This window comes from Pipra filicauda, unplaced genomic scaffold (assembly GCF_003945595.2).
Source record: "Pipra filicauda isolate LSUMZ 115617 unplaced genomic scaffold, ASM394559v2 scaffold10_size6260569_pilon, whole genome shotgun sequence".
Taxonomy (NCBI): Eukaryota; Metazoa; Chordata; class Aves; order Passeriformes; family Pipridae; genus Pipra; species Pipra filicauda.
Window position 1 is genome coordinate 5,674,460 of NW_024103541.1, and position 144,179 is coordinate 5,818,638.

Here is a 144,179-nt window from a genome sequence, read left to right on the forward strand (position 1 = left end):
TGTACCATATAAGTCCATTAGAATATCAACGAGATGATTCATATCAGGTTTTTTCAGGGAAATAACAAGCATTTTTTAAAATGTTATACTTCCACCAGCATTACTAGTCTCTTACAACCATCTATTTCACACAAAGCTTTGGTATGTTCATTGTGCATCTCTGCAGCCCTACAATCCTATTTCAGTGCTTTATTAACAAAGGTGCCATCATTTAGAAGGTGCCATTTGAAGAATTGTGTTTTACCTTGAACAGGTATCCATAGTTCACATGAGTGTTTAGAAGCAAGTGAGTGTGTAAACTCATGTCAGAGCTTCTGGGGAAAATCTGCTGTTTCTCAGCCACATAAGGAGAACCAGGAGCAGGTAAGGATCAGGATGATGGCATTGCCAGTGCTGCAGGACAACAAAGTCCTGCCCACCCAAACCAGGAGCCCCCCAGGTGCTATGACAGTCTTTGGGGAGCAGGTCTTTAATGCCCAAATACATGCTACATCTACTTTTGGGGCTGTCTCACAACCCAAACAGCTGTGGGGCCCATCCCACCTCCCAGTTCCAACAGATTGGATCCCACCCCACTGATCCTAAAATAGTCCCATGACACAACTCTGATGCTGGGCTTCCTTACTCTCTCATCCCTGAACCTGGGCCCTGACTGATCAGGTGTAACAACTGCAGAGGCATCTGAGCACACGGATGAAAATTCATCGTTACCTAAACCCCTTTTGTTGCCAGGCACCAAAAAACACTGTGAGAAACAGAAGAGCTTGATGTAAGCACTGCTCAGCAGTAGTTAAAACATTGGTGTGTTATCAACACTGTTTTAATCACAAATGCAAAACTCAGCACCATACAGGCTCCTATAAAGAAAATCAACTTCATCCCAGACAGGCTTAGAACAGGCTTTATTATGAATTTCATTCAGTGTCTTCACTAGTGGCATTTAGAAGATGTTTACTAGTTTATGGTCATGTGAAAGGTTGTATCAAGGTAAAAAACAATTCACCAACTTTGAATTATTCGTATTAAACTTCACTGTAGGCTTTTCAGTAACAAAACCAGAATTGTATGTCTTTTCTCATACTCCAATTCCTGAAGGCAGGTCCCCAGAACACATCCCTTAGGTCAACATACCTTTCTCTGGACAAGCCTGTGTGCCCAGTCAACTGTAAGCTAAACACAGGCTAAGGCTTAGCTCACACACATCGCACAACGGCTAAAGGAGCAGAAAAGGTATCCACATAGACAGAATTCAGTAATGTGGCTCATTTCTGTGCTGACTGGTACAGGCTGTGGGCAACTCGACTGAAAGACATTTGATTGTGCCAATAGAAAAGCAGAAGAGAACAACCTCTAAATGAAGTAGTTTTATGGGAAAATGAGGCATTAACAAAACGCTCGTAACTAACTGTGCAAGGCAGTTTTCAACCAAACTTTTTTGGTCTGCCTATTTTATCTCACATCCTTACCCATGTACTGAACAGGTGATTATAACTAGTCACAGACATAGCTAAACTTTAGCATATATTCCTAATTGCATCCTAAATGTTGAAATATCTCAGATAACAATGCTCTGAGTTTAGTCAATCTTTACACATTAGTATACATGATACTTGAAAGATACATCTCATTAGGTAAGGCACTTTAAGGAAGGATTTAGAAATTTCAGTTCCAGCATATCACAAATATCAACTCAATCCAGGCTGAAAACAATGACAAACCTGAGGATAACAATGAATGAAACTTGTAAATGGTCCTTAACAAAAAAAGTGGAAAAAGCAGTGTTTCAGTAGTTTTAAGGTTCACAGGCACATATTTTTAAATTAGAACCGTTTTTACTTCTTTGACAAGTATGAGTTTAATTTCCATGTTTGACTGGAGTTAATAAGGAAAAAAGAGCATTTTCCCTTGCTCCTCCATGGTTTTCAGACCTGTTGAGTCTCCCTCCCTCCTCCCTTTTCCAGCTCCAGAAGTTCACCCTTCACCTTTACTGTTTAATTGAAATTAAGAGACCACTACCTGCTTCCCTGTACTGGTTTTGCTTTTCTGCAGAAAGAGATGCAGCAAGGACCAGAGCAGGCACAAGTTAAGGGGAGAGAGGACACAACCGGAAGCCAAACCCCACCCACATTCCTCATGATGGGGAGTCGTTGCACCACCTCATGTCTTGGATCTGCACCCCTGACTCAGGCAGCTGGACCTCCCCCACCCAAGGCACAGTGTGTTTCAGGTCAGCACCAAGCTCCCCGGACATCCATTTTGCACCTATGAAAGCCAGAGCAGTGAAAAATTAGTTTTTCATCCTTTTCCATGTCCCGGGACATAAAACTCCTCTGTATTTCACACCCTTCCCACCACATCTAAAGCAGCATCACCCCATGTAGAGGTTCTGAGTGCATTCAAAAATAAATGTTTTGATGAGAGGGCTATTTGACCTCTGATAGATACTTCCCCTCCAATCATTCCCTTTTCCCAACTGCAATTCAACTGAGGCTGCATTTGCTCTCAGTTGTTATTTATTACTCTGCAACAACTCACTTGACATCAGGTGAGTTACTGGCTATTGACTGACACCAAATGCTGTCCCATCCTCTTCTGTCAGTCGTGCAGCCTGCAGAAACTATTTCAGGAGTAACACAGGAGAGCAGAAAGGGTGCTGCTGCATGGCAAAGGATCTTGACTCTTGCTTACTTCATGCTTGGAAATGAAGCCATGATCATGCCAAGCATAGCTCCATGTTAGAAACCAGTTCACTGCCAGGAGAATCGATCTTACGGGGTTGTTTTCTGGAGGCCTGAAAAGCCTCAGTGCTGAGGGATCTTTCAGAAATTCCTGCTCTAAGCATATTAGAGACTTCAAATCTGCTTTCAGGACAAAAAAAAAAGTCACATGAAAAGTTTCATGAAGTCAGGCATTTTTTTCCCCCCATGAATGGATCGACCTTAATTGCAAGACAAGGTTTTCATAAAGCCATAAGCAGTGCAGACACCAAATAAGTGGTGTCAGTGGCGATTAGTTAAAATTCTCTAACTGGCTTTTACAAAGTATAAACTTTCCTTTCCTCTACCATTTCTGAAAATCACTTCAGAACAGTCTCTGTTGGAAGCCAGGTTTCAGATGCTTAGCTATCCCTTTCATTCACATAGGCTTGATGATAAGTATCAGTGTTGCCTAATTCAAGCGATACAGTCTGCAAGAGCTGCCTGTATGTGCTACACAACTCTAAATTCACAAAGCATCATCCAGAGTAGCTCAATGAAACTCTTTGCTCCAGGCACAGCAATGGTCAAAAAAAATCTAATCAAACAATTGGTTGCCAGGAAAATGTGATAGAAAATACTGAAATTAGAATAATGTCCTCAGATCAATATTACTCTTTCAGAATGCAAATAAAGAGTGAACAGCACAGCTGCAAAGTGAAGTTATAAGCTTCAATTTTTACTCAGTCTACAGAAAGGCATAGAGCTGGCAGAAAAAAAGTATAAATTGGTGTTGCCCTGATTTTAAAATCGCTTGGTTCCCTCATTACAGCAATCAGTGTGAAGGCACGCGAGGAACACAAACCCAAGGCTCTGTCAGCACTTGCAGTCTCTCTTCACGCTCTCAATCTTACAGCCAGAACACTTTATGGCTCAAGCTGTCTGAAATAGATACTGTGGACAGCAGCACAAATACTGAATTTGTCAAGAGAGCTGACACTGCGTTCAGCACATCTGTAATTGCAATCTGGCCCCTACCAGAAGTAATTCCAAGAAACCACTTAGGAACAATATTTTTTTCCCCCTCCCTTCCTATTTTTAAAGAAACTCAGAGAAAGTGTCTACAGATGACTCAGGGCTCCTCGCTGCTTCATCCTACCAGACTGAGAAGCCGACCTATAAGTGCAGGTGCACCCACACACCACTGGAAATAATACCAGTTGCTGCTTGTGTCCCTGCTGGATAAGTAGAGTCCTCTCAATCTCTTGGTTAATAACTTCAGAAGGAAAGTGTTTTCCTGCAGCAGTCTAGTAAACTCCTTTTTCCACTGCAATCTCATTATCATCCCACCTTCCCAGGACTGCTCCAGCACCAGGGAAATGCTAACTGCTTCACCAGCCAGAAGGAGCTACAGAGGCTGTCAGGGAGTACAGATACCTGGGCCATCACTTTCATTAAAATCACAAAATAAAAGCATTTACAGCTACATTTATCTGCAGCCTCTGAAAGCATAAAGAGGAAATGACAGAAGCTTCTCTCCAGAACTGCTTTTAGATGAATACACCATTTTCATTGAAGGAAGAGGAGTCTTACAGCAAAAAGCGCTTTTGCTCTCGCGCCCGGTTAGCACACAAAACACATTTATCTGGCAAGATATGATCAAGAGGGAATTTTGGTATGGGTAACTTAATCACTGTGTTACTAATAGAAAGGAAATTCAGGACTGTTAAGGCTCACAGCAGGTGCCTGCTAGCAACCAGCATGTGCTTAAATCCTTCAGTACTCAGTGGCAGAGGTGTTTGCAGAATTGAGATCCCCACGATAATGGCATTCAAATGGTAGCAGACCTGAAACAGTTTCACTCATTTTAGAATAACATATGTAAAAAATTTGGATACCTTAACATAAAATCTCTGCTTCCCTTAAACAAGTGAAGCTGTAATTTATAGCTTTCATATCTAGATTCATGCACTCTGAATCTTGATTTTATTATTATGCATCTTCACACTGACTTATATTTAAAACTGTTTATTTAGCACCTCACTGCACAGGACCACAACTGAAATTAAACCAAACACTTGCTCAAAGCTGAAGATGTTTTGTAGACAATGACTACTTAGAGAAACAAAGCATTTAAGAAAGAACAATTACCCAAGTAAAAACAAAAAGGAATAAGCTAAAAGGTTGTTACCAATTACAGTATTTTCTAATTGAATGGTATCTTGGTTTTTTCCAGCTTTTCATGAAAAAAATTGCTACCCTGGTCTATGCAGAACTGGGACCACACTGCAGTCACTCAGACCCACAACTTCTTTTACCACTACTACAATATCATATAGAAAAAAACCCAAACATTTTTCAGGTGAATTGTTTTGCCAATGTTTTTACTTTTTAAACAAATACTGCAAGTTTTTTAAAGACAGAAATCAATGACTGCTATAATGATTTTCAGTACAGCAGTTCCAGTGCCAAGAAGTAATTGTGGTTTATTAGGTTTGCTATTTTACTGGAAATGCCCATACTTATGATAAATTATTACATCACTTGGTCTGGATGTTAGACCACATCCAATATTAGAAAAAATGTAGAGTTTAATTAGACTAGCTGTGATACCGAGGCGTCTCCTTCCATTCAATGGTACCATCTTCCCTGTGAAAGCGCAGAAAACATCTGAAAGTTTCGATTCCATATAACTTATTAAATAAATTAAGGTTCAATTTTTCTCACAGATAATTTTTTAATACAAATTTAAAATTTAAAATACTTAATTGTTACCTTTCAGCCATACTTTCCCAACAGTCATTTTAGTTGTGAACCTTTTGTAATTATGGACAGGCATATTTGACTGACAAAGATATTCTCTAATCATTTTTGTGGTCTTTTTTTTTGTTTGGAATACGGCACTAGCATCAGTGAGAAACACTGCATTGCATACAAAGTTGAAAGAAGCTGAGCAAGCTTGAAGTAGTCACCTCTTCCATGACTTGCAAGCTCTTGCCCCTTGCTGTAATGCAGAGATCCACCTGAAGGAAGGAGTGGAACTGAAAGAGATCACCAAAGCACACACATGCACCCCTTCACCTGTCCACTTTGAGGCAGCACTGCCTTTCCAACCCCTGCTGCCAACCTCCCAAGGATTAACACAAAAAGCTGCCTGAGAGGGTCTCATGAATCCCTGTCCCACTCCATGCCGTCCTCCCCTGTGCCAACCCAGCCAGCCCTGGTGCTGCTGGGATGGGCACAGACCTGCTGGGTCAGCCCTGAGGGGGCGACCATGAAACCCCCTCAGGTGTGGGGTGGCAGCCGGGGAAGGAGAGCCCCCAGCTTCCCACAGCCACAGGCATGGCTGCAAAAGGAGTGTTGCTTTCCTAAATTCAGTTCCCAAAATAAAGGGAGGCTATGAGTCATCAAATAATTAAAAACATTGGAGGGAAAAGTAAAAAAATAATAAAAATCAACTTACAACACAGGGCGGGAGGTGTGGGTGAGGACTTGCTCCTGGCAATAGCCAGCTGTTGGCTCTCTCTCTCACCTGTCACCCTTTGTTTTTATGTTTGGCATTGAAAGTTCAAATGTTTTCAGTCAAGCCTTGGGCTGGTTGTTCCTGTCCAGGTGCTGGCTGTGGGGACTCCTGTGAGGAGGTTCCTGCTGTCTCAGCCACAGCCCCATCGCAGGGCACAGCTGGGCCCCTCAGAAATGCCACCTCTGGGAAATAGTATTTCAGAAAGCTCAGAGTGCGTTTTTGTGCAAAACTGAGGAGCACATCCATTGCAGTTCTTCAGTGGCCCAGGGGTCTTTCTTCATATCAGAAATCACCAGATTTCTAGGGAATTCAACGCTGTTAAATAATGCACTTCTGAGATCAGCAGCGAGAAACAGCTCATGCCATAAACCGTAAAAGTTTTATCAGAAATATTCATCGGAAGACAGCTATGGCCATGGAGGCTGAATTATTTCTCTCTAAACATCTTGAGCTCAGCTCAGGACTTTTGCCGAATCTTTGCCTGGCTCCCAGAGCTGGGCTGATTTCCAGGGAAACCTTGCCAGAATCCTTAGATCTAAGGCAGATCTGCCACAAGGCATATCTCCTCTGAAAAGGGATGCTATCTCCAAGTCCTGTCAGCCTTTCCAAGACTTTTTCATTTCTGCCATACACTCAGGAAAATGGCTTTCCAGCACTGCAGTTAGAAAGTCTCACGAGTGCTGAATGTAGTCAGGCTCCAACAGCTTCCAAATTCTTGCTGCAGGGGTGGAACTGAGGCTAGAAAAGAGCCTTCTTTATTTGGATGTTTGGGTGTTTTCCTAGAATTTCTGATTGGTAGGAAAATCTGAAAGTTTGCAGCAAAAACTGAAGAAATTCACTTGGGATTGAAACCACATATCAAACCCACACAGGCAGAAAAAATCCTGGCAAATTTGCCTAATCTGTCCTTTAAACCTTAGCAGTGGAAGTTCTACAGACTTTTTCACCGTGGTTCAAATGAAAGAGATGTGAAGGAAGAAGAAAATCCTTGCCCATGACTCCTTCACCAAGGGAGTGTGACAGATTAGCTAGTTGCCAGTTTGACTTGGGATGTATTTTAGTACACTATGATGTATTTGGAGCATCCTCAGAGAATCCTCAGAGTGCATGAGGATTATGCTTAGCTAGCCCAGAAGTACAAACATTTTCTAATGTCTGAGTCCCACTTGCTTCAGTTTAAGTCCACTTCTTCCTTTATCTGTCATATCCACTAAAAAGGTGACCTGAAAGTTCAACTTCCCACCCCTTCTCCACAGCAGGAAACTTTGCTCTCAATTCCGTAAGAACAGCCATGCCTCCAGAATACCTTTCTCTGTAGAATTGTTTTCCATGCAGAAATCTTACAAATTGTTGGAGAGAATGAAAGTGTGCTGTCTTTTATTCATCCTCTTTATCTTCTCCCTCTTTCTTGCCTTCCCAAGAACATTTTTGTGATCATAGCTGCAAAAAACTGCCTTTCACCATCCTACTCTAAATAAGTCCCTTGTGCTGATCATATCAAAGCAACACAAGTCCTTCTCCTGTTGACTCCAGCTTTCTTCTGGAACCTTAGTCTGTGTGCCAGGACAGTCTGTTCCTTTGCATAAAGTGTTTCATCAATCCCAGTCTTCCCTTCAGATGATGCTGCTTGTTTGTTGTTGAGATCCATCCATGTGCTTACCTTGGCTTCTACCACTGGCACACTTATCCTTCATTTCATTCAATGGTTTTAGTGCCCACTACTTTCTGGACCTCAAATTAGTTAAAAAACTCCTTCCTTCACTTGCCTCGAGTGCTTGTAAAAAAAAATCTGGTTATTTTTTAATTGTCATTCCCAGTGCTGTACCTTGACTATGCAAATTCCCATTGCCACTCCTCTTCCTGTCACATCTTTGTTCAAGGAGCAGCTTGTCAGTCACAAATCTCATTTACTATTCAGCAATTTTACAAGCAAAGATACTCTTCCCATCATTAGATTTTAGATCATTGTTTGATTTTCAGATCATCTTTTTTCCACAGGTTGAATCACTGTACTCTAGATAACTGATGGAAGGGGGCAAGTTCTCATGAATGTGTTGTTTAGGAAAATACAAATAATCACAGTGGTTTGGAACCAGAAGAACATATTTTAATAATTCCTGGCTTTTGAACATTCACGGAACAAGAATAGAAAATATCTATTATATGTACATCGAGAAATTTGTGTGTATGTATAGACAAACAGAGCTATACATTTATAAATAAAAAAGTTTCTTCATCAGCAGATTCTATACTCTTTAGTGCTGTTTCCTTTGGCTTTATTAGCCAAGATAGCTTTTCTTTAGATCAAAGTCTAGCTTCCTGGAAACACATTTTCATAATTTATTAGTTTTAGAAAACAAAGTCAAAAAATACTGCAAAATTTCACATGCATATCCCATGACACTTACTTTGAATACAAAAGGCCAGATGCTGCTGATCTTGTGGCAGTAAAACGCCCACTCAATGAAGTTACATTTTTGCTTAGGGGAGAATAGCAGGTTTCAGTCCAGGATGTTATTTGCTTTGATTCTTAAAGATTATTTTCTGCAGAATTTTAAAGTGAAGACACTTTCCAAAATGCAAAGCTATGCAAACATATTAATCAACTGACAGGTGGGCACATCTCTACCACAGAAAAATTGTTATCCCTTGAAGGTAAATAAGGTAAAAATTGTGTAACTGTTGCTCATAAAGGACCATGTAGACCCAAGAGAGCTAAACGTTTTAAGACAAATGGGGCAGAAAAAAAGATGACAAACAGTTCACTTTTACTGCTGTAACACCTTCTACACAACTGTTTTATTCATCATTTTGACTACATAGAAAAGAGTTTCGCAAATCATTTCTTGTAATTAAAGTACTTATTCTCATTCCATGGCCCAACCCTGATGCCGTAAATAGAAAAACTCTCCAAATCTCATGCTGCTTCTGAAACCTCATACACACGGGTGGCTGCTTACATCAAATAAGGTGAAAGCCAATGCTCAGCGTGGCTAATGGGGCTCTGCATGACTGAGACTCTGCAGGAGCCCCACAAAGCTGCTCTGCAGCCCTGCAGAGCACTTGCACACAGGCCTCCTTGGCAACTCAGCTGGAACTGCTGCCACATCTCACTGGGTTCAAAGGAAATGAACTTACACGACTTTCCTTGACAGTTTCACAAATTATCAAGCTCTGGATGGTTCGCAGGACCAGGGTGAGATCTGTAATTGCTACACGATTCAGCCAGATTGAACAGTTGAGAATATCAGAGGATATTTCTCTCATTGTTCCATAGGAGATATCTCTGCATATCTGCCTGGGAACCGCAGGCATTATGTTGGGCTTGGCAAAATATCTGTGTCTTGGCCTGGACCAGGGAACAGAAAGCAAATCCTGGCAAGGACTGCAGGGCAGCATCAGCACAAGCCACAGTCATGGAGTTAATGAACTCAAGGAGCAGAGCTCTTAAAGGAATGAATATCCCAAAATTAATGAAATTTTTCATTTCATTAGGAAGTGAATACTCTTTCTTTTTATACTACATCATTGAAACCATAAAGACAGCCCCTACGGAAAGGGAAGACTCATCTGAAAAACTGATTTCATCTTTATCCATTATCTTTCTAAATGCAGCATCTTAGTGCCTGTGCTCTGAGTGTTCTCCAGAGAGTCAATGAGATTTCATAATGGACTCTGTGCTGGGCTGTGGGAGGATGGCTCTGGCACTTAATTCCTTGCATAGCTTCACCCAACAATGTAAATATAGCACTGCATCTGAGGAATGATGGAAGTTGTCAGTTCTTGCCTTGCATGTGAGAATCTCTCTTTTTCAGTGCATTTGGGTGTGTCTTCTGCCAGAGAGAATTCCAGTCCAAATTTCTGTGCAATATTTGAAACACAATTGTGTTTAACAAACCCAGAAAAAGAGGCAAGCATTGCAACAGTGAGGTAAAGCCCAGACTTGTTTCCGAACAAGCCCTGGGCTAGCTGAGCCAAGGAGGTCTCAGGATCTGTGCCCAAGAACGCACCCAGCAGAATGGGGTGTCACAGGGAGCCACAGAGAGCTGCAGGAGGTGCATGGGGCCTTGTCAGGGTTGGAAGGGACCTCTGGAGATCATCCAGTCCAAATCCCCTGCCAAGGCAGGGTCACCTGGAGCAAGTGACACTGAAACAAATCCAGGTGAGTTTGGAATGCCTCCAGAGAGGGAGACTCCACAACCTCCCTGAGCAGCTGTCCCAGTGCTCTGCCACCCTTAGTGTAAAGACGTTCTTCCTCAGGTTGAGATAAAAGTCCTTTTACTTTGCTTTATGGCCATTGCTCCTCATCCTGTCACTGGGCTCTACTTTATTTAACCAAAGATGCCACTCTGGGCCTAAGACAGCTGCTCACAATTTGAAAACATTGAGAGACTTCAAATCAGCTACTTCACTTTGTAATATGTTCCAGTGATTAATCATCCTCACTGCTAAAACCTGTGCTGGATTTCTCACTTTAATTTATTTGGCTTTAGCTTTCTGCTATTCATGGGTTTTTTTCCCTTTTTTTAACCTGAGCCACTTAACTCTATAGTAAGCATTACTTTTCCCATGTGGATTTCCACTGTAATCAAGTTACCTCTCCATTTCCTTTTTGATAATCTAAAAAATTTAAACTCCTTAAGGCTGCTACTTTCAGATGGAGCCTAAACAATTCTGCAGGCTGAAATTCTGTGTACAGCTTTTTTTTCTACATCCCCAATAGTGTTCTTCAACATCCTTTTTAAAATACAAGGCTCATTAAAATCAGATTAAAATGCGTTTTGCCCAAATAAGCCCTGCCTCCCAAGTGATCTGCATGACTTTAAAAGATATCCCCATCCTTGTGTTCATTCCCACTTTGCACCAGCAATGGGTTTACAGTCCATGTTGTTATATTTGCTTTGATGAAGTGCACTAATGTTGGGGGTGCTCCTCTCCACCAATCCCAAAGCCAGTTGGGGCAGGTGGCAACTCCTCATGCAGCTCTGTAGCTTTGCACTCTAATAATACCCTGTGTAACATCTGCATTTTTCCCAGGCTGATTCTGTGAAGTGGTGACCTGTCCCTCCCGTGACAGTGAGCTGAGGACCTGCCCAGGGTTGTAACTGCAGAGTGCAACTCTTCCCTGCATCCCTCTGGATCAGCTCCAGCCATCCCTCCTCTCTCATGAGAGTTAGGTGTGTGTAGTACAATAGTATTTACACTCCTCTACATTTTTTGAGGTATTTTCTGTGCAGGCAGCATGATAAGTAAAACAAGCAAGGCACGCAACCCAGGGGTTTTGCTGATGTGTGGTGCAGTCAGAGCTCCCTTTGCTGTGTTCCAATACCCATTTGTCCATGAGGAGGTGTGAAATGAGCAATTGTAAAGCTGAGAACAACTTCAACTGTTCAACATTTTAGAAATTTCCTTTTTTGAACCACCATATGTATCATATTTTTTCGTCACAGAACTTCTACAAGTGCCTTATCCTTTTTTTCTTTCCAGTAGTGCTGGTATGTCCAGTTCATTCAAGACAAAAGGACCATGAATAGCTAATAATAGCTAATAATAGCTTAGCTAAAATTGCTATTTACAACCCAGAGTAACAGTAAAAAAACAAAGGCTGGGTGATGGTAAAGAGGTGGCATCAAAAGCACCGCTCTTGGCCATCTCTCCTTCCTCCCCACCTTTTCATGCAATCCCATGGGTTTTTTTCATGCAGAGCCACGGGTTTTGCAGAGCCAGTGATGGTCATGGCTACAAACTTGACCTTCTGGACTTCAACTGTGTAAAAGAGGAGATGTGAATTCCAAGCCCTGATATCTGTGGATCTACAGACACAATTGTATTCTGGTTTGTATTTATAATTCAATGGAGTTTTGATATCTCTGGAGGAATTAAGGAAAATGGGGTTACAATGAAAGATCTCTTTGTATTTTCAGAATGTGCCTTACGAAAACCCTCACAGGATTCACCTTAATGCATTCCTCTAGTCAGGAGTGAGTAATGTGATTTAGCATCTACGTTTTATGGGATCTGCAGCTGTAGAATTAGAAAACAGAGCCAAAATAAATAATAAAAATAAAACAAGTGCCAGAAAGACACAATTTCCATTCTAAGCAGAAGGCAGCTCCTGTAAATGGGAGCGTCAGGCAGAGCCTGCTGGGCTTCCTTGGGGAAATAACAGGACAGCATCTTTCCGTCACTGAAATCATCTGGGAAACAGCCTCTGTAAGAAGTTCTATATAGCTCCTTGCTTTTTGTGTTGTCTTAAGTTAGGTCAGCCATTACTCAGGGCCTGCCATAGCTTATAATTTGTAACATAAAGGTTCATATGTGCACAGAGACAATAGCAGATACCAGCAAGTGTAAAAATGGGCAGTAGTGGCTGTTTCTAGCCACACACACCCTCCTTTGTGGTGCACAAAGGCCAACACTAAGCAAAGGCTGATGTAATATTTAGGGGGTTAAAACTGAAAATAGTAGAAGAGCCTAACCTGACCTAATCTCCTGGGAAGAAGGAGTCAATATTTCAGGAGGTTGGTTTTTTTGGGGTGCAAACTTAATGTCAGAGAAACCCCTGCCAAATGCCAAGTTTTATTCATTGCCTGTTCACTGGCCTTTGTGATTGCAGTGTGGCACAGCATAGCAGGCACAGGGTCCATCACTTCCACCATGAGGGGAGAGCACTGGTACAGTGCTGAAGGGTGCACAATACAGCAAACTCAGCCCTCAGGGCAGCAAACAATTTTAAAGCAGATGGTTTGTAGTACCATACAGTATTAAGACATTTTAACTCTCTTCCTTTCCTTCTCTCCTCCTCCAACCACACTTCTCTAATAATTTAGCTTTTTTATTTGCTAATGAAGTCAGAGCAACTGAGAGCAGCACCTTCAATGCTGCATGAAATGCACCTCCCCTGGAGTGCTGAGTGTGTGACACAGCACAGGGAAGGGCTGGAAGTCGAGTTGGGCTTTCTGTGAGGTACCTGTGGAGTAAACTTGGCATCCTTGTCTAGACACGTGGGCTGACAGATAATATATTTCCTTTTCCCTATCACCTTAAAATAAAAATCTGAACACTCAGTCTTTCAAATACCAATGAAACATATTTTTTAACAGTTTGGAAACTTCTTTCTGGTTTTATTCTTTTTCCCGGACAAGGACTCTTCTGCCTGGTACTTACTGGAATCGATTTTTAATTCAAATGATTCCACCTCTAGGTCATCTTGTCAGCCTGAAAGGTACAACCATTACATTTCTGTCCTCTAAGGTTTGGAACATATTTTTCATTTTGCAGCTACAGAAATTAGCTCTCTTTTCTCCCAAAAGAGCAGTAGCTACCAGAAATGCACATCTTGAGCAACAGAAAAACAAAAAGTGGCATTAAGCAAAGCCCTGGCAGAAAGCCTGGGGAGTGCACCAGTGCCCCGTTGGTGTTTTGGGGCAGCTCATCTGTTTGTAGCTAATGAGGCCAAAACTTAGGGAGCTCTCTGGGTGGAGGAAGATGGCTGTAGTGTAGGGAAAGCAGGTCAGTAAAGGTGCAGCCACATCCCAGAGACACTGATTTGCTGTGATTTCCCTTTGGATGCCATGAACAAATCCATACTTTGATGTGTTTCAGCAGGTAGTTCCACTTCTTTTTTATTATTTATTTATTTATTTATTTATTTTAATCCAATAAAGTTCAGGTTTTACATGAAAATCTAATTTCCATTTGGGATGTTGATTTACATTTTCCATCAGTTCTGCTGAACTGGTGAACTTGGAGTTTCTCCTTTTTTTGTTTTTCAATGTGGCCAGAGCACTACCTCTCTAAATGTTGTGTGCTTTGTCGCGTCTAGCTTCCACTTATTTTTTCTGCCTTTGTGAATGCTGTTCACATTTCACATTTTGGAAATTGGTTTAGATGCAAATAAATCCATTTGTGACTCCTCACTCAGGATTTTAAAAGTTACTAGAAAATTCAAAGTAACATACGACAGATCTGAGCCTTTGCTGCTGATTCACATAATTGGTTTTAGGGATTTTGGTTTTCTCATTTTCTTCTTTTATTAACAGATGTTCTCTTCCATTTTAAAAGGCCTCAAAATGTTAATTGTTTAAAGTACCAAGTCTGATCATTCTTTATCCTCTCAATGTTTTTCTACTTTTTCTTTCTGCGAGATCACCAACCAGTATTCGGCACATTTAATAGACTCTGCAGACCTCAGTTACAGGTTAGTAGACTGAATCCTTTCACACAGCATGCTGGGATTTAGAGAAATGGAAGTAAGCAGAAAATACTGGACTTTAAATAGAGGTTCAGACACAAAAACAAGTTTCCTGGTTTGGAAAGTTTATAAGCAGCAGCTGGGCTACACGTCCATGCTTTTAGCATGAGTCAAACAGGAAGATGCTGATTTAGTTTTGTCTGTAAGACAGAAAAAAGAGTAAAGGCCACCTGTTTGGTATTTCCAATGGTTCAGACCATGCACACAAACCATAGGCACAGCTCAGCCTGGGCATGGCAACTTTCTTCATTTGTGGTCCCATTTTGCTGCCCTTGAGCCCCACAGTCATTGTCTCAGATGGAATATTTTGGATAGGCTGTAGGGCACATTGTTTGAGTTGTGTTTTGTCATTAAATATACATTTGTGCTTCAGCTTCCCGTAGTTTTCTAGGCAGGTGAGTTCTTCCAAGCTGAAACCGAACAAGGCACTTTGAAAGACCACCTGGAAAGTCCTGGCTCAAAAACGTGCCTCCAGGCAGAAGCTCCAATGCCCCAGGTCACTTTACCTAACTTAGAACAAGGGACAAATATCAACACTTGAAAAGGGAAAATATCTTGCCCTTCTCTCCTCGGTTACAGTTCCCAGACCCATCCACAAGGGCCAGAGCACAGCAAAGGAGAGAGAGAAGTTTTACAGACATCAGCTTCTTCCTACTTGAAGAGCTTTCTCTAAGTATTCAGAAATAGCAGGAAGAAATGGTTTTGGTCATTGAAAACTGCTGAAGGTGCCCCAGTGATGAAGCAGCAGCAACAACGGTTTGGCCCCCCCAGTTTCCCTGCTCCTCTTCGCATCCGTCACGCACTGTCGGTAACCGAAGGGGGTTTTCTTACCCCGGTGGGCCTGTTTCTGATTCTCAGATAAAGGTTTTTCAAGACTTTCATGGGAAGCTCTAGAGAAATTCAACATCCTGTCAGAGCTGGGGCACAAACTGACGGAGGAGATGACGCACAGCCCTGGGGCTGCCTCAGGGAAGGGTTTCTTGTGCCCTCATTCCCGTTTGTATCCCTGTTGCAGCTCCAGCAAAGAGCTCTGGATAAACATGACGTGGGCCTTTAATAATGCACAGCTTACAGCAAGCAAGACAGCAACCTTGTGTGCCTTTACCTTTTCAAATGCTGCTTCTCCTCCATTTCCTCCATTAAGGTGAGAGGTAGAGGCAGGTTTAACGCTTCCCTGGTTGATTGCAGGTTGGCTTGGTGATGGAGAGAGGACAAGCACGAAGGCTCAACACCCCTTGCTGGGGGCAGCCAGAGTGATGTCAGACAGGGAGAGTTCTGGGGAGGTGGCACAGATAGGCTTTGAGCTGCTGCCTTCCCTTCTGTCAGTGATTCACCACTCTCATTTCAGCGTAAACAGATTGAAGTGTATGAGGCACTGGTGACTTATCTTAGGAGGCTACTCGATGCAGTAATGATGCCAAGAGCTCCCTTCAGTTGTCTGAAGGACTAGTGCCACCCGAGGGGTTATTTGAGGGCATCTGAGACCTCCTAAAGGCAGATGTGACACAGGGCCCAGGGACATCCCCCCACCCAGCTGGAGGCATAGCTGATGCCCCAGAGGCATCCCAAATGGCACCAGATACTCATGTCTAAGCAGCTGCCTTGCAGCCCCCTGGACTGTAACAGAGGAGCACAGCTGCCAAAAATACGCATTTTGCACCTAAATGTCATTCCACAGTCATGTTGGGTTACAAATTACAGATCCAAATGCTGACTTTGCCTGTCACAATTCCCAGCAAGAACTTTCAGTTAGGCCCATTAAGACTCAGTCTAGCTACTTCCTGCAACTTATTTCTTTTAGGATTTCAGCAATGGGCCTGGCTGCCAAGTGACATTTCTGAGCACTTTGTTCTAAGCTGAGGCAGTCTCTGATGTTCCAAGCCACCCTGCGAAGACATGAGCAGTAATCCCTTCAAAGACACAACCCTCCTTTCCTCTGAAATGTTGTTGGCAGTTCGTTCCTTTCTGAAGGAAAACAGCAAGAACTACAACATGATATATAGTTTATTGTTATTAATTTTTGGATATGTTCTTCCTGAGCACATCCTATCTCTTGAAGGATATCCTGAGCATATCCTATCTTTTATTAGCTGGAATCATTTTTACCATTTAAGAAAATTGGCCTGTTGAATTGTGGAGGTTTTCCTACTTATTTAAGCTCCAAATGAATTTTACTGTTGACTTTCCTGATATTCACTTGCTCAGTTCAAATAAGTGGGACATATGTCCTGTCAGCTGTTTCCAGCTGCTACAATATATACTTGCAGCTTCTTTGTAGCATGGACCAACTCACTTTTGTAAGGGTGGGAGATATCCATAAGAGGATATGGCCAAGTGACTAAAAGCCAAAAGTCTTCAGGAGCTGTCTCTACTCACCAGCACTGCACTTGGTCAGCACAGAGCTGGCAAAGAGGCAGATAATAAAGGAAAGGAGGTTTAACCAAGACACGTGGTCCCAGTTCAGGTCTCCCTTGAGCAAAGATTTCTCCTCATGCATTATTTTCCATATCGCCTTTTGAAATAGGTGGGAAAGACCAATGAAACTGCTTAGAGAAAAACCTGGAGACAGAGCAGGAATTATTAAAATGCCATACCCTGCCTTTGCTTGTACCTGCACCTAGGTCAGCCCATGCCACAGGCACTGGTAACAAATGCTACAGTCAGTGCTTGGGATTTTCTGGATGGTATTTCATGTGTTTGTAGAGAAGGGAGTTCAGAGACAACTTTTCCAAACTCTGGAGGTGATCAGATGTGAAGTTTAAATCGGTTTCATAGTTGGGATAGGGCATAATAACATACTGCTTTACATATAATTCTGCATAATACGGTTTTTCTGTCTCAATCTGTCAGCTACAGCACCTCTCTTCATTATTACTGCAGCCCAAAAAATCCTCATGTTAAATCTTCCCCCATCAGTCTTCTCTGTCATGTTTACACCAGTCTATATTATTGTCTTTAATTTTGCTAGCTAGGACTTCATCATGCCTTACATGGTCCTACACACTGTTCTCCTACTATCCTCTAATTTTATGCCACATCATTTATTTTGTATTTCCAGGCAGTTTCCATTTCTCTTAGTCCTGTTGTTTTACATTATTCTCTTGACTTAACTACATGATCATTCTATTTTTCACCTTCTGCTTTCCCCAGTTCTGATGTTTTTTAATTTATTTTTGCTGGGAAGGGTTTGGTGTCAATTCACCAATTAATTCTAGCTGTCACCACCTGTTATTAACACAGGTTAGGTGACTATGTATCTTTGAGAACTTGAGCCCAAATTTCTACCAGTTTTGTGGGGAAATAAATGGCTCAGGGTTAACCTGCCATTTTGGGAGCCCTGAGGTCTTCAAAAGGTGCTTGTATTGGGTCAGGTAGTAGAAATCTGCAGTATCTCTCATGAAGAAAAGAATGAAAAGAGGAAACTTACCAAGTTTATTATAACAGTAATGATATCACAGTGGGCATGTGTTGCCTTATTCCAGATTTATAGCTGGGATCTGTGAATATCCCAGGGCTCAGCATGCAATCCCAAAGACACTATTTGCGTGTACTCCACATTCAATAAATAAAAAATGGAAGTGTCAGAGAAGCATTTTAAAAGACTGTGTTATTAAGCAGTTACCAGCAGATCTTGTGCTTTTTGGTCATTAGTCTCCTACAAGCTCTCCCTATATGTTGTGACAAGCTGTAAATGTTTGAGCTTTAGTGCCAGACTGAGAACCAAAGTGAAGGGGAAAAAAAAAGAGGGAGAAAAAGTTATCTGTAAATCTGTGTGTCTTAAGAAAAATCCTACCTGCAGACAGACTCATGGCAGAAGGAGTGATGATTAAGCCCCATTTCCTTCTGTGAACAGCCGCTTCGCTGACAACCTCGGACATGCAGCCCTACACACCAAGGGACACTGATGGTCTGTAAAATTTGAGCCTGTATCAATGACACATTTAACTTCCCATCCTTCACTCCAGTTTCAGAAAGACATAATTCATAAAGGACAGGTTCTGCAGTTAGCAAACAGAAACAAAGCCGGTGTTAAACCATCCATTCTTTTTCTACAGATTCAGGACCTGAGAGGTGATTAAAGCAACACAAGATTATTACTTGGAATGAAAGCATGAGGATATTCATTTCCCCTGAGGGGTAAAGCATGCAGAGGGAAGAGTGAGACCTGCAAGGTTTCTGAGCAGAGCCCTCTTTCACACCTCCATCTCCTTTTCAAGCTGTCTGTCCCCTCCCCAGCTCAGCTCATACCTCTGTCCAAAACACACAGGACCATCATTGCTGCAGCATTTTCCTTCTTCCCCAGAAGTCTGTGTGAGTGGACAACCAGATCTCACTCCCTCTTTCCTGACGACAGCAAGGTTGAAGTTTAACATCTCTTCTCATCAAAGCTGCCAACTTGGAAAAAAAAATCAGGTGGCCCAGAGGGAGGTCCCTGCATTGTCACTGATGTCCTCCCCATGGTCGCCTGCCTCCTGAAACTGTCCATGCCCTGGACCTCTCCTCTACTTTGTTGTCCATTTTACTGCTTATTTCTCCCTTACCAGGATCTTCTGATTTCACTTCTGTGCATCACACAGGTTCTTGTCAACTATTCAACCCAGAGATATATCATGTGTTTAACCACTACAGTCAGCCCCCTTACTTTTCACCCTCTAGAATGTAACTTTTTCTTTTCAGCAAAAGGCAAAGCGTTGCCATGTAATGATCTCTTGAAGGTGAGTAAATTTATAGCTCTCCCATCCCTGCAAAGGCAAAAGTAAAATTTTTATTTACTTTCCTAAAGCAGGACTTTTCCCACTCCATTATTTTGGCACTGACCCACTGTCAGGGCCTTAACACACTGCACAGTGTGAAAGAAAGAAAGAACAGGAATTCCACAGTCAGAGGAAATAAAATAATTTGTGCTATAAGGCATCTCAGCCACTAGGTAATTAATCTGAGTTATTTTTCTGTTTGGACTGGAATGGAAGGATGAGTCCTACCTCAGTGAGAGGTGAACTTTTCTGTACCTCAGGGGTTTTGTCTGTGCCTGCGGATATTTCACTACTAAGTACCACACTGGCACCTACACAGGTAATAACAAACATAAGCCTGTGTGTCTCATTTCCCCATCAGCTCTGCCAGGTTTGATGACTTGGTTGAGATCTTGCTCTTTACCCAGTGCCTTGAAGCTATAGTCCCCAAAGTCAAGGTGCCAACAGGGAGATGGGTGAGCAGAAGGAAACTTGTCCCTAAACACCTCCTAGCGCTCCCTCTGCTACCATGTCCCATCCCAGAGGGTTTCCATCAACCAACACCTTCATGGCCTCCTCCTCCAGGTTGGGACTATGGCTGCCAGCTCTGCCCAAGTAGATGGGAGGACAGGGCCTGTGGCCCCAAGGAAAAGCAGTTGAGGCTAAGCATGTCCACCTTAGCAAGCTAAGTGACTTTTGCAAGCACACCTGGGGATGGGTAAACATGAGCCAAGTCTTTTTCCTAAACCTGAGCTAAGCTTTGCAGAGCATCTAGTCATCAGGTAAACAAGGAAGGTCACGGGGGCAGAAAACTCCTAATCACCATTTACCCAAAATGAGAAAGCAAGGATCATTCTTCACTTAAACAATGTCAGGAGCCAGTTTCCAAGGAGCAGTTGCACGGAGGACTGCAGCAAATGGCAGGTGAGGGTAGGGAGAAAAGGGAGGAGTTGTGTCTCATACACATCTTCAAACTCATTTTTGTCATGTGTCAGTAGAGGGTCCTACCACATGTGAAATTACCTGCGTCCCCACGATCATTTTCCTGATTTATTGTTGGATCATCCCAGAAAAAGCACCGTCACAGATGAAACTGTGAGCTTGAAATTCGCTGTCTTGGGCTTTTTGATTATTATTCTGTTTCCTCTGTGAGAGATGAGCTGCATTCCCAACTCCGTGTTCTTTATTTGCAGGTGATTTTTACTTAACTGCACTATTGATCCCAAGACAGATAGGAAGCCCAGCAGCTTAGGTCCTGTCCCCAGAGGAATGAAAGCTTCATTAGATTTATGAAATTCTCCACGATATACTGAGTCTCTGCAGCCCATCTAGCAAAAAGGCTTTACATTTTACTCACGTTCCTATGATTTGTATTCCTTGTTGAATTATTATTTGTTATTACTATTAGACTCAAGGTTTTTCCTCTAGCTCAACTCCATGTGAAATGCAGCCAATTAATACATAGGGAGAAGAGCAGTCAGGACCCATGAGTCTCAGATATCTCTCACACTCATCCTGACACTATCATCTCCCCTTCACATCCTTTCTCTCAGGCAGGACAGATTTGGCATTTTCCTCCAAGGGAATTAATGAGGCTTCAGGATCTCCCATTGTTTTTGCCTGGGATAAAAAAAAAAAAGCATCTTTAGAAATGGTCAGATAAATGTAAGAAACAACAACCTACAGGTTAAAGATGTGTTCCAGTTTTGACTGGGATGGAGTCAATTTTCTTCACAGTAGCTGGTATGAGCTGTGTTTTGGAATTTTTATGGAATCAGTGTTGATAACTCAGGAATGCTTTCAAAGATTTCCTTATCACTGAGCAGTGCATACACAATGATAAGACCTTTTCTGCTCCTCATCCTGCTCCACCAGCAATAAGGCTGGGGGTGCACAAGGGACTGGGAGGTGAACACAGCCAGGACAGCTGACCCCAGCTGACTCAAGGGATATGCCAGACCATATGGCATCGTGCTCAGCATATAGAGTTGGGGATGAAGGAAGAAGGGGAGGACATTTAGAGTAATGGCATTTGTCTTCTCCAGTCACCTTTATGTGTGATGGAACACAGCTTTCCTGGAGGTGGCTGAACACCTGCCTGCCCTTGGGAAGTGTTGAATGAAAGTCCTTGGTTTGATTTTCTTGAGTACACAGCTTTTGCTTTACCTGTTGAACCGTCTTCATTTCAACGCACCAGTTTTCACTTCCACTCTTCTGATTTTCTCCCTTATCCCACCGTGTGGGAGTGAGCAAGCAGCTGCATGGGCCTGGGTTGTCATCTGGGGTTAAAATACAACAAGATGCAAATAAAACCTGACATCACCTTCAAGCAGCAATGTTCAGCAGGAGCATCACCCAGCAGTGGGGTCAGAGCTGAGAGGCAGCACACCAGCTTCATGGTTAAAGGATTGTGGGGCACCAAAGGGACCACTTAGGACCAGTATTTTTTAATAAGTTCCCTCACCATGTGTCAAGGGGGGAAGTAGTGGCCGATCCCTGACATTTGTAAAAGAGACTAATTCAGAGGCTGAGAATCCAGAGAGGATAATGAAGTCAGACAGGTATTAGCTAAATGAGAGAAGGAAAAGGCCACCGTGTAAATATAAGAAATACAATCTAAAATGTGGAATTTTTGTTTAGAAAGAAAATTAAACTTGGAAAGCAGCAAAACAGTAGCAGTCCAAGAACAGACAATAAATAAGCTGAGTGTAAGCAGAAAATGGTAAATGTCACCAAAATGTGATTGTGACCCAGGGCTGTTCCCTGGAACAGCTGCAGGCTCTGCTGTCCCACAAGGAATAAAGGCAGACACTGCTAACATTGGATGGGTACGCTGGCAGGATTGGTGAGGAGGATGGCAAGGACTGTTGAGGAGCAAGAAGGAGACATGACAGCAACATACTTGAGGATTTTGCAAAATAGGAACATCCAAAGGAATCCAAGTAGGTTTCAATACAGCTGTGTGTGCAGGGAATGTAAAATAGCCAGCTGGGAGAGCAGGAATACCTCCTGACAGCCAGATCAAATTGTCTGTGAAGTCATACAGCTTCCAAGAGGCAGAAATCCTTCACACATTTTGGACCAGTGGGAGATGTCTCCACACGGACACTGGTACCCAGGTACAGACACAGACTTGCCCCAGTCACCTCCTCTGGACTGCCCAGAGACAACCTCACACCTCCCCCAAGGCAACACTGCTCCAGCAGTTTCTCATCTATCTCAAACATTCCTGCTTACCCTTTTCTGCAGTTTCAGGTGAAGCTTCACCATGAAAAACCCTTAGAGAAATGACATCTTTTCAGGCATTTGCAGTTTCTTGTCGATAGCAAGAAAACATGCTTTTCTTCACATGAAATAGTGACTGTTCTTATCATAAAGTTTCAGTTTGGATTTTCATTACATTTTCTACTTGCAAAAACCATCAGACACGCCATTTTTATGGCAATTATTATGGCAGTAGTAATGAAAGCAGAGCTCTAAAAGACTCTTTACAGCTCTTCAATTTTCCTAACTTCTGCCCTTAAAGCATCAAAGTTTTTGTTTCCTTGTTTTTTTCAAGGCAGTATTTTTCAAGCGATAACATACTTCCAGTATATTTTTAAGGAGACATTTCACAGGCAACCTCCTCCAGCTCCTCAGAAAGCACTATCAGATGTGAGAAGTGTAACTGTAATTAAAACCCCCTTGCTGAAAAACAATTGCACTAGGTAGCCCTGTGCTAAAAAACGACTGCTTTCAGCTCCAGGCTCCACGTACAGTCCTGGCTGACCTTTACAGAGCGTTTCTGCTGTGCCGTTAATTTTCACGGGTCCCTCAGGTGGGCACTTCAGAGTCTTCGCTCGCTTCGCACGCTGCAGTTCCAGGGTTATGGCATTCTCAGACACAGCAGCCAAAGTCCCATGCAGGTTTATTTTATGCAATGGCTATTTTTACGCATCCTTTTAATCAAATATTTGGCTGCTGCAATCATCTTGATTAATGAATGTGAGCAGGACCCCTCTGTTGTCAATGCCTGGGTCCTTCTCTTCATTTCACACCTGCAGTACACCATTCCCCCTCTAATATAGGGACAGGGCATCTTGTCAGAATCTAATTTATTATTTCTAAGTATTACTAGAATGTATTTCTTACTCTTGAACTAGAGTCTGAAATAACAATTATTTTCCTGTAAGGTAGGCTACGTAAATAATTAAACCTTTGACCATGTTATTAATTTATATATACTAGTTTTAAAAGCTGGGCAAGAACATCCACATCTCTTCAAGGCCATTTTTCAAGATCTTGCTTTATTTAAAAACACAGCCCTCATAAGAAAAGCTCTGAATGAGACCACTAAACATATTTCTAAGATGCCCAAGAGTTATTTGGGCTGATTTACTAATGTCCGTGCATTACAGTTAATCCAGGTGAACACAGCAGTGACAAAGGGAGGCCAAGCCTGTTAAAGGTCCTGCTTTGGAAAATCACATCCCAAGTAGTAGCCACTGCCCTAGAAGAGCTTCCAGTAATTACAGCCCCACAAGAGGCATAATGGGATGTAATCCAGTGCATTTATGAAGTTCAAAGCACACCTGTGGTGCATCCCAATTCTACAAACAACTATGACAAAAAATACAGAGCTTTCCTTTGGGGGACTAGTGAAAATTATACACCCAAGGACTAGAAATCTATTAAGCCATCCAGCAGGTAATAATTTCTGTCAAATCAGGCAGCAATGTTAGCTGCTTATTAGCTGTATTAGATACCTGCAGACAGAAGGCATCCAGCACCAGTCTGTGGCACAGCATTATCCTTTGATTTGTTTCAGGCCACTTGTGTTTGTCACCCACCCCCTCAGGAAGCCAGAGCCACCACCTGACATCGGTTTGCTGGAGGCTTTTCTCTGTAAACTGATCTTTGTGAATTACAGAGGCAGAAGCTGTGGGCTGAATTACACCCAGCGGTCTACAGGATTGTTTTAAGAGAAGATTGTACTATCGACTGAGGTGAGCCAAGGAAGGGATGAGCAAGTTTTGCTGCTGCAGCACATCATGCCCTGAAGGCTTCGTGGTCTGCCCCAAAACAGTGCTGCACAAGAACACACACAGACCAATGGTCCAAGAAGTATTAGCACTTGTATCCAACATCAGACTTAACAGATAAAATAGGCCATGCTCCTGCAACATAGGAGTAGAGAGAAGATGCAGCCAGAGGCGTTTTATAGGCAGAAAGCATAAAAATTAGATTTCTGTAAGTTATGTGGCTTCTTAACCAATTATTGATTAGTAATCTTGGAGAGCAATCTAATTTAAATTTCTATTTACTGTAGCTACTAAGAAAAACAACAGCCAGTCCCTCCCCTCCTTTTCTCCTGATTGTCTTCATCCTTTTACTGTGGAGCTGCTTATCTGAAACACCATTTGGAGCACACAGGCCTTAAACCCTGGGGCTAAGGGCCCCACACTGCACGGGTACATCCCCACTCCTGTACAAAGAGCTCAGGCACCTTTGTGCCCCAAGTGACCCATTCCCCTATTGCATGACTTACTCAAAAGCTACATCAGATTTTAATTACCACATTATTTCTACATTACAAACAAACAAACAAACAAACAAACAAACAACAAAACTAAAAAACAAATACCCTAAAACGTCATGGTAGAGGGACATCATAAAAAAAACATTATGCAGCAAATCACTGAAAACTTGCACTCATCATATAAAGACCTGACTGCTAAATGGCCTTTTCCATCACGACTTATTTTTTTTAATTTAAAAGGGCAGATTGAGTTATCAGAGACACTTTTATCTAAAGCTTAATTTACACGACAGCTTCATAGTGTGTGATCCAGCCATGAATGTATAAAATGTCTTTTCAATATTGCCTGTACACATCAGCATAAAGACAATATTGAAGTCAGATGTGTTTACCTACTTAACATGCATCTTTTACATGCTCACTTAAGCCAGCACACTGTCAGTGGCAAGCCAAAGTTGTTAAGACAAACACAAGTACTATAGAAGAACTTAATTCAGTTTTTATATCTTTGTAGATGTCTCCTATTTTACATTCTCCTGCTCCTTTTTTATTCCCTGTGTGAAGTTGAGCACCATTCCCCTTCTGAAATACTGACACGTCAAGTTATAACTTCACCTCAGCAGAAGAGCCCCAAGAAGGTGGCTCTTGATCCTGCTGGTAAAGTGCTGGGTGAGGGGTGAAAGATGATGGAAGTCTTTCCTGGTGGTGCCATGATGCTGTCCAAAAGCTCAAGGCTTGTAGTTTTAAGCAAGGAGTCTCTCAGCCGTGCAGCCTTGCCTTCTGCTTCCTCGGCAGGTATTGATTATTTATCAGGTATTGGAAAAGTACCTTACTTGACCTACCATCCCAGTCATTGAGAGGAGCCCCTGTACCATTATTACCTTCCTCCTTATGTCTGGACATTTGTCCTGCCTCAGGACTGTCTCTGGGAATTCCCAGTCCCCCTCTCTTCTTCTCTGCTGCTCAAATACACCCAAAACAAAATACACGAAGTTATCCCTGTGCTGAGCAAGGGGAAAAAACCCAAACCAAATAGTACTTGATAAGAATCAGGGTTTAAAGGCAAAGAAAGAAAATCCTGAGACTCTCTTCCACTCTGCCAAAAGGGAGACAGACTGTCTCTGTGTAAGTCAGCCACTTACAGGGAGTCTCCAGCTCCCTGCATGTGCGGCAGCCCCTCCAACTAAACCCAATCCGAGTGCTCAGCCAGCATCCTCAAAAATCCTTTTAAGTTTGCACAGACACCACCTTTTGAAAGCCGTGTGGCAGACACCCCATGGACAAACTTTGCTCCCAGAGAGGAAAATCCCCTGATTTCAAACATTATACATAAAAAAAAAAAAAAAAAAAAAAAAAAAAAAAAAAAAGTTTGCACAATGAAGTAAAATAAATCCTGCATTTTCATTAATTCCCCCCTAATTTTTCCAAATAAAGAAAAAACTAAAATAATTTTTCCTCAGGGAAAAGAAAGCAAAGCAGCAAAATGACTTTCATTACTTTCTAGCTTTGGCCACCGCAGCAGGTTGTCAGGGGTCACACATGTGAAAAGACTCAGGGGACTCACTGCAGCTGTACATCCCGTGATCTTGCAGCAGTGGCAGCAGCACCTCCTCCTCCTCCTAGATCAGGGCTGAGTCAGCTGCCAGCAGAGAGGAAAACCCTGCAGATAGGATCAGAGAGGCACAAGTGTTTTCTGCCAACAAAATTTGAGATTTCCAGTATGTTTTGAACGAAACTTTTAACAGCTTTTTTTTTTTTTCTGGTGAATATCCCCTCAGTTTTTTTATTTAAGCTACTTAAACTTGCTTGAGTTTCTAAAGACCAAGAACTCTGAAAATTATTAAATTACTACACAGCTATGTATTTAACAAAGATTCGGCGCCTAAGGACCAGCAGCCCCTTCTTACCAGTCTGGCCCTGAATGCCCACCTACAATGACCTGCAGGATTCAGCCCTGTGCAATCCCTCTATCTGACTTCTCAGCCTTGCTCTGACTGCTGGGGCCAAATAGATTTCTCATTTAAAGGTCAATTAACCTTCCAGGTGAAAGTCAGGGGTCCAGACTGCACAGAGGTGCTGCTGCTGAGAAAACTGTGGAAACCCCAGTGGCAGGGCTGCCAATTCAAATCCCACTTCACTGCATACCATTCTCTCTGTCTACATAAGATCTACTTATATTTTATCTGTCCCTCTAACACATCCGTTTGCAACATGTTTACAACCTTAAGGGCCTTAGAAAATAGTGTTTCATTCTCGGTCTTTCAGAGACTGGAAAAGCCACTGCTGCATTTCTCATTAGGGTTGGAGAGGATCACAGTATGTGGGCTCTGACAGATAATACCTGGAGAAAGTATTTAACCTGCTATCCAGTAGGTTTTTCGGCTGGGGGAAGAGGTGGGGGGCAGGCCTGTAGAGGAAGGCTGTGTCCAGTCAGCTTCCCCAACCCATGACCATGGTCTGGACCTCACCATAAATGGCACAGATTCCCCCAGTCCAATGTCTGGTTTCTCATCCTCCTTCTCAGCTCTGGTACAATCGCCATGGCAACCCCACCCCATTCATTAGGGGAATTATGGACACACTGGAAAAATAATTAAAAGAGAAACACACAAAGGCAGTTACAGAGTGCAACAAAATGAGACATCGACCCCACAGGTCAAGGAGCATTGTCCCCTGTAGTCCCCTTGATCATTAGTTTTGATCTATTTAACTCTGTGGGGCACAGACAATAAATGTGAAACACTTTCCCTGAGTACAACAGGAGAAGGAGGGGGAGCAAGGGACTGTAGGTATTTATGGGGCAGTATTTGTGCCAGCAGAGAGCTGCCATCACCACAATTTCCCACACAGAGGCTCAGGGGCCTTTGCCACATCCATGTAGCAAGGAGCTGAAGAATCAAGTGACTTAGTCCACCTGAGAAACCCCCGTGGGGACCCCAGGAATCCCAACATCACCTGGGAAAACACACACGGGCCATGCTGTGGGATGCACCTCCCCTTCACCTGCTTCATAACCTGTGCTCAGCCCCTCTGGCTCAGCTCCCAGTGCACTCTCTCACCTTTACCTTGGAGACAGGTCTATGTTTGTCTGACTTTGACAGATTTTAGCAGCTGCCAGGGCACTGCAGAGAGAGCATAAGAGGTGTGAAAGGACCAAGAGTGGGATGTGATTGCACAAATCATCCTCCCCTCAGGATACTTCACAGCTGAGGAAAGGTGTACTCTGATGTTTTGGACCTCACTGTCAGCTTGCACAGTTTGGCAAATAAGCCATGTTTGACATTTTGTAGGTCAGAGGAGTTAATGGAGGTGAGAGAAGAGCAGAAGGTTGTCAGGTCATGACTTTGATGAAATCAAAGTGCATTAGATAATAATTAGAGGAGTTCTATAAATACACAGTGGTTTGTAAAATACAAGAGGCACACAAGGCTGCTGCCCAGCCCCAGCCCAGGATCACTTCCAGGGCTAAGCCCTGTGATAATACCAAAACAGCCTGGTTATGGCTCAGCTCCCCAAAAGAAAGCTGCAAGGTGCAGACTGTCTTGGCACATGGCTCCTTAATGCTGTACTTCTCATTGAGTAAATCCTAATGTATTTTTGTACGCATTTAATCCCAGTTCTGTGTGTCTGCAGCCAGGCAAGTACAACTGTGGGGGGGCCACCAGCACCATATCCCTGGCCATGTCTCATCTCTCTACCCACCAAGAGCATCAGGTTTTGCAACAGCTACACAAGCAAGAGAACAGAACAAGTTTCTAAGGCAATGGCCAGGGAGATACTTACATATCCCACTTAAAATGTCCTTTCCAGGAAAAATAACTAATCTGGCTTAGGCAGGCACAGTTTGGACACATTTAAGTCACACTAGGCTGTTTGCATTTGGGGGAGGGTCAGCCCCATCCCTGCTGCCCATCTGCTGCCCCAGGGTCTGAGCAGCCCACCCTGCCTGTGGGATGAGTGTGCAGGTGGGATGGCTTGTGCTTTCCATTCCACAGGAGGCTTTCTGAATTCTGTGCAAACCTAGGAAGCTTCACAGTTGCCACACAAAACTTCTCAGGCATTCAGAGAAGATACATAATCAGAGACACAACAAAAGTAGAAATGACAAGTTCCTCAATGTAGTTCATCAACCTGAGTCATTTCCACAAACCAACTCTCAGGTAACAGCACGTTTTTCTCAGAAACACCTGACGAGCCACACTGACAGCAGTGCTGAGACATCCCTGCAGTATCACCACAGCAGGGTGAGATTATCACTATCTGCACTCTGTGGATGACAAGCACAACATGCACCTCGTTACAATAAATCTCTATCAGGGCCATGATAGAGCAGAGCTCTGCCTGGGCTTATCTCTGCTTGGGGGTGCATCAGGTCTTACAAGACATCAGCATTGGCCACAGCATCCCTGTGCTGTCTCCTGTGCACTCCCTACAACCAGGTGTAAGCAAAGGTTGAATTAATTCAGAAATGAATTGCAATGAGAGTACAAAACCTCCTCATAGTTATCTCCTGAAGTGGCTTCACATACTGCATGTGACATCTCCCCATTCATTGATTCCCCTCCAGTGCACTTCTGATGCTTCCTGTGCTGATGGGCTCAGTCCTGTTCAACACCCAGAGGCAATCTCACACCACTTGGAGCAACTTGCAGGTGGCTGAGCACCCACATATCTGTGGGGAGACACTGATTCATTGGCTCCAAACAGGAAGACAAGGCTCCAATCTTCCTCACTTTGATGTGACTAGAAGGCACCAGCCTTTCCCTGAAGGTTTGCCATCAGATGTTTTCAGTTAGATTTTTTTTTTCCAAGCAGGTTGTGCTAAAGGGTATTCCAGGCTGCAGCGATGCTGGATTTCTTGTGGGAAGGTGCCATCCTGTGGCTAAGTGTGAAACCCTGACTGCATTGAACCTGCTCACTCACACAAGGCAAAGACTCCTCAGACAACTATAACATGACTAGTAAAGAGACATTTAAGTGCAGCCGTGCCAAAAAGGCCAATGGCCCTCACCCATTCCCATGGTAGTTCAGCTGCAAATCTGCTTTAGAAGAGATTCTTCAATTTTCCTTATTTTTTGGCTTCCCTGGGAGTTTTTACCAGATGCTTCATAGTTGCTATTTATTATTATTTGGGGTATAACTTTTATTATTCTTCACCACTAACAGGGTCTGGCTAAATCCCAGAATTCAGAAGTTGGAGAAAACAATAAAACCCAGCTAAAACTAAATGCCACCTTGCTGAATGGAGGGTTTCAGGGGTTTCATCTCAGACCAGAGCCACAGCTGACAGACCCCTTGCAGCACCACGGGCAGCACCACCCAGCCTTGGGGTTCTGCCACAAGGGAGGGATGGGGACACTTTTGGGACTTTTGCTCAGAAAAGCAAAGTTGGACATCTGGACATATTTTTGCCTTCGTACGTGAAGCCAATTTAGAAACTCCTCCTCCCCTGGGTACCAAGCACAGGTCAGGAAAGAGCCAGATTGTCATTGCCTTGAATCACCAAATTTCAGACATCAGCTCATTAAAAATAGCTGGTTTAAGACACAAGGCCTCTACACTGCAGAGCACTGAGTCTGTGTCTATGGAATTTCTATGTGAAAGGAGATCAGGAGTACTTTAATCTGACCTCAGTGTTTACTTACCCCTTAAATCCAGCTACACTTGGAACCTTTCAGCAAGTAAAACACACTAAACCACCCCGACAAAGAAGAGCACAGACATGCTGAGGATTCAGCAAAGCCTCTGAGGTGTTTCACACCTCGAGCAGAGGAGTGACAGGAGCAGTGAATGGAGTCCTCACCCTGGGTTGTTACTGCTCTTGTAGTTTTTAGATTCTGCCCTGTGGGGGAATTTGAGTCCCTAAGGATTTGCCCAAGTTTGTCCATCCCTGTGGGCAGTGCCAAGCTGAGGCCCCCAAAGTCAGCAGGCAGAGCAGGGAGCTGCTCACCCCAACCAGCCAGGGAAGGGCAGAAAAAAAGAGGTGGTGTTGCCCCCAGGCCACTGGTAAAATCCACCCAGTTCAAAACCAAGGGAGATGCAAGCCTGGGATGTGAGTCATGAGGTGTAAGCTTTCTCCCGGGATTCGTCACCCAAACAACAGGACCAGTGAGAAAACTTCCCACACAGCTGAGTAGTCAGAGCAGTTAGCTGGGAAGTAGAGATGTATTTAAACCCCTGTCCATTTAAATTTATTAAAAAATTGGAACAACTTCAACTAGATGTTAAAAGAGATTTGTCCTGGATACTCATGAAGCAGGTTGACTTCTGGGCTTTGGAGAAGTGAAAATGCCTTCTCTGCTGGTCTGTCTTTTGAACAATACATCTTTCTTGATCTTTCTTTAAATTCATTAAAAGAAGAAGAAAAAACCACACTTGTCCCAGTCGTATCAGTGTTACACATTCCATATCAAGCACTACGCCTTCAGCTCCTACAAACTCATTGCTGTTGCATTCTCTGGGTCTCTCTCCAGCAGTAAATGCATTTACACTGGAAACACCACAACCTTGGGAAAAAAAACTACAGCCACTCTGTGTGCTACTGTGAACCAGAGCAAACAAAGTAGCTTTCCAAACCACTGTGGCAAAACAGAAATCTCAGAAAGCATCTTGAATCTTCATCCAAAACATGACTCACAAATCTCTCTCTAGTCCAGTTTCAGGAAAGATGCAGAAGGGCATTTTCCAGCTGGAGTAACACCACTGACGAAACAGCTACGAGTAACATGCACTACAATTACCAGAAAACGTAGACAACCTATGTAATATGGGAAAAGCAGCTGGGGTAGTGAGAGCAAAATTCCAGAAACTGCCATCTATGTGCTGGTATGGGGATTCCAAGGGAGCAATACATCCAAACACACAGGACATCGCTTCTCCTGGGGGTAAGGCACAGCTGCAGCTGACACAGGTCAGGCTGTGCCTTCCCTCTGGCAGCCAAGTTTTTGATAAAAATGTTGAGAGGAAAGAGACATCTGCAGTATCCACATGGGAGCTGGGATCTCTGCTGTTTAAAATAGGAAACTTTAAGGTTTATACTAGAACGGGGTGACTGGCACTTGGAGTCAAGCACTGCTTTTCTGAGGGAAATTAAAAAAAAAAAAAAAAAAAAAAAACAAACACAAAGTGATGCTAATAACATATTTCTATTACTTTTACTGCCACATAAGTTTGTCCTGCACAGAAAAGGCCATGGGTATCAGGCAGTCTTGCACAGCCCTACCCCGCCAGCCAGCAGCAGGAGCACACTCAGGTGAGCCTGCCCAGCAGTCACCTCCAGGCAGCTCATCAAGTAATAACTCATTCATCCCAACAATACCTCAATGTTTGGTCACAAATGTTTTCACAAAATGAAGAGATGAGCCTAAACCGACTTGACAGTGACCTTTGATTAATTCCAGGTTCAGTTGCATGAAAATACAAGCTTTTAAGCACATCGAGCCAGTTAAACCTGGAGCCCTATGTCAACTAGTGGAATAAAATCAAACTCCTGGAGAACAGTAAAGTGATCCAAGTCTGGGCAGGCCAGTCGGCCACTTTTTAGTGCTCCTTGCAATTTTCCATGCAAAAAAACAGCACTGCTCCAAGTCACTGGGCAGGCACAGGACAACAAAAGTGTAAGTCTCCTTTACGGAGTTATAGAATCATTTAGGTTGGAAAAGGCCTTTAAGATGACCTCATCTTTCAGCACATGGGGACAGTCTGCTTCTGCATCTAAGACTTCCTTCTTGAAGGATTTCCAGCCTTCCTGGACTCCTTTGCCCTTTAGGACTGTTTCCCAAGGGGCTCTGTCAACCAGTCTCATGAACAGGCCACAAAGCTGCTCTGTGACATCAGTCGCATTAAATCTTCCATTACACAATAAGCACAGTCACTTTGTGGAATATTTAATAATAAACAATGACATAGTTTTTTTGCCATCTCAGATTTCTGCATGTCTATTTTGTGTACTCCAAGTTTAATTTAAATTACAGGGGGGCAAATCATAATTGCCTTCTTCATGTAACCTCCCCAATGACAAGCCTTTGGAGAAGAAAAATAATTTCCTTTTTTTTTTTTTTTTAAATACTTGCCTTTGCAATTAACCTTTTGGGTGCTTTAAGCCCAACTCAGCACAGAACAATGGGAGGTGCAAGTTGCAGGAGAGCATAGGGTTTTTCTGACATTACCTGTGCTTCATGTTGTACAGTGTGTGGTTTATACGATGCCTGGGATGACCTACCCACAGGCTGCTCAGCTCCTCCACCTCACCAGCAGCAAATCAGATTCAAATGCGGTGTTACAGGTGCAGAACACTCATGTGAACCATTTCCAGAGAGTTATTCCCAGCGTACAAGACCATAATTGAGTGTTATGTCCGGTGTGTATAAGTATTATTGACTCTTCGTGCAGTCCAAGTTATTACTAGAAGCTGCTCATAGATTTTTTTAGTTCCTTAATGCACCAGAAGTCAGCTGTGTCTGTGTAACTTCTCTGAAATGATCTCTACAGTATAAAAAAAAAAATAGAAAACACATTGCAAAACACTGCTACTTCATTCTATGAGAAACTTCAGATAATTTTAGTTTACAGCTACAACAAATTAACTTCTGTGTAAGGGTATTTCTGCTTTCCTCTCCATTTCCTTCCACACAAATGACTAACAGAAGTTTAAAGCAACTTCCTTGGAGCCTCAGGAAGATGAACAAAAAGTTAACAAAAAGTATAACAAAAGACTGAACTCCTACATCCCTGATTCCTGTGCAGGTAGCTAGATAAAATTGTACACATCTCACCTGAGCAAGTCAGGCAACACATGGGCTGCTCCTCAGCACTTGGGGCACGTCACCTCTTCGGAGAGCTGAGGTCCATCAGAGAGACAACACAGACACAGTTTCTCTCTGGAGCAGATTTCTAGTTCTGTGCACAGGATCAAGAGTTCGGTGCTAAAGGTGTCAAAAACCACACTGTTGTGGGCTGCTTCATCATTTTTATTAATTTATTTCTATTTTGGCAGCAGGGATCCCTTAACTTAGGAAAAAACTCCCAGCCTTATTCCTGAACATATGGCATTCATGATGAAAACCCCGGTAGTACCTGCACTTTTTGTACTTGAGTACAGCTGGAATGCAAAAACCATCTTATTTTACACTTGGTAGTAGGTCCTGCTCTCAGCTTGACATGTCAACTCTCCCTCCCATCACGGAGCTCACATGACCTGGTTCCATCCCTTGACATACTAGCCATTTGCTCATCCAGTTACAGCTGTGCCAGATGCACAGTCCAGCTCTGGAGGGCTCCTCAGCTCTAGGGAAGGTATTTCTGTAAAATCCCACCCTAACAGACCTGCGTCAGACACTGCTCCCTCCTGGTGCAGACTGTCTTTCCCTATTCCTCCCCTATCCTGCAAGAGCCCAGCTGACACATAGTCCATGAGAACAGCCCACCTCCTCCTTACCCACCACAGCCAAATTCTGAATGTTTGGATACCACCACTCTAATCCTGGCAGCTGTTTGCAAAGCATATCCACCCAGCACTCAAGCCCAGGGCATCTGGAATCCTTACAGCCTGTAAAGGCTCTGTAGAAAACCACATTTGCTTTAAGAGTCTCACCCAGAGCACCTCCCAGAGCCTCCCCAAGCCATCTGTGACCACTCAATCATCTGCACCACAACTCCCACCCCTGCACATCAACTCAGTTCTGCTGGAGCCTCTTCATCAACTGTCTCAGCTCATCCCATACACAGCAAGAGAGGTCCAAACATGACGGGAAAACCACACCTGATCTGTATTCCAAAAGATCCACAGAGCTATGATTATATCTAGGGTTGCCTGCTTACAGCTTTCAGCTAATACACACCAGGCCCATCCTTCAGCTAAGAGTGTACTTATCTTCAGCTAAGATACACATTCTGTGCATCTTTGCACATAATCCTAGCAACCTACATACAGCTGGGTGTGACAGGAATAGTTATTCACTCCTTTTCTTTAAAATTCTTTACTCTTATGTATCTGCTTGTCAGGAACTTAAGCTTTTCAAGTGAACTTTTAAGGCTCTACTTTCTAGAGAGAGAAAAAAAAAATTGCCCTATCTTCAAGTCACTGTAACATATCAAAAAACCCAGTCACTAGAGCATGATACAGTTGCAGATCCAGGACTGTTGGAAAAGCACAGCTTAAATTAACTTCTTTATTTTACACATATTTGACTATTGGTGTTTCTTACCACATAAATCAGTCAATAGTTACGATTCAAATAGTGACTTTTTGAAAAACTCTAAAAAACTGTAACACTGATAGAAAGATGTTAATCATAAAGTCTCATAATACAATTATTTAACAATTTCTTGTTTGGATTGTGTTCTGTTTGACTCCAGCATGTAAATTTTTACAGTGCTTTCTGTAAAAAACAATTTCCTATATTTATCCTTGTTTTGGAGTCACATTTACCAAGCTTTCAAGTGACCAGAAACTCTGGCAATTGATAAGCTTCCCTGAAAAAATCTGCGGCATCTTTGCAATTCAGAAGAAACCAGATCTCCCTCTTGTGGTCTTCTACGTAAATAGCCTTAACTACATCTGTGTGCTCAGAAGTGTCTAAAGAGTTTTCTTTCACGAAATATCAACAGAAATTCACTATATAGAGCGTTCTTCCTAGAAAGAATGAGAAGGAGATTGTTTTCACTTTATTTTTATCTACATGGTATTTTCTTGCAGAAAAACCACAGAGATTGAAAACGCAGTGCTGACTCCTGTATGCCACCACCTGAAAGAAAGTGGTGGGGAAAAAAGTTACAGAACAAAGTAGATGAACAAGCCTAACAGTGGAGGAGCCATTAGGTTTCTATAGGTAAGTGCTATCTAGCTGAACACACAAACTGCAGTTCTAAAATGCTCACACTTCAGTTACACAAAGCACATGACAATCTCTACCTCACAGACCAATCTTACTCCTCAAAAGCCACAGTGGATATGTAGGAACCCATGCTCAGAACTTCCCACTTCATGAGATTAACAAGTCTGACACCAACATAAAAAGAAATTTTGTGCCTTTATTGGAATGGTGTTAGGCTTTAAATACACCAATTTTGATAACCTGATTATTTGGTTTAATTAGAAATGACACTACAGAACTGCAATACTGGTCCAACAGTCTTGTCTTTACTTTTTTTTTTCTTTTTTTAAAGCAAGAGATAGTATGAAAATGCACCAAGTAATCAGAAAGCACTAGCAGGCATCGGTTAATCCAAGATACTAGCTTCTTAGTTCCAAAAGCACTCGCATTGTATGGAACCCAGGATTTAGACTGGTCATGATTTGCAAGAGCTAGTTGCATGAGTCATGACTTTTTCCTCTTTTTTTTTCTTTTTTTAATTTACTTTCAAGTTGGTCACTGGTAAAATTTTTCCTCAAATATTACAGTTTCTTTAAGTCATATTTTTTTCCTCAAAGTATAAAAAAGTATGAAATATAAACAAGCTCCTGTATTGCACCCATGAAAGGGTACAATGGAAGCATTAGAGAGCTGACTATCTACACACCATCAAATCCCATCAAATCTTGGATACTTCATTAATATACAAAATATCAGGGCACAGAAAGAACTAAAATCCACTTTTTTGTTTTGTTACGCACAGGTTCAAATAATCAATCTAAAGAAAAAATGTGATCATTTTGGCTTTCCACTACATCCGCATGTTGAGACACTTATTAAAATAATCCTGCTTAATTGTGTTTGGTCTTTTTCTTACTGTCAAGTCATGTTTGTTATCTTAATACCAGCCATCAGACAAACAAGTAATCAGAAAGACTCTTCCTCCTCCCCACTTCCCTATCCCTGACCCCTCCAGGGTCAGCTTTAAGACATGACTCCAAACACAGGGTTGTGACGACAGATGCTAGGACCAATCTCTTCATAATCTTTTTTGGTATGGCATACTTGGTAGAATTCAGGCTGCAAAAGGAAAGAAAAAAAATTAGTCTATGGTATATACACCTTGTTTGAACAATATTAACTTTTACGCAGCCATTGGAAAAAAAAACAAATACAGACAGTATTAGAAGTCCTGAAATCAATACACATTATGCATGGCTAAACACCAATGAAAACGTGTTCTGCCACAAAACTAAAATGCACTATTTAACAACTCATATAAAGCTGTACTTTGGCTTTAATCTGCTCTTTCAAACTTTAAAGTCTAACACAAAAACTTCAGAGAGGGCCAGGAGGGTGTATTTGCTACACAAGACCTATCAGAAATCCCCTAACTGCATTTAATATGAAATGCAGGGGAGAACTCCAAAAGCTTAGTCAGAATGGTTCAAACATGCTCAGCTTTACAGGTAACTTACTGTGGAAGCCAGCATTGATCCTCCAAACCAAACTGCATATCTCTGCATATGGTGTGTGATGACTTGTACATCAATGGGCTTAGGCTACAGAAAGTAAGAGGGGAGAAAAGAAAGATTAAAAGTCACTTTTGCTGGTAAAAACTAGATCTATTTTTAAAGAAGTGTATCTACCAAGCTTACTTTCCACAAATTAGTATTTTCTTAAATGCTGTGTATGTAAATTTACAATTATAGCATCAAATTTTCTCTTGTACAACCAAGATTAAGAAGCAGTTGTTGCTTACAGATCACCAGTTACCTCTTTTATCAGATATAAAGAGATACTTGCACTCACACCAATTTTTTTTCACACTATTTTCTGCTGAATTTCTTGATGGACTATTTATTTATGCAGTTGTAAGCATATATCCATACTACCCAGTCCATTCAAAAAAACACACCTTAGAATGATAATTTTTAAGTTTCACATTATTATTCTAACAAAGCACCAGTTACAGATTGAAAGTTTACCTAGGACCAGTGCAGTGGTAGTCACGCTTTTCTAAACTAAAACACTCATTCCAGTCAGCCATTCTCTTTCCCTCCATATCCACATAAACCTTCATTCCTTACTTGTGTTTATCAAAAATGGCAGTGAATGTAACAGTTTCAGAATTTGCTTCAGAACAACCTGCTGGAATTTGAAACCGTATCTAAAAATGGCCTGCAACACATTTGCAAAATTCAAGGCAGTGAGTAACTGCTTGCCATGCCTGGCACCCTGAAGAATAATGACATCAGATTTCCTTATTCATGTCCTACTTTCTTACTGAGTGGCACAAGTCTAGTAAGGAGAACTGAGAATAAACAAGGTTACTTGGACTAGAGAACCATGTGTAACTGAAATTTCAGAGTTGTCTACATGGCATATTAAGAAGCTTAGTGGGGGTTTAAGGGATTTTTTGAGTTCATCTAGCCAGATTACTACTAAAAAATAAGTCAGGAAATCACTTCAATTTTGCTTTAAAAGCACTTTTTTTTTTCTCTCCTGGTATACAGAGTCAACAGAAAAATGTAAAAGTTAGATCAGAGGTCTGAAGGGGAAAGAACACGAATTAAGGATTATGCAGTTTAGTGAAAACATGAAGTCACAGGATCATAAGATAACTTAGGTGGGAAGGGACCTCAGAATGTCTCTAGTTTGTCCTCCTGCTCAAAGTAGGGTCAACTACAAGGTCAGAGGAAGGTATTCACAGTTTTATCTAGCTGAACCTCAAAAACCTCCAAGGATGGAGACTGCACAACCTCTCTGGGAAGGCTGTTCCAGTGCCCAATTTCCTCGCAGTGGAAAAGTTTTTCCTTTTATCCGGGTAGAATATCTTGTTTCTATTCATCTGTTGCCTCTCATACACCCACCGCTCAGCACTGTCAAGGGCCTGGTCCCACTTCATCAATAATCTTCCCACATGTACCGAGGTGCTGCTAATTAGGAGTCCCAAAGCCTTCCTTTCTCTAAACAAGGCTCCCTCAGCCTTTCCTCACAGGACAAGTGTTCCTGACTATCCTGGTGGCTCAACAATGAGCTTGTTTCATCTCCTTTATGTTTAAGTTCGAAAGACTGAGGATGATTTGTAACTAATCATCTTACTTCCTGCAGTAAGCACAAAGAAAGCTGGGGAGTGATCAACTGCCAATATGTAACAGATGTAATACACAAATCTCTGAAGAGCTTCTGTAAGAACTTCATTTGAAGATAAAGACATTTCAAAGAACATCATCACTGCAATATGTCATCTGCATGTTTTCCAGGTAACAGGGGACCGACAGATGCTTGTTAAATGCATTGGCTGCACCAACTAACCTTCAGTCTGCCACCACTAAGTTCTTCACTAAGTTTCAGTCTGGCATCAACAGTCCTTTTCAAGTCTCGCTGTAAACGGCGACCGAAGTCCCTGAACATGGTTGAGCCTCCAGAGAGGACAATATTCTGTTTTGAGTAACAAAAATTGTTAATCACTTCTGAAAAGGTGAGTCTCCAATTTTATCCAGTTGCTGAATTCTAAGCATCTAAATATATTTTTTAAAGCTCCAGTTAGGAGGTATGCTTTTACTGTAAGATTTAAATTATTTAACACTTAAGTATGACAGAATACGAATTCACAAAGAGTTCGTCACATTAAAATCGGTTGTGCTTTAAAATCCATTTATGTCTTTTTACATCTCACCACTTTTGCTCATATTTGTGTTTCCCTAATGAAATACCACATTCTGAAAAAATGTAAGTGAAAAACTTACTGAACTGCATATTGGATTACTTTCTGCAAAAATAGTTAATTTTATTGTTTTGTGTGTGTCAGAGTTTCAAATACATATTTCTATATAAAGCACAATTAATCTAAAACAAGTATTAAAAAAAAATGCATTATAGCTACTGACCTTATATAGAGGACGTCTAACATCAATGGGACAATTTTGAATAACTTCATCTACTACTTCTGAGATTGGTTGTGTAAAGTCGGGATTAGCAAACTACAAACAAGAATAAAATTAAGGCACATCAATGTGGAGGACCACATATTGCAAAAGAAAGGAAAAGAAAAAAAAGAGAAGAAAAGAACCACACTTTCATACTAGATGTCGTGAAAACTAACAATGGAAATAGTTATGTTAGATATTTTTGCTGCCATTTTTAAGTGCTTTACGTATCAACCTGAAGTTGTATAAAGATGAGTAGCAATCAAGAATCAAAGTCATGCTGACTTATAACAAATATAGAAATAAATTTACAAATAAGAAGAAATATAAGCCAGGACAACAACTTCTTTACAAGGCTGCAAATAGAATTTATATGCTATCATCCAAAATGCACTTAAAACAGAAAGCCTAGACAATTCAAACAGACTTACCTCAGGATGAAAGAAAATCTCTGGCCCCAGGAATCTCTCATAGCCAACATCAATGGTAAACTCTTTCTTTGAGATAGCATTAATTCCAGTATACTGTTTAATCCACTTTGTACCATCTGTGTCATACTTGTTAAATTCTTTTACTAAGTCAGGGCAAACGTAACTAAAGCGCTCCTGAAAAATGAATATGTACAGTTAGAAGTACCCAAAGTATAGCAGAGAACCTGCTGTGAAATTTTTAGAAGCGTAGCAATTCAAACTTTTAAGAGTAAGTATTAAATTGGCAGATAAAGAACAGGCCTCAAAACAGCTGGACTGACATTTCCTGTACACAGGTAGATAATGGCTCTGCTAGTACAGATCACTTCTGTGCAGCACTGAAAGCTCTTGCTGAGCTAAATTACTTTTCTTCTGCTTTTCCTCTGAACTTCTACGATTGTGAGAAATTAATTCTAAAGTACTTTGAAGAACTGCTATAGAAACAAAGTTTAAGTGTACTTAAAGCTGAATGTCTTTCAGAAGAGCTTTGTACTACAAAAAAGAACATATCAACACTCAGAAAAACAGAAATTACAGCTCTTTGCATTACACATCCCACCAAGAGCAATTGCTATGGAATATCACAATAACAACAGTAACAAGAATAATAACAACAGTAATAATGATAATGGAGGGGAGGAGAAAGGGGAGACTACAAGCCAAGAGTTAAATTCTAGGCCAAACTGAGTATAACCCAACTGCATACCTTAAGTTTCAGCTATTTCATGTTATTACATTTAGACATTTTTATATCATTTAAAAACAGAAAGATAATAATTGAGATATTATTGCATTTTCAAAACAGATATCAGGCTCTGATCTAAAATAACCTTAATGTCAGCAATGTTTATATTACCTTCACTGCTTTAGCTGTTTCCAAGGATTGTTCAGGAGGAATTCCTACTTCTCGCTCCCTCAGCAGCTGCTGAATGAAGTATGTTATATCTCGCCCTGCAATTGGAATGTGTTTGATACAGCTGCCAATCACGTACCCTTCAGCCTGTGAATAAAATTAATGGGAGAAACACACTGATAAGAACTCCTGTCAATAAAGCTAAGGAGGGAGAGAGAAAGACATGGAGTCTAAACTCCCACTCACTACCTGTGATTGTGAGGCTGAAGCCCTTTAGGACTGGCTCATTTAATTACCTCAAGACCAATTCTTCACAATATAGCCTTATTTTACTTTGCATTGCATTGGTTCACAATTCTTACAAGGTTAGGAGGAACAGAAAGGTCACTACAGTACATAAGGCAGACAAATGGCTATACTCACTATTCCTTGGCCTTTATTTCCTCTTCAAAATGAGGTTACTCTTACCAAAAAGGTCAAGGAACCTTTTTCATGAAATATTATTTTAGAATAAATGATGTGGCCCTGCAGTCACAGCCACTGATGTAAGGCGTTACAATCCACATGAACCAAAATTAATTTTCTGAAAGCAGGGAGAAAATGCATCATTTCAGCACAGCAATTGAGACTGCTTAGAACATCAGACTGGCCCATAGTCATCCATCAGCCTACCCTTGCAAGTCTCACTTGTCCTGAGGACCAGTATCAAGGCATTAAAATTATCTGTTCTAAACACAGAAACCAAGTTTTAAAGACTGACCTTCAATCTTACCAGACCTGCTATATCCAAACAGATGAATCCAGGTATCATACTAATATTAAATGCTTAAGTTTTCCTATATACACACCCCTTACATTCATACAAAAAATTCTTACTAACCTAGAAAATAATAAAGTCATAAAAACATGTACCACTATCGTTAGCTTCAGTACAGAGAAGTATTTGCTAATTCCTCTTTATCTATTTAAAATAAAAGTGATAGACCATTGTTGACAACTTGTTCAACATGTTCAAAAATTCCAGAAATCAAGCAAATGGCATTCTGCAAAGGAGCTTAATGCTTCCAAGGGAGATGGAATACCTACTCTTAATTTAATTGGAAAAAAAAAAAACAGACTCAAAAATCAAGAAAAGTTCAACTCTTTTAGGCAGAAATTTGAAGTATAATTTTAAAAGTTTACCTATAGAAGGTCTGAAGTGCCAGCTGTCTCCTAAGTCTTATTAAAAATACGCCATCTTGGATGAACAGTCTGAACAAAGATTTAGTCACTATATTCCACCAAAATTAATAATAAATTGCTACGACAGCATACGTTCGATCACCACCAATGCTACTATTTGTTATAACAAAGAATTTTTAAAAATTGATGTTACTATGGCACGACAAAGCTTTGTATAGATTTTTGTCTTAAAAACTACAACCTAACCTCATTCTGAAAATACAAATGCATTTGGTATGTAGACATGAATTTACTTCCCAAGGAAAGATGGGCAGAAATCTATAACCAGCCACTTGAAACAAAGCTCACTATTAAATATTCCAATTATAAAATTTCAAATATGTAGCTTTGTAAAAGGAAATCCATACCTGCAGTAAAAGCAGTAATTTGACAGTGAAGAAACTGCATCTGTAAGTGTTCTATATTTAATAAAACATTGCACAGTTGTATAAGTTTTTGCTTTTAGCAACTTGACATATTGGAACAGATATTTAACATTAATTAACCTTGAGGGTTGCTTTTTTCAGTCAGGCAGGAACTTTTTTTTTTTTGCTGATGCATCACAGCATATGACAAAACACTGGGCAGCACATGGAGAAAAACTAAACAATACTACATCTACCATCAAATACTTCCCATTATTTCTATTTAATAAAAAAATTGACTGAGTCAAATGAAAAAAGTTTCCAAATTTTTGGAACTGACTGTTGTAAAGAGCATATGCACTCTCACCAGCAAAGCAAATTGGAGATGTGCTAAAGCAATATAATTTCATCCATCACTTGGCACGGCCTTGGCAAATCACCTTTTTTAAGGTAAGCCACTGAAAGACAATATGCCTTGACAAATTGAGGGTGTTCTTCAAGAGTTTCTGCACTACAAAATAAACCAAAATTCACACCCACAACCCTGGAAATTATTATTTCTGAAGATTCCTAGCTATACTTTAGTCTGCGTAGGTGTATGCTTCCGAGAACTTACAGGACAAACTGTTCTCCAGTTAATTGTTTCTGTAGTTTGGAAGCACACTTACCACAGGAATAACGTGAGTGACACCATCCCCACTGTCTATAACTGTGCCAGTCAGCGTTCGTTCTCCTACTTGTCTTGACGTCCAAGATGCAGCTAAGGCAAGGACAGCCTGGGAAAAACAGACACCAAAGCCAAATCTTAGTAAAACCACTGTATTGCAGATCGATCCCACTTTACATCAGTTCTCCCAAGGACACCCAGACTGACACCCCCATGGTAATTTACAGCATGGAAACTGATTTAATAATATTATATATGTTTACACAATAGCTTAGAAAAAAGAGGCTGCAGAAATGCAGTTTTTGAATCCTGCCTGATGCTTTTTTAGCCATGCTCAAACATCTTCTTTTGTTACTTTATATAGAGAGGGATTAAACTCTTGGATTAATACAATTATTATAATGTAGTGTGTTTTTTTATTTATTTATGATGCAACAGATATTATATTCCACTGCTTAGAAGCCTTATAGAAGTAACAGAAGAACAGTACCCAGCTAACTGACCAGAGAATCAATGCATATCAAACATGCAGTGGTGAAACTGCTAACCAGAAAAACATAAAATTATTCCAAACAGGAAATTAATTTTAGCCCAAGGAGAAATACTGTAGCCCTAACTTTCAACAGTCCTGGCCTTACCTGAACAGCAATATATAGCCCTGGAACGTTGAAAGACTCAAACATGATTTCAGCAGTATATTCTCTATTTTCTGGAGTATTTAATGGAGGCTCAGTCTGTGAGACAAAAAAAAAAACAACAAGTTTTTACTTACATTCAAACCAAACACTTGACTTTGAAAAAAAACAACCACCAAATCGTAAGTTTTGAAAGATGAGTCATTCAACAACAATAGAATGTAAAAATAGTAACGTGCAGAGGGTGCTTAAGAATTTATGCAAATTGCATTAAAATAAAGAAACACAGAAGTGCAATAAAAACATTACTGTAAATATTGTTCAAGAATTTATATAGCAGGCCCCCTTTGTGAGTTGCTTAGCTCATTACAACTTTTGATTTCGTTTGAAAGAATCAAGGACTATCAATCAAACTATGTCAAAAGATGCAGTTTAGCACATTTTAAAAATGACGATTTTTAAACTTTCTCAGTGAAAAGAGCTGTTTTCCTTCAGAAGGCAATCACTGTAGAGCAAGTTGATATGCTTAGCTGTAGAAAAGTACTCAAGTGAGAGAAGCTGACAACAACATACAAATAATGCCATGAAGATTTGAACATTGACCTTAATTTAGATCAAATGTGCCCAAATATGACAATCATTCCAATTTCACAGAAAAAAAATCCCAAAATTCACTCTAGATACATCGTCCAGATGGCAGCACTGTGAAAACAAAGTAATTGCAGTTGTGTAAAGTCTAAACAGACAAAATTTTTTGTTTTGCCTCAAAAATGTAGACTTGAGATCATTGAATTCAGTGCAGAAGTAAAAGAAAAAAACTGGTGAATCAGACACAATTTGGAGGGAAACAAAGAGAACAGAAAAATGTTTGCAGTTCAGACACTCTGACATTTTTAGAAAAATTAAAGAACCTGGATGGGATAAGCCAGGTCAAGAAAGTTCCAGGAAATTGATTTACTTCATTTTTCACACTATGCATATTTATATTTAAGAATTTACAAAAGTCAGCGCATTCTTATTAGTCACATACCATTTCGCATGTAGGACATAATTTTACTTACCAAAAGAAAATAATGATCCTCGGGTTCTGCCCTTAGATATTTAAAGATTACTTGCTCCATAAACCTCTCCATCAAGTCCCAGTCTTCAACTATACCATGGCGGATAGGCCACTGTTGCAGAAAAATATCGAATTACAACTGAAATCATTTATCAACAGTTTTCAACTGCAGTATGACCTACACATGCAAGAAACCTTTAGGTTTAGGTTCTCCCTATTTCAGTGTGACACCTATGAAAAATTCTGATTCCAACCTTGAACAGCAGAGACAACACACTGCATTTTTCTCAGTACAACAGAATGGTGGCACAGGATAAACCAAAGGTTCCGCCCAGCCCAGCATCACAACTCTGATGCTGCTGACAGAAGTTGCTAAGGAATATGAAAGAATGAAGTATTTCTGCTTAACATCCTCCCAGCCTCCCTTCACTTCAAAAGAAATATATATTCACATACTGTCTTGCAAATTCCCACAGGTTTCTGAAGGTCACCAAAACTAACACCATTTAATTACCATTTAAACAGAATTGATAAAAAAATTATTTAAGTTACCCAAAAAGTATTCTCAAGATGATGTTTACTGTTACAGGCAATGATTTCTAAATGTGTTAGAAAGTGGTTTTAAACATTTCTCTTAATACCTTGGTTGCATAAGTTGGTTTTTCTATTGCTTCGTCCCCAATAAAGAAGTCTAAATCATCAACACCTTTCAAAACCCTCCTTTGTGCTTGATCGACCACTTTTGCCGACTCTTTGATAGCAATACCTTTAACAGAGAACACAGAAAGTATTGCAGATCATCAATCTTGAACTAAAGAAAGAAAACCAGCATTGAAACATAGACACACTAATTGCATTTATCCTTTGTTTCAAACATAAGCACAGAAAAGCTAAATAAAACACAAATAACTTGAATTCCAAACACAGATGAACATAATTTGTAAAGTTAACATAATTCAGACCTAAATGCAAATTGTTAGACACCAACATGCAATCAGGGAAAAATATAAAATATAAAAAGAATCTCTAAAATATGGTATCCCTACAGATCTCATTTTATTCAACAAGTTGTGGGAGCGTGCAGAAAATTAGCACACAATTATTATTATTATTGTCATTGTTATTCTTTAAAAAAGAATGCTGTTACAGAAGCTGCATAAAAAGGAAGAAAACCTATTGCCTTATATAAATGGATGTTTTATTTCACTTGCACCAATTTGATTTCTGGATGTACTATGAAAGTGAGATATGGCACGAGAAAGGGACTGAATAGGAACTAAACCAAAAAAACATACAAAGAATGCAGGAAGGAAGAAGCAGGAGAAAATGTAAGGTATACAGAAAAATAAAATTGGACAGCAGCATTTTTAAAAGGACAGAAATTTGTATGACCACATAATGCATCTTTAGATGCTTTAAAACAAATTTTCATTAAGTCTATGTAAAATGACTCCCTTTAAATCCTACTCTTATCTTATTTTTAAGAATGAAATGGAAAATTTCACTTAAGAAAGACTATAAATCTCTCTGTCACTTTAAGGAATAACTGGTAAAAGTTAAGAGCTTCTTTCTTGACAATTCATTCCTTCTAGATAACAAATATAAGTTTTTATCAGACAAATACTGGCTAAGGCTAAATACGGTATCCTGGAAAGAGGGATCAGTGATTAGATATCACAGGAACACAGATGTTCCTCTCCATCTTTTGCATCAGCCTGCCCCCAGCTACCAGGTTTGCAGAACCAGCAATATCTGCTGTATTTTTTTAAGTCTTACTAATTGCCTTGAAACACAATCCTTTACATAAATCAGGAAATTCATATATACATACATATACATACTTACATATATATATATATATATGAGAAGCATTAATATCAGCCTCAACTAGTCAAAGGCTGTGCTGCAAAAGGCTGTGCTCCAATGGTAGAAGCATTTTTCTAATTCTCACCTTTGGTAAGAAGTTATGTTTGCTCTCAATAAAAAACTAAAGTTATGAAATCAGCTGCTGCAGCCTCCAGCCCACCAGACAGGGCAGCACAGCTACAACAGCCTGCTAGGACCCAAAGCACCCTGAGTTCACTGATGTTCCCCATCCTCCTCCCTTCTCTTCCCAGAGAGAGCAACAAGCTGAGCTGTGCAGCCAGAGAAACTAAGAAGTGGAACGTTGTGAAAGATTGAACAGGATGAAACAGAAGTCATTATTTTGGGTTCTTCAGGAAGAAAACTGAATCATACTGCAACTTCTGTAGCTGCTTACAGGAGAGCAGAGAGGAAGCAGAAGGCTGAGGAAGCCAAACAACATGGGGGAACAGATAGGAAGCAGAAGCTAAAAATCGGGGGAAGATGTCGCAAGGCCAGGGCTTGCTGCAAGTGAAAAAACAACCTTGACAAATACTTTTCACGTCATCATTACAGATTTCACACATCTGGGGAAATTTTTCTGTCCAGATGTGTGCTATCTTCAAGAATTTTCAAGTAAAATCCACCACTTGCCACAGGATTATATTCACTCTCAAGTCCAAGTGGTTTCACTCTGTTAACAAGCCTAACATGAGAGGTCTCAATATTTTGCTGCTCTTGAGCCCAGTCTGTTCACCCTGAGTCTGAAAGGCAGAAGTTAGAAGCAAACAACCTGAATCAAGAATCATATCCTGAAAATACAAACAGGAAAATAAACCTTGCTGACACCAGAGCTGGGGTTACTGCAGCGTCTGAGAACAAGCAGCACTCCGGGGGTACCCAGAGCCATTGCTTTTGGTTTGCTTGGCGCAAGAATTAAGAGCTTTTAGGGAAAAAAAGAGAACATACCTGCATCAAATCAATTTTTGTGCTAAAACACTATTCAAGCCAGTTTTTCCTTTTAAAGGTAAAGAAAAGGCCATCAGCTATCACAGATTAACTAAAACAGATGACAAATCAAGGGAACTACTTGGTAATGGAAAGATGTTGACTCCTATTTTAACATACAGCAGGAAAAACCTGATTAACTGAATAAAAACCAAGTAAAATTAATGATATAAGATCTAAAAATCAGCCAGGGAAGAAAGCAGCGAACCCAAGTCTCTTTTAAAAAAATCAGCCCAATATATCCTCATTTACCTCACTTTCCATGCAAGCACTTATCATCTCTACAGAAGCATATTCAGATTTAAATCAAGAACACAGCATAAGGAGATAAAAATTTTTAAAAGCAGGAGTAAATAAGATAAGCTGCAAGGAAACAAGGCAGAAGGAATGCTGCTCCAACCTGTTTAACAGCAAACATTAATTTTAGAGAATCAAAGTGATAAAAAGCAACCGCCACTGCTGGAAGCCGAAGGAGAAACCAAACCATTTTTCCACTGGGGATAATATTAAGGAAATTAAAGACACCAATGTGCTTTGAAGAGATCCACAATATTTGGAACATTTCACTTTGAAACTAGGAACTGCTGTACTCTATTTTCATTTCTCTAATGTGGATTACACTAGGCTCTTCTATTTCGTTCGAGGCAGAGGATTAACACAAACTCACGCAGTCAGTGTAATTATCTAACTTGGGTTGCAGTACTCATGAGAAAAAGGCCTTTTTTACTAACAGAATTACAGTCAAGGATCATTTCAGCTCTAGGAGCATCTAAACTGAGCATCCTTTTTTAAATACACCACACTAGATCAAAAAGCTGTCAAAAAAAAAATCTCATTTCTCCCCTTTCTCTTCTACTTTAACAGCATTACTGTTGTATAAATTTCTCTGCTTAACTATCTGACAGGTCATTTCATTCCCAAATTTGTTTAAAATGTCATGATATTTCTTCTCCATTTTTGGAACAAGAAAGTGATTTTAAAATTAAATAAGCCAAATCTAAAGATGTAGAAAAAGTATGAAAACTCTATTTATCTCAAATTAAATAATCATTTCGCCATTTACAACTTAATGTCTGCTAAGAAGTTTAAAGAGCAATATAAGAGGGTTTCAGTAAACTTTGTAATATAATGTTAAAATTTTTGTGTGAACAGCAAAACTGTAGCGTGTTTTATATTTCACTGAGATAAACCAAATGAAGTTAATGTAGAAAACCAAAGAACTACATATTAAAAGCCAAAGCAGAAGACATTTAAAAGATTCTGTTAATGCATTCTCCTGTTCTGATACAAGTACATGAATTAGCCTTAGCTTTCCATGAAAATTGCTTTTTGAAGTATGTTTCCTAGAAAAATTAACACAGAGCCAGAACTACCAAGTTCTATTTTACAGTGGCTGTGCTGAAGTAGTATTAGTCCCAGGTCTCTTCCTGTTGTATTTACAAGGAAACTGGGTGTGCTAATTATTCCTTTTTTACCAGGATGTAATACGTGATTACTTCGGCACGATAAACAATGACAAACTGCCAAGTGGTGTAGGGGGTCAAAAGGTGAAGCATTTCTAAAGGAAGTTGAGTGAGCTCCACTCCCAAGAGGAGAACTGTATCACTTCAAGTGGGAGAAACAGTTTAGAAAACAGGGAGTGAATAAATAAGCTCTTCCACATGGGGAAAAAATGGAAATGTTTTCTTGTTCTATTTGCAAAACATAGTAAATTAACATCACTGTAATACTGACAAACACCTGGAAGTATAACATTTTAAACCCTAAAAATATTAAACCATACAATTTTGAATTTTTTCTATATTTACAATCAGCTGAAGTTTTACCAGATAAATCACTAACAGGGGAAGAACCTTCTAAAAAGTAAATATAGCCATGCTACTGGATTTTAACATAACTTCAATTTCCAACAAGTTAACTTCAAGTGTTAGTATCCTTTTTCAGTAAATGTATTTTTCTAACTGAGTATCCATAACAAAACAGAACAGAGCCACACTATTACTCTGTGTCATCTCTCAGATGTCTTCTCAAGTTGTTTATGTTTTGGGTTTTTTTACATAGCATGTTACAGAAACTCCAAGAGTAACTTCAGCATTCATACACAAGTAACAAATACTTACATGAAGGAATAATGAACTGGGGTTCAGTATTACCCGCATATCCAAGCTTTGTATACCTGTTGAGGCAAAAAAAGGATTAGGTTATAATATTCAATAACACAAACACCAAGGATACTTCCCTTTTTAGTGAAGAGACCCCTCTTCCCTTATCAGAAAGACCCACTGATTTTCCTTTAAAAACAAACAAACAAAAAAACCCCAGGCAAAATAATAACTCTTTTTTTAAGTGTAAAACAATGCTCCCTACCACAGATCAAGCATCACTGCCAACTTCTACTGTAGTAAAATTTTACTAAAGAATACCAAGTATGTAATTCAATTTATCACTGCTTAGGAGTATAACTTTGTCAGAGCAGTTCCTCACTGCTCAGCAGTTAGCATTTCTATAGAAATATTTTCATACTATAAATATTAGTAGTAGAAGTGTTTTGTAACTGCTAACTATGGGGGAAAACAGCTCCTCTGTCCATGGACTGCCAGCTGGGCATGTGGCAGGGCTGGCCATCATCACATCATACGCATTTCCCAAGAAGTGCTATTGTAGGTGGCAAGTACTGACAGCTGAAAATGACAAGTAGTAGCAAAAGACATTCCACTTAACAAATGAGAAAGTGTTAAAATGTGTCTAATAAGTTAAGAAAGCAAGAGGAAAATAACTACATGCCTTAGCCCACCCAATTTCCAGAAAGAGCTATGGATATATACATCATCTTCATTGTCATAATATAAGAAAACTGAACAAATTAACAAAGTATTCATTAAAAGTAACTACAAAACTCAGGGTACTGAACAATCCAGCTGCTAAAACTTTTCCAAAGAGTTACCGATAGCATAAGCAAACTCTAAAACATGCAGACCAAATTGCACTGCTCTAACTTCAGAGTTAGTCTACCCACATGTTTTTAACCAACACAGACATGACAAGTTCTCATTTTCTGTGTACAGTCAGACAGCTGCACTAACTAAATTAGCATCATCAGCAAAAGCACAGAGCACTGTAGTAGCACCTCTACAGTTTTCAGCACTCTGACATAAAACTGGAATATGTTAGGAGGTGTAGGGCAGGACTAACTTTAACAAGCCATAAATTCCTGGCAATAACACAGCAAAATGCCTGGCAACAAATACAGCAAGAGGTTGGGTTTCCCGGGCTGGAAGAGGGGTGCTGCTGTAGAAGGTTCTGCTGTGATGCCACTCACGAAGCCGTGAGCAACTTGCGCACGTGCCCACACACAACACCCACACAAATTTCTATCACTGACACTAATGGCACTCATCAGTGTCAGGCAAAAAGACACATATCCTCAGCAGGAAGGTGTATTTCTTTCCAAATAGCAAAATGATTAACACAGGACCCCATCTGACACCAAAAATGCTTCACGAGAGATGTATTTTTGAAACTGTAAACCTGATCTTGTGTGGAACACAAGATAACAGTTGGGAGTAACCATGCAAAAAACCTGACTTATTATCAACAGGAACATTTACTGAAAAAAAAAAAAAAAAAAAAACAAAAAAACTTCACAGGCAAAAGAAAATAAATAACAGGAAAGAAAAAAAAAACTAAATACTAGAAAGAACTTCAAACCTCATGAAGTCATCAACATTAGGCACTGTATGTGCCTCAACTCAGGACACGCAACTCAGATTTTGCACACAAGTTTGGTTTTAATTTTCTTCTTAAATATCTAGTTTCCCAAAGAAATGTCAAGAATTCCACCAACTGATGCATCAAACCTATAATGCAGAGTAAAACTGATCACTGTATCTAGAGCGTTTTAAGAGGCTTTTAGTGCCACAATTAAGAAAACCAGCAAATACTGACTCACTCCCTCTACCTTCCCCTGCAAACCAAAACTGTGGCATATAGATTTTAAAGCTAAATCTACACAAGAACTTTGGAACCTGACGACTACATAAACCTACAACAAGATTAGAAGTGCCTTAACAAGCAAAAGAAGTTAAAACTGTTGATCATTAAACTCACTATTTCAAAGAAAGCAAAAGCTAAACTGCTGCAGGTAACAGGCAGCTTAGTTACTTTGTGGGTGGGAATCTGCCCAGCACACACACAGCCAGCAGACTGAAAGAAAAACAGTCACATGAAAGATGCATTTTACATAAAAATACTCTATTCAGACATAAAATCAGCATATATAAAAATGCTATGCTCTAGTCAGCAAGAAGTGTACTACTGACTCATGAAAAAAAAAAAAAGTAGTGCATTTTTAGACTTCCAAAAAAAAAGAAAAAAGAGGGGAAAATCTGCATGACTTCTGGTCTCTGAATATCAAAGCATTTTATCAGCAAGTCTCCACTGTAGTCTCTAACACAATGTTTCACATCTCCAGTGTGCCAAGACCTCCTTGCCACAACTCCCTTCCGCATCCGGAATGCCACCACTGCTTGCCCAGGGGTCAGGGAAGGACCCGCTGCTCCCTCAGGCTCTTCAGGCCTGAGGGCACATCCAGTCTGCTGCAGTGCTCCCATGGAGACTGAGAACTCAGGGCTCTGGACAGTGGCACAACAAAGACTAAGCCTGATTTTCATAACTAAACATATGTAGAGATACTCTTGAGTCAAAATGGAGTCTAAACATGTGATAGGTGAGACAAAAAGGTAACTTAAAACTGATTAACAGCTGATAAAAACTTTCAGTTCTCCAAATGCACAATCTAGTAACAATAGGGTTCTTTACAAATTAACTTGCAAAGATGAGGCGTTATTCAGACTCATCAGATCAATTCTATCACTGGAAGTACATATCTAAATCACATGAAAAAAAATACCGTAGGCAATCCAAATTCCACAAGGTACACAGTTTCCACGGACAGTTCATACATGGTACGTGTGTCTGACTAAAGTATGATTCACAGGGGAACGAGGCACACCCCGTCTTCTTCAGAGCTGCAATCACTGCCAGTACAGAAAAAAATCCTGATATTTAAGATATCATAAGGCAGTGCCAATATTAGATCACAGTTTTCCAGTAAATCCTGGCTTGTCTTGCTTGCAGCATAGCACTGAAGAGTGGCAGGAGGGACTTCCATAGAGACAGGCAGGTACATTTCATTTAAGGAACCTCAGATTCAGCTTTCCCACACTGAATTTGGGGCACTGAGCAGTAAGAGTATAAGGCATTGCACAACTGAGTATAAAGGTATAAGCAGATTTCTATTAAAATCTGTAACACAGAACTGATTTACAAAATCCCAGAGGTGAAAACCTGAATTTAACCTTGATTGTTCAGATGGTTTCCTTTATTTCTCCACTACCTGGAGCGTGTTTCTGTGGCCTATCAGCTCACTTAAAAAAAAAAAAAAAAAAAAAAAAAAAAAAAAAAAAAAAAAAAAAAAACTCTTAAATATGGCAAAAAAATTGTTGGATAATCGTGACCTTCAAATTTACTTCAGAAGATTGGCTACAGAGTATCCAAGAACATTCCACAAAGACTCCATACATATGTGCCAGTATATAGAGCACTATACACATACACACCCCTTCCATGGTATCTATCAATTTACACATACATGGCGCTAATATTGCCCAGTGACTCCCCTGCAACACCTTCTCCAAAAGGAAATGGGGTCTCACACACCACCCTCTGGCCTACACAGATGTAATGATGCGACGAACAAAACATGATTTCTTGTAAGGGACATTCATAGCACAAACAGGTTGTGGGTAGCAACCAATGAAGGTTCCGAGTTAACTCCACTAACCCATATCTCAGCCGTCAGTGGAGAAACATCTCTAGTGTCACATCAACCTCAAATTCACATCCTGAAACTGCTCAAGTCTGGGCTGATCTGTCTGGGAGCTCTCTGGAAGGACAGCCAAAGGGCTTTCCAACAATGTTCTCAACTGCACTAATGGGATTTCTTACATGTGCTCTCTCACCTAGAATAGATGTTTCCGAGGCCACGACATGAAAGCAATGTCACTTGAAGGTTACTTACGTATTAGTCACAGACAATTTTAAAGCCAAAAGGAAATAGCACTGAGGGTAAGAACTTCTAATGACAATGTCATTAACAGAACCTCCTTCTGCAAACCACAAACTGACCACGTGCCTTTGCTCCATTTCTGTCCTGCCCACAACAGAGGTCATACACTCTCCCAAGTTATACGCCCCGGCTCTAGCACAACTGTAATGGTAACAAAGGAGAGAGGAACAGGGGGACAACTGCTTTGTGGGTAATTACTTTGTTCAGTTGCTCCAAGTACAATAGAACTAGGGGGTCCAACACGAGTTGTGTGTCATTTTACTGACAGCTTAACACAAAGACACCAATTAGCCAAGCACGAGCAGAGAAGAGCATCTGAGGACAAATGTCACCTGACCTTCAACTCCAGGTTACAGAGCAAATCCAGGTTACAGCCTTCCCCTCAGCTACTCCTAATGACCTAACTAAAAGCGATTTCACGCACAGGACACTTTTAGATGCACATACAAACACGAATAAGACACACTTTCAATGCTGGTCCCACTGGAAAGATGCAATGTAACTTGAAAAACAAACAAAAAAACCCAAAAATGCTTTTCTGTGAGAAGGGAGGAGTAATGTAAGTAGGAGTAACAAACCCAAAACAGTCTGGAAGGAAAGTCAGGATTAGGCTAAAATCAAAATGGTCTCTTTCTTGTTTACCTTCAAGGTGCATAAAGTTAGAAAAACAAGTATATATATTTGGATATTGTTTTCAGAGGGGTTTTTTTTGTTTGCCAAATTGCTCTCTTCGTGATGGCTCTGAATTACTGTCCACCATCTGAGCCACAACCCTTCTCTGCAAGCTCTAACTCAAACTGCAACATATCCTTTGATTGTATCTCAGCCTGCATGATGCAATAGCCTTCCCAAGCAGAGTAACCTGTACAGCACACATGTTGGCTTGCATGTGTAAGTTCTAAAATTCCACTCTGGTGTGTACCACAGCCTGCACATCAAGCCCAGCAAAGTTTTTTTAACTAAACACACCTCAAGTCCTGTGCAGAACCTGTCCAGGGGGTCTTGCTCCAAGCAAGTTTAACATTCAGTGATGGGATTAGGCTTTACACAGAGTTAAATGCATTTACTCTTAAAGGTAAGCTGATACTGCCTTGCAAGGTGTCATTCTTGCTCAGGCAGCAGATCTGTACTCCACATCCTCCTCCATGCAAATGGGTTTAGAGCCAATCTCTCATTTCCCATGACAGTCTCCTGCCATCCCCTTATGAACTCTCCTGAGGCAGGAGCGCTTTGCATTTCTTTCCTGAAACCACGAGGAAAAGACACCCAGAAAGGAGGGCCAAGGACAGAAAGTGAGATGATTGCAACACACATCATGCAACATACATTGCTGGCTAAATTACTTTAAAAGAACTGTAATTAAGTAAGAAGGTTATAGAAGGCACTATAGGAAAGCTCAGAGTGGGGATAGTCTGAGGAGGACACACATGTGGTAATATATTCAAAAGGGTATGAAATAAGTCATATGGCAAAAACTTGAAGTTTTAAACAGAGAGGAATTCTGCTTTTCAATACCATCTCCTTACAGATGGTCTGTCCATCAAAGACTTCATCAAAAAGGGCTTAATATCCCTTCCTGTTTTAACTGGATAAATTCTACACAGCCAGTTATAAGTTAGATACTATGTTTATACTGTCTGATGTCTTCTGATAACAGCTGCTTTAAAAAAGAAGTGGAAAATTTCTCAAACATGGATGAATCCCTAGTCTTCATACACAGAGCCTCATGTGACTGAAAAGCCTGAACAAGCCTTTATTTTTAATATTTGTTGCCTTTCTTCTATCACCCTTCTTGTACACCACAAGAGACTGAAAAGCCTTGGAAGTATTTGCTTTTCAAATTCCTGCAAAGAGAAATAATGAGAAAATTACAGTGAAAGAGGAAAGCCACTTTGCCCCTTTAAAAAAAAGTCCCAGCTCTGGTATCTGGTGTAAATTGGTTAAGCAGCAGCAGATCAGAAGTCCCCGAAGAACTGATTATATTAGGAAAATGGGACTTGTATTAATAAATTAGTTTACTCTTTTCAAATGTCCTTGATAAAACACAAGACAGTGAAAGACTTTGAAGTGAGTCGTGCTTTTTATATTTTATATCTTTACTTAATATATATTACCTTTTATACATTACTAGTTTGCAATTTTAAACAACTGCTTTTTTAAAATATTTTTGATCAACAAGTGTTTCAAGTAATCAACAGTGAAAGCCAGAGAAATAGTTCTATAAATGAAAAAAGCACACAAGATTAGAAGTGCTCTCAGATGAAGAATCTTGTTAAACTGTAGCTGAGACACATGAAGGGATGGTAAAAGGGAGTACAGTATTTCAACAACATAGAAGACCCCACCTGGACAGCAGACATGTTACAAATCTGGCAGTCTATACAACCTTGGTCTTGGAATTAACTGCATTACTGCATGTCTGAAACTATTATTTTACAATATTTCCCCTGAAAAATATCAGTCCACTTGAGCAAGAACTGTCACCTTGACAAATACTACTTTGCCACACATCTAAACTGTCACTGTAAAACAAACCATAAGTAGACTAAAGGAGTGTGCAATTTAGTAAATGAGCTCAAAATCAGCTTGAAAGCGAAGTGCTTCTAACACATATTTATTTCCTAAATACAGAAAATCCCGCCTTTATAAAAGGCTAACTTATCTTTAAAAGTATCTATATTTTTATATAGAAATTTATCCTGTGCTGCTTTTTATCAGCAGCTACATCTACAACTCCAAGCACAGACAAGACTATAATGTTTGCTAGTAAAATCCAGCTGAAGTGGGCAGTGAAAACCACAAAGTCACAGCCACACATAGCCAGACCAGAGCCCTCCACGTTCAAGTCCAAGAGCAAAATGAGGCAAAAGCAGTCTGTGCTACACAGCATTCAGAACAAATTCACATGCAATGTAGTAAAAGGCTCCAGGTGACAGTTTTCATACCAGTCTGGAGAACAGAGGAAGCTACTGCATTGTGCTGCTTGTGGTTTTACTAACATTTGGATGGAGTATAAGAAAACAACTTTCCAATTTGCTCTATGTTTACTTGCATCACAACTTAAAAAGAAAACTCAAAAAAAACCCCACACCACTAGGAAAGTTCTCTTCTCCTAAAAGTAAACAGGAAGATAAGATGTATTTATTACCAAAAGACCCTGGCTTACGATGGAGGCTTGAAACCAGCCAATATTTAAGTGCTTTCAACTGAAAAAAATCCCAGTTCTGGCATTCTGATGTTTGTAGTCTTTGTCAATTTTATTTATATTTGTAAACCCCCTTTCTAGTATTTAAAGCTGGCACATACTAACACAGAAAACGTTTCCTTTCCTTTGACTACCTTTCCCTCAAAGTAAGAAGAGCAAACTGCTTTGGATATTATCTTTGTATAATGAGAGGAGAGTAGTTTGTGTTGGTAAAAGCAGAATGCTCTCTTTCTACTTACTGCTTCCTTTGAGACTTCTAGAGTAATTCATTTTAACAAGTGTCTTAGCAGTGCCTCTGTGTTACACCACACCCACACAATACTCACCTATACTGGTAGGGTTTTTAATTAACTTATATGTCATTTTTTGCAAGTTTTCTGAGCATTTTGCACAGCCTGCCTACTCCATGCAATATTTCCTAATAATGAGGAAAGAATGCCCCAAAAGTTTGGAAGTCTGAATGACTAATTACTTAATAGTACAAATTACTTATGAGGGGGAGATTTATTTGTCAACTTTCTACATCATTTACCCGAAATAAGCTGAACATCAGGAGTTGGACTCGGACTCGATGATCCTTGTGGGTCCCTCCCAACCATATTCTATGATTGCACAGACATTTATCAGGAAATAAAAAACCAAGAGAATAAAATAATTATACACACATTTTTTAACAGATAAAGCAAGGAGGGATCAAGTGAATGGACAAATACATAACTTGCAAGTCAACAAAATTTTGCACTTGAAGAAATTAGACAGGTAAAATCTAAGTCATGATGCAGAAAGAGCCTTAGCTGATATAAACCAGACTTGGATGTTTTTCCAAGCAAATGCAATACAGTGGCTAAACCTTTTAAGTTATTCCACATTAAAAAAAAAAAAAAAAGTTGAGCTTTTGTGCTTGCTATTTGTACAGTTTCAGCACTTGAGAGCTCCAGCTTTGAACCAGCAGTCACTGCTATCATCCCAATCACACCAATCTGAGCAGAGGGTAAGATGAAACCAACTGGACTGGGAGCGCAGGGACTGGAGAGCAGGAGAACCCAGCAAGAACTGTAGGACATTGGAAGTGTGTTGGGACAATCTCCTCTGGACACCAGTTACACTTCAGCATTCCAGTAGGTAAGCAAATGTTTTCCATCAAGAACAGGCCTGCACTAAACCACCAGATTACATATTTATCATGTTACACCACGCTTCTAATAAAAGGCGGCTTCCGATTAGATACAGTTGGCTTGTAGAAAAAAATGCCCCACTAAGCTGTGGACAAAACCACACCACTGGATCTTGTTTAATATAAAAAGCAGGTCTCGTTTAACAGGATCAGAGAGATTCTGAAGTCTGACTGTAAATATGCAAGCAGTCCTATTGTGAAAGCTCTTGCAGATGATAAACAGCATTCTACATCTAAGGCAAGTCATGACAAAATACTAATACTGAAAAACTGGATAAGAGATACTGCATCAAGTAAAGAATTAAAATTTGGATTCATTCACTGATAGCAGGGTACAATCAAAATAAAAGTATCAACAGACAACCTCCTGTCTGCATCTTGCTCTCCACAAACTGAGCATGCCAAAACACATCCCGTGCACAGCTGCAAACATTTGCAATGACCACAAGAGAATAATAAAGAGAAAAAGGAAGCCTCAGGAAAAATAAAAAACTTATATTTATCTAGAGTTTTTCCATCTACTCTTAAAAATGCAAACTCATGATCGGAACAAAAAGAAAAAAGATTCAATTGCATTATACTCTAGATTAAGTCAGTGGATGGAGCAATCACTTTTTCAATTTTGGATATAATCCTCCTTGATAACTGAATAAACAAAACCCTAGCAATACATCACTTGTGCTTGGAAAGGAATGATACTTCATTTTGATGGTTAAAGTAATCCTGCTATGGGCACTAACGAGTTTGCAATCCAACCGGTTTTTTAAGCATCTACCCAAGGATGATTTTTGTTAGATTGGTACAGCTAAATATATTTTAGTTCAGTGAACAAAACCAAAAATTAAAAATTATACCAATAGAGATTCTTTTTCCTACACAAAGCACAAAAGAAGCTGCAATTTCCTTGGGGACAAACTGAAGCATATCTTTAGTTATTTCACCTTTGAATTTAACATCATCTCCTTAAAGTCTTTTAATTTTGGACAAGTGTTCATTTAAGTTTTTTTAAAAAGTTTGTTTGAAATTGTCAAAGCCTTTTAGCACTTCCCAAAGAAAGTCTGCAATGATGAAACTAAATGTTGAAACACTATGTTGAAACTTTTCAATTCCATGAACCAAATGACCACTGCAAAGTTTCTTATTTGTGCCTATGAAATAATACAGAGTATGGATTACTACTCAGGAACTTGTGCAGTATTTCTGAGCTGCTAAAAACTGTATTTTCAACTATTTTAGACAAGTAAATGTCCACAGGACTCAGGCAATCAACATACTTTCTGGGTAGAAAGTCCAAGTACTAAACAGGTACTAAACACACCAAGGAACAAGAACAGAACCTGCCCTGTCCCAGGCACACCTACAACCCTGCCCTCCCTCAAACCTTTCCCCCCAGCCAGGAGCTCTTTAACACAGAAGGAGGTTCATTTACTATTAACTTTACAGATCTAGCCCATGGATGCAAGTGGGTTTGTGCTCTACCCTGAAACGCCACCACCCATTTACTCTGTATCAAGCATTAAGTGGGACACAGGAAAAGCAAAGCAGAAACAAGACCGGAAAGTGCCATGCACCTTGAATGGCTTCTGAAATGCACTCAAATAAGATATAAACTGATTCCTGCAATGACATTACAAAAGAAATATATATGTGTGTGTGTGTGTGTGTGTATAGGAATATATATATATTCCTAACTGAATTCCTATCATTCTTAACTATATTGCATACTCAGAACATTTAGTGTTGCAACATGAATTGTGATGTATTAGAATCATTTAACAGAACACCATAAGTCATCATCAGTCTTTAGAATCTCTTTGCAAATTTTTTTCTAAACCACAATTCTTAATCTAGCACAGCTCCTTTTTGCACTTTAAGGATGAGGCATTTTCCCCTCCCTCCCTAACCACTTCAGCCACTGGCAAGCAAAAGATATCCTTAAAATCCTGGAAGAGTATTTTTTCCATATGCCATTAAGGAAATATTTTGTCCATGCTTTCCATGTTGAAAAATTACTTCTGGGATGACACAACACACAGAAAATTCATCCCAAAAAAGAATGTTTTCATGAAGACTGGAACTCATAGAAAGTCATGACAAGATATCCAGCTTAACTGCAAAAATATCACAGTGTTGAAACTTTATACTAAACAGAAGTTATGCTTTGAAAAACCTGTGGAAATAACCCATGTCTAGAACATTAGGAAAGAAAAATAATTTCAAGGTCCAGTGTAAGATACCAAAAAATTTGGAAAGCACAAAAAATAAAGGCTGTAACTTCCCCCACCCTACTTTTATACCACTGGATTGCACCTCTCACAGATCTTTGCTGTCTATTGAAGATTAGTGTAAATGAGAACAAGACCCGTGAAAGGCAATATCAGGTGAAAACCCAGACAAGAAACAGGAAGACATAATCCTCTCATAACCTTTCACATCAGAAGACACTCAACCCATAAATAGTTTGCTCTACTCAAGAGTATGAACCTACAGAAGTGTTGCATGAAGATTAACTAGAGCAGTAGGGTTTGTAGGGAAATGCCCCAAAGCACAGCTCCCTGCACTGCACTCCACCTGAGCACCACTCAGCCTCCACTTCTCTGAGTTTCCATGTACCCAAAAGTTAATCCTTCCTTTATTCACAGCAAAACCAGTTATAGAGACTGAACAGCCAAGAAACTCTCAGATAAATGTGGTTCATTCCAAAGAACAGCTTGCAACGTTACGTCAAGAAATCCTGGAAATCCTGAGAAGCCTCAATTCTCCTGGCTCTCACCTAAGAGGGAACCCAGACTGCCATGAGGTACCACGGGAATCTTGTGCTCCCATCAAGAACAGGAAATCTTTCTCCAGTCAACCCCAAAACCTTTAACTCTTTCCTAGTATTCAAGACAGAAGTAGTTAAAAAACCACACCCATTTCTGTGACCTGTATATGGGAAGTGAAAACAGGGCCCTAGGCTAGTAGAGTAGAGGAAGCAGAAGAAAGCAAGATCCACGACAACAGGTTGAGTTTTTTCCACACAATCACATAACCAACTGACTCAAGAGGATAACCAACACACACAACCCTTCCAACAAAAGACTCCTGGGTACACTGAAGAAGCTGGTCACCAGTGACACTCAAATATTGAATGGATCCCCTGACAGCCACAGAAAAATGGCACACAAGCCTAGAGAAAATGGAAAGTTCAGGTATAGAAAATACAAGTAATTTCCTTCATATCCCTTTCATTGCTAAAATTAAGTTCTCATTTTGGAACTGCAGTAGTTACACAGCCACTTACTTCAGCTCAGCTGAAGAGCCATTAATTTGAAACTTGCAATTATCTGCCATCCTGAAAGAGCTAATTCACTGTTATATAAGTTATACTAAAGGAAAAAAAGTGCATTCACACAGAAAGACACAGTTAAAATCTACTTTCTACTTGTCAACCTAATCAAGCTAAATTCTAAAGTGGCGTAGGAAGAGCTTTTAATCATGACTTGCAGGCAGCGCTGTGTTTGCCTGTACAACAGGCAGCAAGAACTATTCAAATACCCAAAAGGCACACAGTAAAAGACTGCAGCCTACTGTGATTAAAAATGAGTAAGAGCTTTTTTCCTTCTTTGGTATGTTGCTCATCTACTTTATGGAAATAACTCCATTTTATTTTTCTATTTCCTATTTTTTACTTTAAAATGCGTCTAATCCTTAGATACACCACAATATGAAGTAAGCCCATTCACAGCACACCTACTAACTTAGAGAAAATCATTAAAAAACTACTGTTTGAAGGATATGAAGAGAACACCACACAGGTGCTACTTCACAGCTCATTGCTCACGGACAGCATGCCCATCTACTGCGCAAAGAAGGGAAAGAAATGAGCTCTCAGCAGCCAAGTGAAGTCAAATTCAGTACTAACATGGACAAATACTTCCTGACAATAAGGTCCACAATGTTGTTCTATAGATTACCCAACAAAACCATAATATGTTTAGAACTAAATCAGACAAGGCTACTGACTATAGAAAGAATTAATACCGGTTTTAACAGTTATGTTAAACTAACTGGGCTCTTCAGATTTTTTATTTCATGTCTATAAGTTTACTGTATAATTAAGAGGACACTGCATCAGACAAGCAGCTTTTTAAAACCACAATTAAGTATTTACCTGCTCTTACTAGGTATCAATTACTTTATTTTCTAGGTATCAAGTTTGCTTAAGCAAAGAATGCAAATTTCAAGGTAACAAATGTAACACTGGAAGAATTTTTGCTGCACCCATAATCTGATTGCCATGTCTCTGACTTCACCCATTTCCCAGCTCCAGCTGTATGACACGTACTTAGATGACTCCTAAAAAGTTTGACTAACCTGTCAAAACCTCAAGTGACAGGGACTGCATGATCTCCCCAACCTCTTCTGTGTTTTGGTCTCTTTATGCTTTGAAAGAGGTACTTATCATTTGTATAATCTGCGCAGGCTGATGCTGAAAAGCACAACTTTGTCACCTTCCTTATGCCTCTGTCTTAGGTGGCAAAAATGCACCTACACATAAAAAAACCCAAACTAAACACTCAGATCAACAGGCACAAGACAGGAAGACACCCTTAATATCTCTTCTACATCTACCCTTTTGCTGAGTGAGGTAAATTCTCCTTGGATTGTAAATTAATAATCAACCTCCCCCTCTAAAAAAAGCCTACTTATTGGAAAACTGGTGAACATTTAACGCCTTACTTGTTCTAAACAAGGCAGTTCCTTTCACCCTTTCTGCTTTGGTTGTATTTTCAAAACATCTTTTCCTATTTTCAGGGGCTATCTTTCATTTGTCTGCTTCCTTTCATTTTGACAGACAGGACAGTACCCTGGGTGAGACCTCAACTGATCTGCACTGAGCACACGGCTGATATAATTTACATGTTGTGTTCTCACTCTCACTTATACACACAAAATGAGATGGACGGGCAGGGCTACAACAATTAAAAACTAAAAGCTAATAGCATTATTATTCTATCATATCCTACTGCACTACTACCCACCTGTTCGCTCTTTACCTTAACTATTAGATCTTTCCTTTATAAATTCACCGCTTTATACCTCTGTCTACTGAACTCAATGAATTCAAACCACTCCAACACTCTGTAATGATTCCAATGCTACAAATCTTTGTCCCCACTGTACTGAAGCAGAACTTCAAGGATGAACAACCTTGGATTAGGAAATGCACCTGAAATGAATGGCCTAAAGAGCTGAATAAGTTGGGCTGTGTTAAAAAATACAAAATACTAGTGCACAATAAAACAGCATCTTAGAGCATTTTGTGAAGACTTGGAGGGAAATAAATAAAACAGGAGCAAGACTTGGTCAACATCATATTCAAGAAGATTAGAGTATGCCCTGTGCACTGAAGTCAATTAATGGTGTACTTACACACACATCCTCCCCAGGATAATTCGTTTTATCACACGTGTCCCTCGGTACACCTCTCACATGAAGACAAAGACATTTCTTACACAGCTCTATGCTTGCATGCTGCTCCTGCAGGGCACCACTGAAAGCTTTCAGTGAATCTCTACTCCAGTGGTCACAAACTGTACTTTGCAAATCTATAGTCATGATTACTGACTTTAATGGGACTACCTGTGATACACATGCATGTGTGATGGTAAAAAGCCTCTGGTGGCATGTGGTGGAGTGTGTTACACAACTTTTGCTTTGAAAGATAAACAGCAATATACACGTTAAACTCGCATATACCTCCATTACACTCAGCTACACACTCTCATTCCTGCTGTGCAAACTTTCCTTCATCCCACAAAATTCAAGGTTTTAGTTCTTTAACTAAAGGTATGATTTCTGCATACAACTGTTAGACACGCACATTAGAGACAGACACATGTGTACCTCCTCTTCTTAAAGACTAATTTATTAATGTCCTACACCAAACAGATTCCCTTGAGGGGAAGATGAGCACGTGCTTCCAAAAACAAGTTTCAGAAGAACACGCCCTTTCAAATAAGTATTATAATTACTGTACCTACACTACAGCGCATTCACAGAAAATTCTTTATTTTTGGCAAGACGGACAAGAAGTGAAACAAAACAAAACAAAAATTAGTTAAAGAAGCAACATGCCATCAGTGGTAGCTAAACAGCCTTGAAAATACGCCAGTGCCTTCCTTTCCAATGAAAAACTGATGCACGATGCCTAAATCGCACCGCAGACGGGAGGTCACAGCGCGGTTTTCACTTCCCGAGTGCGCTCCTGGAAGCGGGACCGCGGAACCCGCCCAGGTCGGCTCCCTGCAGACACCTCCAGCCCAAACCTCCGGGAGAAGGGAGCCCGAATCCCGAGGGCCTTCTCCCGAATCATTCCTTACGGTATATACCACTGGCACCGCGTTCTCTGCACAGCCTGGCAGCTGCTGAACGAAAAGAAGCGTTTCCAAAGCGGATTTGGTTCAGGTTTGACACTCAAAACTGCCTTATAAGGTATAAAAGCCCGAAAGCAGGAAGAGGCTTTGACAAAACTAAGGAAGTTCCTCTGCGCCTGCTCGATGGGAGGGGGAGGGGATTTTTTTCCCTTCCACAGAGAGAGAGAGAGAGAGAGAGAGGTATCACAGAATAAATGACATTATCCGCACGTAAAAAAAAAAATAAATTTAAATAAATACACAAAAGCCCCCCCCAGACGGCGCTGGGCAGAGCGGCCGCTCCCCTGAGCCAGCGCATCCCGGGGCATCGCCGGAGCCTTGTCCCCGGTGGCCACCCCCGGCCCCGGCAGCCGCACAGGGACCCCAAACCTCGGCTGAGGACCGAAGGGGGAAGCTCCGAGAGGCTCCGAGCGGCCCCCGAAAGCAAAGGGAAGGGACACCGCTCCCGCCGGGCGGAGAGCGATGGGCGGGGAAGGGAAGGCAGTGAATGCTCCCCCCGGCCCAGCCCAGCCCGGCCCGGCTCAGCCTCCCCCACCGCCGGCCCCGGGCGCGGTCGGTTCCCCGGCCCGGCAGCGCGACCCCCGCCGCCATCTGCAGCAGCAGCGGCGGCGGAACCCGCCCGGCCCCGCCCCGGGCGGCCCCGAGCTGTCAGTGGCCGCGGCTCACCCCGTGCCGCAGTCTACCACGCAGGCCGGGAGCCGCCCTGCCATGCTGGTCGGTAGCGGCGGTGCTGGGGACGGCGGGCGGCCCTGGCGCTCCGGCGGGGCTCGGCGGGCAGCGCTCGGCGGCACCGAGGGACTTCCGCAGGGCGGGCGCTGCCTCCGCCCCCGCCCGCTGCTCGCCCGGCCAGCCCAAGATGGCTGACCCGCCCCGCCCGCCGTGACGCGCGGTGGCGCGGCCGCGCCCCGCCGGGGCGGAGCGGGCGGGAGGGTCCTCGGGGCGAGCGGGAGTGGGCGATTTAGTGCTGAATCACAGAATATCACGGAGTCAATCGCGTTGGGAAAGACCGCTGGGGTCACTGGGTCCGACCCCTGGCCGAACACCACCATGCCAACCAGACCATGGCACTGAGTGCCACGTCCAGTCTTTCTTGTTACTCCACCACGTCCCTGGGCAGCCCATTCCAATCCAGAATTGTCAGGGTTGGAAGGGACCTCTGGAGATTATCCAGTCCAACCCCCCTCTCAAGGAAGGGTCACCTGGGGTTGGTGACACAGGAACGTGTCCAGGTGGGTTTGGAATGTCTCCAGAGAGGGACACTCCACAGCCCCCCGTGCAGCAGTTCCAGGGCTCTTCCACCCTCAAAATAAAGTTCTTCCTCATGTTCAGGTGAAACTTCTTGTGTTTTAGTTTATGGCTGTTGCTCCTTGTCCTGTTGCTAGGTGCCACTGAAAAGACTCTGGCACTGTTCTCTTGGCACCCACCTTTGAGATACTTACACGCATTTATGAGATCCCCTCTCAGTCTTCTCTAGGCAAGCCCAGCTCCTGCAGTCTTTGCTCATAAGAGAGATGCTCCAAACCCATCATCATTGTGGCCCTCCACTTGATCATCTCCAGTAGCTCCTTGTCTTTCTCTTACTGAGGAGCCCAGAACTGGTCACAGTGTTCCAATGTTAAATCACCATTTCTGTGAAGAATTTCTACAAAATGTCCATCCTAAACCTCCCCTGGCACATTTTAAGACTGTGTCCTCTTGTCCTGTCACTAGTTGCCTGGGAGAAGAGCCCAACCCCCATCTGGCTACACACTCCTTTCAGGTAGCTGTAGAGCGATAAGGTCACCCCTGAGCCTCTTCTCCAGACTAAACAACCCCAGCTCCCACAGCTACTCCTCACAGGACTTGTGCTCCAAACCCTTCAACAGCTTCATTGCCCTTCTCTGAAAACCTGAGGGGATACAGGGCAAGGTGAGGAGGGGGCTAAATATGACAAGGGGGTGGATTCCTGCAGGTCCTGCTGCTGCAGGACTGAAAGCCCTCTGCAGAAACAGTATCACTGACCGGCCAGTGCAGGAGGCTGGGTTTCTCATGGAGACTGGCTGGACAGGAGCTGGGCTGGGGAATCAAACACCTGCTTGGGAAGGGACCAAATACCCAGCCCAGCCTCCCTGTGAACCTGATTCCCCTCAGGTGTATCCAGAGGAAACCCTCAACTCCTTTCATCCATAAGCCTCCACAGGAGTGGCAAACCCCCACTTCATGCTCCCCATCCTTTCAAATCCTGCAGCCTGAGGCAGAGTGGTCTGGAGCACTACCAGTCCCATCAAGCCAGCAGTTTTTCCCAGATTCCCACCAGCCTGCTCTGCTGCCCACCAGTATGTGCCAGCGCCACTGTCTCTGTGCCATGCTCCCACATAACTGGAGCAAACCAGCGTGGCCCTGCCACGATCAGCCATCCCAGCACATGCACTGATGGGATCAGTTGTGTCCATCACTTTTTGGGTTTAACCATAGGCCATCAGCCACTGTTGGAAGGATTTTCGGCCCCAAAGGGGGCAAGGGACAATCCACTGTTCAGGTTTGGTGTTCAGGTGGACAAAATACAGTCTGTACTCTTCTCTTTCTTTCCACCTTCCACAACCCTTTAGGCTTCGAAGGACAGGATGCTGTGCCTACCACATCTGAAGCAGTCTTTACCCCATGGTGTACTGTAGCCACACGCTATTTTTTTGTTTGTTTTCAAAGTATTTTAATGTTTTAATGGTTCTGATATTGGGGTCTTGGGATATTTTCAATTCTTTGCTTGCTGCTCCTGCCTAGGCAATGTGAGGGTGTGAGCTTCATGGCATAATCTGATGTCATGCTGGGGACAAATTTGATAGTCCATCAAAAAGAGTAATTGCCATTGACAGGGCTCACTGGGCACTAATGGATCTTAATGGCTCTAATCAGCCTTACCAGCAACCTCCACCCCACAGTCCCTGTCTGAGAGAAGAGGAGACCCATTTAAGCTCAGCCCTGGGCCCTCAGTTTTTGTCTGAGCTATGCTGTAGGTGTGTGCCGTTCTGACTTGCTTGCTGGCTTGTCCCTGTGGGCCTCCCTAGTCAACACCACTGGCCCCAGTCCTGGTCTGCTGACTGATATCCTGGCTTCACTTCGGACCTGTGTAGCTGAGGTGGCCCCATGTCCCGTAGGGAGCCACTAGCCCTCCAAATATCCTCACAGTGGTCTCACTCCCTTCTTCAAGCATTGGTTCTCCTCACTTAGTTTAAGCTCTCTCTAATTAATAGGTTCATTTCCTGAGTGGAGGGATAGATAAGCCAGTTCCAGAGCAAAGGAATGACTAAGTACCTGGCCTTCGGGATGAGATAGGAGGGAGCAAAACCATCCCTTTTTGTAGCAGCAGCCAGGCCGTTTGGTTGGGAAGTTCAAGTCACCATCTGGCTTCTGTGGGCTGCCAGATCTTCCTGAGGAACAAAACCAAGGAAAGGAGACATTGAGAATATTAACATTTTTATTTTAATGTCAGAGCAAATTATGAATAGAACATTGTGAGGCATTTTACAGATAATGAAAGGGACTTCTGCCGGATATTGTGTAGCTTGTGAGCTATGCTGTGCTGGAATATTAAAGATGACTATCTCTAAAAGCTTTTCAGAGAAAGTGCAAATAGCCCTTTTTTATGTACACGTCTCTGTGTATAGGTGAATATTTATCTACAATAAATACAGTTAGTATATAAAGTGGAACGTGGACTTTTCACTTCCCTCTTGGTTTTATTACCTGGTAGTCAGGGTTATACATGCAGCAGGTTCAACTGCTGCGTCTGGCAGATGGAGCCCTGGAATGAGAGAGCAACTTAGGGCTCCAGCTGCAGGAGTTCAAGTATCCCCCTGGAGGAGCATGAGGCAAGGGCCAAAAACCTGAGGCAGGCAGAAAGGATGGAGCTGGCAGGTCCTGTCCTGGCTATACAGCTCATGGAGCCGGCACAGAGGGGATCAGCACCACCGAGGTAGTTTGCCCAGCTGCAGTGAGATTTAAACAGAGCAGTCATTAGTGTCCCATAGCTGACTGGTCTTTATTACCTAATATTTCCAAATAATGCTCCTGATTAGTCTAGCTAAGCCTTAATAGCAAAGCCAAAAGACAAATACTAGAACTATTGGCTATGAAAGTATGCTGATGACTTTTTGCTAACAGAAGCATCATTTCACTATAAAACATTAAATCACACCCAAAAGCACTTAATGTAATGCACTCTGCAGAAAATATCCCATGGCTGTATGTATTTTTTTGTCCTTGTGAGTACAGTTTTTTTCTGTGAAATAGTAGGACACTGAGCAGAAAAAAAAATACTTTCATATGGAAAGTGAAACAACTCTGTTAAGCAATTCCATTGCAATCTTTTGCTATCAGTTTCTGTTCTTCCTGAGTCTGCACGAGGAAAAACAGCAGTGCTGGTCCATTTCGTTTTACTGAATTACAGAGGAATTTACATTTGAGGACCAAAAAGCATAGGATTTCTCTCAATATCAGGGTGCCAAGTCAATCACAGTTTTACAAGGGAAGGAGTTGAAAGGCTCAACTCCCTGGCCATGAGAGCTCATGTTTCATTTTATTAGTCTTGCCAGATGCAGTTCTTCAGGTGGCTGTGGACTCAGGCGCCAGTCCAATAAAATAAAGGGGCAAGATTTCTCTTTAAGCAATATTATCTCACATTGCTGAACCATAAACACAAGTTTGACATATTAGTCATCAAAATTCAAATAGATCAACCTAAATTTCAATATTGCCTCCTGTATAGACCCTTTGTAGTTTTGTACATTGGCATCTAGATTGTCTTGGTGGATATTTTTAGCATACAAGTCTTGTGCTTAAATTACAAAACTGAGCCTATAAAGCTAAAGTTCAACTAGATCCAGCAGGATTGCAGTACTGACTGGTATATTTCAAAACTTTGTTGCTTAGAAATGTTTTCCAACCCTTACTTATTTCTTTAGTACAAGAGCAGTAGTAGCCTACGGTCTGTTTTCATAGTGTAATTATCTGAATCTTTTCGTCCTTATTTGGCCAGAAGTCAGTTCCAAACTTATGCAAAGCTTTTCACCATTTCAGGGTGTACCAGAAATCAAATTTTTAATGTCCGAGTATGTTCTCAATCCCATTCACTCTCAATGGAATGGGAGTGAATAAAACCCTGAATTGCCTTTACCTGGTACCATCCCTGGAAGTGTTCAAAAGGCATGTGGCTGTGGCGCTTGGGGGATATGGTTTAGTGGTAGCACGGTGGTGTTGGACTAACAGTTGAACTCGATGATCTTAGAGGTCTTTTCCAACCTGAATGATTCTGTGAAATCCCGTACAGCACACAAAATCCAGCAATAGCATCAGTCTGTGATGCATCAAGTCCAGCTTTTATAAGCAGGATTGGGTTGCAGGTGATCTTTTCCTACATATCCATGATAACAGAAGTAATTACCATTGCAGAGCTCTGTTGCCATATGCCTCCAGGCAGTTTACAAAACAAGGGAGTGCAGATGAATACAAATGAATAAGGAATGAGAGAATAAAAGTCAGAAGGGAAGTATCTCTATTAGTCAACAGGTAAACACAGAAGTAGTCTAACAATTTGATTCAGATGGAGGGAATTTGCAGATAATTTTCCTCAGTTTTTGTACAAAATCTTGGAGCTCCAAAGTTTCCCGAGGTGCAGGTATGATTTACTAGCTCTGGCAATACTAAGTATTAAAATTTAACAAGTCCTTTAGCCTGATGAAGTGAGTACCTAGACAAAAGCATTTCAAATCCCTTGCTAAGCTATGTGGGAAGCTTTTCAGCATCCTTCTCATTCTGGATCGTTTTCATGCAGTTAATGGCCTGCCCTTGAGCATGCAGAAAGAACAACGCTGTGAATCCATTTATAGATCAAGGCTTGGGAAGCACAGTAAAGTGCAAGGAACAAGAGAGAAAAAGAAAAGAAAAAACAAACAAACAAAACCAAAAGGAAGTAAAAGTTGCAGGGGCGAAAGGATTTTGGAAATGCTCAGGAGGGCTTAGAATCTGATCTTGCCCAGGACAGCATATTGCCATTTAGACTGGTATAAACTGAATTTAAAAGGCACGCTAATATAGAGTCTATCACACTGAACAGCCCTTGAGCCCAGGTAAAGCTGACAATAAAAGCTAGAGAAACAGCCAAGGAAAATCAGATCTAGCTTATCCATTAGACAATATTCCTTTATTGTAAGGTTTTATTATAAAGTACATTGCTTAATCACTTCTCCATCGTCTTCTGAGAATTTTAATATAAACAAGGTTTCCGATTGTTGGTAGGATACTACAGAGGCCTAAACAAAAAAAACCACGCTTTATCTACCCAGATATAAGATGTGTGTAGATTTCTTCCAGGAAGGGCCACAAGCAAAATTACAGTGTTAGTGGTTGATTTTGGCATAGCTATAGCAACAGCCATATGGGAGGCATGTAATTTCATGGAGCTGCACATGGTGAAGTCATGGCAAATTACCAGGAACTCATTTGATGTGGCTGCTCTCCAAGAGTTCTGACTTAGATCAACTAAAACCATTAACTTTCAAAATACAATTAGTCCAACCATAATTTTTTTCTACATAATGGATGGGAAATAAAACCAACTATGATTCTTTGTGCACTGAAACAAGGTGTTCAAGGAGAGAGAGAAACTTATAAACTGGGGCTTGTTTATATCCTTGGACTATTATACGATAACACCACTATAACCTGTTATAATTGATGGGAATAACAGCAAAATGTGTGTCAAAAGATAAACCTAGAAAAAGAATTTGACTGAAAATATGATGGCTTAAATAGTAATTTGATATTCTGGGCTGAGACAAAATCTGCAAAAGTCCTGCAGTCGAGTGAAACCCTGGATTCCTATTTACAGCTTGCTTTTCCATTCAAAATTGGTTATCTTTATGCTGCTGTTCTGTGCTTTCTCATAACCAATACATCTTATTCCTTTAAAAAGCTTCTGTAAGGGATTTAGCAGAACAATGGCAACAGGATTCCTACAACAGTAAAGCAGGATACAAACCTCTGCCCTGCAGTTGTATCTATACTGCACAAGCTCTACACAGTCACACCTGGTATCCAAGTAATAGTAGTACACAGCTTGACCATGGTTGGAAAATGCTTTTGCACATAATAGAAACATTATTATATGTTCTCAGTTGTATCTATTTGCTTTCTTGGCTGGAACAAATGTCTATTGCTACCATTTTCATATGACTTACACATTTCAACAGAACTGAGAACCTAAATCGGTAACAGCTGTAAGTACCTGACCTGCCTTAGTGGTTGTACTTCAGGCATCAATGTGCATGTTCACCATGTCATGAACCATTAACTTGAGTAAACCCCATGAAAACTTGCAAATTTATGTAAATCCACCGTTTTTAATTTAGTAATTTTTATTTTTTATTCAAAGATATCATTCATGTGCAAAATCAAACCAGTATGTTGCTAGTTTGCAGTTTAGCAGCTGTTGCATTTATCTGTAACCAACGAGTTTTCCAGCAGAGCACAGAAGCTCACCGGGGTAAAGCCAAGCCTTAAAACAGTGGCAAGTATAAGAGCAAGAAAAGTGCCTGATCTTCGATGCTTGGAAGAGAGGATCCAGATAATCCAAGTGGGTCATTTCACAAAAGAAGTGCCGTGAACAGTCACAGAACTTTCAATGGCATCATGGTTTATTTTAGCTATCCAACCATTTGAAACTGCAAGCAATGGAATGTGTGACAGGTAAACAAATGAGTTTCTCTTCTGAGACACTTGTTCAGGCTTTAACAGATGTTTACCAGTTTTTGAGAGGGTTTGGCTGTTAATGTTGGACTTCTCATGCTAAACGGCTTTTCATAAGAGGATTGTTTAGAAACGCTCGTATTATGCGTATTTGGGGTTCTCCTCAGCTGTGACTTTGGAAAAAAATATATTCTCTTCAGTTGATCCAAACTTTGACTCCTCAGATTAGCTTTTGGAAGACAATAGATGATATAAAGTTATTATATCACAACTGTGGTCACTGTACCGTGTTATTCTTACTTAAGATAATGAAAGGAGGAGAGGAGAACTAGGAGGAGGATTTGGAACACACCTAGACAGCTCTCCTTCTCTGGATGCAGCAGGGTGCTGCTTGAAAATGGTACCAGCCTTTCCAGTCAGCTGGATATTACAGCATCAACAGTTCCATTGCAGAAGCATGAATAAGCACTCCCTAATTGTCTCTAGACAAAATGAGACATAATTAAAAATATCCCCACTGATGGGTTAAATAATTTGGCTGCCTTCTTTCTATCAGGATGGGGAATGTTCTCTCTCACAGAATAAGGAATGTTCTCTCCGGCAGAGCTGTGGGAAGGCAATGAACAGCTCGTGCAGTATCTTTTTCAATTATCACAGCTATCTGGAGTCCAAGTTTCTTATTAAGATGCATGATTTATTTAGAAACAATGAACAATACTAATCAAGTTAGTCAACAGTGGAACACTTCAAAATGCTGTGTTCTTTGATAAATAAATAACTCCATCTATTTCTAGTGACAATGCTGCATGCACAAAAAATGGAAACAATTTGAAAGCACTATTTCTGAGTGCTGGATAGCTTCATACTGGGCTTATTCAACCTGTTTGGTAATATATAGAGAAAGAAACCATTAACTCATTTCTGTAAAGCTGGGGTTTCTTGCTGTCCTGATGAAAGACTGTAGGAAATTTTCCTGAAATAATACTTCTAATGGATCACCAAAAAGTGTAAAAGCTGATTTGCAGCTCTACAGTGCTGTGTCAGCTGCTATAAAGATTACATGGATGTCTTTGAAGAAGACCACATTTAATGATGTGGTCTTCACGTGGGCAGTATCAAAAATATATCAAAACTAACGTAAACATTGTATCCAAGTGTTTAGTTCATTCTACTGTTTTGAAAAACAGTACTAAAAGCAAACACTGTGGTAAATTATGCTAATAAATATGTAAGTTGGGCAATTTGGCAGATTACATGAACTAATTTACTGTAAGAATAGGGGCATTAAAATCCCTATTTGGAGCACTACATACCTTTTCAAGTTGTTGTGCCATCCTAACAAGCCAATCAACTTGACCTTTTAGGGTGATATATTTTGAAACCCTTCTATCTAAAAATAATGCACTGGCAAAACCCCAAATCAGTAGCTCTGTCTGTGCAATTTCTCATCTGATAAAATTTCATTTTTGATGCATTTTAAGAGCACCTGCATTGAAAAGGCCAGAGGGACATATTAAAATTATAAGATGTGAAAAACGAAACTTTCCCTCCTGTACTTCCCTACAGAATGGCTTCCAGGTTAATCCATTTTAGTGCTCTCTATACAGAACCTCTATATACACAGTCTCCCTTGCTATTGCTGTAAGAATCAATATGGGACATTCATTCCTTTGCTTTGGGCCCTCCTTAGGAGAATACCTGCCTTATCTGGAATATTATGCATGCCCAGCAAGGGATCAGTTAACTATTACCATATTGGGCAATACTTCAATTCCCTTTGAATAGCACCTTATGTTGCAATGAGCCCCAGTGAATCATTGTGATTATTCACCCAGGAATGTGCAAAAGCACAAATACAAAAAACTGTTCTGTGTTCTGAACATACAGGGTCAAATTACAGGCAATTCCAGCTGATTAACCTTGTGCTGGGAAAACTGCCTGACTCGACCTTTAGAAAAGTTGCTTTAATGGGGCTACTTGATGTGAGTAAAAATCACATTTGACTTTGTTAAGGCCTGTTTGTTTTTTGGATCACATCTCCAGGCAGCACAGGTATTCATGCTCTTCATGCATTTCAGCTCTGCTCTTCAAATTACTTCCTAATTGTCAACCCACGTGAAGTCCCATATGCAGTCCCCTCCTGTGTGTGATTTTTCTCAATGTCATGGTAATTCTCTCATTCAGAACAATTCTGAAAGGTTTACTTTCCATTTACTTTTTGGCTTGCTTGAATAGGCTTCCAAATGGTTTTTGAAATTGTCTTTTTTTTTTTTTTTTTCAAACAAATTATGATCACAACTCATCTACTGAAAATAATTGAGTGATAGCAATTCAGTAATTTTCAGTCTGGGAAATCCCATTGCCAATTAAGCTTCCTGTTTTCTTTCGTATTATAAATCAGCAGAGTAAAGAGACTGAAATAAGTGATGACAAGTTCCCCAAACGAGTTGTTTTACTAGTATGTAATTTTATTAGTAGCTAATATTTGCAAGTAATGTTCAATAGGAAGCAGAAAAAGCTCTCAATTCCCATTAATTTTCTACAGGTATTAAAAGTAACAGTTGATAAAAAGCACATTACAAAAATATTTGTGGTTTTTGCTTCTATTACATCTGCAGTGTAACATTTTTCCTGTTAAGTACTGGTAGTTTTCATAGTAATCACCATAAATTTTATTCAAAATAAAACATTTTTAAGCTCTGAGGTTTCTTAGAGCCTTGTCAGGTAAAACAGCTAAGAAAACAGCCATGTAACAGGCTCAGCAAGGGTCAAAACCACAAAATGTTTGGAAATACACCAAAAACAGGACTGAAAACAAAATGAAAATTGTAACTGTAACAGTCTAACTATATTTCATATATTCATATGAATATTTTCATTTCAGCATCTCAAGAATTGGACTGGGAGGAGGGGAAGGCAGCAATAGAATCGTTCCCTTGGTCACAAGTGGCTTCATGCAGAGAGGGATACAGGATGTGAGGACACCTCAAGGGCAGTAGGGGACAAATATAAGACATGTTAAAACTCAAATAATGCAAAGAAGGTGAAATGGAACACGGATTATGAGTTATGTGACAAGATTATTAACCAGTGGCCTACACCCAATGAAACAAAACACTTTCTTTTACATCACAAGACTCTACCTAAATAAATCCTTAAGAGCTCATGTTTTATGGTATAACTGGGTTCACAGAAGGGATTGGCCAAAACCATAGGTCCATCAAGAGCTATTAAATACAGTGGCTGAATTACAGACTTCCAGATAAGGATGCTGTTAACCATTTATTTCTAAAAACTAGAAGGGTGTGCCATGGAAATAACTATTCCCCTGTTTCTAACACCATTTTTCCCAGGCATCCATTATGAGTCATGTGGAGACACGATGATTCTGAGCTAAATGGACTTTTGATCTAACCCAACAGAACAGGGGAAAACTCTGCTGTCATACATCCTACACCAAGTCTAGTCCTCAACACACAGACTACATCCTTTCTCTAAGGAGAACAGAAGTTGATCAAAACTGACTTTGTCAGTTTAAATTTTATTACAGTTTCTTCTGCTGCTTTGCCTTGTTCATCAGCATGAATATCTTGTTCATCAAAGATCTGTTCCAAATCCTTTTGAAGGAAGCATTTCTCTAAAGTAAGTAGATTCAATTCATTTGTAGAGACCTATTATGAGACCTACAGAGTATTAAATTTGCTTCTGGGGATCACATCTATTTTATCCAAATCAGCTGTTATGTTCTTTTAAGTAGAACATATATGAGCAGAAACTAAATTCAAATACTCTTGATAAGTGCAATTTATCAGGTCTGTAAAAAATACTAGATGTTTTATCTCATGAAAATATTACAGTGCTCCTGGGAAATAGATGTAATTTTGCTTTGCCTATAAGAAGTGCTATTTATGTAACTAAAATATGCACAGCAAGAAAAATAAATATGCAGTATGCGTATATTTGCAAGATACATATAGTTTTATGACGTGTATTTACCAAAATCCAATTCCTAAAAAAGGAACGGTAAAAAAAAAAAAAAAGGAAATCATTCTTATAATAGTTTCTTTCAGAGAAGACACAAGATCATCATGTGAACTTTTACAATAGGAAGAAAATTTCTTAATCAAGAGCTAAAAATACAGAAGTCCTGTAATATTTCTAAGTGCAATAAGTACAAATTTCTGGGCTTCTGACAATGTTGACCTGTTTTTCTTCAAATGCTTCAGGAACCACAGCACAAGTGTCTCATCCTGTGATGAAGAGAATCTTGGCACTCCACTTTAAGGACTGCAGTTCTCTCCTGTTTGCCTGCCCCGGTCTAAATGTTTAAAATCAAAACATTGACAAGGTAGATTTAACTGTGTTGCAATGTTGAGATGCGAACTGTGTAGCCTCCTAAAGAAGAAAACTCACATACAGGAGAGGACACATGGAGTTACACCCAGAAAGTTTGTTTTAATTCAGTTGGGATTTCATGTGCTTTCCACTGTCAAAGGAAGAAAAGACAGAAAATCTGCATATCAGTTATTTTGCTATCCCTAGCACCAGCTACTGCCACTCACTGTGGGACAACACTTTCCAGGGGCAGCAAACCAAGCCAAGCTTTATTATGCTTGTTCTCAAAGATGAATTCCCCTTTTCCAGAGCTTTTCTATCAACACATTAACAGGTAAGACAGAGAATCTCAACTGTCCCTGTTGCCTTATTTATCTCCCTGTTCACAAGAACAAACACAGCGTTTTTCTTTTTTTTTCTAATACAATTCACCCTATTTTAATATAAATTATGCATAATATTCTTCAATATATTATTTAGTAAAAGCACTATTAGCTATAAAGAAGTCTTACGTGTAGTTTTTCTGTCAGAGTACTGTAGTCATAACTCTTTGGTTGTCTTCTCAGGTTTCGCCGCTTAATAACTGGCTGACCTTGGATAAGCCATGTAAGTTTACTGAGTCTCACTATAAATACTTAAAGCAAAGATCTGGGAGACCCAACAAAATTACATGCTGTCAGATGTACACACATTTGTGCCATTGCATTTTGTGTAATTTTCAGCTCCTACAAATCCCACAGAATGTACTATTTCAAGAGCAGTGCTATTTTCCTGCAGCTTTGTCTAAGAAATTCATTTTTCCTAAAATCTCTTTCTGAAGCTGTAAGGAAAAAATTTCATATAAAAGCACCATACTGCACATTTTGGCAATATTGGCTTAAAGGTAGAAGTTAGTGAGGACAGAAGCACAACAAATCAATACACTATCATTATTAATGTATACACTCGAGAGTACATCAAAAAAGGACAGTTTGAACCAAAAGTGTAATTCGCTATATTTCCTTGTGTCATTTATGGTATAAATGCTTCAGGGTAGGGATTGTATCTTACTACTTTTAACAACCAGTTTTATGAGGCATCAAGCTTGTTAGAAGTCTCTTAGGGATATTATATGCCAATTAAAGTACAGCTATATTAAGAAATTAAGTCTCACATAAAAAGCCCAAAGCAGTTTGAGACTAAAAGTGCTTAAAAGTTTTTTCTTTTCTTCTTAAGAAGTAACTTTTGTTTATATATAGGAAACAATTCAAACCCAACAGTAATACCCAGACAGATGATGATGACATGACATTTTTATATGAGAGATAATGGATTTTTTTCAATCACTAACTTGTAGGAAGGGTGAAATATCATGTTTGACTTCAACACTTTGTAAGTATGAATAGCACTTAATAACTTCACAGCTATACTATATGTATCACCTAATTACAATTTAACATCATTTACCTTTCTACTCATATGTATACATTGCTTACTATTATTTCCTAGCAGTTTTTACTGTAAAATTCCCCAAATATGTAGTAGTTACATTTTAAAAAAAGCTTTATTTCTGTTAGCAGGTGAATACCGAATAATCTGGAACACATGACATACACCACCGGTTATCTTTAGGTTGATATTACGAGCTCAATTCCTAAATACGAATCAACACTGACTACGAGGAGGTAACACGGACTACAAAACCAACAGAAACAAGACCGGAACCTGATTTTGCGATTTCAACTAAGCCTATGATAGTTCTTTTTATTCACTATTTTTGGTGCATTTTGTCTAGTATTTCCTTTCACAGCTTGTTAGTCACTACCTTACACATCTCAAATTTAAGGAAAGTCTGCTTTAATATAGCTTATACATCTACACAATTTCACTTTTTTATACTATTAAAAGCGTGTTATGAAGCAGACATTTTGAGAATTTAATTAGTTGACACTACTTCCCAGTCCTGTGAGATTTTGTACCACAGAGTGTAAAGATTATGGTAACTATGAAATAAAGGTTCCACCATGTCACTGCATTTTAGGACATTTCTCAAAGGTCTTGCAGATGTTGGTTTTTCTTTCTTCCCTTTTTTTTTTTTTGACAGACTAGTTTCAAGCTCCATCCCACTTCTCCATCTCTAGTTCTTCAGTCCATGCTCTCTTCCTCTGCCTTCTCTATTCCTTCAGATTTTAGTTTCTTTTCCTTTTTTTTTTTTTTTTTTGACCTGCTTATCTCAGTGCTTTGGAAAAGCCCGTATAAATCCTAGATAACTGCCCGTCTATAGAGAGGGAGTTCTCCTCCATCAGAGCTGTTCTACCCATTCCCATGGGTCCATCTCGACGGAACAGCCAGTTCTGCTCCCAGGAGCCGAGGAACAGCTGCCCGGGAGCCGCAGGGGATGTCCTACGCCTGGTGGGACCAGCATAAATCCGGGTTTACCACCCGCTGTGGCTCTTCCCGCTGTCCCCCAGTTCCCGCCGGGCCGGAGAGGACTCCGGGAGAGGAGCCGGAGCCCAGCGCGGCATTCCCGGCAGCGGAGCGGGGTTTCCAAGCGGGACATAGAGAGAAGCTGCTCCCGCCCGCCCCCGGCCACGCCCGAGGACACCGCGGTGCGGGCACCGGGACCTCAGCCTTTGGCACAGCACCAAAGGACAGACAGGATGGGAACGGGGATAGGGATGGAGTTGGGGTTGGTCCTGGGGATGAGAACGGGGATGGGACTGGGATGCGGATGACGAAGGGTTTGGGGACGGGGATACAGACGGGGAAGGGGATGAGGACGACGATGGAATGGGGATGAGGACGACGAAGGAGATAGGGACGGAGACAGAGATGGGGATGGGAACGGCGATGGGAATGGGGATAGGGATGGAGACGGGGATGGGGATGCGACCGGGAAGGGGAGTGCGGCCGGGGATGGGAAGGCGGCCGGGGATGGGAACACAACCGGCTCCATCCCCGCCGCTCTCACCACGGGCCCCCCCCGCCCATCTCCTCCCGCAGCCAGGGCAGGGGCGGCGAGCTGCCAGCCGAGCGGCTCGATGGGGCCGTCCCGAGGGCGGGGAGGGGCGGTCGCTCGCGGTCTCGGCGATGGATTGGGGGTGTCCGGCGCGGGCGGGCGGTGCCGCCGCCGGACGGAGCGCGGGGGGTGCCGGGCCCGGCGCGGCCTCAGGTACCGTCGGGGGGGACCGGCCGAGGGGAGAGAGAAACCGCGGGGCTGCGGGCAGCGAGGCCGGGAGGGAGCTCTGCCTCCCGCTTGGGCCGGGTGTGTGTGTGTGTGTGTGTGTGTGTGTGTGTGTGTGTGTGTGTGTGTGTGTGTGTGTGAGACTCGGTGCCGCCGCCCCTCGGCCCCGTCCGCCTGTGACAGCGGTGCGGGGAAGGCGCTCTGCGCTCCCCTCCTCGGGCAGCCCCTGCCCGGGATAGAGGGGGTGTGTACGGAGGGGTCCCGCTCTGCCCAGAGCCAGCGTGTGGCAGGAGCAGGGAAGTGATTCCGCCCTGAACTCGGCACTGGAGAGGCCGCACCTCGAGTGCTGTGCCCAGTCCGTCACCTCTTACTGCAGGAAAGGCACTGAGGAGCTGGAGAGAGTCCGGAGAAGGGCAACGGAGCTGCTGAAGGGTCTGGAGCACAAGTCCTCTGAGGAGCAGCTGAGGGAGCTGAGCGGAGGATCAGCCTGGATAAGAGGAGGCTCAGAGGCGACCTTATTGCTCCCTACAATTTCCTGACGGGAGGTTTTAGCCGACTGGGGGTCGGGCTCTTCTCCCGGCCAGCCAGTGACAGGACGAGAGAACACAGTCTTAAGTTGTGCCATTGGAGGTTTAAGTTGGACATTTGGAAGACATTCTTCACAGAAAGGATGATTAAACACTGGAATGGGCTGCCCAGGGAGGTGATGGAGTCACCGTCCCTGGAAGTGTTTAAGGAAAGATTGGATGTGGCACTCAGTGCCATATTCTGTTTGACACGGTGGTATTTGATCATAGGTTGGATTTGATGATCTCAGGGGTGTTTTCCAACCTGATGGATTCATTGATTCTGCGCTGGCACCGCTGTCCTGCCTCTCCTGGGGTGTGGGGGGGGTCTGTGCACCCCCTGCTTGGGCTGCAGCTCTCTTTGCTCCAGTGGTCTCTGGTATTTTAGCTGCAAGTGCAGGATACTTATCTTTCCTCTTCCAAGATCCCAAGGGCTTGATCCACATTTCTTTCTCCTCAGGCATCCACTTTTCTCTAAGTGCATTAAGGAGACTTACTCATTTCCTTCCCTCTCTTCCCGCTACTTTCCCCCAAAGATACCAGTGACAGGAAGGAAGGAGGAGACCCTCCCTTAACTCTGAGTGTGGTGATTCTGCCGATTTCTTCTGTGCCTGGAGGGCTCAGCTTTCAGCTGCCAGTGTCCCGTTGAAAGCTGCCCTGCTGGTCCTTATCAGGGATACGTGGCTGTATATCCTGTGACAAAGCAGATATGTTTAGTCCTTGCCCTAGACAAGATTAGATCTGCAGCATGTGAAAGGGATGTCATATGTAATCCTCAGCTGATGTTAAATATATAGCTACTGGTGGCTCGAGATTGCCTGGTACGTGGTAACACCTTGGCAGCTTGACATGGGGTTTTTTCTTCTGATGTTCCTGGACGAGCAGGAGAAGGAGGTCAGTGTCAGTTCCATTGTCAGCTTTCACTCTGCAGACCTGAAACTTGTGTGTTTCTAACTCAGTGCGGTCCGAGTTGTTCGTGTCCGACGGTCACAGCCTTGCTGGGGTGACATGAGAACGAACTGAGAACTGTGTGCTTGGATACTCTGGTAGCTGGTAAAGACTCTGAAGTATGCAATAGGTTAATATTTTGTGTTACTAGTTCTATGTAAGAAACGTTGTTTCATGAATTTTGGGTAAGTACTGGATAGGAAGCTTGAATTTCAGGTGTTCTTTTTATCCTTAGATACCAGGATCCAGCTGTGCCATGACAGTTTGACAGTATAACTGTTACATTGTGTAGTGCCAGATTCCTAAAATGTCTCTTTATGTTAAGCTAAATTCTCTTGTTTTGGTAATACAATTAACGTCCTTTCTGTTCAAACTTTGGTGTTGTATAACTTTTTACTTAGCTAGGAACAGCGATCTCTTGTTGCAGTACTCAATACTGGCATGGAAAACTTGGCTTCTTGTTTTCTGGATCTTTTGCTTCACTATATTTTAAAGATCCTACAGGAAACTTTCTTTGAGTAAAAATGACAGGGCTGTAGTGAATGTAATAGTTGTGTTGCATAAGGCTCAGCTTTCCACCTCTCCTGGAGATTCTTGCCTTTTTTCTCATCTCGTGACACCCTTTTTAGTGGAGGTCAGGGCTGTGTTAGATTAACATTGATTTAATGTACATTTCCTATAGGTGTAAAATGAGTTTACTTTCAGATTTTTTCTGGTTGGAGTGAAAGCAGTGTCTCTGTTTATCTTATCTCAAAAGTAATCAAATGTGAAACAAGAATCACCTGATGACAGCACATGTCAAAGGGGGGAGGAGGTTGTATCCTAGAACTGGTATTATTGGAGCAGCTGGTATAACTGGAAAAACCAAACCCATTTCTTCTGTATGCAAGCCTTATCTTGTATGTTGTCTTTCGAATTGTATATGAAATAATCTTGAGTAAATACAAGGAAGAATTTCAAGTTGACTTGCTCGCACCATGGTTTGTGACTGAGCTGCTGTTCTCGGTCTCTTGTCATTCTTGTTATGTACTCTTTGATTTTTTTATTTTTCTTTTGGGGCAGGAGGGGCTGTATTTTCCTCATAGAACAGCCAGATGCAATACTTCTGTTTTGCAATTATTTGGCAGTTCTCTGGCTTATAATGTTCTCTTCCCTAACTGTCAATGCAATAGAAGTGATTTCATAATTTGTGAGTTTCATGTGATTTTTCTTTTTTTTGGGTGGAACTTTTAATGTGGAAAAGTGATAATCTGCACAAAGAAATATTTAATGCTATTAAAATAAGATTACACATGAAGTGTCAATGATGCAGTTATACATTCTGCCCTCAGAGGTTGCTTGTTGCATGTTTGGAACAGCAGAGTTTGACAGGCTGCTGAGCCTGGTGGCTTTAGTGCAATCATCTATGTGAACATACATTGTAGACTACATAATGAGACCATTTCTTGTATTTTTTTTGGTATCATAAATTAAAGCAGTGACTCTGCTTACATGATCTAAAATACTGCAACATTTTAAAACCAAAGTAGAGTGTCATGACAAGAAATGTTAAGTATATTTTTAATTTTTTTTTTCAGATCTTCATGTAACTGGCTTAAAAATGGTTCCACAAGATGACAGCACCAAATCTAAGACTGTGGAAATGGTAAATAAATGAATAAAAAAAACACTTTAGAAGATCTCCATGCTATTTGCTGAAAATGATAACGATATCAAGAAATGCCTTTTAAATGAATATTCCTTTAAATGTCAAATTTTGAGTGGTATATTTAAAGTTACACCATGTGGAAAGCATATTTATTTCCTCATAATGGAAAGGGGAACATGCTGAAGTTTCTGCTGTATTTAATACTTTTAAACCGTCATTTCTATTTCAGCCTATATGTCTTCTGGTGGCTTAAATTTATCATAACTTGTGCACTTTTGTAAGGGTAAAGCCATGTTCTTAGGGAGAAATGTCTTGAGCAGTTCTTGGTTTAGGTGCCAGATGTTATGTCAATATGCTAAACCTTTGTCCTTATCCTGAAATGGGCTAATTATTGGTAATAAACAGTGAACAGGGTTCTGTGTGATCACCTCCAGTGAGAACAGCCCACAGTAGATTGTGCGTGCTGATAAAGGGTCAGGTTTGTGTCTGGCATAACAACTGAATTTAGGTGCAAGTTCTGTACCTGGTCACTTGAATATAACTAAAACATGGATTAAGTAGGGGCGAGAAGTAAGCAAATGAATAGTATCTTTCTCTTAGTGATCTCTGTGTTAGTGTACATGGAGGGAAGAATTTTTAAGTATTGCTTTCTTTTTATTTTTGTTATTGTTATATTTGGTTCTTTTGGGTGCCTAAATTGGTCATGTTCAAACTGTTTGAGCTTTGTATGAATAAAAGTCTTCTGGTTTAAGTCTTGGTTATCTGAGATACTGATCTTAATCTCTAATTGGGTTGGTAGTGTAAGAAGGAAAACATGACTAGCAGCTACTCTTTGTATGTGAGGGCACTGAACTAAACAGGTGTTCAGGATCTACAGTGAGCTTAGGCTTTGTGGAATAGGAGATGGATAATCACATGCTTGTGTCTTAAAAATGCAAAATACATCTTCCAGTTTGTTTGTTTATTGTTTTTTGTTGCCCTTTTTTTTTTAATCAGCTATAGTGATTTGGTAAACTGTGTGGAAAAGGTTTGAACTTGGTGGTTGTTGAGCAGTGTGTAAATGTTGAGTTCAGTAGGTTTCCACAAGACATAACATGGAGATGCCTTATGTTTCTAGAGTATATTAAGGGCAAAAAGCCTATACACTCTTCCACTACCTTCCTAACTCTAACGTTTAGATTCTTTGCTTAGGAATGTGGGCTTAACAATAGAACCTTTCTCTGCATAGCTTAAAAAAATCAGAATTTAATGTCATCAGGCCCTTGTTTCTCATGTGAACCTCCTTAATTAATAAGGAAGGGATCATGTTCTTTGAAATATCAAAAGTAGTAAAGTTAAAAAAGCTGTTTTCTTGTGATTCAATACTGTCCTAGCATTTTTTATGAAGGTCGATTCTTAAAGTTGTAGACCTGTCTGTCCTCAACACTTAGGACTTGAGCTGCAGCAGAACTTATGGAACTCAACATTTTAGAAAATGTTTTTCAAAGAGACATGCAATATACACATGTACACAATGTTTTAAACTTTGCTTTTTTTTTTTTTTCATTTTAGGAGACTATCTTCACTTTGACATGATGTGTGAAGCTTTTTAGTCAGCATTTTTTCTTTCTCTTTTACTGTTATTGTGAAAGGTATGTATGAGAAAAGTAAATCTTATTCTTTTGTGTTTATTTTTGTCAGACCATATTGCCCTCAATGTACAGAAACCAAACAAAAAGAAATGTGTGGAGATGTATGTCATTGCCAGTTCATCAGTACTGGCACTTTGTTAATTAGTAGGACAATGTATCTGTCTAAAACTTCTCAAAATAGTAGTTTCTATCTGTCTTTGCATTTTGTGTGATGTTTTACAGGTTTTTAATCCTGTCCTAAAATTTAGTATATCAGTTTCCATAGGGTTCTGTTTTTCTGCTGAGCATTATGGGTGTTTTAAGTATTGCCTGTAGCTTGAAGGTGCATCGTGCTGCACAATGAGGACTTTGTACTCACCCTTTCTCCATAAGCTTTTTACCTTGTTATGGAAGAATCAAGCAAAGGGCTATATTAGGCACACAGAAATGTTAAACAGACACTTTGTAGTCAGATGGAAAGTAATAGCTACTCTTACTGTAACATACAAAAAATTTCAACTTCAAGACATAATTATGGGCTCTTTATTTAGAATTTTAGAACCTACTTATCGTGAGTACAAAAGAAATGGTGCAGTGTGTAGTTAGACTGTGAATAACTTTATATGTAACTTCTTCTCTAAGAAGTAGTGGATATTCTATCATTCTTTACTTCCTTCCTGCTGAGGGACCTTCGAGCAAGGGATTTGTACAAAGCCTGATGTAGACAAGCTGAGTACAATACTGAGCAACTACAGACTGTGCTCAATATCTTTGCATGATCTCTGTTCACAGTGTTTATGTGCTATACCCTTTGAAGCAGTTTGTGGTGAGAACAGAAAAGCTGTAGATGTGAGCATCTGATGTAGAGACATCCAGTTTATCAGGCTACTGCTGCTCCTTCCTGTCTCCAGCTGTATCTCCCCCTCCTTCCTGCAGCACGTAACTGGTGGGAGACAGGAGTGGGTTCCATTTCTAGTACACCTTAATACTGTTCATGAATTGTGCTGTAGCCTGACATGGTATGACATTTCTTCCCTCCAGCTCATTTGAACCCTTTCATGCCCACCTTCCATTTTTGCTTCCTATTATGCAACCACATGAGCAATTTTTAGGCTGTATATAATATAACTTAATGGTTCATAGGCTGTTAGTCATAATAAAATGAAGGCAAAGTTTGTAGAGTATAATATGTAGCATCTATTAGACCAATTCATAAAACCTGAAAAAACCTTTATAAGCTTTCAAGCATGAAAACCTTTCTGTTAGTTTGCTCGAGTTTAATACACCGATTTCTTCTCTCTTTGGGAACAAATGTTCCTCCTTTATTCCTTATCGAGTAAAAACTGTAATTCCTTGCTGAGCCTTTCATAACTTTGCCCCTCCCTACTTACAGACTTCTGCTTTCTTTTGTCAATCCTGCCATTCTGTCAGGAAAGCAGAGTAATTATCCAGAACTGATGCCCACACATGGAATATGTCAGCATAGATCTAGTGGTATAATTACACTTCAGGAACTCTGCCTGTTCATTTTTCTTTGGAAAGAAGCCCTTTGAGAAATGGAGGAAAAAGCATCAAGATTTGAACATGGCAGAAACTGTATTGTAAAGGAGAGGCATGAGTCAAACCAGGAAACAAAACCATTATCTCCAATATACTTGTGCATATCTGGGCATTTGAATCATTAATCTGAGGAACAGGCTACTCTGGAAAAAAGAAATGGAGCTTCCTTACTGAAGACATTGTGACACTGTCTTTTTCATAAATAGTTTTTAAATAATGAAGAGATAGTAAGTATTTGTAAGTTGACACGTGGAAAAAACAAAGTTTAATTTAAATTCATCAAACTGTTAGCAAAGTAGATCACCTCTATTTACTGGGAAAATCAAGAGCTGCTCTGTAAAGGTGACTTTTAAGTTTACAATCAATGTTTCTTCTTTTTTTTTTAAACTCTTCATGGTTTGAGGGATCATAATTTACCCATATGTCCTGCTATGACTTTGGAAATGTTTGTTGAATACTTTAGTTTAAACATGTTTCTGACTACCTTTAGCAGAATTATATTTGACCCAAGACACCAAACTTATTTCTACTGTCAGGTATCTGAATTTACCAAAATATAGTAGTTTCAAATTTAGTAGAACTTGTAACCTAGAAATTCCAAAAAGGCATTGTATCTGTTACCTACTTGTGCTTACTTTCAGTGCTAGAGCAGTTGATAAATTCTCTAAAAGTCAAGATTTACTTTCTGATTGCCCCAATGAAAATTTCATGCCATATCTGTCAAAGATCTGCTTTTTAGCAAGCACAAGCATATTTGTACTTACATATGGGCCCAGTTCACATATATGAAACACTTGTCCTGGTGTTTATTGGGGGTTTTTTCTGTGTCACTGTTTGTAATCTTTTGGTGTTTGTTTCTTTATTGACCTTAACCAGGTTACAAATGGTGTGGGTTTTTATCATGAACCGAATGAGCTCCCAGAGCAGTTCATCCGCTCAGCGTCGGCGACTGGCTCTGGGAATCGTCATCCTCCTCCTCGTTGATGTGATATGGGTTGCCTCTTCAGAACTCACTTCTGTAAGTACTGCTCCACACATCTTAAAGCGAATATAGAAACCTGTTGAAGAGAAAGATGCAGCAGAAACGTAGTCACTCAAACGCTCGGTGGGTGGTGTTGTGTAATGTTTAACCTTTTCAGTACGGGGAAGGTGATACCCTTTGGGTTAGTGAACCAGCCTGTATCCACTAAAAGTTACAAGTAAGATCAACTCAGTGACTGCTGCTTTTGAGACAGAAGGTGTTACTGATGACTTTAAAATAGAACAGCGTAAGCTCATAACTACGTGCTGTAAATAGGGAGTTTGTTTTGTTTATTGCCATAATGTTTAAAATAATGCCCATATGTTTCCCAGAAAGTAGTAAACAAGGTGTAACATGGCAGGCTGGTGGTGGATTGTAGATCAGGGCACATAGAAGTCCAGGATAAAAGGAGTTTAAGCCTTGTAATTGCATCTAGTTCATATCTTCACCATATTGAAACTTTGTGGTATTTGCTTCCTGTTAAGTTTTAGGACTTAAAATAGAGCTTTAGCAATGGAAATTGAGTTTTTAATAAATTCTGATCAAATTCAGGTTTCTGAACTGTCTTTAAGTTGTTATGTTTTATATCAGTCTTGAAATTAAACATATACAAATGTTTGTGCTTAACATGTTTTATTATTAATAAAACATTTTTTCCAGTGAGCCAATGGAATCGCTATTGATACTGAAATGTTACTTAATCAAAGTAATCTTCTCTAATTTTTGATTACTGTATTATTGCTTACAAAAGGGGTCTTTAATTTAGAAAATATTGTATATAAATGTATTTTCAGACCTATTTGAGTTCAGTGGCATATAAATATATTATTCGGTTAGATACAAGTAATAAATAATTTTTTTCTGGTGGCATTATGTTCTACAAAATGGCTCAGTGCCTTCTTGTTGGCAGTAGAAATAGCTTGGAAGGGGGTACCCCCAGAACAAGTAGGGCACGTGGTTGTTTTGGTCATCCCTGCCAATGTTCATAGTGCTGTCTTTTTGGGAACCAAAATATGTATATATATATATATATGTGTATATTATATAACAAATATACTGTTCTGGAGTATATTCTCACACCTGTTCATTCATTTTTGTGAATTCTCACCTATTTGGTAATTTTGGATACTACATTTATTTTCTTTCCACAGTATGTTTTTACAAAGTACAACAAACCTTTTTTCAGTACGTTTGCAAAAACATCCATGTTTGTTCTATACCTCTTGGGATTTATTGTTTGGAAACCATGGAGGCAACAGTGTACTCGTGGGTTTCGTGGAAGGCATACAGCCTTTGTAAGTATCATAACTCTGTAAATGTTGTGGTATTTGTTTAAGTTTGTATGAATAAAAGCTTAAAATAGGGACTAGAGAGGAACAAAGTTTACATATTTATGAAATAGTACTTTCAGAAAAGGAATTATAAACTGAATCCTAGCACAGGAGGACATGGCAGTCATAGTTGTCTTGTGAAAGAATGAAAGGAAAGGAAAAAGCAATACGAGATGTGCCAGGAGTCATAAGAAATGCTTTACTGGGCCAGACCATTGGCCTGTCTAACCTGGTATTTAATTGTGGACAGTTGCTGAATATAATTCCTTTTAAGAAGAGCTAATAAGCCTCACCACTGCTGTCTGTTGCTTCTCTTTTATTTCCCCTACAACTGTAAGCAATGGAATCAGAATTTGGACTCTGTAGTTGATTTTTAGTACTGACTCTTTTTGTCTCTGGCACAACTATGAACTGTTTGCTAAGAGGTTTTGAGGGTTTTGAAGTTATATTTAGTAAGGGTGATAGAATTATGCTTTTGTTGTTGTTAATACTGGTTTTTTATAGCCTTTATGCGTGAGTGACCTTCCTTTGTCCATTCTAGAGCTAGGCATAGTTTGTGCTAGAGTCTAAAATTATTGTTATATGACAGAAATATTTTTTTTTTTTTTGCAAGGAAATTAAGAGATGCTGGGAAGGGCACTTGTTCTGTGCCAGTGTTTCAGAATGCTGAACAGCAGGACTCAGGAAGCAGTGAGGCATTTGGCCTGATATTAATCTTGCATTAAAAGAACAGAAAATGTGATCCAAGAACATGCTGTTAATCAACATGTTGTTATAGAAATGAGCTTATATGAAAGGAACAGACTTCAGATCTTCCGGATATATTAAACTGCACTGATAGTGACACTGTCATAATTAAATTTAAACATTACATGACTTTTAGCCAAATTATTTTTATTTAAAAAAACCCAGACCATAAAGAACAAAAATAACCCCAGAAAAATAAACTTTTTGGGGTTTTTGTTTCAGATTTTGAGTTAAACACAAAGAACATTTACAGATGGCTGATATCTTGACATAATCTTTGCTAGATCAATGCCAAGTGTCTGTGCATAGTATGGCACGTGTTAGACTTGATGTTCTTCAGGATCTTCATAAGATAATCAGGACATAAACAGAGCTTACAGTTTCTTTATTGGCAGTAATGTCAAATTAGGGTGATGTGCAGAACAATTATACTGATCAAATTTATTAATCTGAGCACATAAGTAGAGTAATAAGAATAAGATGCTGCCTAATGTGAGTTGTAGTGGTTACATTGACCAGCTGAATCTTGTGCACTGCTCTCTCTAAGAGAGATAGTATGATCTCATGAACTGGACAGCTATGAGTAAGAGTGCTCAGTCTGTCACGTGTGTGGCACTCATGACACTGCTACTGGAATCTCACTATTTTTCCTTTCTAATCCTATAAAAAAAAAAATTAAAATAATTTGTAGGAAATAGCCATTACTTTGATCTTAGTCTATTTCAAAAGAACAGTGCAGACAGGACTGTAGTGTGAAGTTAGAAGACTCCCTCCCTCCCAAGGAGTGTAGTTAAATATTCAACTGTATAATCATTATAAGTGTCTTTAAAATTCCTTGTGTTTATTAATCTGGAACAAAAATACATTTATAGGGTTTTGTTTCAATAGTGATTGCTTGGGTAAAAACTCACACCTTACATTTAAGTCCTCTTCCATATTAGAGGTTTTGTTTAATAGATTGCTACCTTTGTTTAATAGATAATGGTAGAAGAGCAATCTGCAGGTCAGGGAACAGGGGTTGGTATGGTGCAGAATGAAAGGGGGAAAGTGGTACTTGACCTCATCGTAATTTAAGTGTTGCTAAAACTGAGGCAGAGTCCCACATTTTTAAGCAAAGAAACTCTGCCTCAGTAAAATGAAGAAAGAAGCAGCTTGTTGTTAATTCCTGCACATGTGAAGCCTGTCTTGCTAAGACTAAACTTAACAGGTTTTGGCTTTCTTAACAGCCTCATCCTGCATTCATACCTGAGTAGTTGAATTCAGTGGGGTTCTCCAAGAGATACAAGGAAATACCAAAATTATTTACTGAACTTGTAAGCCCTCTTGGTAATGGGGAGGAGGGCTGAGGGGAGAGAGGGAATTGTGACAGAAATATGGAAAAAGTAATTAAAAAACTTATTCTGAAAAAAATTCAGTTGTTAATAACTCTACCTTGATAGTTTTTATTACATTTAAAGTTCTGTAATTAGTTTGCAGATGCTGAAGGTTATTTTGCTGCTTGTACAACAGATAACACTGTAAACAGTTCTCTGGTAAGTGCCTGAATTTGTGAAGATCAATGCTTTACAATAACATGGCACCACTAACCTGAATTACTGATTTTAAAATATGGTAGTCTTAAATGTTAAAGTTTTTGGCAAAGGGGATTGGTAACTTATGTGTTACTAATAAGTGCTGCAAACGATGACATGGCTTATTATAAGAAATACAGGTTTTTCAGCTCAATAAAACACTTTTGAATGTTTCTGTAGCAGTTTGTCAAAGAAATACTATGTCATACAAAGGAAACCTTTAAATATTCAGCTCAGTACCTGCCAAAACCACATATGGAGAGCTGGTAGTAAAGCCAAATAGTTTTCAAGTCTAAAATATACAACAGAATCATTCAATCAGTGGAGTATTTTGTACACTGTGATCCTGCATTGCATTTTGAGAGAGAATCAGACTCAGTTTCAGTGTCAGTCCTGATAAGCTGCACTGCCAGGCAGCATTTTTGGGGTGATTTTCATCATCCAAAGATGGCAGTTTGTTATGCCCCTGTTGATCACAGATTACTGCTTAATCAGTGTACCTGAATCAGAGGGCCACATGCAGAAATGTATCCAAACCACAAAACTTTTAAAGTTTGCACCATCTCTGTAACAGAATAGGGGGATGCAATTGAGTTGAAGAATTATTTTCAGACATATTCTTCGTTTAATTTTTGGTTGGGTTTTTTTTTCCCCAACTTTATCTATCTACATTTAAGAATAAAATCTTAGTCTGCCCGATTTGTTCAGATCACCACACTCTAGAATCTTGGACAATTTTGCATTAATTTAAACATCCACAAAAATTCTAGTCCTTAACAAGGAGCCTAATGAAAATGCAACTACCAGATCTTTTCCATTACTTCACTCTTTGTGATGGTTTGAACAGCACGACTCTTACAGTTTATTAATTCAATCTAAACAAGCAGTTTAAAACTTGTCTTGTTAGCAGAAGTTTTAATTGCTTAAAATACTTCTAAGTGTCTTATATGTTGGAGTTCCTTTCCCAAAGTTTTTTGACGTTTAGTTCTAGTTTGTGAGAAAATGAGAACATAGTAATTTTTGTATATATATTCTGTATTTTCTAGTTTATGTTTCTAATTTAAAATTTGGACAGAAATTATAGTTCTAATAAACATCTGTGATATTGATCAGTTATTCTATAATTTTAAATCAGTAGGTTTGAATTTCCTGGTCATAATTTTTGTGTTCATGACCATATACACAGAAGTGCAGTGTTCTCTCTGAATACTGCATTTTACTAACATGTGCAAATATATTATATACATTATGCGTGCACATTTTTGACAAGTCTATGCACTGTGTTCAAACTCACTTTAAGTTTGATTCTGTTACTGTTCACCAAGCTTTTCTTTATTTAGTTTTCAAATTTGCTAGATTAGTTCTACTGCTTATAATTTAAATATCCCTCTTAACTGTATTTTTACTTATACTGATTCATTGCAGAGTGAACCTTTATATGTTCCTGTAAAGTTTCATGACTTGCCAACTGAAAAAAATGGCAGTAATAATAGTGATGCAGAGAAAAGTGAGTAAAGACTTTTGGAATGCTGAAATGTTAGTTCTTTGGTGAAGGAAGTACTTTCCTCTTTAGTATAACTGCTGTCATGTTGCAGGTCTCGCCTCTCCCTTTCCCTTCCCCTTTTTTTTTTTTTCCCCTTTCCTTAAATCTCTTATTGCATGAATTGCAGTCTCATATATTTACTTTCAGGTAGAGAAAACATAGGCCTGTCGTTCAGTTTACCTTTCTTGGTCACTACAGATCCAGCCTATGTTTATCTCAAGGGACCAACTGGGTTCAATACTTGTGATTCTTTCCTTCTGGGCTTGTATGACCAGCAGCAGTGAGTCAGCCTCTGGAAAAACAAGCTATTGTCCTTTTTAGAGCAGGAGCAAAGCAGTCAAAGTAAGAATTTTAACAGTCTATGTGCATTCTGATTTTATTTAAACCTCACTATCTTGTGATAGTATCTGAAACAGGCCTAATTGTCCCAGACAGTTGTAGACAAGTTAACTGTCAAAGAAGGCAATTATCTGATCCTCAGCAAAAGAGTCCCTGCTTATAAAAGGCAAAGTCTCTTCTTTAATTTCTAGATGTTAAGAACCACTTCGGTAGCCCCTGCTGTCCTGTGACAACGTGCTCCAATCACTTCAGAGTTGTTTAAGCCATAGCTTTTCCCTTCACATTTTTTAGGAAATAAGGTATTTTTTCATATTGAATTAGGATAACATTTACATGTAGTGTAATGTTTTCTTTACACAGAAAACTGTTGATACTTACAATACACTTATGAATAAGAGCTGATCCTGGTTAGCAAGATTAGTTAGAGGGTGGTTTTCAAAAGGGCAAGTGACTTTATGATCTCTGCTAAGCTTTGAGGTCTGTTGGACTCTCATCTTCTGAATGAAACATTATCCTTACAGTTAGGTGTAGTTGTGTGCAAGTTTGGGCTGTTTGGCTACTAAACAATTAATGAAAATCTTATGTGTAATATTTTATCAATATGGAATAATTCCTATCTAAAAATTTGTTGTTACCTTATGTTGAATTTTTTGACAGGGAGCAGAGATGATGCTTTTCAGTGAGGTTTTTGTGGGTGGACAACTGTACTGATTGAAAACAGTAATTGTGCTTTGTCTTATTAGTAGCTTCTTGAATAGCAAAATACTAGCGTTTAGTAAAAAATAATGGCACGTCTTCTATTTGGATAAAAACCTGTTATTTGTGTAGCATTGTAATCAATGCTGTATTGGAACATGATGGTTTTGTTTACATGTTGTGTCGGCTCAAGAAGTTTAATGATAATATGAAACTTTTTTCTTTCTTTTTTTTTCCTTCTCCAGCTCCCAAAAAGCCTCGTGTAAGGTTCAGTAATATTATGGAGATCCGACAGCTCCCATCAAGCCATGCATTGGAAGCCAAGTTGTCTCGCATGTCATATCCAACAGTTAAGGAGCAGGAATCAATATTAAAAACTGTAGGAAAACTCACTGCAACTCAAGTAGCAAAAATTAGCTTTTTCTTTTGCTTTGTGGTATGTTCTCCATTCTTTCAGAAACTTACACATAAATATAATTAAAACTTGTATAATATTAGTGAAAAAGTATTGAGGTGACTTGTATTCTTAAAGCCTTGTTTCATAAATGTAGTATAGGAAGTAAGGCTTTCCTGGTGCTGGACATGAAGGTGCAAGATTTCCTTATGAATCTGTTGGTTGCTGATATTTCTGCATCATGCCTCAGTTCTGGGGGGAGAGAGAGGTAACAGTGGCATGATTTTTGAGACAGTAAAAATGTAGAGAGCAGATCAGTGACACCTTTTCCAGAAGCAGCTTCACTGATACTGCCAAATAGGTTCTATGTAATGTGGACCCACCACGGCTTTTGCTCAGGAAGTACTGCTCTTTAAACATTATTATTATTACTGTCATCATCAATAATAATAACACTGCTGGAAAATGGTAATTTAATTTTTTCTAGGGTAGTGTTTTCATATTCAAAACAAATCCTGTTTATGCTGTTCAGGCTGTTACTGGCACGTATATGTATTTCTTCTTGGGCTGTATGAATATTTCCACTAAGACTAGAGAGTGGTTACTTCCCTCAGAATATATCTGAGATCTTATTAATGAGATCTCAATGAATAAATGAGTAAACACTTGCCATTTTATTCCTTTATGAGAGAAATAACAAATATTTTTTAGGTATTGAATATAAGTGATGCTTGCTTTTTACAGTAGAGATGTGTCCAGGGTTTTAAGTACTCTAAAAATTTAAACTCATTAGGCTGACTAATGTTCCATGCATTCCTGAAATTTCTTTGCAGCTCTTGCGCAGTTATCATCTGGAAGCACTTCCAAAACAAGTTAAAAGTACCTTTAGTTACTACAGAATAGCTATTATAATGTCATTTTAATTATTTTTAGGTTCTGAAGAATGTTATTTCATTATTAAACATGTACTTTTATATGGTTGGTTTGGGCTAGTTCTAAGTGCGCTGCTATCTTTTAATGTACTTTCCCCTTTAATAGAAGTTAGAAATCACTTTAAGGTAAAAATCATGTTCTGATTTTATTTTTGGATGACCAGTTGGGGGTTTTTTTGCTTTAAGTAGAATTTTATTGCGCTGAGCAACTTAAGCTCTGTTGCTGCTACTCATATAACACAATTATTTTTCTTTTTCCCCAGTGGTTCTTGGCAAATTTCTCTTACCAAGAAGCTCTGTCAGATACCCAAGTTGCCATAGTTAATATCTTGTCATCAACCTCTGGTAAGATTTATTTACACCACCAGATGTGCCTTCTAAGGCTGTTTATAACATAAAAATCTATTCGGCTACAATGGACTTGTGTAATGTTTTACCTGTGGTTTTGGCTTAAAGCCATTGAATATGTGCATTTAAGAAAGTCATTTTATATTTGCAGAGGTTTAGAGTACCTTCATGTTCTCCTACTTTTTGAGTTCGTGTGTGTATTTCTGCAGTTATGTCTGTGTATTAAAAAGATATTTTAAGACTGTAATAGCTCTAAAGGAAAGGTGGTATAACTGTTTATCAAAATAGATTCAGAGCAAAGCTTTCTCGCTAATGATTGTTTTTTAAAAAATGGGTTTAGAGGTAAAGAACTTAAACCACTTAAATATTATGCATATCATTTGCTTTACAGGTTTTATGCAAGGCTCTAATACAAGCTTTAGAGTATTTAAACTATGTGACAGTACATATTTGGAGAATTAACTTTTTTTGTTTTATAAAGTTAGTTTTAGAAACAGAATTATACAATCTGTCACTGACTTTTCTGACTTATTGCAGTTTATTTTGTTAGTATGGCTGGCCTTTTTCAGAACTGAGCATGTATTTGCTTATCTGAGGATTCACATCACAAGGTGTTAATTTTCATAACAGTTCTGACTAAAATGAAGGATGTTAAGAACACGTAGTTAAAACAAGTACATGAAATATAAAGAAGAAAATGTCTGTGCAGTTTTCTGAACAAACTGGTGGCAAAACATGATTTTATAAACTTCTCTTAATTTCTCTTGCAGGGCTTTTTACATTAATCTTAGCTGCAGTCTTTCCCAGTAACAGTGGAGATCGGTTTACCCTGTCCAAATTATTAGCTGTTATTTTAAGGTAAGATAATGGGACAGAACATTTGGTCAAAAATTGTCTGATACAGTGAGAGGACAACTATACCTTACTATACTTGTGGTATCTGTGACCATAAATTCTACACATCACTTTCTTAAAAATGCTCATTTTACAGATAAATTGAGCAAGTTGAATTAAATCTTTTTAAATACTTCATATCATGAACAGTTACCAAATCTCATTCTCCTGTAGGAAATTAAATTAACCAGGTTATTCTTGGAAATAAGTGAACTTATTTTCTTCTTGTTTAATTATTTTATTTTTGTGTAAATGGGGAAAAAGGAAGTGGTTTGACATTCAGTGTTGTCAGCCTGTTTCATTAAATGCCTGGTGTATTATTTTATTCTGGATGTTAAAAGCGGGGTTGGTTGGTTTGATTTTAGCTTAGGATCAGGCCTTAGCAATAGAGAACTCCTTTTGGCTTTCCAGAAGTGGGTTTTGATTAAATAAAAATGCCTAAAGATAGAACTGTATTTTTATGTTTTTCTTTCTTTTTTTTTTTCTGTATTTGTCAAAAAGTTCCTGGGTTTAAGAAGCCTTTTGCATTTCTTTTCTTTTACTAGCATTGGTGGTGTGGTACTTGTTAACCTTTCTGGATCTGAAAAATCTACTGGAAAAGATACAATAGGTATTTACTTATGGTTTTTAATCCTGGATCATGCAGTGATGAGTACCATCTTCTGACAGTACTAAGTAGTCATATAGCAAGCTCCATATTTCTTACTCATGTAACCTTCTACAATCTGGCTTTTTAGTTTGAACTTCTGAAACTTGTCATTTATGATAATTTTCCACCCTATGTATATAGCTTAATTGGGAAAGTATTTACATTTTTGAGCTCTACATTTTTCCATGCTTTTCATATATTAAGGGATTCTGTAATAAGCAGTTTCTGAGTGATGGTTTTGTAATAGATGTGTGTTTAGGGGAGTTGATCCTACTGTGCCTAACATGCTTAGCATGTCTTTTTCCATCTTTCCAGGTTCCCTGTGGTCTCTTGTAGGAGCAATGCTATATGCTGTGTACATAGTAATGATAAAAAGGAAAGTAGATAGAGAAGATAAACTTGACATACCAATGTTCTTTGGTAAGACTAAAAATAACTCTATTCAATGTTTTAATTCAATGTGTAATTAAATTGTTTGTTCTCAGGCACTGAACTGTGTATCAGGGGCTTAGAAAAACCAAGGAAGTAGAGAAAGCCTGTTATTCCTGTTAGGAGTACTTTAGGTACTGGTTGTGTGGATTGTTTCTTGCTTAAAGCCTTAACAATGAGTGGTAACACTACCTGTGGGAATGCAGACAGCCCCTTTGACTTAATGAAATTCTAAAATTTTATTTTATTTTCAATTTAAAACCTGTAAATATCTGATGCAATTTTTGTTTGTGAATTTCAGGTGAAGTTTCTTATATTCATTTCATTTGAAAGATTTAAAATGCTGCTTCATTGCTTGGGTTTTTTGTATGCATGTTGTCAGAGTTTAGATGAGATTTTGGTTATGTTGAAGGATATTCTTTGCGATTTACTTAAAACTGTTTTTATACTCAGGTTTTGTAGGGCTGTTCAATCTGTTGCTGCTGTGGCCAGGGTTCTTCCTGCTTCACTATACCGGGTTTGAAGCATTTGAGTTTCCCAACAAACTGATATGGATGTGCATTGTCATTAATGGCCTTATTGGAACAGTTCTGTCAGAGTTCCTCTGGCTGTGGTATGTACTACATACATTGAATATGATTCACATAAATTATCTTACCTGTGTTCTCACATGTCAAAATGTCAGATTGTCTGGGTAGGTGGTTTTGCTTTGTTTTTAAAATTTTTTCTGTCCATATATGCAGCTTAAGTTAGAGGATGTCACCCATCATGTCACAGTGTCCTGTTAGAAAGCTACAGCTAATTTTAAAAAGCAGGTGATGTGGTCTTGTAGTATTTATTAAAATCCTGTGTGCATAGCTCATTTTAGAATTGACATTTTGAGACAAAAACCCTTTGTGGTACAGAGTTGCTGTAGCAATAGGAGAGCATGAATTTCTGTTGTAACAGTTCTGTGACAGTACTGCAACAAAAGATGTAGGTGGAGTTCCATGAAAACCTTTTTGTTTTCTTTGGGGGTGGGGATTTTTTTTTTGTCTGTTTTTTATTTTTTTGGGTTTTTTTTCAGATTGAGTTTAAAGTTATTTAGGAAATCTAATCATGATAATTTTTGTTTATTGGCAAACTCTTACACCAGTCCTAATTATATATGCATTGTTCCTTTGAATTAAACTTGTTTATTGATGGAATATTTTTGTGATGTTAATGCCATCCTGTAAGATTACACTGCAGCTCAGTATCTAGTAAAAAGGTTTAAGTGCAATATTTTAATATAGGTGAAATAACAAACAAACAAAATTTCCCAAAACCCCAAACATTGGCTCTGGTCCCAAAATCAAGTATTAGGATGGGGTTAAGTACATGGGTGTGCACAGTCTTCTTTTTGTGCTATTACTCAGAATGATAATCCAGTTCCTTTTTCCTAGAGTTTTGGACTGGGACTAATTTCAGGGCTTGTGCTGACATCCTCCTTTTATCTGTCCAGTGTGCCACTAGTATGGTCCTCTTCACTTTCTTTGGAAGTAAATAATGCCATTTAACCTACTTGTTTACTCCACCCAGCCACATACTGCCAACTATTTAATGAAGGGATAGATATGACTCCTAATTTTAAGGGTTTTTTTAACCTGATGATAAGTTTTTATAGGTTTCTGTGCCATTTATTCATTTACAGTTTTCTGGTGGACAGGTTGGTTCTAATTCAGAAGCAGACAGTGCAGAGATACAGGAGTATTCTCTTGTGCTATAGAGAACCATGGTATAGAAGCAAAATGCAAATTTTTCTAGATGAAGTTAAAGAATGTGAAGTAGGGAATTTTCCATCATCTCAAAAGGTTTATATGGGAATTAAACCTCACCCCAGAAGACATCAATTGTCTAGTTAGGAATTGTAAGCAGTTTCACAGATGGAGTGTGGGCGCGTGAGCTTTAATTTTTGATTATTAAAACAAACAATGACTGTTAAGCTTGATCAAATGCCTTCCTCATTTGATGTGTTACTTTGTCTAAGTAAGACTTTTGTATTATAATTATTATTTATTATCATTATTATTTTATAACTTATTATTTCATTGTCTTTCAGGGGCTGCTTTCTTACCTCATCACTGATCGGCACACTTGCTCTAAGCCTTACAATACCTCTGTCCATCATAGCTGACATGTGCATGCAGAAGGTAATGTAATTCTACATTTTGAGCATTATTTCTTCAAATTAAATGGCCGTATTATCTTTATTGATGTATACAATGAGCAGTATTTTACTTCTGTCACCTGTTAATACTTGTTGAACTGCATTGTGATTGATGCTCTCTTGATATTGACAGTTACAGTAATTTTGCACTCGAGAGTGTGCTCTTGCACAAAATTGATTAAAGTGCAGCTTATATGAAAAGTACCCAAAGTCATCAGCAGTACCTGGCCAGATACATTACCTTGAAAAGGCACTTTTCAGAATTAAAGAACATCTGCAAATACAGCACACCTTAAATTCATACCTTTACAATTACAGAATTGTATGGACTGCTTATCTTGAAAATACTCAGTTAGTGACAAACCCAAAAACCTGCAGGTTTACCACAAAGGAATAAAGCAGCTACAAGAAGTTCTTTACTGAGATGATAAATCTCTATGTGAATTGGGGAGCAGTTTAGTCAGGTAACAGTTTAGCTAAAAATGATATCAATAAAAATGGGCAAAACTGACCAAATGTAGAACTAACTACAATACTGCTGAAATTTTGAGTAGACTGGTGGCCTTGCTCTGCCAGCTGCTGCTTGGTTACACTGCTTTGATGCTCATGACTCCTGTAGCAAATGCAATTGCTGTTTATTTTTAAGGTCTGTGCAAATAGAAGTGTGAAAGTATGAGAAGAGAAAATTGTTGCCTGTGCCTGGAACATGGCTTAACTTGAGCATTCTCTGAGTAGGGTCTTCCCCAGAGCAAGTGGAGTTTGTGCATTGTCTGTGGTGGTTCAATTTGTGACTTGATTTCAGTCATCACATTTGAGGTTTTCCTTTTGAGGCTTGTACTTGTTTGCATGGTACAAGAAATTAGTCAAGTAGAATTTGAGGTTTTTTGCAGAAGTGCATTTGTGCAAGTGTGTCTCTGTTATACGAACATCAAAATATCCCAAGCCAAGCCCCACGCTTGCTGAAGTCTCTGGTGTCCAAATTGGGCTCATAGAAATTTAAGCTTCGAGCTGCTCCCTTAGTGCCTCTGGCCAACCTTGTCTTTACTTAAAAGGAACCTACACAAGAATGCCACTGTCATGACTAATAATGTAAAGATTGAAATAGTAATATATCCAGTATGACTGTCAAATGGTGTGGTAGTTATACAGTGTGCATAATTGCTGACTTTCTGGATGTTGTTCTGTAATAATCTAGCATAAATTACAACTAAGTTTTTGATGACTAATTAAATATTCCTTTTGGTAATTTACATGTTTCTGAATTTCTGTTAGAAATCACTTAGAAAACACAAGACTTAACAATTGCAGTTTATTAGAATTTTGAGGGTGATAATCAATGTTGGGTGCCAGATTTTCTCCAAATTCTTCAATTTTGGATATTTTCTCCACACGAGGGTGCTGTGCCCACAGTTTATGGCTCTGTCATCCTGAAAGGCAGGTCCCAGGCAGATTGTGCTCTTCATTTGGAATTGTAGAACCATGCAATGGTTTGGGTTGGAAGGGACACCTTCCACTAGACCAGGTTGCTCAGAGCCCAGTCCAACTTTGCCTTGGACACTTCTAGGAATGGGGCAACCACAGCTTCTCTGGGCACCCTGTGCCAGGGCCTCACCATGCTGTAACCTCCTATAATTTTAAGTTTTACACAGTATCAGAAGGCTGCTACTGAGTGTAGTAATAGATCGATAAAAGTAGCAGTATAGATACAAGTAGAATTTAGTTTAAATTGGGCAAAAAATGTGCCCTGCCTTTTTTTTTAATTAAAAAGAAAATTACTGTAAATTTCAAGTAGCAGAGTCTTCTTATGTGCATTGAATTCAGCAGTTACTGGTCAGTGACAGTATATTCATAGTGAATAGACAGGTGCACAAATCTTTCAGGTGAGATCTCTTATTCAGGATTTCTGAAGCGTCTAGTTTCTCCTTGGTACCAGAGAAACAGCTAAAAACCTAAAAATGAGACTCTTTGGAAATAGGAGTCTTCATTCACCTCACAATGCAAACAACGTGTTCCATTGTAAAGAAAGGATCAGTGGAAAAAGATATTAGCAGAAACAGTGGCTATAGAAATTGTACCAAATAACTCACCCAGTGTAAAATAACTCAAACTGCATCTCAAACTTACAATAATAATCTCAAACTTGCAATAATAATTATCCTAAATATGCAGCATGTCCTTTTTTTTTTTTTTTTTTAAACTGTTGAGTGAACGATGTTTGTGTTTTAATTCCAGGTGCAGTTTTCCTGGTTATTTTTTGCAGGGGCAGTACCTGTATTTTTTTCTTTTTTCATTGCAACCCTCTTATGTCACTATAACAACTGGGATCCGGTGATGGTGGGAATCAGAAGAGTTTTTGCCTTTATCTGTAGAAAACATCGAATTCAGAGGTAGGACAGTCACAAAGTATTATCCTATCTCTTCTCCAGCCTTTCCATTAACCTATATTTTTTATAAGCTGCAGTACTCATACTCTATTTATTTTCAGCTGATTTTATATTCAGCAGTACTGATTTCTTAATAGTAGTAGTTGCCAATCCATTTATTAACCTCTGCAATGCTCAGAAAATGGAAAGATGTGAAGTCTTTTTACCTTTTAAAAGAAATTTCCTAGTGGCTATCACAGTTTTTCCCCTTAATGCCTCTATGTTAATTGCTGTACCCAGAACATGCAGTGAAAATTGTGCAAACTTAAGTGTACTTGATGAACTTAAGGGGTCTTTGCATGTTTTTGATGGCTGCAGTTCAAACAACTAGTGTATTTAGTTTGTTACTTTCGCTTCATAACAACCAACTTAATATTACTGTGTTACTTTAAATAAATAAATTTGTTTCTTTTAAGAATACCAGAAGAAAGTGAGCAGTGTGAAAGCCTCATTCCTATGCATAGTGTTTCACAAGATGGAGAAAGTTGCTGTTCATAGGCAAAAGGTATGCTTAAAAACCTCAAACAATACACAGAAAGGTGAGGATTGGTTTCCATGGTGGCATTTGTGTTATGCAAGGACACATTTTTAAAAAGCATACAGTTAGTCTTGTCCTGTATTGATGGACAGAGTTTTGAAGTGTGTCGTCAAAATTACTATTCATTGCCAAGCATTATTCTCACATTGATACAGTTTTTGGTTAATGGTTTTGAAATGTGAAGTAGTTTTTAATTAAAATGTTCATATAAAATTGGACATGAGTCAACAAACCAGAAGCAGCACACAACTTCTTGACATGGATTATGTGTGTGGAAGAGAGCTGAAGTAATTATTTCACTCCTTAATGCTGTTGGGGTCTCCGTTTGGGTTACTGCAATTCATGAAAAACACCAACCATTTAAGGAAGTTCAGAGAACTTTATCATTATGGGTCCAGAAAATGGAAGGGAGCCCTTGTGGTTGTAGTTGACAAGAATTAAGTTTTTAAATTCCATTAAATATTAGGGCAAGTATTTCTCATGATAACCATAGGGAGACTGGACTAGAAAAGCTAAAGAGTTTGCAAAATATCCCTCTCTAAGAGGGGGTTACGTAAACATCTGAAAGGAACATTACATGGTCAGTACAGACATAGTTTAGGACTCTCCTAGCCTTGTGCATCAGGGCTTTAGTTTTCAAATAATGCATGCAGAATTACATGAGAAGTATATTTTTATTTTCTAATATTGCTTAAATCGAATAAAGAAATTGAAAACATTCTAACCAAAACAGTAATTGTGATGTCTTAAGCTTAAGACATGGAGTTATTTCTTTTATTAGTAAGATGGAAACAAATATACATGGTGATTCTTTTTTTGAAATCATGACTTATGTACCCTGATAATTTTTTCTTTTTCTTCTTCTTAGTTTAAAAATGGAATGATGCCCAGCGAAGAGACAATCTTCTGGAAAAGTCCCTAAGGAGTCATGTTTCAGTGCCTATTCTGAATTTGTAGTAAAAATAAGAAGTTTCAGTTCTTTTGAAACTCTAAACTTTTCCTCTTTCTTGCTTTCATCTGATTTTATAAATGAACAAAGTTACTCTATGCCTATCACCATAGGGAGTCTTAGTCCATCTGAGCAACCAACCTGCCTTATAACACTTGAGCTGGTGACATTACTTGACAAAATCAAGAAAGCAAATGCTGTTAAGTGATTTCTTTCTTTTTTTAACTCATGATTTTGTTAAATGCTGGACAATATTGTTTTTAAAAGATACTTTCAAGTGAGTTATGTAAATAAGTTTGCAGGTCATCAAATCTTACAGGCTTTCAGAGGAAAAGCTTAATAGATACATTACCTGTAGTAGGTACAAATTAAATTTTTTTATGTTGTATAAACTATTTGCATATTAATAGAGGAAAACAGAAAAAATAATTTATTAAGTGCATTCTTATGATTATTGAGGCAGGATCTTTGTACGGTCCTGGAACACTACAGACATGTTGTCTTAGGCCATTTTGAGAAGCCTTGTAATGGCAGTGGGTGCCGATGTTTAAAAATCTTGCTGCCCAACAATCTGGAATGCTTGAAATTTCAGTGAATGGGGAAATATTTCTATTTACAATACGTTTGGGTGTCCATTCTCAAAATCAGTGTTTGTTTTAAGCAGACTGATTCTGTAACCCATTCTTACTCCCAGTTACCTCACAGACGTGAAAATTTTCACGTATGTAGATGCCAAGTTGCAAAAGAGGTCAAATTAATTGAGGAAAGTTTTCAGTCAGTGGGTTGGCTGCTAGCAATCTGAAAGGTAAAGGTGTTTGCATTGATTTTTCTTTTCCCCTAGTTGTATTAATAAATTTATTCTAAAACTGGTAATTTTCCTTATAACCTATATCTTCCTTCCACTGCAGTGTTTCTATCCTCTTTAATTCTGAGAAGCTATTATAATTATATTCAGGAATATTTGAAATTAATCAGTGCCATTTTCCAACTTCTGACCTATAAGACAGATCAAAGTTAATTTTGGCTTTTGATGGATTTTATTTTTATATAATGAATGTCGGATGGATTTTTAGCCAGCAGTATTCTCTTCCACATAACAAGGTAGGGTAATGTGGGGTATTTCTACTGTCCTTCCACACAAATACAGAAGGATGATATAGCAGAAATGCCTTTTCATGTTTTGGCACTCAGTAATGATCATTCCAAAAGAAATTTTGGTCTTTTGGTGATAAAACTACTATATGAGAGAGAATGCAGGAAAGCAATATGCTTAGCTGTACATTTATAGAAGAATTCTAGCCAGCAGCTAGAATTTAAGAGAAAGAAGAAAAAATGGACCTGGGTGCTATTCTGTTCAAATATTTTACCTTTATCATTTTTTTCCTTCCCATTTTTAATACTGGATTGCACTAAAGGTTTTGGTGATCTGAAGCTTCTTTTTAAGATGAGATAGTAAGTCTTTCTCCGGACACTAAAATAGGAATTTAAAAAACCTCCAAACCAACCAAAACAAAATCACAAACCCAAACCAGACAAAATGTTTATTCAATTTATGTAGACATTTTGAAAAATTCCACATTTAAATTTCCAAACTCCACAAATAGAGGGGTTGAAAATACAGTATGTTGAAGTAATTTTACTTTGGTAGTATTTTCAGGGATTTTTTCATAAGTGGAGTTTCCTTAGGTTTTTTGATTTTTTTGTTTGTTTGGTTTTGGGGTTTTTTTAAATTATGACAAGTTACAGGATGTTAGCTTCAACTTTTTTCCTAGAAGTAATGTTAATGCCTACTCACAATAAAAAGATAATGTCTGTTTTCAATTAATGAAATGTTTCAATAAGATCCTGACAAATATGTAATACCAGGTATTAACTCTAAATTTGGATCAATTGGCACTTGTGGAATCAGTGAACTAAGCCTGGGGAAACTGAGTTTGCTTTCAGATGGGCAATGACAGTATTTTTAGCAAAATTTTCTATTACTGTTCTTTGAAATTGGCCATACCAATAGAATTGGAGCTGCAATGTAAAATGGGCAGTTGCTGTTCATATTTGCCCTTATGTTCATGGTTTAAAGTAAAAGATCATCATAATCCCCCACATATATGACTGCTGTTAATTTGCATTATTCATGAGTTTGAGAGGTTAAAAAAATAAGTACTAAGAGAATATTATTCTGTCTCTGACCCCAGGAATGTTGAAGAGCGTTCAGTAAACTCAGTCAGGGCCTTCCCACTGTTCTTGTTTTTAACAAAAATGTGCTAATTTTTTTTATAAGATACAAGATATTTTCATCTCATGGCACTAAGTAGCTTAAGCAGTGTTTTTGCATTACATTACAGTTCTTTAAAGAGTAAGAACAAAGCAAACTGTCCTTCCTGAAAGGATTTTTAAACAGTGGTGCCCCTGTAGTTACAAGAAACGTGTTACGGTTTTGATTATGGAAGCTATGACATATAACATTGTTCCTGCATTTAATAGAATGTGATGATGTTTTTTCTATAAAATCTTGTGATTTTTAGTACAATAATATTTTATAAATATACTGTCTAATTGGAAATGTAAATTGCTTGACTCTCTAATGGGTGCTTGGTAAATGCACAAGAGATTTAGCTTTGATTCTCAGGTACCTCTGACGAAATGGAGACGTGCTGGGTTTTTCTTCCTCATCACACAACTGGAATGTGAAGGAGCTCTCTCATCAATGCTTTACCTCTCTGTGCTGGTGTAAATTGTCATTGCTCTTACTGTTTCAATTTGGGAATGTCTTTATCCTGACATATTTCTTGTAGGAACCACATACACTTCAAAAAAACAACAATTTTTTCTATGTCTAGCATTTCTTTGATTACCATTAGCAACAGTGATTTCCCATATCTGCAAGATGGAAAATGAATACCATGTGTTGCTCTGTCAAACAGTTTAACTAATTCCTGTAATCATTTGAAATAACCAACAATTCTTCTGTGTGTACAGTTAAGGTTTTGGAGCTGTTTGGTTTTTATATATGAAGGAAATACTGATAATTTGCCAAATGCTACAGAGCATGCCTTTGGTGAGTCTATTTGATACACAGTGTGCTGCAGTTCAGGACAAAGGAGAAAAAGAATTTCAGTTTCTCTGGCCACTTTGTGTTAGGTTTCAGTCATGCTGAAAATGTGTTCTCTACAAGCTGTAGATGTAATGTTAATTCACCAGTGGACTGAGAGAGATGCCACATTGGTACTTAGCAATTACTTGCAAAGTCTGGGGCACATGAATGCTGCTGGAGGCACCAAGGGCCTGATGTTCCCGTTTCCCAGTGTTCACTGCATCCTGCTTGTTGGCTTTTGGCCTATGGAAGTCCCTGTATGAGGGCAGGGGCTGTACTGTGTGGCTGGCCTGGCTTGCCATGGAGTTGGGCTGGAGTGGACTGCACACAAACTCAGAAGCAGGGTGGCTGAGGCACTCCTGGGTATCTCAGTGAGGTGTGGCAGATGCTGAGGTATTTTGTGGAAATAAGATGTTAATCAGGGGTGTTGTTTGAACCCTGGGGCTGCAGCTGATACTTGACCCAGTGTGCTGGTCTGTGTGTGTCAAACCTCCTTGGAACATACTAACAAAAATAGGGGATACTGCAAATCACTTTCCTTGGTGTGTGCTGCTGTAATTGTCATTCCTTTCGCAATGCTCCTTGTGCCTAGGTACTGCTATTCACAGCTATGATGGCTTTAAATAAGGTGGCAAAACGATTTCTTTGTAATTCTTGTTTCCATTTCTCTTGGTGTTGAATGTTATCGTTCCTATTCTCTCTTGAAAGATCTTACTATCTTAGGGAAATTAAGTTACTGAGCTACACTAAGCTATCAGAGGAGGGAGAAAACCAGTTTAATTTTGTTCATAGAGTGAATTTATGGACACATATTCAAATTTCATATGCAAACAGATAAGGCAGTGTTTGTAAATTAAGTTAAGAAGTGGCATGCTCAAAAAATCAAGAAACAAACTAATGTTAATATCATAATGTTGAGTTATATGGCTAACTATAGGATGGTGCTTCTAATCAGCTTTCTTATCTGGAACAAGTTTTGAGTTAGTTACCATTTCTGTTATGGCTATCATGTGTAATGCCTGCAATTTAATAGTTACGACTCCAGTAGCATTTCTGTGTTCACTCAAAAACAGTTGTTATGCATTATTTCCCCTATCTAATCCATTATTTCATTAATGCTGTATTTTGTTTTACATGATTATTGCAGGGCATGATTTCTCAGGGAAATGTGGATGATACCATACGTTGTGAGAGCCGATAACTAATTCCTGCTTTTAAAATTGCTACAAACATTTCTGAGTTTCACTCAAAACATTTCACATTGTGTAGCTTTCATGTTGAACTTCCTTTAGATTTATCAGGTAAATCGTGATGAGAATGTTAAGAACATTTAAAGGTGTCAATAAAATACACTCTGCCCAACATTTCTTACTGTTTGGAGAAACATCCGTTCTAATCCGATGTTGCAACATGTGTGGTTTTACTTTGTTGTCCTCTGCGCCATACAAATGAATAGTTACTCTGCTGATTTTGAAGATGCACTTCTGGCATGACAGTGACATTAACTTTCAGGGTTAGGCAATACCATAATAATAATCTGATTATGGAGTAGATCACCGGTATAAATCTCTAATATAAATATATTCATTTATATAATCAAATTTTTACTAAGTCTGTTCACTTTGGGGATTTTTTTGTTTGTTTTTCCAGTGAAGATACTTTGTCTAGACTGGGATTTGATCCAAAGCCCAAGAGAGTCATAGACAGCATTAATAAAGTAAAACTTTATTGAAAAGGAACTCTGCAGTCAGGCTGACCTTTATGCCTTTGCATTATTTCTATCTGCAGCGTATATTTGGAGTGGTTTGCTTTAAGACCTCGGTAATAAATGGAGGGATTTTAGTGCTGGTAAAAATGGTAAACACACTACTGTAACTGGTCACAAAAGATATATTCTGTATAGCCAGCAAGCAGCCTAATTATTTAGAAGGTGAATTTGTCTTACTACATGACTTTTGTTTGAAATCATCAGTGTGAGAAATGTTAACCTCTACACTTTGTTGTATACTTGTAGGAGAATTTTTTTGTCCATAGTGAGAACGTGTGATCATAGTCATCAGCCTTGAGCATCACCTTCCTCTTGATGATTTCTGCTTTGACATTTCCATTTACATGCCCTGTTGCATTCATTGCAAAGTGAATTTCCTCTCTAGGTAAAGCCAGTGTAATTACATTTTGACTATCCTAGTTCTCCGTGGTGTTAAAAATCTAACATAAAACATAAATCTGACATATAAATGTGACTACTCAGATATCTGTGTTCTCACTCTCCTCTGAGGTGAAGTGTTGCATCAGACCTTTTCTGGATATGCCTGCCATGATATGAAACACATCCAGAATTTCATCTGGCTTTCACTTCCTACTTCTAAAAAGCATAAAAGGCTTTTCTCTGAGGATTTTTGTAGAAAGCAGCTGTTTAGTTCTACAAGTGCAGAGTCCTTTAGGTGCATCTCTGTTTCTAAAGTTGCATCCAATGTTCCTTTTCTTTTATTAATGAACTTCTGTTTTTTCAGGGAGGGTGCACAAATTTTCTTTATATCCCACAGAAGAAATATAACCGGCTACTGGAATCGCCTCAGAAATAATAGTTCAGGGCTGTTCTGCACATATGCTCCTGATTTTTTTTCCACAATTTTTTTTATAAAACCCCAAACAAAACTTCACACTTATGAAGCTGGGGGAATTAGCCATTTAGCATAAAACTAATTTTATAATATGCAAATGACTGTCTTTTCATTGATGATATCCTTCGATATATTACAGCCCACAAATCTTCCTTGTCTGTGTAATAGGAGGTGATGCTTTTCTTCTACCTAAATCTGACCTTTTACATACTGATTAAGTTAGTTCCTCTACAAGAATGAGTAATTTCTCAAATATTTTAGAATCTTCTTTTTCTTCTAGGTAGAGAAACAGGGGGGGCTTTCCAGCCAAACAGTATCACTTTCCTGTTGGGTAAGGAAAAAAAAACCACGAAAATTAATACAAAAATCTTAATTGAAAATTAGAGAATCTTAGTAGGAAGCATATGGGATCAGCTGTAATATCATTGAGGTAATTTCCTGCATAGCCCAATTCCATATAGGAAGTGCTTAGGCAATGGTTTATTGGATTGATCTCTGGTTGATCTTGACCTAATATAAAAAGTGGATATTTTGAATAATCATTTCATATTGAAGCTAAATGCTTAAATTAAGCCCTGTGATTATAACAAAAAAAACAAACAAACGAACAAAAAAAAAAAGGCAGAAAAATTATATTTGGAGACTTAGGAGTTTCTTTTGTTTTTCTTTTTCTTGAAGTACATCCAAGCAGTTATAAAGGAATGCTTTGCTAATTGAAAGTCACGAGGCTGTTCACACAAAGCTATATGGAAAGCATAGCCAGTTGTTGGAGTTGACATTTTCTGAATGGGATTAGAGAAACGTAATAAGTATGAGGTACAACCTCAGCATTGTACAGCTGAAGGGGTAATGATTTAGAATCTATGTGAGGTCTCTTTGGAGTAGATATTAGTAAAGCAAAATTGTTTGTGAACCTTGATTTATGAAAACCCTGAAACTTATTGCGTTAAAAGATGCACAAAACCAGTAGCAGTTTTAATGTTTGTTTTGGCATTACATTTTGTACCAAGTTTCAGGGAATTCTCAATAACACTTTTAAAGCAGATGCTGCTTCAACTGAAGAAAACTTTTGTTTGCCTGAAGTCTGTACAGTTTCTTGATAATTCAGATGTTCAGAGGGCACAGAAAGTTCCAGTATATATCCTCTATGAAACGTCTTTATGCATCATCTTTTAACCATTTTCCTTAGCGAGACCAGAACGTGAATTACTGATGTATTGCATTTGCACTTAAAAACCTGATTTCAGAGTATGTTAAAAACCTTGATCTATTTTTGATAAAAAAAGAAATGTAGCATTTTAATCTGATTTCCATTTAATGGTAAGGATATTCATGCAGAGAAAAACATATAATGGAGGTTTGATGCAGTGATTTTTTAAGCCAAGAAAACAGCAGGATGGCAGTGGTAAATCTGAAATGAAGATGCATGTCTGCTCAGAAACTCTGGTTTCCTTCTGCCCTCTTTATATCAAATTGGTGTCTCCATTATTCCAGGATAGTACAGGTGAAGCAAGGACCAGAACTTTACCCTTTGTTCTTTAAAAGTGAATACTGGCTTTTGCCTGGAGTGTCTTTGTCCTGTCACTTCATTTTCTGAGGGGAAGTCAGTTAAATGAGAAATATAGAATAAGTATTTTTAATTAAAATCAGATTTAAGCTATTCATTATTTTGAAATCCTCTATATTAATAGAGATCTAGTGAATGGAAATTAAAGTCCTATATTGCAAATACTGAACAGTGCTTATATATTTTTAACAAGACCAATATATATATGAGTATTTAAAATGTGTGAAGGTAAAAATTGGATGATTTTTCTTGTGTTTGTAGGTTGAAATTAAAATTCTTAATACCCAGTACCAAAACCCTATAAAAGGGCTAATGAAAAGAAAATGTAATCTGATTAACAGCCTGTGTAATACAATCAATGTGTGATGTTTTTGTTCTGCATTATATTTATTATATGTAAGTAAACAATAAAGATTATAAATCTTATTTTCTTAACAGGAATTGGTATTTGGTTGGGGTTAATGCTGAATGTGTTTTATATAATCAGTTAAGAAAAAATGAATGGTCACTAAGGGTGGGCTTAAAAGTGAGTTTGGGGATGTCTCGTTTTACCTGAAGTCAGCCAGGATGCCAGAGGTTATAGTCTGGTCTCGTACCGGCCTGTGTGCTGGCTTTGACTGGGGTAGGGTTAGTTTTCTTCCCAGTGGCTGGTGTCGGCTGTGTTTTGTGTCTGTGCTGAACACAGTGATGACAACAGATGTTTTTGTGGCTGAGCAGGGCTTGCACAGAGCCAAGGCCTTTTCTGCTTCTTGTACTGCCACAGTGGTGAGGGGGCGGGGGTGTACGGGAGTCTGGGAGGAGACACAGCTGGGACAGGTGACTCCAACTGACCACGGGGGTATTCCAGACCACATGACATCGTGTTCAGTGTATAAAGTGGGGGGAAGAAGGAGGAAGAGAGGAATGTTAGAAGCAATGACATTTGTCTTCCCAAGTAACCGTCGTGTGTGATAGGGCCCTGCTCTCCTGGAGATGGCTGAACCTGCCCATGGGAAGCAGTGAATTCCTTCCTTGTTTTGCTTTACTTGCATGCATAGCTTTTGCTTTCCCTATTAAATTTGTCTTTATCTCAGCCCACGAGTTTTCTTGCTTTTACCCTTCCAGTTCTCTCCCCCACCCTGCTGGTGGGGGGTGAGCGAGTGGCTTCGTGGGATTTGGTTGCTGGCTGGGGTTAAACCACGGCAGTCTGGTAATTTAAGTAGTAAAACAGCAATTTTTTAATACATTTAGCGTTTGCAGGTGATTTTTGTTTGCGAATACTTGAGTTATAACTCAGTGTAACCAGCAGGAGGAGCTACTGCAGTGCCCATCCCGCTATCCCGTCGCTCAGCTCCCGTGTGAGAAATTATTACATAAGCGGTAAAAAGACGATTAATTTACCTGTTTATCATTCTTGATTCCTGGAGTTAACCAGGGCTAGATATTGACCTTTCTTCATGCAGCTGAACTTTCAGTGTCTTTAATAATTAAAATCTCGGGGATCATAGGCATTTATGTAAATACTGAATAGAAAAAAATCTTCTACCACAGGCTTTTCTGAGTTTTCTTGACTACCTACCGCTGAATTCTTTTTACTGATACCATCAATATTACTACACAGCTATAGAAAAAAGCAGCTTTTTACACTAAAACAAGGGGATACTTGCTTGGCCATACCTAAAATATGCAAAAATGCAGTAGGATGTTACCAAATGGATGAAAGTTAAGTTTTACATAGTTTCTTAAAAAAATGTCAAGTATATGCATAAAGACATCATGCCAAATATAAATCACAATATGGAGAAGCAAGAGCATGCATGAAACAAAGGGAGTTTAGCTAAGAACTTGGAATGGTGTAATGCAGGAGGGATTCCTGTCTGAACCAACTTCAGCTGCACAAATCCACTGGGAAGAGCCATGGCTTTACTTGCCCCTGCTCTGTCCTGTCTAAAATGAAAGCTTGTAATGAGCAAGGGTGATGTAATCAAGTTATTTCATAGAAGCAGCTCATACAGTGTCTGCCCTGTCTTTTGAGTGTTCTGGCGTTGAAACATAAAAACTTTAAATGTATCACTTTCTTAGGCTGTGTCAGTACGTGATGAGTTGTGCTGTGCATGAATGGCCAGGGCAGGTGGTCATTGAATCACAGGAGCAGGTTTTGCAGTGGAAGTTTGTAAAGATGTGTGGAGGCCCATAAGGAGATCGGGGAGTTGGCAATGATGTGCCATCGATCACTAGCCCCGAGGGCGGGGGAGCTACTTCGTAAATGACTGAGGTAAGAAGCTGGTTTGTGCTTTGTTCTTTTGGCTTGTGGGGATTTGTTTGTTTGTTTTTCCTTATCCAAACTGTGAATCGATGTATTGTTATTCTGTTAGGCTAGTAAGATCTAAACTCTTTTCTGTGAAATCTTGACACCTAGTACTTTTCTGTATACAACCAGGGATAAGTCAGCACAGGCTGCCTAGATTGCTTTCAATCTTTAGGATGTAATTTGTTGACACATTATCCTATTCTGTCCTGTATACTCTTCAGTTTTAGGAGGCACATTTCATACATGAAACTGCCACTTGCCAGAAGCTCAGTGTCACTTGCTAGAAGGTGAGGTTTAAAGCTTCTGAAAAGGATGATTTAAACCCTATTTTCAAACTTCTCTTTTTACCAACAGTATGTATGTGGGAGACATCCTTGGATTTTATTTATATCTGCAACCCAAGTATATTCCATTTATATTGATTTTAAAAAACTTGGACAAAGCTTAAGGTTTCCAAAGAAACAGTGGCTTATTACCTCAGTGTGAACTCCTCTTCCTTTCTTACCCTCATTTTCCCCCCTCTGCTCCCAGCCCCTGCTTCAAGCTTATGCGAAAGAAAAGCCAGTTGTTCTAGTTTATGGCTTTACAAGCTTTCAGGACTGTTTTTTGGTAGTGTTACCTGATATGTTATAATTTACTGTGACATGATGTTCATATCATAAAGTTTCCTTAATTATCCAACTAGGCTTTTCTTTGTGGGAACCTTCCAGTGTTGGACCATTTCCTAGGCTCCTTTCATTTAACTTCTAGGATCCTGCTGCTAATGATGATGGAAAACTCATGATTACACTGTGAGTGTTCGTTTACACAATGCAAAGGAAGATTCATAAACATAAAAGAACATTCTATCTGTCTGTAACAGTGTTCCCATTTAGAAAGAAGCTTATCTGCCAGTAAATGTAATTTTTTTTTTTAATCCCATTGGAAGGAAAAAATACATAAATTTTTTTTAAAAAATCAAGTAACAAGCAAACAGGCAAGTGAGAGATTTCTGACCATGGGGCATGTGGTAATCTCAGAGAAATGGGAGATGAGGAGGAAATCTGACACAAGGACCACGATGAGTGGAGTTTGGTCTCACGCATACCTTTCCCCAAGTCCTCCTTGCCTTTTTATCTATTTCCTTACTCTTTTCACTAATTGAGAGGACATCATTATTTCATAGTATAAATATTTTAAAATATTATGGAAATGTGTCAGTAATTTAACAAATGTCTTTTATTAAAAACAGATTTTGACAGAAGTGCCGACACTGACTTCTACCTCCCCTCTTCACTGTTAGGTAAAAGCTGATACATCTCCATCTGTCACTCTTTTGCATGTGATGTTTTCCCCAGTGCTTAAAATTGAAGCTGGATTCACTACCATCCATATAGGAATGTGTTGGCCATACTGAATTTCAAGTGTAGGAAGAGAAGCTCCTGAAAAATGTGTTCCTAGAATAGGGTAAAAAAAACTCTTACCAAAATGTTTTTCTCAAGGAAATGGTTATGGACTAAGCCAGCATCCTCTCTCAGATATAAAGGGGCAATCAGGACCAGCCGAACCTAGACAAGAGAAAGAACAAAGTGATGATCTGGCAGGAGCTGATGGAGAGCCATGGTAAGGGAATGAACAGCCCTTCAGAACTAGATGTGTAATGGATTTTCAGTAAATGAGGTGCACCTGAGCTCCTGCAAAAGGAGTCAGCCTGAGCTGAAATTATTCCTGTCCTTGTCTGTTCCTTTTATACTTGAGGGTAGGGTAAGAGGTTGAGTTCTCAATAAAGCTTTGAGACAGAACAGTTTTTGTGAGATCAGATTCTCACAGTTTAAAAGTTTCAAAACACACCAAAAACTTAAATGGTAGAAGTGTTTCATTATTTTAAAAACACTAATTCACTTTCAGGGTCTAACTGATATAAAAGTTTGATGACACATGGAGTCTGTCATGAAATAATCCTACTGTTGCCTTGGCGCTCTGCCAGAGTAATTCCTCAAAACACCTAGTTAATGCTTTTAATAATGTATCTCTGCTTTCTGGCTCTGGTCTGCCATTACGCCTGCCAATCTACCTCCTTCCTTTGCAGATGATGTCCAAAATTGACACATTTATGTGTCCCTTTATAAGTTCTTAATTTCTCTCTTTTTTTTCTTTTTCCCTCTCTCACAGGTTTAGAAAAAGACTGTTCAATTCTAAATTGTTTGAAAAATTGGCAACAGTCACCCTAGCGGTATAGCGAAGAGGCACAAGTACAGAGGAGTTGTGAATACTGGCTTTGCATATTTCTCCTCACATACCAGACTATTTAAATCTGAAGTTTATGTTGGCCTTGGACTGTGTCTTGAAGAGAACTCCTTAACAAAGCTTCTTGTTCCACATAACAATATTTTGTTATATGTTTAGAGAACACTATACTTCCTGCTTAGTTTGGTTTTCAGGAGAGGATAATAGTTTCAAGGTAAAGGTTGCTTGACTGTAAACTCAACACAAAATGGACCTTAGAGAAACTCTACAGTGTTACAGTCAATTCCACGGTGTCCTTCTGAATTTGACCTGTTCCAAGGACACAGTCTTTTATGTGATGCTTTGAATGTCACAAGTAGACACAATACTACCTCTTCCCCTTCCTTATCATTACTGATTATACTTGGGGAAGTTCCTTCACCTTTCAGTGGTTTGAGTTTTCCCCTTCCTAAAATTATGCTAGTGATTGCAATTTTATTCTTTTATGAGGTGAAAACAGGATAACAAAGTATTGGCACAGTTGCTGCAGGGCTTGGGCAGAAAACTGTACTTCATGTGTCCTTAAGAACACCTCAGTTCTTAAGGAAGCAATAACTACAGCTCTCAGCCCAGGCCCTGCAGCAATATTGCCATCTTGTCTCTCATAGTCCCTTAAATCTCCCTAATTCCTTCTGCCCTGTCTGACCTTTGCTACTTGGGCAGTCAGTTTGCTTCCCAAAGTCCTTAATCAGTCTTCACTACAGATGCCAGCACTAAGACATCAGTGCTATTGCCAGTGCTGGGCCAGGACCTTTAATACAGATGTCACAAGAGAGACACCAAGGAAGATTAACTGCTATTTGCTAGATTTTTAAAGGAAGTCTTTTAGCTGTTTTAAAAAGAGAGTAGGGATTTCTCCAAACAGCTAAAAGACTTATTTCTTCAGTGTAACAAATGTCAGTTTGCCTCAATTGCTGCTACTACAGAAGCTGTGCCTGTACCAAAGGGTACAGAGCCATGGTAATGGAGATGTGGAAATGTTAGAAACTATGGCTGAGATTCACAGTGCTTGAGGAACTGGCCTAGGATCCCCCAAACTCACATCTGTAGGAGACCAGGAAAAGAAATGAGCCAAGAAACACAGATGTAAATAGGGTGGCACACATTCAAATTGAGTCCTCTCCCTCTGGCCATCTCTAATTCTGCCCCTTAAGGTAGTTACCAGTGAATCTCAAAGCTGGAAGATGAAATGTTTTCCATGTTTATCTACTCTATAAGCTATTCCTTTTTAAAGCATTGAAATAATTGTTATGTTCTGTGTCCCCTTAGCCCAGACACACCTTGCAGCATCAAAACACCCAAGAGATGTCTGTATATTTATTTTTCTGTCTTAGAAAAATCTGCATATAGTAAAAAAACATTTGGAAAACATCCTGCTAGCAATAATATTTCATCACTCTCCACCCACGATCTACTGAAACTGAATGTTTGCTTCCTCTGAGCCACCTTGTTGCCTCTAAACCTATTCATGGATCTCTAAAAATGCTTTTCCTGCATTCTGCAAATCACCAAGCTCAGGTTAGGTAGGAGAAATTCCTCTACTGGTAAATGGACTCTGCTGGTGAGTGGTACCCTGGTGTGTTTTTTGTCTGGTTTTTAATCATCTGGTAGTCCCACAAACCTACTGGGTTTTTCTTTTTCCCATCTTTGTATGCATCAAGTTACTCCTTGGAGACAGTCTGGCTTCCAAAATTTGGGAGTCTGAAATGTGTGTCTTTTACGGAAGGGATAATTACTTACATGTAAATTGTAGCTCTCTGAAGGTATATCTAAAAAATTACCCCTCACCCACACGCTCACTGTCCTGCTGAGCTGAGATTTCTCTGTGCTTTATGGGCTTTAAATATAGGATGTCCCTTTCCCTCTTCTTAATTTGCTGCTGTATTGGGAGGGCTTTTCACCCTCCTTTGCAGACAAAGCAGACTTTTGGAGAATTCAGGACAGCTGAAACATCTCAGCAGGTGTGGTGTGAAACTGGGCTTGCTGTGAACGCTGACTTACAACTTTTTGCTCAGAGGCATCCCACTGAGTCTCTGTTCAGGTGAACAAAATTCCACTTCTTCTAAGAATGTTACAGGCTGGATCAACTGGGCGTCAAAGGCATGGCCTTCATTTATTTGAATGGAGCTGTGTAATCAATAAAAGAATCTGACTTTATTGGATAATCTGCAGTTAATCTCTACAATGGGTAAATAACTGTCTCTAAATGTGACCTTTAGGGTGCTTATTTTCTGTTACTTTGATTTTGTAACTTTTCTGTAGATTTTTCTGGTAGCAAAGTAAAATTTGTGTGACTAGAAGGAAGAAATATACCTGAGGCTTGTTACAGTAAAAGTGAGAGAGTTGAAGGAACGTAGATTTGTCAATCTCTGTCAGTCCAATATGGATCATATGAATTAATTCTTTATACTTAACATGACTTCTTTATTGTCCACCACCTCAAAAGTAATGCAGAATTTTAAACTTTATCTTTCCATTTCTATTCTAATTACTGCTTCAGCTGTTCCCTGCACTGTACTTGGAATGGTGTTCTTAATATTACTTCCCAAAACAGTTTTGTTTTAGAATGATATTCACGTTAACAACGTTATTACTAGTAGTAACTGAAGTGCATAGCTTCCTGGGTTTAGTAATTTCATGTCTACATGCTGGCTATAAATTTCTGGATAGGGTTCAACAAAACATGCCAGAAGAACAGAAGGACAGACTGTCCTTGACCCTTATTAATGTTGTTTTTCCTGAAGAAAATTTTTATGTCACTAGTCTTGATCCTTTTGCAAAGTAAGTAGGTGCTTGCTACTGTTTTCTGTCTGCAGAACATCCTTTTAAGAATTGGTTATGTACACTGCAAAAATTATTTACTCTTAATTAGCATGATAATTTTATTCACAGCTTCCTTTACTGGTCATCTGTTCTTCGATTTCAAATCCAGGTCTGGCAAAATTTCTTTGCCTGCAGTTGCCTGAGAGGAAGGTTATACAACTAATTGAACTGCTTGACTCTAGTTGATGGCCTATAAATGTCCATCTTTCTCAAACAGCAGTGTATAGAATTTTCCAGGCTAATAGCTGGTCTGATATGCAGAGTCAAGCTTTACTCACCCAGTACAATTATCATTTATTTAGTGATAGAAAGGTGAAGACACCTTTTAGTGAAGTATGAGTCAACAATTAGGAAAGTGATTCACTCTTTAGGTGTTTAGTTATCCACCAGTTATCAAAATACAATGTATAAGTTGGTTTATCTAAATAGTAATATCATATTATGCACAATTATTAAAATATCCAGAAAATTACAAGATAAAGGCAGGAAGCCAAGCCTGATAGCTGACACAATACCAAGGATTCCTCCTTGGCTTTACAGGCAGCTAAACTGAGCCAGTGAGAAAGGGAGAAGATCCATGTGTTACATTAATAGATCATCACACTGTAGTGTGTCATTCAAATTCACTTTAGGAAAGAGGTCCAGATATGTAAGATGCAACATGAAGCAATCACATGTAATATTTGCTGATGTTGAAAGGCTTAAATGCATAGAATTTGCAACTCTACATGGCATAATAGAAATTAAGCAAAAATACTATGACAAAGACAGACCAAGTGGGCGTATTTGTATAGTTATTCCATACAGCCTTTAGCTGCTGAACTCTTTCATCCTTTCTAATCTCTTTGGGCACTTAGTTCAGGGAGTGTCTTGCTGCATTCACATAATCTTAGTCTCGTGTTCATATCCTGGCTGATTTTTGTTGTGTCCTTGGAGATGGCAAGGCAGCATGCACACAGCAACAAGCCAGCTGTGGCACACAGGGTGTTCCAGAGAGTTGGGAATGCAGGATCTCAATGGCTGTGCTCAGCCTCCCAGGTTTAAACATCAGAGGCAGACAAACAGCTGCAGGTCATTGCCAGCCACCTGTGTAGGTGGAGAGGCTTCTAGGTGTGCATGGCTGTTGTTTTGAGTCCTGCCCAATTGAAGGAACAGTTTGCTGTCTGTATGTAAAGGTAAAGCCAGAGGTGCCTCTGTGCAGCACAGGCAGGTGTAGGCCTGGCTTGGGTGCCCACCCAGCTGCCCTCTTGCTCCCCTCGACCAACAGGACCTGGGGGACAAAACACGAGGGAATAGCTTGTGGGTCAGGATAAAGACAAGATTGCTCACCATTTAGTCTAATGGACAAAATTGACTCAGCTTAAGGAAAATTATTTAATTTATTGCCTGGGCACTGTGACCACCTCTTCATCCCACTCCCCAGCCCTGGATACTCTCCAGGTTGTCTCTCACACGTGTCGCCTCACCCCTCAGTGCCCTTTGGCCCATTTTTAAGTGGCTCAGGTGTCACTGATGGGCTCAGCTGTGCTGGCTGGAACTGTCTGTGTCCGGCACAGAGAAGTCCCCACAGCCAGTGCCCAGACTTAACACCCAGGCAGCAGGATTTCTGGGTTGTGGTCTGGAGTCTGGTGCATTTCTGGAGTCGCCAGCTGTGGAGAGGGAGCCCCACTGGCTGTGCTGCAGCTTCCTGAGGACCAGAGGATCAGGTAGGAACCAGGAATCCTGTCATGGACCTACAGGTGTGAGTGGGTACGAGGAGTTCCTAGTGCAGCGTGGAGAGAAGAGGCTTTCAAAACCATTGGATGGGTAGTTGGCTGTGTTTGTTTATTCTTTCTCCATGAAGGAATGTCTTATCCTGTGTCTTTCTATAACCTTGTCCTTTGGTGGCCTTGTGGATACGGTGTTCTGCTGTTGCCTAAATGACATAAAGTGGCTCTCAGGGACCTGCCAAAATATGGCCTTGAAGTCATAATCTTACTAACATAAGCTTATATTGGTTCTGTTTCATGCTGATCTGCTTATGTGGACTCCATGGATTCCCTTTAACATTGACTTGGGTTCATCTGAATATTACAGTGTGACCTCCATGGATCCCTACTAAATTTATTTTACCCCTGGCTTTAGCAGGATGCCACCCCACACAGCTGACACTCCGTACTCATCAATGGGATCATGTAAATAAGGTCAGAAAAACACTACAGAGATTACTAGTTTGGTTATTGGCACATGTATTGGCACACAGTCTGTGCTTTCACAGACTGGGAGCTGTTCTGTTCCCGTACCCCTCTGGTGTCTTAGGCTTGGAGAGGGTTGACTGCACTTGGAGTTGGCCAGGTATGTGTGTTCTTTTTGAAGCCTGAGAATTCACACCCAGCAGTTATTGCTGTGCTAGCAACAGCAGTGTGGCTTTGTTTGGCTTGGTAAGGTGTTTAGTGGGCTTACTTGAGCTTGACCCTGCACTGGAAAGATTTCAAGGTTGATGCTGAAATTTGCAGGTACAGATATTGCCTCTGTCCCTAAACATGCAAACCTAAATCTGGGTTTGGTCAACTGCACCCCACTGGGTTAAGCTGTGCATGGACCTAAGAGGAAAGGCATTCACTGGAAAAGGTATGCCCTGTCCACTCCCTCATAGCAATCCAGCCTGAGGCTCAAAGAGCAGAGGCAAATGGATTACAGATCTCTCTCTGCCCTGTATAGCTGCTCCTGCTTCTGCTCTCTGGCTATCTGGATAGAGTTTCATGTCCCAGAGCATTCTTTTTGGTAACAGCAACAAGGTCTTTTAGTTTCCTGCGTTCTCTGATTTGAAATTTAATGTACAAATGTGAATTGAATTTTAAAATTCAAAACCTTCATCATCCTTCCTTGCAGGACATTGTGTTGTCTTGCAAGCCAGGCCTGAGGTGACTGAATGTGATAACATATGGTAATGTTTGATTGGGCAAGTATACTCTGAAAGTAGAACAAACCTGATGGCTCCAGTGGAAGGAGTCCATGATCTCTGCATCATGATTTTCTGAGGAAGAAACTTTGGCTTCTTTGTCCAAACATAGCAACTTTTTACTCGAGTAAGAATTTTTGATGATATAAAGAGGGGGGAGCTAAAGAACCTGAAATATAAAGTATTAAATACAAAATAATTTAACAATAACATACATCTTTGAGTAGTCTTTTTTACCAAAGAAGAACATGTCCATCACATATCATAGTCTTTCAGATATTACTAGCAGTAGTATAAACTGCTCTCCTGCATAAAAAAGGAAGTGAATTCAAATGGCCAGAGCTGCTGTTTCTCCAAAAATTATCTTTCTTGAAAACGAAATAAAGCAAACGTACAGAACAGCAAAAAAAAATTCCTTGTCTAGAGGTAATTCTTGCTTGCAGCCTGACAGCTGACGAATTACAGTGACAGCAGATTGTCTGAGCCACTCAGGGACTGCAAGTTTGCATGAGAGCCAGGCTGCTTTAAATTGCTGCTTTCAGAGCTTTTCTCCTGCCCCTCAGCTGAAAAAGCCACTGGCTTAGCAGCTAAGCCAGATTCTCTTTGGAGAAAAGGGATAACATTAAGAAGAGTGGTTTACAGAAGGAAAAGGATACCTATCAGGGAGAGGACACTATCAGGAATTAAAAATCTGCTTACCTGGTGGTATGTAGGTTGTTCAAGTTGATGGAAATAGGATTTCAGATTATTTTATCTTTACTTCTGTGTCTGGTCGTGACTTCTTCAAGTATCAGGTTGATGAGATCTGGGTAATGTCCCACTATCTCAGGAGCTCTTGAGAAGGACAAGTCAGGAGAAGCAGCAAATTGTTTTGTGTTCATCTTTATATGGGTGCCTAACAAAAATCTTACATAGCTACGCCAAAGGGATTGGGAAATAACTAAGTACCACCTCTATATTTTTTTTAAGGATCTATTTTTAATCTTGGCATATCATCTTTGTTTCACTGATTTTTCTGGATCATTCTCCTTTGTTTTTTACTCATGATCAGCACACATATTTCATATTTAACAGCTCACATTTCTTGGTAATATTAGCTATATTTATTTGGATAAATTTAGACCTAATAATACTTTTTTAGAAAAAATTTGACAACATTTATCATTACTGGAAACTGACCCTTTATGAGTTTTTATCTGTGCAAGAGCAGTGTTGTTCAGGATCCCTTGAGCCCCAGTTGTGAAACTGTACAAAGAATGAAATTATAACCTTACTGAAGCCAGTGGGAAAACACATTTTTCAATAATGGGGATAAAAGAACACTTTTTGGGGAAATGCTGGACATCTACAAATATAAGTGGATATATTATGTCCCTTTTCTACATCACCTTTAGGTCTAAAATGCTCTCTACTGAAAGAGACTAAAATACCTGTTATGTTCTCATGGGATTTCTCCCTCTCCAGCTCACATCATTGTGCCTTTTTGGAATCTGTGTAAATTTCTGACTCCTAGGAGTACTTTTACTTTTAATTTAAGACTAAGTCTTAAATTTCTTACTTTTTGCAATATATTCTGCCAAGGAACAATATTCAGCTGACGTGTGTAGTACTCCAAGTAAATGCGTGGGTGAAGTGCATTGTCCAGCATCAAATAACAAACATAAGCCTGCACTTAAACACTGTGGATTTCATACAAATAAATAAACATACACTATTCATTCTCATACAGTGTGAGCACAGCTTTCCTATATTTCTAAGATATTTTTGCAAAATTTCGTGATGGTCTTAATTATTCAATACCTGCTATGAGCCTCCAAGACTGGAACTGGAAGCGTGTTTCCTAGAAATGAAACATGGACATGTTCTCTAAGCTATTTTAATGCAAATTCTTGTTCGATTCTTCAGTGTCTAAGCTTTAAATACCACATCTGTGAAAAGATCAGACCAAACTGAGAAATGTATTTTGGCCATAGAGATGAAATTGTGAATTGACATTTAATTGTGGGAAGTGATTCTGTAGTAGGTCGTTTTAGATCTTTCAATTGGTGTGAGTCAGTGAGCTTTTATGGAAACAAAATTGCACAGTAGGCTTTAATTGTGCATAATTATTGCACTGCATGGTGCAGAGTACTATACTGTAGGCATTCAGCTGCATTCTGTTAAGTTTTTATTGAACTCTGTGAAGAAGTTTACCTGATGGTATTTGATATATGCTTGTTTAATCCACTCATGCTTTTTTTGTCTTAGGAAAATGAAAATAATTATAATAGAATATTTTTCCTTCACCTCAGTTTCCAGATGACTAATTATACTTTATGGGATACCTGTGGGCATCTGCTAAATTTAACTGGAGTCTTAATTCTGATTTCAGCTGCAAGAATCTTACAAAAGGTCTTTGGGTTTAAGAGCGTTAACTTTAAATAGTGCAGAATAAGACAGGGTTCAGGTTTTTCTTCATCCATCTGTACATTCTAAAGGCTGAATGATACTTGGTAGACTTTCATCTTGTTACTACAGTAATCTGTACCTGTTTCCAATTTGATTATTTTTCTTTCCTGGGTATTTTATGTCTGTTGGATCTGACTACTGCATCCAGCTAGAACACAGCTTCTGATTCAGGATTAGAAAAATTTTATTTCCTCCTCTCCAAGTAAGTAAAACATTTTTATCACTATGGACCTAGTGATTTGTGAAATCCTGTTGTACTTTCTTATTTCTCCTGCTAGGCTTTCGAGTTGTCAGCAGTGATCTGATTGTTTCCCATCTTTTCACCAGTAATGGAACCCAGGCCAGCACTCTGTTTCTCTCATGAATTCAGTGTCACAGCTCTCAGTCATCAAAAGGGCTTTATGATGTGTTTGGGAAAAACAGCTTTGGGTTCAGGGCTTGGGTTTTGGGGGAAGATGAAAAATAGAGTCTGATATTATTGTCATTACCACAAGACTCCATAGTTCTCGTGCCCTGCCAGGGATGAAAGTGCTGTATAACTTTCATATAGTAGCTCTGGCAGATCTTTTTCCTATCTGTATTGATGAACTTGCCATTGTTGTAATGTAGATAACAAACCTCAAAATAGTCCTCTTTCTTGTTAGCATCTTCCAGCACAGTGACTTCAGTAGCTGGCCTCAAAAAAAAAAAAAAAACCAAACCACCAGGAAGAATGAATTTTGATTGCACCTCTGCAAAGCCTTTTATTGTTCTTGTTTGTATAGTAAAAATGAAGCAGCAGGAAGAAGCTTCATTTTTTTTTTAATAACTATTCTGTATTATTTCAAGCCTGAAGAATATTGTTACAGGTGGGGTTAAGCCAGGCAGGGATTTTTTCCTTCTTCCAGACTATTTACCTACACTTATACCTGGTGATCTATATAATTCAAAAGGAACACGTGAAAACTTCTCTAACAGCTTTACAGCTCTTTTCATAAGAGTGTGGGCAATTGGGAACACTGCAGGATCGTTGGCATCCCACCTTACTCTGAATTTTTACAGGGAGGTGAACTTTTATCATTTCTGTTTCACTACTTGTATCAATGGGAAGTAACTCTATAAACACTGTGTCCTGTCTGACACCTGCCTTCCTATGGTGCTCTCAACCCAGAGTGCAGAGAACAGACACCTCTGCGGGAGACTGAGGGGTAACTGTTGATGGGAACTGTGAAAGGAAACATTTAAACACTTTTTAAGACCCTTCTCTTCTTTATAAGCACTAGCTGTTAAGTGGGGTCTGATCCTCAGTTAAATAAGGTCATTTTACGACATGGCAGGTTTAAATGTTTGTTTACTTCAAAAGCCATTGCACTTCCAGACATAATCAAGTCTGATAATATGACATAGAACTGTATCAACTGTGATGCTTCAGTCTGGTTTGTTTGTTTGTTTGTTTTTTTGTTTAGTTTTGTTCTGGGTTTTGTTTGGCTTTTTTTTTTTTTTTTGAAGGTTGTTACTCTTTTATTTTCTCCTTTTTCTTTGCTTTAGTTTTTAAGGGACAGGAGCAAGAATGAGCAACAATAAAAAGCAAGAAATTCTTACTGATTATCTTACCGCCTTAGAAGACAATTTGGATGTAGTCCCAGATTATACATCTGCCCCTCTAATGTACATCTGAAATGATATTAATACCAAATCAGACATCTGTGTGTTATTTGTGTTCAGCTGCTTGGGAATGTGCTGCTGCTGCTGCATCTGCAGAGAACAGCCTGAGCTTCCTCCTGTGCTTAGCAAGGAATGGCAAGGGGAAGGAGCAGCCTTTGTGCCCTGGCTCAAGACCCAATTCAGAAAGCTCTGTTTAGCGTTTCACACTTTAGTTTTCATCCTGCTTTCTCTAACACTCATACTGTTCTCTAGCTCACATTAGAGTCAGGTTATGCTTCAGAATTACAGGAGGAATTAAGACAAAAATGTTCTCTCAACGTATTGTTAACTGGACAGATGCCAGTGCTGAGGTCCTGATTGGATGGGTGAGGGTAATATTTCCATTCAGGGTTGAAGCCTGAAATGGGGAAATTGCAGTGCCCTGGCTGCACTGGTTGCCCAAGCACACTCCTCTGACTGTTCCTATGGTTAAATTAATTATGTTAAACACTTGCAGCCTTTCTAAGAGAGCTGAAGCTTCTTTGCAGCTCAGGTCAAGTTACACCTGCCAGGGCAGGATAATGAAAAGGTCAGGCTAGGGAAAAGGTTTACCATCTTTACTTATTCATATAAACATATCTATATTTTTGCATTTTGCTAATACTTCTGACTAGAAACTAGTCCCAGAGTGGAAAGACCCATTTATATTTGACATCTTTTGTGAGATACCTTCATTTACAATGTAGAAAGACGACTGATATTCAATAGGTCCCTCCTTTCAGGTTCCTTTTCCAAAGACTTCATTTATAGGTTGCCAGGTAACCAGAAGTCTTTGACTTTTAAATAGTGCTTCATAGAGGTACAAAAAGTGAGCTTTTCCCAGAGCTGAAATGGCAAGAACTATCTGAAATGAGCACTAGTCTTAGCAAATGCCTAAGGAGCTGACCACTGATATGCACCCACACAAACGTGAAAGAAGACAATTGCTAAACTCTTCAATGGCTGGATGGGTCCCATTTCAAGCACAGGCAGTGTGTATTTTCCTAGCTGGTTATTAAATTGAATCTGCATATTCTTACTTAAGGTCACAGGTAAATAATATTCTTCATCTCCTCCAGGAAAAGCATAAAAACTGCTCCCAATCTGCTTCTGCTTCTCCACTGAGCTGGCTACGGTTTCTGCAGTATGGGAGAGAGGGATAAAAAAGATAAGGGTAATTAAAATTGTCAGCATTAACATACCAAGTCAAATGTCCCTAGAGGACAGTGCTAGCTCTTCCTTCCTCCTTCTTCTACCTTAATCTCAGAAGAAGCAGCTGAGTGCTGTGGAATACCCAGGATCACTCATGGAGCTGCAAGAAAGAGCTGAGACACGGGTCTGCTAGTTTTTCAGCCATCTACAAGGCTATGGCTCAGTTACCATTTAGGTAGTAGCTACCTTATTCTAAGGATCTAATCCAATATAAACCACAGTTAAACATGTGCTTGTTACTGTCCTGTGCTAACTGGCATCAGGAAGAGGATGCAGTGATTTTAGTTGTAATCCCATGTAACTAAAGCACCCCATTCCTGACTGTGGGGCGGGAGAGTGCAGATTGGAGCCTGGGGAATGGAGTGGATCTCAAAAGTTGTTGGTGCTGCCAAAGGTGGAATTAACTTTCACAGCATTTAAAGGAAACTGTGCCAGTCTAGAGCCAGCCTTAACAGCAAGAAGCTCATGCAGTGGGATTGTTTCAACACTCCTCCTGCCCCAGCTGGCTTTGTGGGGAATCTTGCACAAGAGCAGCTTTGGTCTGTATCTTGCTGCAGGGAGTCCAAGGGGCAATTTGACTGCCTCAGGTGATTGCCTCTAGTTCTCACCTCTCTCTGATGTTTAGCAACAGGGCAGGAGTTCCGGTGCAGCCCTGTTGGCAGGGAGCTGCCTTGAGGCCAGTACGTTGTGACACACTCGCTGTTTGTCCCAGTGTGGCAATGAATTTCAGTTCTTACTTGCCTAGCTTCGAGTTTAAGCTCTCCACACAACCACACCCTTCATTCCTCTTTAAAGGTGGGGTTTTGAAAGTTGGTTTGTTTGTTTGTTTTTCACAGTATTTTTGCTTTGGAGATACTTCTGAAGTCATTGTGAAATATCTTACTCAAACATTCAAGCCAAATCAATTGTACTTCCAGAGCTTCATCACGACAGCAGTGCATTAGAACAACTTAATAAAATGTTTATATCAATGTCTGAAGTTCACAGTAATCTGAGAGTGTGCAATGACATCTGTAGGATAAATCATACAGCTCAGCACTGAAACACGACCACAGTACAAAGTATATTGTTTGGAAATCTACTGTTGGACATGAAATCCAGCTTTGCAATTTTTGCTTCAGAATTTACACTGACACTTCTTTATCATAAATGAGAGATCTTACATGACACCTTTTGGGGCATTCCAGAATACTTCAGGATCAAAACCGGTGCTGAAAATGCAGCCTGTGTACCGCTAAAACCAGCCAGACTTTTCCTAGCAGCATGCTTGTGTTAGCTATTCTGATAAGGTAAAATTGATAGCGTATTTATTGTTTTGCTAAGTCTGTCCCTCTGATGAAGCGCTCTGAAATTGCAGCATAAAGACTGCAGGCTTATTTCAGCAGAACCTAAAAGTCTTAATCCTTTATTGATGCAAAAGCAAGCAACTGTTCTTATTAGCAGCCTAAAACAGAACAACAGAGCACAGAGAATAGTCCTTCCACACAGAGTTACTGCAGTTCTTGGGTAACAGGTAGATTTGTACCTCAGTATATGTTTATTTATACTTGTCAAATTAGGAGTAGTTTGGTAACAAAGTAGAAATTTGGCATCTGCACCCTATATTCCTCTGTTTGCACTCAGTAAAAAACTCACAGATTCACACCTCCCAAAGTACCAAAATTCCTCTATCACAGCTAATATATCAGTTTGCTAAAATTGTAAATGGAAGTGATTCATCTTTTCCAGATGCTGGCTTCCTACTGTTAGTTCAGGAATAGTAAGGAGATGTGGGGGAGCTGGAAAGCTCATTTCTACAGCTTTTTTCATTCATAATTCAACTGTGGTTGGACCCAAACCTGTTGAAGAACTATTGCAGTTGATTGCAGTGGGATTGTAGTATCCAGCCCTCTACTACACAGACAGAGAAAAGAAGAGCTCAGAAATTAAATACAGCCATATGCTGCAGTGGAATATTCCAGTCAAATCAGAGCCCAATCCTTCAGACCCTAATCAAGTGTTAGGCTGTTTCCAGGTGAAGGCAAAAAAATTGTCTGTAATGATTCAGAAGTGTTCAATGAAGTTTCTCGGTTGATATCAAAGAAGGAAGACGTAAGTTTTAATCAGCAGACTCTACAAATCTGAAAAGAGGCTATTTAAAAGGGCACCTCTGGCCTTGTGATTCTTTTTCAAAATCATGACATGTGGGGTAAAATAGCTAATCTAATAACATTTTCCGAAGACTTAAAAAACTTGATGTGGATAAGAAACTATACTCTTAATCTTATGTCAGTCCTGGGCAAAATAATGGAAAAGTTAATAAGGGACTTAAATTATAGAGATTCAAGGGACAGAAATGTAATAAATGCTAATCGGCACAGTTTTTCTGAAAAATATAGCTGATGCAGCAAAACTGATTTTGAATGAGATTATGAATGTGTTGATAATGGCAGTGGTGTGGATTTTGATAATATTTTCCTTATATTCAGATGAAAAATTTTGCCTTCTATGGCTTCAGTGAAACATGCATTAAAAATGAGCTAACAGATCTCAAAAATGAGATATCACTGGCAATTATTACAGAACTCTTAAAGTGCTCTAGGGAGGTTGGTTCGGGGAACATTAAACAAAATGTGGCAGATAGACTGATCAGCTAGGGCTAATCAAAGGCTGGAGCCAGGCATCCCCTCTGGGAATCAGAAAAAATTGCATGTATTTCAAACAACATCTGAAACTACTGGACATTTTCATCAATGATCCAGCTGCAAATACGTGGATTAAAGCCTGGGGCAGTGGGGGAGCATGAGGGCAGGGTATCCTGGTTTGCTCCATAGAATATCTGATCATCTGAGCCCATGCATAAAATGCAACAAATAGACAAGCTAAAAAGGATACTTCTGCAGAAGGGAGAATTCCCTGGAAAACAGCAACTTTAAAGATGTTTTAGGAGATTAATCCAATATAACCCACCAATGTGATACTGTAGCAGAAAGCAGGAGGATGAGTTTGAAAGAAGGATTAGCTGAGAAACAGCTGATAGGACTGAGAAGGCACCTCCCAGGTGTACCATCCTGGTGAGACTAAACACAGTAATGCTTTTTGATGTGACTTGAAAGATATAAAAAGCTGGGTTCCATGTAGAAAAACAAATATTACTAGAGGACCAGAGTCAGCATCTCTTTATAAGGAAAAAATAATCAGGAAGATCATACATAGGTGACAATACATAGGTGACTGGGATAGACTATAAGTCCTTTTTCAAGGGCTGTTTAACCTAAATTAGAGTCACAAGGATTAGCATCTGGAGGTAGAAATCAAACAAGCAGAAACAAGAAACTGTACTCACATTTTCAAGGAACTACAAAAAGAAATGATGATGCCTTCATCTTTTGAGGTCTCCAGGTTAAGAAGGGCACAGATATCTTAGCCAAACAGAAGCTAATGTACACGCTGCAGAGGGACCAGGTGATTGTCATGGGATCTGAGTAGCCTGTTCACTTCTGATTTTCAATGTAATGAACCCACAAATGAAAAAGCAGAGCTTTCATTGAAGGCAGTCAAATTTTGCCTAGAGAAGTTCTGCAGCATAATTCCAGGCCTTTGAAAATTGAACAAAGTTCTTGGTTCTGAATACAAATCTTGCCTTACAGTGTTGCTGTTTGCACACATCACAGAATTCTTGAGCTATTTAATCCTCATTAGTGAAGCATTATTAATCCGCAACACTGAAGGACAGGAGGTATAATTTAGAGAAATCCTTATGGGAAGGATCTCATAGGAGATAAAAAGGAATTAAAGTGTTTCCATGGACCAGTAACACAAATCATGGCATTCTAATGCAGTTATTTTATTAATGTTGCAAATTTAAAATTCTGCAGAAGAGTTTTGGTTTCCTATGGGTGCTATAAGGTTAGGGAGTAATTTGGGTTTTTAACCTATGTTATATCTAGCCTTGGTCTGTGGGATTCCTGTCTCTTGAGCTCCTTAAGGCTTTCCAGTAGCATAATGTGTTAGAGAATCACTGAACTGTTCAGCTCACTATCTTGGGATTATTTTCTTTTATACTCACTAGCAGTTTAACCTGTCAAAAACAATTATTGAGCAATTTGTAACATAGTAGAGATGTAAATGGTCTCAAAAAGCCTATGACTGGAAAAAAGAGCAATGACTTGCCAGAGCTTGTATATTTGTAGAAATCCATACTAACTTGTTTCCCAAAGGTTAGAATACTTGAAAATATTTTGGAAGGTTAGAATATTCAGAAATTATCCATCTGGACTTTTAACAACCTCTCTAATGAGATAAACATTGCCACCTTGTGCAGGAGAAAGGGGGAAGAGCACTATGGCCACCTGTTTAGGGAGAAAGAGAAATCTCTCTGTGCATGGGATTTGCTTCCTACATTTCTGTAGGGATTGCAGAGAGGAGCATTTCTCAGGGGCACATCCCAAGTTCCCTGGGAAGGATGTGCCTCCCCTCAGTTTGAGAAGCTGGATCTGTCATTTCTCACAGCTCAGAAGTAAGAGATACAATGCCTGGAAAAAGCAGTCTCCATGAGCAATGCTGCAATCAAAGTGGGGATGAAACAAAGGTGCTTTACACAGCACAGTCACAGTAAGGGTACAGGCATGATACTGTATTCCGAAATGTTTCAGCGTGGGAGGCAAATCATCTCTGTCAATAACAGCAAAGTGAGCAAATAAAATAGCTTGTATTTTCAGTTAACAAAAGGAAGTGGCAGTTTTGACCATATTTAGCACTTACTCAGCTCCGTTTCTCTGGATTCACCACATAGTGGTGTTAAAGATGTAAAGTACTTACATTTAATACTGACATTTGTTTTTATGACAGCACTATATAACTTCCAGAGGAGCAGTCTTCAGTTTGGGGCTTTCTCAACCTCTGACCTCTGTGTTGGTAGTATGACACTTTGCTATTTCAGGACTAAAAGAGGAGAGAGAAAAACCTTAGTATGCAGGAGTCTCTCACTGCGAGTCTGTTGAGCCTGGTCTAAATGGAAGAAAACTATTATCCTTTGGCACCCACCAAACCTCAAGCCTGTCTCTTGATTTGCTCATTTCTTATTTCCTTTCCTTTACCAAACTGTGTGTACATAAACCCCACCTAGGAGAGGAGGATGCTCATTAAACTGCACTGCTCTGTCTCTCTAAGCACGTTCTTGGGTACAGATCCTCTACCAAGAATTTATTTTGGAGATGGGTGCGGAAATTGGAGGGGGGGTCTGTTCTAAGTCCTGCACAGCCTCCAGAGCTGCAGAGAAGCGGCAGAGTCCCTGAGTCAGTCATTCACCTGCAGTGTCCTATACAAATCTCACAGAGGGCTTGCAAATGCATTTTTAAACTTAGCTCGCATGTAGACAAAATCCAAGACCAACTCTAAACTTTTAAAAACACACAAAACATTTTCTAGGAGACCTTCCCAACTTATCATCCTTTTAGGATTTTGATTGATGTTCTGTAGTTCCAGGTCTCTTTTTTTTCCCAGAGAGCCTTTTCTTGCTGTAGGTAGTACACAGGTCTGAGTTAAGACTTTGTGTTTTTATAAATGTCAGTTCCTTCTTTCTGGGTAGTATCTGGAAAGACTGTCTTTCTAGGATAGTTACTCCAGATAATTTCTACTCCTTATCAAATGTTTGTTTAAGAGCAAACCAGGCAAACTCCATCCTTGAAGAGTTATTTCCTTTAGCCTAGATCCAAGTCTTTTATTCATCTGAAGCGATGTCCTGTAAAAGTAATGACTCTTGAGCAGTCTGTATTGCTAGCTGGTTTCTGCATGCAGTGATTCTTCCTATAGCTCTTGAGTCAAAGAAAAGTTAAGACTGGAAGCTACAATAACAAAGAAAAGGCACCCAACAGTTGGGCAATCAAAGTAACATTCACAAAACAGGTGGGATATATCAGCTCATCTATATACAAAGACTGGATTTGTCTCACATCCCTTTATGTGCTGCCTCCACACTGTATTTTTCCTAGGAGCTCCTTTTGTCAACAAAGTGATATTCCTGGGGCAGCAGGAATGTTTTACATGTCTTCTTTAGGACGGCATCAGTCAGGACTTGGTTCCACTGAGGAGGATCTTCCCTGCCAGCAGGCAATCCTGGGGTGACAGTGTTAGATGTCAGAGCAGGCCTTGTGGCAGCAGGTTGTCACTTCCAGCTGTTTAAAGCATGTGTTTTCTTAGCAGGCAGAGTATGCTGTGGAACAAAGATAGAAACTATTGTCAAGAGGGGTGGGAATGAGGAGGAGAGAATTAGAGATTCAGAGAGAAAAGATAAAAAAGAGATAACTAAAATATTTTCACATGCACTTTATATAATTCATGCTTCAAAAATTATATAAAAGCAGTTGGTTCTCTACAGACAAAGGAGTTGCTGTATTTTTCCAAAACAGAAGAGCTCTACTTACTTGGTATATGAAGTTGTAACAATTTATTGGTCAATGTATGTACTGATAGGTAGTCCTGCTGTACTTAAACAACCACTTGGAGAGAATATGGTACCACATAAACACAGGTGAAAGCACCAATGGGGAAAAAAACATTTTGGGATCCATTTCCTCTTTATTTCTCTGTTCAGTTTCAGGATTTGTATCCATAGGACAGTGACCAGCCACTTCCTATGTCACTGTTTAGTAGAAGAATTTCAGAAACAAAGGAAGTCACACAGATAAAGTAAGCATAAGTGCATGCCCAAAACAAATGAGGAAACCCTCCTCCCCCCACACACTGTGCAGGGCCATCAGAAATAAGCATCACAAGCAATGCAAACGTTAGAGTGTATGCTCTAAATTTAGATCAGCTCACTTTCACATTTGTTTGTTTTACATTTTCCTTGCTTGACTTACATTTATCAATATAGTACTAAATTGCCAAATAGTCCCATTACACTGTTAATATTTGCCTCTGCATTTCAATGACAGCTAAAACAAAAGAAAAAATGCAATCCTCCCATGAGTAAATCCCGAGCTGGTGGGGAAGTCAGCCACTGGCACAGAGGAAATGCACTGCCCATGGTAACAGGAGGGCAGGAGGCACACAGAGCTGAGCCCACACTGTGCCCACAGGGCCCTGACTTGAGGCACTTAGCCTTGTGAGAGGTTTTACTCCTTGTCATGTCTCAGCCAGGGTTTTCTTCCTGCCATCTCCTCTGTCCTCAGGCTCTGATTCAAGGCTCTCCAGGCTCGCTTCCCTCCTTGCCCACATGGCATTGTTCTTTCTGTGACTGGTGTGCACGGGACTTTGCCTCAGACCCTGTGTGCTGCTGGTAGCTCAAGATGGTTTGCAGCACACCTGGAGCAAGGCTGCAACCTAAATCATTCCAGCCCAGATTGTCCTCCAAATCTTTCTGGGTGCTGTGTGCTGGGCATGGAGGAACAGCGCAGCATGGAGCAGCACAGAACACCTGCCCTGGTGATATGAGGACAGCAGGAATGAGAACAACTTGGGTCAGCAACTGGAGCATGGTGGTTCAGCTGCACAGTGACTGAAGGTTCAGTGCTTCACAGAGCCTATGGTTATGGCATATCCTGGAGCCAAAACCTCTGAAACTCATTTAGTGTTTTCCCTGAGAACAAGAAGCGGAACCCTGCATTCTGGTCAGATTTTATCCCTGAATGTACATGTTTTACTTAGAAACCCAGATGTGGCATCTTCTATACAATAAATAACTGTGTAATGTTAATTGTCCTGCTCTACCCAGAGGTAGGTGTTGCTACCTGTTGTAGCCCAGATTGCAGCAAAGGGTAAAGCACTCCACCTTTTTTCTTACAAGCTATTTAAAACTGAATTTGTTGAAGTTTCTGCGAGGGAGTGAACTATATAATGGTAAAATAGGAGTTCCTTAAAGTGAGAAGTCAGATATTTTGAATCTTGGCATCATGTGTGTATTGTAAATGAGAAAGAACAGGGTGACAGAAGTGCCCTTGCTGTGGTGACATGCTGCTAGGACTCCTTAGAAGCAGGTCAAAAAGCTGTCATTAGCTTACTTCGGGCTAAATCCCATCAGATGAGTTTTGAAGAGAGGCAAAATGGCTTTGTAATAGCTCAGCTGGGCACATGAGTGCAAGTCCTGATGGTGATGAGATGGCAAGCACAAGAAGGAAACAAGGAGATAATTTTTGCTTTTCCTTCCAGTAGTAAAGCTTAATATTTCTATAAAAAAATATTTCAGGAGACCATGATTGAACCATCAACATTTTTTTAGAAGATTCACAGTTGGTTCATCAGCAAAAGAAAAAAACCATGAGCTCTAAACTGCAGTGTTTTGGTACCTGCATATGACAGCCATTTCCAGAGATTTTTGACCTTGCAGATTTTTAACAAAAATTATGGAGAAATAAGGTTCTGAGATGCGTTTTTACAGGAGCTTTTTCTATCTTGTCACTTTCAGCAATTAGCTGCATTCAGACAAAGAAATCTCAAGTTTTTTCTAGGGCAGTAGCATAACAGGTCCAAAACCGTGAGCCTTTGTTAAAAAGTACGTTGCATAGAAGGGTTTTACAAGACAGCTCTAAAATATGGCATAAGGAACTGAGTATACTCTTAAACAGGAGCTTTGAATTGTATTTTGCAGCCATTAACATCTATTTGGATAAGGTGGCAGCCCAGAAGTTACACAGAGAAAAAGATATTTGATTCAGTGTGCTGAGGATTGTGTCCCAAGGTTCACAGTAGTGATTTCTTGAACCAAATGTTGTGCTTTGCTGCCAATGTGCTTCAGACAAAGGGGAGTCTGGTGGGTATTTCAGGATATGTGTTCAATACAGTCAATTTGTGACTATTGAGACTTGGGCTTAGTGTATGTTAATTTTGGTTACAGCTCCTTTGTCAGGCATGGGATAAAAATAAACTCATTTCCTTTGGTGCCTCATTCCTAAAGGATGAAAAAAGGACCATCTCATTTCAGGATAAGACTTGCTTTACTTGCATTTCCCAGCCTGTCTGGTCAGCTTCTCTCCATTTGTGGCCATAGTTAGTGGCCTCTACTTGGCCTCCTCACACCTGCTGCAGTGTCAGGGGACAGATAAGTGCATCTCTTTCCTTACTCCAAGAGTGGAAAATTAACCGTTTCACTTCCTTGTCAGTCAAAGTGCACTCCCATCTAATCACAGCAATCCACACACCTCCTAGTTTACTTCAGACAGAGCTGCAATTGAGTGAAGGCTTTGAGGAGCTTTAATGCGTTTAATTTACCAAGGTGATCAGACAGCAGGTGGTGTATTGTTCAACACCTCCAGATATGACTATGTACAATAATTATGTGTTTTGGTTCTGTAAATGGGTTTTAATTTTTATGAATTAACATCAGTTAAAAGCACCAGAGCAACCAGAGAAGAGCTGTGTAAATGCATTTATTGCTCGGCAGTCTGCGTGCTGCAGGTTGTGTGAGGAAGTTAGCAGGAATCCAGTGTACTGATGAGGAGGCTCGTGTGTTGCACAGATTTTTCTGTATCTTGGATAAACCATTTAGTCTCACTGTCCCCAGTTTCTTCTCATGTTGCTTTCCAATTTGTAAAATACACTGGAAGTAGTGAAGTGCTTTGATCTATTTATTTAGACGGAATGATTTGGAGCAGAGATCTTTTTCACTGTGTATCCTGGAAGCACATTTGAAATCCCTTCTCTATCCTCCAAATAAGCAAGCGTGCACAACATGATATTCCAGGAGGATGCATTACAGCAGGTAGCACTGCACACTGCTGAATAAAAGATGGCAGCTTTCCCTATGCCACCTTTGAAGAGGTAATCTAATTCCATTAGAATTCATTATGGATGCTCAGGTTACACAGCAGACCCACTGCCCAGATTGCATAACCCAGTCTCTCGTGTTGCCAGAAGAAAGTGAGCCAAGCAGTTAACAGCACGATGGTTCTTAGACTGTTTTGCCCAAAACCAAACTCTTAGGGAAATTAAGAAGATATAAACTTCACAAACGACTTGTACTTATTTATGTTATTAACTGTCATCATAATCTTCCATAGAAGAAAAATATAATTCAAGAATAACTCACCAGAAGAATACAAATGGATCTTAACAGTAAAGAGGCTTGTTAGATTCCAGAAAACAGAAAGAAACCTGGAGCTGACTACAGTCTTTAATTATTTAAATTTTTAATGAAAAATAATTTTGAAAGCCAACATGAGCTGTCTCAGGTAAATCGATTTCTTAAAACATTTAAAATCATTTGGACACTTCACTTTTGTCTGTGTTGCTTCTTCCTTTTATTCCCACTGCACTTTCCCCTCTGCCTGTGGAGATCAGGGTAGCTGCCTCTGCAGAACAGCAATCTCATTTTGTTTACCTCGTGTTTCAAAGAGAATTGAACAAGCCCAGGATTCGCTTTGTCTAAACAAATATTGGCAAGACAAAGGTATCACAGCTATTCTAGGGACAAGAGGTTTGTTGAGATGGAGAATGGTAAAGACTGCCAAGAAAAAAAAAGTCAATGTGTTTTTATCTGAAAAAAAAGTTAATCCTTTTCACAGCCTCATTTTCTTCGCTTTTGAGATAGCTCTCCTTTTTCATTTAGGTTTTAGAGTTTTTAAGCTAAGAGAAGCAAGAAACTGAGATATTTTCTTTGTTCCTGTCAAGTAGCTTGAACAGTTTGAGAACAGAAACCAGTCAGAGCAGTGTGATTAGTGTAGCCAATTAAGGTGGATTTGCATATTCACAACACAGCTATCGAGAGATAATTCTGCAGTGATAACGCAAGTGTGGCAGTGCCTGTCTGCCTATCAGAGCACCCTGGCATCCATGCCGTATGGTAATTGAGAAAAAACCACAGAGTGATTCTGCAGATTGGGCACCCCGAGCCAACCCACGTGCTGGCGCTGCACAGCTGGGGAAGAAAGGGCATTTGTAAGGTGGGAGCAGAATGATCCCCCCACACACCGGAAAAGGTTAATCTACAATCCATTTACCGAAATGCAACAGCATCTGTCAAACGAGTTTGCTTTTCCAAGATTCATTGGAATACAACTTGTGCTAACTGCCAGTTTTGGGGGACCAACCTCATCAGGAGTTTGGAGGACCTGACTTTTAATGAGACAGCAGCTGGCCAAGGACTGAGTGCCTCAACCCAGCCTGGTCCCTGGGCACTGCGAGTTGCTAGATGGTGTGCTACACAAGGGGCAGAAGGTGAGCTTCATGCAGTGGCCTAAAGGATGGATGATAAAGCTCTGCTTTCTTCTGCCCCCAAAAGGCCTTTCACCAGAGTGCTATCCAAGGACCAGGCAAGAAAGCAAAACACCCTTCAGGAAACCTTGTACACTCTGTTGGATAACAAACCAGGGTGGGTGATCACAGCAGCTTTATTATCTCTGAAGGTGAAAAATCACCTTATATACTACAGTAACAACAATCTGCTCCATCTCAGTGTTCCTCTGGCTCCCACCACTCGTCATCTTTTCCCAACAACTGCACCACCGCAGGCGTTCGGGTGGACATGACTGGCCGAGCAAGTGGCGCACAGAGCCAGCTGCACCCTGTGCCCATGTGATCTGCATCTTCAGGAGGCTCCGTTTGCTTACCAAGGATGCTGACAAGTGATTGGCAGTGTGCAGCATCCGTGTGTGCTGATTTTAGAAAGAAATATGGTGATTTCTACCCTTAATGCTCTTGCCTCCTCTTCAGTGCTAGCAGCTGAAGTCGTGGTGTGCAATTGCAACAAATTGGGTCAGGAGGAACTCCCTGGAGTGCTCTCCCAGGTGCAACTACAGAGGCCACAGTTCACTTTTGAAACTGCTAAGGGAAAGGCAACAACACAAAAATTAACTCATGGTATTTACTGTTACGAGGTATCAAGGAAAACTTAAGGAAATCCCTAAAATGAGACTGTAACACAAATCATATGTTTATAAACTGGTATCATGTCCATCAGGGTAAAGATTATGATCTCTCAACCTCCATGCCACAAAGATCACATTTACTTGTCAGAAATTTCTTCTCCAAGAAGATATATTTTTTTATAATCACCCATGATAGGGATTTTATACCTATCTCTGGAATATCCGCTCCTGGTTTATCTAGTCCAGTAACCTATGTAATATTTTTTTATATTTAATGGTCTCAGTCTATGAGCATCCTCAATTGTCTCTTTCCTTCCTATCCCCTTTGTGGCACCAGCTCTTTATTAGAAACTTAATAAACTTTGTGTATGTTCTAAAGATAATATTGAAAATGCAAAATTGTGTTCTGCATTTTATAATTGGTGTGGAAAAAAGGGGGAGATCTAATCCTATTGGGCCTTCTCTCTCTTTTGCTCTCTCTCTCTCACTTTTCCCTTTTGATGGTAAGCAGCAAATTTTAATTAGCTTCATTTCCACAATTCAGTCATGCATATGTAATCTTTGTTCACTCTTTTATAAAGTAAAATTAAGTGAAAGAAATGGGGTAATAATAGAAAGCTTGTCTGAGCAGAACAAATGTGAATTATCAAACATAAGGAAAGATGACTGGCACTACACAGCTTGAAGTTGTGCAAGGTTTGAGGTGATTTTTCTGAAACAGAAATACATAAATAATGCATAGAAACAGGTGCTGATTATCCTGGTTTGGGCATCTTTTGTTCATTATATACTTGGGCTGCTGAGGTACAGTGATAACCACTGAATGTGAGGAGACTGCTTAACAACAACTTCCTAATGTTTCTCTTTTATCATGAGCTGCAAGTGTCACATGAGCTTGTCTAGTTAATAAAAATCACTTTGTGAACCCACTGTTCTTAGATTTGGTATTGGAGCAGATCACAGTACTGGGCCTCTCTCTATTATAGCTGCAAAAGCTGTATGGCCATTTTGCATTGTAATTTAAAGGTTTCCTAATCCATATACACACCCTCTAATTAAATGTTTCCAGGGGTTACCTTGGGAGCCTTCAGTGCTATGGTTTGAAACTAAAACTAAAGAGCGTGTTAAATTCGTTCCCCTTGGGGTGAGACACAGTAGGGGGAAGTACATTTTCATCCCCTGCTACTCCAGATTATTTGAAAGCATGAGCATGACTGGGTTACTGACTTCATTATTGCTCTTATCTAACATGAGAAGACGGAAATTTGAAGGGAAACAATTGATGTGTCTAAATCTAGAGTTCAGCTTACTTCATAACTTCTGAGAAGGCTCTTCAGAGTCTAGCCAGTTATTTTAAGAAGCTACCAGTTCAGCAGCAGCAACTGAAAACCAGAATGTCCTGTTGATGTAAATCAGTCCATGGCTGCACATAACCAACACTGCTGCTGCAGATGCCGAGGTCTTGATGAAAGGAAATGTAAAGTAGTGAAGCTCGTGGCATTAGCACACGTAGTAATGGAGTCTGAAGCCCAGTTAATGTTAAACTCATGAGGAGATACTTTCTCTTTAGCATGTGTCCATTCACACATTCAGCCTGACCCCACCAAACCAACAGCTTTAGGTGAAACACCTCTTTTCATCCTTGTGAAGCACCTCCTGCTACAGGAAGTGAATTTCAGACATGGGTGGCTCACCCTTTTTTTTTTTTTTTCCTCTCCTCTAAGCCCCCTGTTCTGCCAGTGACTAGAGAACTAGGGATAGCCAAGATTTAAGTTAATGGTTAACAGAGTAGCTGTAACCACACAGACTTCCTCCTGGGGCGGGGACCAAAAGCTGCTTTGCTTGCAGAGGAAGAAGCAAGCGCTGAAAGCAGAGCAGTTCATACCTTGAAGGGCTGGAAAACAGCAGCTTCAGTCCATAGAGAAAGGAGGAGGAAAATCCAAAAGGAGAAAGAGGTGTTTACCATAAAGATAGGTAAGAGCTGAAACACTTTCCTGTTCGACTTACTGACTCAGAGGGTTGCTAACAAACCCCACAGGTGTGGCCAGGTGACACACATTATACCTGACTGCTCAGACATGTGCGTCTCCGTGAGAGGGGCAAAGCGAGAAAGAACCCGTTTGCTGTGAATTTGAACATCAGAGAAGGCAGGAGGGCACTTTGTTCCTCCTCCCTGCCAGGGGCTGCTCATGGCAGGACAGACATCCACTTCAGACTGCTCTCATCTCATTGACCACAGCCATGTTCAGGAGTTTGAGGTGGCTCTGTGGATCAAGATCACTTTGGCCTTAGTCTACATCTGCATCTTTGTTGCGGGCATCTTGGGCAACAGCATCACCATCAAGGCCACCAGGATCCTGCAGAAGAAGGGCTACTTGCAGAAGGAGGTCACCGACCACATGGTGAGCCTGGCCTGCTCTGACCTGCTGGTCATCCTGCTGGGCATGCCCGTGGAGTTCTTCAGTGCCATCTGGAGCCCCTTTTCTACCCCCAATGGCAACATTGCCTGCAAGCTCTACTACTTCCTCTTTGAAGCCTGCAGTTATGCCACTGTGCTGCACGTTGCCACCCTCAGCTTTGAGAGGTACATCGCTATCTGCCACCCCTTCAAGTTCAAGTCTCTCTCTGGACCCCGCACGGTGAAGCTGCTCATCGCCTTTGTCTGGGGGACATCTGTCTTGGTGGCTCTGCCCCTGCTCTTTGCCATGGGCACCGAATATCCCCTGGAAATCGTCGAGGGCTACCAAAGTACGACGGCCTGTGTCAGACCTACTCCCAGGCACCTCATACCTGAGCTGAAGTACAATATGACCATCTGTACCAGCCTCTCTTCCAAGTTTCCTCTCTTTCAAGCCAGCGTCTTCAGTGCCTTTGCTGTGTACATCATAGTGCTGGGATCTGTCACCTTCATGTGCCATAGCATGATGAAAGCCCTGATGATCCACAAGGAAGGAACTGTGGCAGTGAAGGGAGGACAAAAGCACCAGAAGTATCTAAGAAAAAGTGAGAGCTCAGAGGGCAAGAGCTCCAGGAGACAGATCACTTTTTTCCTGGGTAAGAAGCCTGTCCTACTCTGCCTCCCCTCTGTCCTCTGCCCCCTTTCCACATGGGAATGAAGCCCAGAAGCCTCCATTTTATCTCACCAAGTTCCTCCAAATGGGGAATGTATGGTTGGAGTCCATACAAAATGAGGGATAGGCAATACTTTTGGTTGCGAGCATACATTTTAAAAAACCTGATGTCTCTGTATGTTTTTGACACACTCTTTTTGTCATTAGAACAGGTGGGAGGGAAAAAGAAGGAAAAATCCATTCGCTGTTTGCTATTTCTGTTGTCTGATTATCCTGCATGCCTATGTGCAGCAGTATGGGTGATAGGCTGTTGCAGCTTGACCTTTGGGGTAGCAATAGGCAACGGTTGCCTGGATATAAAGTAGCTCTACTTGCATGTTTTCCCAATAAATTACAAATATGAGCATACTTAGTAAGGCTCCTGATGGGAAGGAAGACTGTCTTGCAAGATCTGAAGCTTGTCCCTCTCTAAAGGCATTTCCCTGTTGATTCAGGATGCTCCTTGGAGAGTTCTTATTTAACCTCAGTAGTTATGGCTGTGTTGCATCTGAGCATCAAAGAAGCTGGGCTGGAGAGTTTATTTGATATTTGGCTGCCCTCTTTGAATTTTTTTCTCTGGTTTTATTTGAAGGCCTGTAACCTCAAAATTATGTTTGATTCTGATCTCTGTTGCCACATTTGTCAGACAAAAACTAATCAAGCTGTCATTTTGCCAACTTGGAATCTTTCCGGGCTGTGATCCATGTAGTCTCCACATTTGTTGATGTTCTTAGAGCTGCCCTTAATCATGCCCTGGCTGCATTACTACTAGTTCCTGTTTTATTGGGTTGCTTAATATGATACTGAATATAATAAACGAACCACCTAGTGTAAGAATATGCAGTAGACCCTAGTGTAAGAATATGCAGTAGACCCAGTACTTGTGCGTTGCTTTTTAGTGCTCTGATTGATATTGAAGAGAGGGAATTGAAACTTGTGGGTCTGTCCACTTCTGCAACTTTAGGTAGATTAGCTCTTTTATTATTTTTTTCCTCTTTTTAAATTATTTTTGCTTTCTGAGGATTCTCTGATTCCTCCTCTAGTCCTGCTTTTGCCATGGTCTATGGCTAGGACATGAATGCAGGGTAAGGAGCCCAGGGTGCAGCCAGCCCCTTTCCTGCTGCAGCTGTGTGAGAGCATGGTGAAAACCTGTCATTCAGACAAGGCATATGACTTGGGTTTGGGACAGGGTGGAGCTGCACACTCCACCATCAGAGAGCGTGACAAGGGCTTCAAATGGGAGATGTGACACTCCAGGCTGTACAGAGCCCTTCCTCATGCTCAGAGTGTACATCTAATGAAGAAATCATCTCCTTTCACAAGGAGTCTGTTAGTCTAGGGCAAGAGGCCCTGTATGTGGGTGACTGAAAGGCTCTCAGTATCCTCATTCCACTTGACAGTACTGATTTCTGGGGTAGAGGCACAGCATTGTAGCTAAATATACCTGTTGCACAAAGCAGAAAAACAGATCTGCTCTTGAAGTGTTACTTGTGGATTCCTTAAATGTCTGTGCCTCTGCAACCCGTTGTAAGTTACCATTACCACAGCTACATTAAAGCCCAGTCTAAGATCCAAATCCTGACTAGGTTGAGGGGGGAAGGTAAATTGCTATGACTTTTTTTCCCCTTCTTGATTATTGTCCTTCCTTGGTGATGGTCTAGCATGGAATAGGCAGATGTGCTGCTTGCAGGAGTACTGGAAAGCTAAATGAAAGCAACTAGTTTGCCCTCTATCACGAAGGAATTTGCCACCAGTATCTGACACTTCCTCCGTACTCTCAGCTTTTTGGAGGCAGTAGATACTTCCACAAATTCCCCCAAATTATTTCAGTGGTAAGACTTTAATATGAGTCTTGCTAATTTACTTGGCTTTGGGAATAAATTAATAAACTGAGGAGGAAGAAACTCTGGCCTGCAAAGCAATTTAATTTGGAGATTTCATAATAGTGATGCTTTAGGGCAGTTTTAACCCAGAAGAAATGAACATATAAATTGTTTACAAATCGCTGAATTTAAATATTGTGATTTAGAAGTCCTCTTTGTTTTTCATTTAACAGATGGGTCAAATTAAAACAAATACTTGCACATTCTCAACATATATCACTTTTAATGTGAAATGTAAATGGCAATATACAGCATCATGTCTTTGAACATCTAGCAGCAATAAAAACAATTTAGCATTTTCCTCTAGTTGTTAAAAGTGATAAGTTCTATAAAATGGAGATTAAATTCATAAATCTCCTGACGATGAGAAAAAGCTAATCAGGGGATGGCACAGGAAGGATCTAATGCTTTTTTAGTGTCACGTTTTTGTGTGGCACTTGAGAATATTCATGAAAATTAATTGCAAATTTTGAAAGGGAAAGACCACTTGCCATAAGCAGTATTGATGCTTACAGGATGGGCTCCAGGTAGGGTGACACCACTGCTGTGGTGGAGGAGGAGGGTGGCAGGGGGACAAGCACCACAGTGCTGGACAGGCTGAGCTCACGTGGGGAAGAGCTTTTGTGTTCAGGGAAGGTGTCTGCAAGGGTCAAATCTTTCAGCTTAAAGTCCAGATGGTCTGATTGGGGATTTGAAGTCTCTGATGTAGGGAGATCAGTTCCTTCTCTTTCTGGCTACCTTGCTGTGCTCAGGGTGGAAAGCAGGGATTGGCCAAATTGCCTCAGTGGTGGAATGCAAATTTGTCCCAGTATTTTGGAGAAAACCAATTCTGTTTTTATAAAGTAGGCTGTGCAATGCTATTCCTTCCAACTTCCTTCTCACTATTGCAGTTGGCTCCAAGAAAAATGTGATAGCACATGTAAGTCTCTGCATAATGATCCTACTCCAGAAATTAGGCATTTTGTGCTTTTGGATAGACTGGGTCATACTTCCTGCAATGTCTGTGTGTGATTTATTTAATAATTTTCAGAGTCATGTGGTAAAACCCCAGTGCCTCCAGTGGATCAGTCCATCCATACGAGCAACACAGGTCACACTGCTTGATGTTGTTTGGGTTACCCATGTTTGATGTTAAAGCAGTTTTGCTCATGGTGGGACAGCAGATCTTTCTTCTATATGTGTCTGTATGAGTGTGGCTGAATATCAGGGAAAATATAGCTGAACTTCATTTTTGGTTGGTTCATAGCAGCATTTGTTAATAAAAGTTTTTCCACCCTGAGCACCAGAAACTGGATAGCTTCAGTGGTTATAAAACACTTGGCTGATGGCTTTATGATTAAATGCAAGCTTTTAACAGTATTTAAAACCTCCTAATGCCTGA

General features: G+C 39.9%; 3 protein-coding genes across 9 annotated transcripts in view; 2 read left to right on the top strand and 1 right to left on the bottom strand.

Annotated features, from left to right (window-relative positions):
• Nucleotides 1–35,376: 35,376 nt before the first annotated feature.
• Nucleotides 35,377–65,391, bottom strand: ACTR3 (actin related protein 3). Its single transcript, XM_027723613.2, has 12 exons — nt 65,222–65,391; nt 49,751–49,806; nt 45,422–45,546; nt 44,782–44,892; nt 43,724–43,819; nt 43,087–43,194; nt 40,836–40,979; nt 39,941–40,114; nt 39,471–39,563; nt 38,896–39,021; nt 37,056–37,139; nt 35,377–36,657 (listed from the first exon to the last, which is right to left on the bottom strand). The coding sequence occupies exons 1-12, from the start codon at nt 65,263–65,265 to the stop codon at nt 36,562–36,564; spliced, it is 1,257 nt and encodes a 418-aa protein (XP_027579414.1). The 5' UTR covers nt 65,266–65,391; the 3' UTR covers nt 35,377–36,561.
• A 13,792-nt stretch (nt 65,392–79,183) lies between these two features.
• Nucleotides 79,184–110,807, top strand: SLC35F5 (solute carrier family 35 member F5). 7 transcript variants are annotated; one of them, XM_039382143.1, is made up of 17 exons: nt 79,184–79,200; nt 82,867–82,934; nt 84,489–84,568; nt 86,984–87,125; nt 88,280–88,423; nt 90,676–90,738; nt 92,203–92,284; nt 93,601–93,791; nt 94,945–95,026; nt 95,800–95,887; nt 96,469–96,533; nt 96,888–96,992; nt 97,455–97,614; nt 99,082–99,172; nt 101,422–101,576; nt 102,029–102,117; nt 103,019–110,807. In XM_039382143.1, the coding sequence occupies exons 4-16, from the start codon at nt 86,991–86,993 to the stop codon at nt 102,108–102,110; spliced, it is 1,443 nt and encodes a 480-aa protein (XP_039238077.1). In that variant the 5' UTR covers nt 79,184–79,200; nt 82,867–82,934; nt 84,489–84,568; nt 86,984–86,990; the 3' UTR covers nt 102,111–102,117; nt 103,019–110,807. The 7 variants fall into 7 exon arrangements, with proteins under 7 accessions (XP_039238077.1, XP_027579366.1, XP_039238067.1 ...); XM_027723565.2 differs by lacking the exon at nt 79,184–79,200 and adding an exon at nt 79,505–79,763; XM_039382133.1 differs by lacking the exon at nt 79,184–79,200 and adding an exon at nt 79,824–79,856.
• Nucleotides 110,808–139,994: 29,187 nt separating this feature from the next.
• Nucleotides 139,995–144,179, top strand: part of GPR39 (G protein-coupled receptor 39) — a 78,197-nt gene continuing 74,012 nt past the window's right edge. The window contains exon 1 of the mRNA XM_027723579.2: nt 139,995–140,859. Coding sequence (XP_027579380.2) covers nt 139,995–140,859 — 865 coding nt within the window. The remainder of the gene's footprint in view (nt 140,860–144,179) is intronic.

Excerpts from the sequence above, each read along its gene's own strand:
- ACTR3 (XM_027723613.2), bottom strand. The coding sequence starts at position 65,265 with ATGGCAGGGCGGCTCCCGGCCTGCGTGGTAGACTGCGGCACGGG. Across the intron at positions 44,893-45,421 it reads AACCAACTTATGCAACCAAG|TGGCCTATCCGCCATGGTAT; the intron begins GTATTAAGAGAA and ends TTTCTGCAACAG. Across the intron at positions 43,195-43,723 it reads GGCTATATATTGCTGTTCAG|GCTGTCCTTGCCTTAGCTGC; the intron begins GTAAGGCCAGGA and ends TGTTTTTCCCAG.
- SLC35F5 (XM_039382143.1), top strand. The coding sequence starts at position 86,991 with ATGGTGTGGGTTTTTATCATGAACCGAATGAGCTCCCAGAGCAGTTCA. Across the intron at positions 88,424-90,675 it reads GTGGAAGGCATACAGCCTTT|TTTGCAGATGCTGAAGGTTA; the intron begins GTAAGTATCATA and ends TTCTGTAATTAG. Across the intron at positions 95,027-95,799 it reads TATCTTGTCATCAACCTCTG|GGCTTTTTACATTAATCTTA; the intron begins GTAAGATTTATT and ends TTTCTCTTGCAG.